General features: G+C 33.6%; 1 protein-coding gene across 3 annotated transcripts; it reads right to left on the reverse strand.

The window, feature by feature from the left end:
• Window positions 1-1818: 1818 nt before the first annotated feature.
• Window positions 1819-116218, reverse strand: LOC119079302 (zinc finger MIZ domain-containing protein 1). 3 transcript variants are annotated; one of them, XM_037187092.1, is made up of 17 exons: window positions 115722-116218; window positions 67586-67960; window positions 12704-13226; window positions 11125-11304; window positions 8796-8953; window positions 8423-8734; window positions 8225-8358; window positions 7812-7944; window positions 7484-7694; window positions 7222-7410; window positions 7008-7150; window positions 6751-6898; window positions 6573-6674; window positions 6358-6506; window positions 6137-6299; window positions 5728-6072; window positions 1819-4374 (listed from the first exon to the last, which is right to left on the reverse strand). In XM_037187092.1, the coding sequence occupies exons 3-17, from the start codon at window positions 13211-13213 to the stop codon at window positions 4240-4242; spliced, it is 3012 nt and encodes a 1003-aa protein (XP_037042987.1). In that variant the 5' UTR covers window positions 13214-13226; window positions 67586-67960; window positions 115722-116218; the 3' UTR covers window positions 1819-4239. The 3 variants fall into 3 exon arrangements, with proteins under 3 accessions (XP_037042987.1, XP_037042985.1, XP_037042984.1); XM_037187089.1 differs by having other exon boundaries at window positions 3907-4374; window positions 7812-7947; XM_037187090.1 differs by lacking the exon at window positions 115722-116218 and having other exon boundaries at window positions 7812-7947; window positions 67586-67746.
• Between the last annotated feature and the right edge of the window lie 27961 nt (window positions 116219-144179).

The following is a 144179-nucleotide window of genomic DNA, read 5'->3' on the forward strand; positions in this document are numbered from 1 at the left end:
TGATATCGACTTGAATTTTCGACGCTAAACCTGCCAACAAAATCTTCTACGATGTGTGAGATGTGATCCCTTCATTAGGATAAAGGTTAGGCATAAAATTTCAAATTCGATTTATTATGTCCATATAGGACCACGCAGCATAAATTTTAATTTGTTCAACAAATTGAAATATGAGAGCTTTTGAAAAGCTCAATTTCACAAATAATTGCGTGATCATATAATTAGCAACAGTTTTTATTTTATCCAAATTTATCCTTTGGTCCTTTGGCTGCTTCCATAGAATTCACAAATTTAAGCAACCATTTTTTCCACTTAAAATTTAGATTTTTCATGCTACACAAAAAATTTTGGTTGTGAACAAATTTCCGATATATATTTAGTGGTCGTGGTCGGAAAAAATCGGGGAAGTTTTGAATGTTCCATACATTTTCCGATTTTCAAGTAACTTTACAGACCAGCTTTCATCATTGCAGTGTCAGGGTGGGCACAATAATTCTCAGTACATTCTTACCAGTTGCCTGAAATGCCTGATACGTGTATGTGTACTTACCGAATCTACTTTCTTTGGCGCTCGTTTTCAAACTGTACAGTTGACGGGATCCTGCAGAGCTGACATGGTTTATGAATCCTGTAGAGCAGTTTATGAATGCTGTAGAACAAATGTGATTTGTGAATGTCCTATTAGACCCTACCGAACCGGTAGTACATACCAATGACAAAATTGTCAAGTCTGTTTTCCGAAAAAGTGACCCGAAAAACTGTTGGTTTTACTGGTCTAAAGGACTACGGAAGTGAAATTCAATTTAGAAAAACTGCGTCTATATTCAAAGAGAGACTTAAACAGAATGCTTTTCACAACCAACTAAGTTTACAAACCGATTGCATACTAAATCTCACATCAAGGCACATTTGCATTGCAAATCCAACAAAAACTTTGAAATAATTATTTAACCGTTTCCATTGAGAGCTATCCGGAAAGCTCATCTCAGTATCTATCGAATACCAGGTGGCGGGCTTTAAGCTGTTGCCTGGATAATAAGATATAGGCCAGGACAGTACATTTCGATTACGTTTGTAGAATAATCTGCTGTAAATATTTTAGAATGGAATGCTAGTCACAAAAATAGCTCGGGATGTTGTAGATGCCCCGTTATAGCAAAATTCGTTTTTCCCATTTATTTCCCATCTGTTCTCGGCAGATATAAGAGACTCGTACTAATACTCACGCAAGCTCTCGTACACGTAACGTCTCTTATACAGCCTGATAGCAGTAATGTACTAATATGCACCTCTTGTTGAAATTGTTATCTCGACGTGTGAGCATTACGGATCTCGCTTTCGACTTGACCCGCAGTGCCCACACGTCTACCTAATGTTCCATTCTCTTCCTAGCTGTAGAACCAGAGGATTCTACACGTTTTTATCGGATTTTTTCGTTCTTTACTGGATTTTTTCATCGTTCAGGTAATTATAGGAGAGTAGCACCCCTTCCTCTAATGTTCCATTCTCTTCCTAGCTCTAGAACCAGAGAATTCCACACGTTTTTATCGGATTTTTTCGTTCTTTACTGGATTTTTGTCATTGTTGAGGTAATTAGAGGTCAGTTCCTGAAACTTCATCATTCCTTATTGGTACATTGACATCCGAGTGTGTGAGTGTGTCACGAGTAAAAGAGTTTCATGTAAATTATTTACTTTACTTCTTCTTCTTTTTTGATAAATATTAGTATATTTATTTAAATATTTTACAGATTTATTTATTTAATAATAATATATATAATAATATGTTATATAATATGTAATTTTTTGTTTTTTTTTGTTGTATATATAATTTGTTTTACTTAAATACATAAACTATGGCTGTTTTCTAAAAATTTGAAACCAACTACTTACTTAGTCAATGTGTGTGTTTCTCCCTTTCATTTCTTCTTCTTTTTTTCATTCCATTTTTCATCTAAAAATTGTTTTCAGTTTCAAATTTAATTTTTGTTTTTAAATTTAATTTCTGGTTTTTTGTTTCTTTAAATTGTTTTTTTTTTTAATTTTTAATTTAAACTTAAAGATTTTTTTTTTAATTTTTTTCGTTTAAGTATTCCATTTGTTTTAACTTTTAGAATTATACTTAATGTTTGTGTGTGTTTTAGAATGGTTTTCGTCCCAATTAAGGAATTCAATTGGGGTTTTTTACAATTTTTTCCTTGATTTTTCATTTTTTTTTTCCTTTTTTCATATTTATTTACAAAATTTCAATTTGCTTGTGTATGTTACAAAGTATTTACAAAGTTTTGTGTTTTTTGTTTTGTTTTCTATTTATTTTATTCTTTTGTTTAAATAATTAGACAGGAACTGCTTTTTCTGTTAAAATTCCGAATTCTGAAATCAAATATTGGTTCAAACACGCGCAAGTGGCAATTCCCTTGAAACGAGAATTTCTCTTTTTCATTGATCGTATGTATTTGCTCAGCTGGAAGTACAGATGGATTAACGAACTCGTGTTCCCCACTTTTCAAACAAACTTTTAAGGCCTGGTACTTCAAATCTGTACACATTAATAGGTCAGAATTTTCTTTTCAAATTTTTCCCCTGTTTCTTCCTCAAAAATGTGCGTTTAAGCAGCAACAAGGGGAACTATCAGTAGAGTGATTGTTATTATAAGATCTCAGACTGATTGATGGGTGTTCTATCGAAACGTGCTAAGTCCATAAACTATATTAACTCTTCTATGATATGTTGCTCTTCAATTATCATCAGATGCATTCCAGATTAACATTTAAGTCCGTTGCTCGCGTCAGTAACACTAAAGCTATTTGTAATTGTAATTGGTTACGTCGGCGATATTTCATTTCATTCATTCGACTTCCATGTTACATCTCTTCCATAGATCTGGGGAGGGGATTTATCTTGTGGACAGTTGTAAACTGACACAGATGTTAGCAACGACAGATACGGACGGTTGTAACAGATTTTGGTGGTAAACCTGACGCATTCTCGACGATTTTGGTGAGGTCATATCAATGCTCCAATATTTCTGTAGAGGAACAGGCTCGAACTGGCTTGAAAACAACGCTCGGTGGCTTCGTAATAATCATTTGTACAATCCGCAAAAATTTTAAAAATTCATAGAAAAGTCCAGAAGCTCTTCGGGAATCGCCCGAACTAAGAGTTTGGTCAGTCTGAGTCAGGAGAGGAATATCTCAATTTGACGTCGTGACGTCGTTGATTGGACATAAATATATATTTTTCAGAGTTGTTAATACATCGACACCATCACATTCTCCATGCAATTCGAAGATAGTGAGGGGACATAATTACATAGCCACCAAAACCGCAATGAGTTTTTCTTCAGAATACAACAGAGACTGCCAATTTTTGTGGTGAATAGGTTCTATTCAGAAGACAACGAAAAACCCTTTGCAAACACTTCCGAAGACCTCGTTGAAGCTAACTACTTACAACGGACGTACCATAAGAAGAACTACAAATGGGAACATCTCCATCACGAGTTTAGCTTTCGCAAATCAGTCAGTAAATTAGCTGAGCGAATCTTTCATCTTCGATGAAAGCTCAGCGGAGGGGCGTACAGATCAATCACTAACGGATAAATATTACGTGTAAAATGAACCATCCGTAGACGGATGACGAGGGTTGTAAGTAAAAATGGCGAAAATTAAAACAAAACGCCCGGCAAAACATAGTGATTTGTGGAGCGATGATGCCCGTTGTGTTAACTTTGTTGTTGTTGTAAATTTTAATGTTTAAAAAACAGTTCGTTTCTGCTATAAAATTATGGTCCAAGTTGCGCATAACAATTAAAGATTTTGTTCCTTCAAAAATTGTTTCCATTTTTCTTACTTTTCAATTAAAATTTTCAATTTTTCAATAAATTTTTCCTTTTTTTCTTTAAAAATTTAACTTTTTATTTTCGTTTTTTTTCCAAATCAAAGAGACACATCCAGAAAACACAATTTTCTTTTTCCATTAGTTCTGTTCTTCGTTACACTCATCATCACATTAGATTTTTTTTTCTTTTTCGAAAGTTTTCTTTTCCGTTTCACTTGTTCTACTAAGAGAAAATGTTTGCTTTTAAAGTTATTAACACAGACACACAATATTAACTGTTTCATTGTAGAATGGATGAGGATATTATTTAAGTAATACTTTTGCTTTCTTTCAATTTATTCTTCTTCCTTTCTTCTTCAATTTAGTTTTGTTTTGTTTTTCATTGTGTTGCATCTTATTTTTATTCGAACAATGCTGCTAGAATATCGTCATTGTTTGGATGATTGCTGGAACCGCTAGATGGAGGTGTATTCAGATCCGGTGGATCTAAATAGGAGAGCAATTCCATTGGATCAACGACAGTGTCAGGTAGAAGCTGTAAATATAAGAAAGTCAAACAATTATTTAATTGCATTGTCCAAAATCAGCAGGCATTGAGGCTGGAAATTCATCTGTTATCGGTAACGACGACAAAAATAATGACAAGCTCTGCGTAATAGGGTCCTTTATGTAGTAAAATGCATGTTTAAAAAAAATTGAAGTACCAGATTTGAAATCAACCGATTAAAAATACTTTGATCGATGGAAGTAATAGACCCGATAATAATACTGATCATTCGATTGGCTGGTTAACGGGTTAACGCTTAGAACAGCTACACTTTCATAAACCAATGCCAATGGAAAGAGACTCGAATTGCTAGGAAAGCAAAGAACTGCATCACGGTCTGCTCAAAGTTCTCAAAATCGTTTCTTTCTCTTGGTCGAACACATATTCACTAAAGTACCACCTGAATTTGATAGAGACTTAAGAGACTCACTTAACTGCGAAAAATGCTGAAATTTGGAAACCTTTGACAAATTCAAGTGGTAATTTTGTGAGGATGTGTCTTTCAAGTGACCCTCCGTTCATAATGAACAGTGCAAAATTTCTTGGTAATGTCAGTACTCATCACAGCTTTATAGCGTACATCCACCCGAAACACCTTCTCGGGTGCATGAACAGTACTGAGTAGATACGCAATTTGTTTGGGTTGCACAACAGGCTCATTAGAGGCCAAGGTGCTTCTAATCCTAACTCATGCATTCGTAGTTCTCTAGTCATAAATATCGAGGATTCATACTTTACCAACATTCGTAAGTCTTGAAGGTTTCTACATCTAGAACACTAATGACTCGTAGCTCTCGCGTATGAATATAGCCTCGAAAGAATTGTATGACTCTCGAAAGCTTACTAAAGTCTCCAAAAGTAACTGTGTGGCTCTGTAACTGTACAGACAGAGACGTAAACCTCCTACGTATCTAAGGCTCAGTTGTTTCCTAGGTCGACTACGTAGAGATGAGTAGTTGACTAAAGATGTTTGAAAAATTCATCCGCCCCACTGGGGCATTTACTGTTGCACAGATGGCAAGCATTCCACCAATGAAATTATCGAATCTTCTACTTCTTTTGATGTAATTGGTTTAAGATTAAGAGAAAATCTTTTACTTCGTTTGTTCTATCGTACATTTCGCAACAAAAGATCACATTAGCCAGAGCTCGTCGTTTATTATTTGTCATCACCGAAGATAACAGATGAAAAGTTCAGTTAAAATTCCCTCAGAAGGGTAAAAAGGTGACTGGTTTTGTACAAATAAAGATCTGTTGCCATTACTTGATCTACGAACTGGCTAACTATATCTGAATCCCTACTTATGTCGACATACGATTGAATGAGTTAAGGTTACTTACGTTTAAGTCATTTGTTGTATCTCCATCAATAACGGCAGCCGGATCAAAATTCAAATCGGCCGTCAAATCCGCATCCGTTAAATTGACCAATCCACTGTTCTGCGAATTGATCAACGAATTCATCAGATTGCTGTTGCAGTTGTTCGTCGAATTTTGATTGTTGCTCATATTGTTGTGCTGCGGCGAATTGTGACTATTGCTGGGCGAACTATTTATGTTATTTGATGCTGTTTGACTGGAACCACTTTCATTGTGATTTGATGGCACGCTAGGCGGTCCACCTGGTGTCATTGGATGACTGCCAGAGCCACCTGGCGTGTGAGGTGTGTGTGGAGTATGAGGCATCTGAATGGAACAAGAAATGAGTTATGAGTGACCGTACTTCGGATCGTTGATTTGAAAATTGTACCTGTTCGTTCAGTGATTTCTCCATTGCGTTCAATGGATCTAAGGAATTCACAGAATCACTTAAATGCGTTAACGGATTACTGTTGGGGCCATATTCGTTATTCGGATTGCATTGATTTGGTTCTGATTTGATGAAATCGTAATTTCTCGAATTGTTGTTGAAACTGTAAACGAAACGGATTGGTTAACATCCAGCTGAACTTGCAAATCGAATTGACTTACTTCTGTCCCATCATACTGCCGCTGGCTATCGAACTCATGTCGGGACACATATACGGACTCATGGCTTGTGAATTGTCCCAGTTGGGAAGTGACGTCGAGCCAGGTGACATAACACTTGACAGTCGTTTTGTATCCGAATCTTCTTCCTTCTGTAAAAATGGAGAAAAGTCAGAAATTTGTGTCGGATTATCGTTCGAGAATGGCGTGTTGCTCACCTTAATTCCATTGACTAATTGCGTATTCTCCCATGTTGGCAATGCGGTTGATCCCGGCGACATTACTTTGTAAAGTCGTTTCGAGTCCAAGTCATCTTCCGTCTACAATTAAGAGTGAAAAGAGAAACGGAATTTAGTAACCTGTACCAGCTTGACGGGGGCACATTTCAATTCTTACTTTGATTCCAGAGGTGTTTATTGGTCGAACTGCTTTCCAGTTAGCCCCTGAATCAATTGTAACATCTTCTGTGTCGGACGAATTTAATGTATTTAGGATTGCCCACATGTACTGATCGATTTCCAGATGATCAGTTATTGCCGGTTTACTGTTGAAAGAAAGCGGTCATTATGGTGGTTTGGAACAAAATAAAATTCGATCGAAAACTGGTTCCGATCTTAGCATTTTTGCAGACCCATTCCTCAAAAGACACTTACTTGCACACAGGACACCGCCAACTGCCTCGTTCACAATTTATCTGCAGGTATGATTCCAGATCGAAGCACTGAATGTGCTTGCATTCGTGCCCCCGAGCCGGAAGTGTGATTCGTTTGAATGTGATTGGACATTTTAGTGAGACCTGTAAGGACAAAAGCGACACATTTACGTCAGAACGACCCCGATTCACCCAATTCACTGCAATATTCTTACTTTGAGTGATGTTTGTTCAATGGTATCCTTTTCACCAGTCATGCCACTCTGTCCCATTTGGCTGGCATTGAAATTTCGTTTTATTTTGGCCACACAATGATCCACCGGCACTAGATGTCGCCTTAATAAACTTTGTAAAACATGCCGAATGGTTGGTCGATGCACCAGTTGAAGTACGAATAGATGAGACTGTGTGTGGAAGCATAAAGGTATTTAATAGGACGTGCTATGAAGGCGGGAAAAATCAAGAAAATTGTCTTACACAACAGCATGCTGCCACCGTGATCTGTATGGTATTTCTTCCCGGCTGACAAACCGTTTTCAGGTATAACGGTCGATGGGAACTCTTATTTTCACCTCGATCGATTACCAGTGGCGTCGCATTCGCCGACACTTGAACACTCGTCGGCCAGTTCGTGTTCATTTGCCGGTCCTCATGATGGAAACATTTTAATTGAATTTCTAGGTCGGATCTATAAATGCGGCGAAAATGGAAAACAATTTCGTTTAGTGATATTGATGTCCCGTGCACCGTATGCACCGTAAGTATTGAAAGACAAGCTTTGCGCTAAATCAACTCATTAATTTACCTGCACAGAAGCGTATTATATACTGTTGGTTTCAGCTGAAACACATGATTGCTTACAGCAAGGTTGTGCTCCAATCGAAATGGTGATAGAATAATGCCGTCTCGTACTGGAAAGGTCAGCCGCATTTCATCATCTTCTGCGAAAAATGCGTTTTCGATCGGTTTTAATAACGTGAACGTTTATTTATTAAGATGAGCGGTGACATTTTGCTCGGAACGGATTTATGTGAATGGTTGTGAGAGGACAGTTAAGTTGGTATAGGTTAATTGGATGGAAAATTATGGTTGCTGATGCGATTGAGATGCGATAGTATGCATCAACATTAGATTGTTTTAATGGACATGGCTTTATGGGTCATCAATTAGCTGGAATATATTGGTTGTTGTTGTTGTTGTTCGTGTATTAATACTTACTGTGCATTGGTTGTGGCTTTATATCAGGATTTGGACTAACATAAGGTGTCATTGATGAGGCAGGTGTAAGTGGAGGTGTAGGATTTCCCGGCACAGGACTGTGCTGATAATTCAGTCGTACATCTTGCTGGAATCTATTAACATAAAACGGGTTTAAGAAACTGGTTCTGTCGCGCACTTGCCATTTGTGTTGCATACCCTTGCACGTTCTGATATCCTCCACCCGGATAAAACGATGGATTGTGTGCGGAATTGTTGTACGGTGGAGTATTTTGTCGTTGTTGTTGCATCATACCGGCACCGCCTCTGCCGTACGCATTCATCGGACCCGATCGACCGTAGCCTTGTTGTATAGGAACAGGAACACCGTTTGTTTGGTTATGAGGATATTGCATTGCACCTCCAGGAACATTTTGTGGATTTTGTGCATGGCCAATGGGGTACATGGCTCGCTTTTGGGCCGCATGCATTTGTGGCGTTGGATATGGTGACATTCGTCTAGGAGGGTATCTAATCGAAAATAAAGGAAATCGTCAAATCACCGAATGGTCAAATGTTTCGAGTAAATTACCCATTAGCCATTCCTTGCATTTTTGCCATAGGATTCATTTGGGCCATTCCGTTCATTTGGTTCATGCCGTTCATTGGACCCATCGTGTTCATACCGTTCATTGGACCCATTTGATTCATGCCCATGCTCATGTTTGACATTTGATTCATTGGATTCATCTGAGAATGGTTAATAAAAGGAACTTATGAAATGGATTCCATCCCAAACGCGTTTCATTCGATTCTTTTAAGTTACGTTGAACTTTACTGTTACGAATTATTGGAATGTGTGACATAGTGTGACTAGCACTGAGATCTTTTTATTGTACCCATTGGGACTGAGGACACTCAATATTTTTAACGTTACTGCTTTGCCCACATAAAAAATCCCACTTTCGTATCTAATTGTTTTGGATTATATTTGCCGTGTCTTCGTAACTTCGTATCTAAGGTGTTACTATATTCCTATACGTTTCCTTGATTTCTCTCATTTCGTATTCTATTTCAAATGGCAAATGGGAGAAATCAGAGAAGGCAAGGCGAATAACTTATTTACGAAAGTGGTATTTTTTACGTGTGCAAAACGTACTTGAACGGACCATTATTAGAGTGCATAAGAGAGTAATACTTAGTTTCCTCTTACCAAAAAAGTACTGCATTTTTCTTTGTTTATTTGACAGTTTGCTCTCTCACGGCTCTCTCACGGAGTACTTTTTGTTGAGTGGAATGGACACTTAAATGTTGAAATGTACTGTGAGACTTACAGCAAAGAAAATACTGTAAATACAACAAAAGCTCGCGAAAGCTGCATTAGGCGCTGCGCGTAGATTTTCAAGATGAAAAAATCGACCCACCCTATCAAAGAGTCCCTATCTCAATCGCTGTATTTTGACCAAGGTAAATATAGTGAGGAGGTAATGTCATCCAGACGCGCGGTGTAGCACATAAGTTCGATGCAACTGACATCTTTTTTTTAAATTGTTGACTATGATTTACTTGTGTTTTCACAAAATATTTTTGCTATCTCACAACAGATGGCTCGAGTTTCTATTCCTTTTTTTGTTTTTAACGAAGGGAATAGATGGCGTGTGTTTTTTCGTGCCACCGCACATCTGATTCTGTTATATGTGGCATTACCTCCCCACTATATTTACCTTGATTTTGACATACTGCCTATTACTGCTCGTTAATTTCAAATTTTAAAGTTTTATTTTTCTTTGGGGCAATCGTGATCTAAGATAGAGAGTTAATAGGAAAACCAGGCGATCGATCCTTGACAATCGATGAGGTCGTCACCGGAAAAACATATTTTTTTTTAACTCGGAGGGTCTTTTTGCTTTGACTGGAAGTAGGTCGTACAGGTTTGTTCCAAGGCCATATGAAATGTCAAATTTCATCCACAGAACCATAACCTCAATAATATTTCTGTGTAAGTCGCGTAGGAGACGTTGCTCGATCTGTATGAAATATCACGTTAGCGACGTTGCTGTGGATGAAATTGTCGTTGTTCGAGTTGTCAAAGTTCGTGTTTACAGTTACTTGGAACAAACCTATTTCCTTGATGTTACTCGTTCTGTCAGTCAGTACTGTCAGTCGGACAATTTACATTTTTGTGTGAATTTTGCGTTGCAGTCGTCAAACATTTGGTACAATTGTTGACCGTTAAATGTCTGACGCTCTTCTTTGCAGCGTAAGCTTAATTTTAGCATTCCGCATGTAACGGAAATCGTTTCTCTCAATAATGTATACGGAAATGTTCCACTATCTAATTTTGCATCGACCTGCGATATTATTATGTGTGTCGCCGTCAATCAGTATAACACAATTCTGTATACTGTATTATACAAACAATCGTCAACACAGTGGATGATATTGAAATTAATTTGATAAAAATATGAATTTCGATTGATAAAAATGTTTGTTTGTTTTGTCTCTCTTTTTTCAGTGAAATTCTCCTGAGTGAACACTGCATTGTTCCGTGTAAATATGAACGCATTATATACAAGTTGCGTATATACACGGTCGACAATACGGAAATTGAACTGACATCAGAGTTCATTTAGTTTTAGTTATACATTTTGCGTATTGCTTGTGTTGCTTGAATTTTTTTTTTTACATTTCGTTCGATGTTTTTATATTCAGTATCACATATGTCACACATTACATGGTATATATTATAGGTAGACGTACGTATGAGTACGTGTACCCACCATAGGTATATTTGGATTTATAAAAAGAATTAAAATTTTAAAAAAATGTTCAACTCGCTTATATGCATGTTACCTACGTACGTTTTATAAATAATGAAAAAAGAATCAACTCGGCGAATAAAAAAGATCATATTAACTTACATGGTGATGCCTTGATGCTCCATAACTCATTCCGTTCATTGGTCCCATTGCATTCATTTGCATTGCGCTCATACTATTCATATTGTTCATGCCATTCATACCAGCCATATTGTTCATGTTGCTCATACCATTCATATACTGTTGGTGGGATGTTTGGTTATGCATCCCCATATTGCTCATCTGAAGGCAAAAAAAACGAAAAAAATAAAAATAAAATTTTCGAATGTTAGAGAGAGGAGATATTTTGTTGTTTTTCGGTTTTTGAATATTTTATGGATATTCTGCATTTTAAGAGTCCTGACGTTGAGTTGCAATTGCCATACATAATACCATTTAAGTGGGACAAGTTTGTTAAAAATTCATTTGACAACAAGGACACATTTTTATAAGGAGTATAAGTAGGTGATGTAGTAAGGAACGATGTTGTTAGCAGGGTACATTGTCTTTTTAAGAAATCAACTGTGCTCTTTCAATGAATAACTTATGCGCCGAACACTGATAGTGAAATATATATGACTATATATGACACTTCATGGAACTGTCAACCTCTGAGACACTAAGTTTTTTGTGCAAGAAAATCCAACATGACAAAAAAAAATTAAAAAACGAAAATTTTGTGTTTTTGTCAAGTTGGATTTTTCTCAGGAAAATACCAAGTGTCACAGAAGTTGACAGTTGACAGATGTGAAATATATTTTAGCACTGACGGTCATAAGTCAAATTCAATTTCTTAGATTGCAACACATGCCAAAACTTAATACTAACCAACGAAGTTCCAACAACATGTTCACGCCAAACGTCACGGATGCAACATAACAAATTATAAATTCACCCGAAACTTGGATTTGTGATTCGCTGAGCGTTTGCGTGACCCTCAGTTTACATACTTTGATGAACTTCTGGAACGCTTGGTATTTTTATAAGAAAAATCCAACTTGACAAAAACACAAAATTTTTGTCAAGTTGGATTTTCTTTGAATGAACGAAGTGTCACAGAAACTGTCAGGTCGCGACGTGATCTATAAAATTGGAAGCGATTGGAAGCAACTATGCCGATCGAATGCTTTCGTCTGAACAGACTAAGAATGAAATATTTAAAAAAAAGAGATCATTCGATGAAGTTTCCAAAACAATATTTTAGCTCCAAACCACCCAAACCATCACTGATCTATTTGGTACAAAGCTATAAAGGTTTAAAGTACCACAGAACAAGTCTTAAATGGCTCAAAAAACGATTTTTTTAAACTCGGGCGACATTTTTTTTTGCCGCCAGGGGAGCTTGATCAAAGCATCTATATGAAAAAGGCGTCACTTGTAAAATGTGACGCAATGGGGTTAAAAAAAATGTCGCTACTTTTTGTCATCGGTAACAGATTTGTCGTCGGTTTTCATGTCTAACAAATGTGCCGAACGTTTTAACTGCTGTATGACTAAGACGATTTAACAACAACAAAAATACGAAAAGTTGGTCAAATAAAAATTTTCTTCGATAGAGCAACATTGAAAGGAAACTGAGGCAGAAATACAAGTTTGCCTTTCCTTAGGTCGGTTCTGCATTAAAATCTACAAATTTCCTCACCTGTGAATTAAATCCCATTTCCATTCCTTGTTGATTTCCTGTAGCAGCGACCATGTTTATCGTATTAGGACTACCATGCGTAAAATTCACGTTATAATTGTTGTGTACACTTCCACTGTTCGCTGAGTGTTGTTGCGACTGTGATTGTTGCTGTTGTTGTTGTTGTAACTGACCACTGTTGTTATTATTACTACCACTTGAACTATTAATACTACTACTATTTGGGTTGTATTGAGCGTTGTGTTGATGAGAATTCGTTAGTCCGTTATTTGGATTAGGCCCAATTTGAGTATTTTGATAATTTAAATTCGAATGGTTCTGATGTTGGCCTTGATGTTGTTGCTGGTGATAGTAATTCGAATTGTTAATACTTTGTTGGTGGAATAGTTGATTATCACTGGTCGGATGCAGTGAATTTTGATGATTGTGTGACTCCTGGTAGGCCCCTATTGATGGAGATGGTTGACCCCCTAAGGCTGGAGCCCTCGAGGAGCCCCCCTGGGCACTCATTCCGTCATCATTACTGGAAAGAGAAAGAAAAAACCGATTAAAAAAATGGACATCATTTTGACGAGCTTTCTATCTCTTGTTTTATTTATTTATTTGCTTGTTCAATTCAACCGAATTGGGTGGTTACATTATTTTATTCGTCTCTCCCATCAATGATTCATTTCACAAAAAAAAGAATTATCAAAATTTTAATGAAGGCAACAACCCTTTTACCATTTTCCATTTTCCATTCGTACACATAACCATTGATCGAAATTGTAATTGAAAATTTAATGTAATTCCCAGCTCAGAGCGCAATATTATTTTGTGAAATTAATTTCCATTTTATAATATAAATTACATAACAATTTGCAAATGTATTTAATTCACCCATCAATATTGTCAAAACGAGTGACACCACAAAACAATTAAATATGTTGCTTAACTTATGCACATTTTGTAACGAAAATATTTACCCGAGAATATATTGCATCGAAAAATAGGTGATACGCAATGGGCTCATTTTGGCTCAATCAATTTAAAACGACCACGCACGACTGAAGTACCTATTCTGACTTGATCAATTTCTCTACTGGTTAAGTAGCTTAGCAGTTCGGTTCAAAGAAATGCAAATCGGTTAATAGCTCAGGTGCAAAAACCGGTTTTTTCGGTTATTCCTGACTCTTTCTTTCCTCTTTTCTTTCGTCCTATCAGATATCATTAACTAAATGGTTGACGATGTACTGATAGATAATTGCTAAAATCAGTACTTTCCCCGCCGACCCTTACGGAAACAAATCATTACTTAATGACATTTGCGTATTGATGTTTCTGCTTTGAAATTTGTTTGGTTGACTAGTGGGTCAGTAATTTGAAGTGGGTACGAAAACTCAGGTAGTTAAAATAAATTTCCGAACAAGTGCGTTATCCTGTTATTTCAAAAGACACAAATGCATACAAGACGTACGCACCTAATCGTAATAGATGAGAATGTGTTGATGCGCATGCGTATACCTCTTCGTCGTTTTATTACCTCTCAACCGTTTCATTACTTCTTTACTTTCATTGTATTCTATTTCGGAATTGAGAAGCATACATTTGGGCGTTTTTTAAGAGGCATTTTAGTTAAACTTGTAGCATACATTTATGTGTATCGTATTTCTCTTTTGCCGACATCTTTTCATCAGAATTCTTTTTGAAAAAAGTACGACCGCAATAACGACCACGAATGTTTTGGCTTTGAATAAAAATTACATTTGCTTGTAGCTGTTTCATCAGCTCTGAGAACGAGAACACTGAGTAGTTTAAGAAATTTCTGTAAACTGCTGACTTTTTTAAAACCTGCTACAACCAAATCTAATTTTTATTGAACGCTGAAACGTTCTCGGTCGTTATTGCGGTCGGACATTTTTCAAAAAGGATTCTGATGAAAAGACAAAAACAAAATACGAAACACACAAATGTAGGCTACAAATTTAGCATCGATGAAAAGTCTCATTTTCCTGTGTTTATTGACCTCGGCTACGCCTCGGATCAACAAAATTCACTCGAAAACTCTACTTTTCATCTTTTTATGCCTAGTCATGTAAAAGTAAAATTTCACCTGTGGCACTATTGGCGGTGTCTTACATTTCTACCAAACTAAGCATTCAAAGACTATAAAATTGTGCTGTCCAAGTCAATACATCAACCCTTCGTTCATCGACCATGACATCGGGGTCTCAATACGATACAACAGAAAATGCGACGAACAATTGATTAATATGCCCGAATACTTCAATAAATTTCCATTTCCATCTCCGGGCATAACATGACTAAAGCTCAAATGAAAAGGCAATACAAAAATAATAATAATTCCAAATCCATTTACATGCGTAGCGCGCGTATCACACACAACGGGCGAAATTTTAACACACTGCCATCAATACATGTGTATATATCACAAAATATATTCAAATTTTAATACCCATAATTCGTGCACATATAACTTGTTGTACCATCCATATTTTCGAATGCACCCTTGAATATGTACACATTTATTACCGAATATTGCCCGGGGTGGTCCAATAAAGTCTTTAATTGTATTGAGATTAGATTTTCCCTTTAATGCCAAATAGATATTTATTTTGCAAATTTAGGGTATATTAGCGCAGCAACTTGTGTTTGTTTGCATTTTATACACATACAGCAGTCGAATTGATTTTCCATACTGTATTAACCGGAGGGATAAAGATATTTTCGTTGACACTGTGCGAAAGCGAGTACATCTTTTTTTATTGTTGTTAGAGTGGAGTTTTGGAAGCGTCGGAACATGTTTTGGAAATACCGCGATGCACATATTATAGTGTATGTGGATATGTGGATGGGGGACTTGAAGAACTGTAGATTAGAATATTGTTATCCACTTCTGATGTAGCTAAATTACACAAATTTTCACTACTTCTTTTCTACGGCTCAGTGGAGACTTTTACATAAATGGGGCATCTTAGTGAGGTTACCAAGTTACTATAAAACACAAGTGCTGGATAATAAACAAACACCTGCCGAATAATGCACTTTTCAACGAGATTCATACAACGTTTTCTGCAACAGAAACAGAGGCAAAGTTTGAAGATTTTGCGCAATTTGATGCTGAGTTGCATAAAGTGAATGTACATTTCCTTACCGAAACTTTCGCACTAGTGGGTAGAAGATACGCTTCTAAAAGTGAGGTTCCTAATCTTGTACATGAAATCTTATTCCTAAGTTGTTCCTAAACTCGAACTTTGCGCTTGGGATGTGTTGTCAACCCGAGGCAAAGCCGATATTTCACATTACGTGCAAAAGACTGACGATGTGTATTATGACACACTTTGCACTCGATGTCATAAATAACCATTGAATCACTAATGCCATAAAGTTAGTTTTACTTCTGCATTCAGTGAAGAGTAACTCTTATGGGGTTCGTATACCACATTGCCCGCAATTGACAGTGTTAAATACCTCGACTTCTTTCCCTAAGTCCAATCTTTTGAGCTTTTAGAGGTTTCCATATGGAATGGCCTTCACGCTTCTGTTGCTTCTGTGTTTTGTGTCGAACTATATCTTACGAACGTGATGTGAGCACACATTGCTTCAACACCTAATAACCGATAATCGTACACGTTGTTCACCATCGTACCTTGTTCCGCAAAAAAAAACAATTTTAAATACCCAAGAACTTTCTAATGCATTCTATGAGTCATTTATATGCTAACGATGCAACTATCTGTTTAAGTAACATTTTCCAGTAAGCAATTTTCCTCAACTTAATCCACACCGTTTTAGCATGTTGGCATATCCATCCACATTCACAGCAAAGCATTGTACATTTTTATTGTAAATAATCCAACAACACAATATACTAATAAAATCTATATGGGTAAAGGATGATGACGTTATACCCCAACACTCATCAAGTATGTTCATAAATGCTGCCTTTTCAACTGCTTTTTACTATATACACATGTATTATATCACATAATATACACCATATTTTGTGCCATAACGTGCTAGAGGAGTTTGAGTTTTCAGGAGGTTAAATGACGTTCATCGATTGCACAATCCACTTTAAGGGGTGAATATTATTTGTAATAAATATATGTACACGTACGTACATGATGGTTGTAATACATATGTCCCTATCCGTCTTTTCCGATAGAGAATTACATTTGTGTTTCGAAAATAAATATTCTTGTGTCGATGTGTGTTGAGAGTCGTTTGTAGGTTTATTACACATATAATATGGTCGGAATAAAAGTGGATATTATGGAAGTCGCACACTCGTTGATACATATATTTATACGAATTACAAACAAAACAGTAATCTTAGATTTTAATCATAGAAAATTGATTTAACTGACTGCAACAATATATCATTGTGTGTATTTATAGAGAGAATAGAGACTGCTATACCTACCATTTGAAAGGAATAATTTGTAATGTGGCATGAATATAGTTTGGTTGAATTAAATAATAATTTAATTTGAATATAGAGGAAACGGTAGGTATAAGACATGCATACATAGTCACAGTAATAGCGTCAGATTTTTTTCTAACGTGTTTTTATCGCTGTACATATTAAACACTTATTGATTGGCATACGTGGTGAAGATATTACTATGTTAACACTGAAATGCGTATGCCATCATACCACCTGTTGCTAATTTTAGTAGATTCCAGCTGGGATGTTTGCTGGGTTACGTAGTAATGCAATCAGTATGAAATTTATGGCATTAAATATTGATTTATAGCATCAGGTAGTGGATTGCCAGACTGACTATATGGACAGGGCCGGACTAGCATTTGAAATAAGCCCAAAAATTAAAAATTTTCATACAAAAGTCCAACAGGCCCCTTAGGAATCGTCCTAAGTCACAGTATGTTCAGTCCGGGCTTGTATTTGGAATAATCGGGCAATGAGTCAATCAACCTTACCGAAATAAGATCTTCTTTAGATTATACGAGCTTACCTACCCAAAGGCTTAACAGCTTGTCCTCTCTCTAAGAGGCATAGATTGAGATACGATCAATCAGCGCGTCAGATGACTACCTTTTTATGCCAGTGTTTCATGCACCGCATACCAAAGGTGCGGCCAGAATCCATCTTAATTCTCACTACAATTCACCCGGAAGTAGTACCCCAAAGTACCACAGAGGTGCAACCCACAACAACCACGTTTCATCCAAGAAGATCGGGCCAATCGGGTCCTGCCTTTTTTTAGTTAAAATTCTTATATTGACGCGTCTTCCAAGTAGAATTTCCGCAGTTTTTAACATCCGACGCGCCTTTTGGTAGTCAGTTCGGGCCGGAGGGATAGGATATGATAAGATGGGCAGGAAAGCCGATGCTTTTACATAAATTTGTCTCAACATTTTTCAAAACCAAAACAAAGTTGCAAAGAGAAAACTCCATGGAAACAAGAGGTGAGAAAATAAAAATTATCTCACCTGAACTGTCATCAGAGAGTCAACAAAACGCAATCTTCTCACCGCATTGGAGTGGAGGAAATAAGGTTATTCCCGCCGCACGGATAAAAACTTCTTTTCATGGTCGTGCATAAGGTTTAGTTATAATAGTTGGGCTTACTAAAAGCTTAATGGGATTTAATGTCCTTCGATTTAAATGCGTTTCAAGGGCATGCACGGTTCATCATGACCAAAACAATTACCGGAAGCATTTTGTAGGTCGTTAGAACATTGTTTCGCTATTCACTAGCATCATGAACAGCAATAAATTAATTATGAGCCCTAAATACACTACAATTTGAGCAACAAATACTATAGGTAGATGTCTGATAAAGTGATGACTTACAACGGACGGTAGTCGAGCAATAAAAATCAATTTTATTTCGATTTTTCTATCGGTTTAATGTAATTCCAGTTAATAAACCCCATTCGAAATGATAATATAAACTCGATAAATTATCTTATCTCTGTCGAATGTAAACCATAAATCGTTGACTGTAATAACAATGTAATGGAATTCAATTTAAACATCTTGACCGCTCTAGCACAACCAATGTTAAATCAATGGACACAATATCCAAAACAGTGGCGAATGAAAATCAATGCAACTACTACAACTTTAAGTTAAATTAAATATTCTCTCGAAGAAAATAATAAGAAAAGGAGCAGAAAGAAAAGAAACGCCGCTAAAAATATCCTTTATTTAGCCATTGCAATCTCCCTCCTTCAGCCAAGCAAAACATTGACTACTCAAAACTTCAACAATTTTCTACTGTCGTCTATACATATCGCTTTCTGTATAACGTTTCATAACAAACGTATGTATACATTTTGTCGACTGAAGTTGATGGTGTGGCTACGCTTTTGAATGGAGTAAGTGTGGGGTGGTTTTTTGTGTAGGTTATACTTATGTACAGTTTCATGTTAAAAACCGTATGTATAGAATGTATAACGTTGGCGGTAGTGGTATATTAGAGAGAATGAGTTGGTTTGGCGCTAGAAGGATATGGGTTTGAAAATGGATAAGGAGACAAGGGTGTGATTTTCAATTGCAAATATAGAAAAGGGAAAGAACCAACACACAAGAAAGGAAATCGGGAAGGTCAGAGCAGAGGATAAATATAGTATTTTGTGTATTATATGGGATGCTATACGAAGAAATATTTGAACAGATATAACACCATGCATATATATACGGACGTACGTACGTACACCGTATCTCTAGATAGACAGATATATATATATATGCACACAAAACAGTCGAAAACTGAACAAAGTTATACGTATTATGGACTTGGGAGATTTGTGGGTGGTTAATGCGGTGGCAAGTGGTATACGAATTATGTGTATAGACGAGGCAGATATAGTTATTTATATTGAATATATATCTGTTCATGGGTTTTTGAGAAAGAGCATTGGGAATGAGATGAAATGGTGATGACAAAAAGATGTTGAATTGTAACTCTACCGTCACGATGATTCAGGATTTATACAATAAAACGAAAAATAGAATATTCCATGCTTCTGATATGCTTTTGTGTATACATCGTGTATATACGTACAGCATTCTGGTAAGGAATATATATATATATATATATATTCAAAAATAAAATACAAGAAAATCTATATTAATAGATACGTTTACGTATACATAAGATATGTATAGCTATACAACGCAGAGCATCATACCCACATTATATAGATGTGTTATACTATACACTTTCTCAACAGATTTTCCAATGAACATTTTCGCATTCACGTTGAAAATGGTTTTGTGTTTTTATTTAAAGCGATGTCCTTTGTTCGAAATTAGTATACTCGAGCTTTTAAAGAGATTTTTCTTATGTATTTACTTTGGGTTTTCTATCGAAAAAAAAAAGAAAAAAGCAAAAAAAATTGGAAAAAATAAAGAAAGACGAGAAAAAGGTCACGAAGTTATTTAAGTTGCGGGTGGCGTTTTTTTTCTTCCTTTGCTTCTCTACTGTAACATAAATGGAATATTAGTATGTGCTTATACGTATACCGTATACACAGAGAGATACATATCAGGTTCGAGTATATTTTCGGTGGCAATGTTTAGGGAGCTAAATGCCAAAAATATATATGTCAAAAGGTGAATTATCAAATTTTACACGATTTTCTCGTTGAGTCCCTATCCTACGCTATGTTATATCGCGCGAACAGAACTATATATAACTGACTCCAACCGGTCGTTTAATATTTTCTTATGGTGAAAAATATGTCGACGACTATACGTTTCACATTTAAAAAAAATAAAATAAAAATAAAAATTGTTCGCGATTCATTGTTATCTCATTGAAACAAATGGCTAGGCGACTTTATGCTCCCCATATTTTTTCCGGGTTCGCACTCCCCTTTATACGAAATCATTTTTTTTTTATGTTTTTTCAAAACTTCAAAAAGTGGTTGGAAGGCAAAATCGTATGAAAAAAAGGAAGAAAAAAATTTACATTTTTCTGATATGAGATATCAACAGTGTTTTATCTGGAAATGGTGAAGAGGCGTCATAATGTACATACAATGTACGATTTTACGTTATATTTTACTTCCCAAGTTCCTGGATACTCTACGCTACACACGAACATTACGCACAGTGATGTATGTTACACGTTTTACATACATTACACGAGCATACTCGTATAATATATAGGCGAAAGACGAAGAAAAAAAACCGTTCAACGGAAGAAATAAAAAAAGATATCATTTGAATAAGTAATTTTTTGAATACTCTCTCCGTTCGCCTTTATGCTTTACAAATAAGATTCTCGCAGTAATATGTATAGCAAAAAAAAAACTCCAGTGGTGTGTATAGAGGCAATATAAATAAATATAAAATTCTAGCACAATCTACAAATTTCCACAAATATGGAACGAACCCAAATAAATCAAGAAAACCCCATTTGTCAATCTTTCTTCCTTTCCATTTCATGCAATAATCTCATACTCCGATACAACAGCATCTAACAGTTCGGTTCTTTGTAATGCTTTCCCTCCATATCAGTTAGAAGATTCCACCCGTTGCTGATATATTTCGATGAGCCGGTTTCTTTTTCTTCCTTTCTACTACTTCTTCTACTTCTCTTCTGTCGAATGTAGAAATCAAACAAAGTTATTTAGAGGTTTTTTTTCAAGGCTATGATTGTATACAGAGAGCCAATCGATAGGGTTTTTTTGCCAGGCATTTTATTTTCATTTTTCGGGATAAACAACTCAATTTATCCAAATTCTATAAATTCCAATGAAGTTCACGAGTTAGTCGAAAAAAAAGGATTTGCAACAAAGATATTCGGATTCGGTGCTTGTTGTTGTTGGTGCTATATTCGGTGTAGTTTTTCTGTCACTTAGATATTTCAATAAATGTTTTTTCTCCTATATGCCATACCAATCGTTACTCAATGATCATGGTATCCCAGTGCACATTTCACAGATTACAATTTTCGAATCCACTGACAAGCCCACATTTATCAAAGAGTTGATGAGGTGTGATACAAGTAACTTCACCGACAAAATGAAACAGTTCAATAAGGTAAGAACGGAAGATTTAGGGTGTCAAATGGTGTTATCCTTTCATTTTCGAGAAGGAATGATTTTGTTGAGCCAAAAAAGAGTAGAAATATTGAAAATTCCGTTGGTAAAGTGGATCAATCCTTTAGACTTGGCAAGCGTATATCGAGATAAGCTACAAATCTACTACTTCCTTTGCTTACAGTATCGACAAGTGATTAACTGAAAATCTTTCTTCTTTGTGCTAATGTATCTACTTGGTTATGTTTACAGACCTGAGTAACAGCCTTTTACTTTCAATAACAAGTTCAGTCTGGACGGGTTTAACGCGGCTTCGGAATCACGCCTCGAAGTATACTGTCGGAGGAAAGTAGAAAAATTTCATGCGAAATTTTCTGACACGGAATCGAACCCGGACCATTTTGGTTGGTACGTATGCACTGGTGGTTACACTGAGTCATCTTCTGCTTCATTTGTTTTAACATTCTATTATGGTAATGACTAACTGAACGTTTATTCTTGTCGGTAAAAGATAATTAGCCTCAATCTCAATGTTATACTGCTGAGTTCAGGTGCGTTATTCAACACATAAACAGTCAGCCAGTTTTCCCAACATTTATTTAAATTTAAAAGTAACAAAAAGAACGAACGAACACAGAATAACATATTTCACCTCTCCCATTACTGAAATCTGATCTTCATAGCAGATCCTGTGCAAAGTTTTTCCACAATTTTCTTCATCGACGTAATAAAAGTAAATCCTTCGTTTTGTCCACCACCTCTCTCGCGCATCATAAAATATATTTTTGCTGAAAAATAAATGAAACAACATGAGCATCTCATGCCACCATCCCTTTCAATTCAAATAAAAATATTTTTTTTTTGCTCTCATATTATACACAGTATAAAGTCATCCCTCCTGATACCTAAAGTGAACCGAAGAATTTTTACATTTTTTTTTTGCTGCTGCCTCTCATGGTTTATACCGTTATAAGCGTTTGTATTTGGTATTTTGTATTCAATTCAGAGTACAACCATTATTATTCCGTATAATATTGTACACAGCATACGCAATATATATACACTTTGGGTTATACCATAGCACAGCGGAATATATTTTAGGGTAAATATTGTCCGTTTATAGGATAGCTAAGTTTCCAGCTTCTGTGTTCTCTTTATATGCGGTTCTCCTTTTTATAACTTTTTTGTGTGATTTTTTTTCCCGTCGTTGTTTCCTTTTTTTATTCAGTATATTCGTGTATATACCCATACTTTGTGTAGACGAGACTCCTATAAATAATACCTTACTGTTGTATGAGAAACCTCTCCAGCAAATTTAAAAAAGAAAAAATGGTATGGTGTGGAACACAAATGGTTTTATATTTATGCGAAATCATCCCCTAAATATTGTTATTTCAGTGGAGAGAAAAAAAATCTTTGAAAAGAAAACTTGCAAATATGCTACGATGTATAATACGAAATCGTACAGATGACATTTTTGTGGGCTTATTAACAATATGATTGATTTGATGATTTATATGACACTGTGTTTGGGCTATTTAATTTTGAGATTAAATCGGCTGGCTATGGCCAGCAGACATACCGAAAATAATATGAAATAATTCATATCTCTAGCTTCTTCAACATCATTCCTAGACAAAATGAGAACAATTTTGAATCGATGCGAATCTTTTATTTAAAAGATCAACCCAACAAGCTTTTGGAGACGTGTCTGTGATGGGAGAAGAAGGTTAGCATGGAAGAGAAGACCTGCGCGTTTGTGAAATTATACGCTCCATTCTGAGTGTTTCATCCACTCTTCGTCACATACCTGCTACGGAGTCGAAACCGTTCGTGGTTACAATAATGTAGGTTAAATGTAGAATGTAGTACATTATCACTGATGTATAACACCCACATATGACGAGATGAGACTAATTATGCCATTAAATTGAATAAAGAGTTTTTAAGAGCATGGTAGGTCGGCATGACTATTCAGTGTACGAATACGATACTACTGTTTTAACATCCTCAGTTTAAAATGAAAACGACAAGGAAATATTCGTTCAATGCCAATTAGATTCTACGTTTTATCGTCAAAGTCAAACCGAAAATGTATCATGTTTCTTATACCAACTGTAAGATGATCCTCAAATCCAGTATACCTAATACAAGCGGGGGTTGCCAAGAAAAGTTTACGTCAGTCATCAGATGTTGGATAGAAATGGACAAGAAGTTTGCTAGCTGTTGCTGCTTTAGGTGAAGTAAGGATCTTCCTTCCCACGTTAACCTGTTACAGACGGCAAGCTTATGACCAGTATTATTATTGGATCTATTACTTCCATAGATCAAAGTATTTTAAATCGGTTGATTTCAAATCTTGTACTTCAAATTTTTTAACATTGCATTTTACTATATGAAAGACCATATATTAACCTGAGCTTGTCATCGTCGTTACGGATACAAGATGAATAGCCCTATACGACAGGTGAATTATGAAATTTTTTCTAAATTGTTGCTTTGACTGTAGTCAGATTGGGATCCTTGGGCATCGTTCATAAAGTATGCCACCCGTAACAACTATTAGTATCTCTTTCTATCACATGTTCGACGACATCTTACATCTCTTTCGCGTGACACACTTTATGATCGATCTCTTGCCTTCTATCCGAAAACATTCTAAGCCCAAAAACACGCAAAATTCTGCCCAATCTGTTGCTACGACACGCGATCAAACTGAACTCCCAAACACTGCTGGTTCGCAAAACCTCAACATAATTCAATTGTGAACCGCTAACTGGTCCTCACTCACAATGACAGATCGATAAATTCGTTTCAACCGACAAAATAAATATTATATTTTCACTGACTTATCCCGACTACCCTCAACTTAATTGATTCACCCAGTCGCAGTCAGTCGGTAAATATATACATATCTAATTCAAATACCTACATCACATTTCCACTCAACCATGAATAAAGTTGAATTCTGTCATTGTTGCGTCATCGGTTAGTATATTTTTTTTTCTTCCCTTCCATCCTACCCATCCATTTCGTCTCTCCCACGATATTAATGGTATGATGATGGGTGAGGAAGAGTCAATATGGGTTGATGGAAAAACGCAAAGAAAAGATTTTCTCGTGTTGTATATACAATTTTTACATGGAATTTTCCCTCGCCTAAGTACGGTTGTGTTATACATGTGGAACATTCATGCATTATAAATGTGTACATAGCCACAGCATAAAATGTATAACACTGTTTATAAGCATTGAGCGCTATATTATGGTAGCTTTTCCTTCTCTCTTACGATTTTTTTTTTCTGTGTGTCCACAAACTTTGGTATGATGGCTATGCTGCTTGATATGTTGATGCTATACAACAATGTGAAATATTGTGAAATGGCATAGATGGTAGATGATTTAGTTAAAGAGGGTAACCGTCACGTTGATCAATTCTTTTACCAAATAGTGCGCACATATTTATATTGTTATGATTAACTATTGCTTATGGGTTTTTTTGCCGTTCTCTGTTGTGTTATGTATACGAAATCCGGAGTTCAATTATTCAACTAAAAAGGATGTGAGAGTCTAGGGGGTGGCCGATTTATTTATTATGTATACGTGGATGTATAGCATTACATTCGATGGTATAGTACATGTGTTAAGAGTGATATGTTTGCTCGGCATTGTTTCAGGTTTTATGCGTTTTTATTTTGGTGTGTGTCGGTGTGTGTATGAAATGGGTCTCAGTGTATTGGCTTCATTCAATGTTTGGCTTAAATTATTTTGGTTGGAAAGATTCGTTGAGGTGATATGGAGAATGAACGGAAAATATTTTTGATTATCGTTAATTGTTCGGGTGTTGGCGGCGGGGTGGTTGATTAAATGATAATGCTGGTGCATCGAAAAGATTAATTGATGTGGGAGTACGGTTGGCCATGGATTCACATGAGGGCGTTAAAAGATTATTCAAAGTTTAATTTGTTCAATTTTGATAAGTTGCTCGTATATTGATTGAAGAGCCCACTCTCCATATTTAACGTTTTTATTAAAAAAAAAACTTTTGCGATGAAAAATTAATAATCTCAAGGAACGTTGTCTGGCTTGATTTATTAATTTGATTATTTGAACGTCTCTTTTTTTAAGAGATTTTGAGGCCTTATTGATTGAGAAACCTTTGAATCGGCGGTGGATTTTATGATCCAACTGGATTTCATTTAATTAAAAAAGTAAGAGAAATTGAGCGATTGCTTTTATTGACCTATTTAATGAAGTTCCATATGGAGTTTATCGTTCTACTGTAACTTGTACCGAGAACATTTTCCGACTCTTAAACTATAAAAGTAACATGAAAATGAATGCAATTACCGAACCTGTGTGCATATCAAATGATACCAAACTCCAGCCTTTACAACGTTATTCCAAAACCAAATTTGCTTCTCTGCCGATTTGGTGTCGTAAAATATTTAGACTGAAATAAAACCGAGAGAAATGCCAATGTGAACGAAAATGTTCTCTTCATTTCGGTTCGTTACACACATAAAACATCCATAAGGTATTCCCCGTTGAACTATGCGTCTTCTGGAATTTATTCTAGATTTAATATGAGCTCAGTTGTCGTACAATGTTCACTAAATCTGCTTAGGTAACGCTTCAACTCGGTTATCGTAAAAGTCAATTTTGAAGATGGGATGTAATTTGGAATAGGAAAATTTTAAGAATGACGACTTTCGACTGAAGTGAAATAATTATTTAATTAGATTACTCTTATGGTTGGCTAAGTTTTCTTGACTTTCCTTCACTCTATCCCTCTAACACTGACTTGTTCTTGATGCATTAGTCTGTTATTTTAGATGTGTATGGGGACACTTCGTTTGGACAGAAACTCCTGATGGATTGTTCCCATCATTTAACTTTATTTTGTCCAATAACTTCAAAGAGCTTTTCAAATTTAAGCTGGAAACGCTTTACCTCCTTTTAAAAAAAACGTTCTCCGTTTATATTCCGTTTTGTTTCGCTTTCGTGACAGCTGTCAAATTAAACAAAGAAAAAATTGAACAATTTTGCTTCCGTTTAATGGACAATTCTCTATCAAAAATTCATTATGATTCATGGGCTATTGTTTAACTGTCATGTAAACGAATGGAGTGAGTGCGATTATAGCCTTAGCTTCAATTCACTCAAGTTCACTAACTTCATTTTGAGAATATTTTATTGGTTTACATAACAGTCAAATAAAAGACGATAAAAAAATGGATTTTTGAAAGAGAACTGTCAACTAATCGCGTTCAATTTTTCCATTGTGAACTTGATAGCGCTTAGCGGTGACGAAAACGGAATAAAAACGACGTGTCATTTTTAGAGAGAGAGAGAGAGAGATGGTGGAAATTTTAAATTTGAAATCTTAAAGATTTTTAATTTCAAAAAACTCTGGTGACTCTCCCGCCTTTCCGTGGGTGCAATTTCTCTGTGGTCAATTTATGAGACCCGAACTTCGTCACGATTCAACACCGACAATCGAGCAATTAATCTGAACTCAAATGAAAATTCAAATCCCGTTTTATATTTTAAGAAATAATGAAAATGTAACATACAATGCACGTGTGAACACAACATTTAAACCGAACAACATCTGTCAACCCAGTGTGGAATTTCTTAATTAAATTCATAAAATAGCTAACATCAATTTATAGTTCACTTGGCCTTAAACCTTCTCGTATTTATGATGTTGAAACAATGATTAAAAGTTGTAAATTATGCTACAACGTCTGCAATGTCGAACAACAAACAACATTTTCACCTGAAGACAAATACAAAAGAAAAATATTAATTTATCATTAAATGAATGGAATGAAATTAACTTTTTACCCATTTTTTTTTCGCTTCTCGAATTTTATTTATTTTTTCACATGAATTCTTTTTCTGTTTTTTATGTTAAAAAAAGCAGAAAAACAGATTCAAAAGTCATTTGACCAAATATAATTTATGCAGAGACCCACAGACAATTAAATATTCAAACAGAGGCATTATTTTTATCATGAGAAAAATGATTCCCACCATACGAGGAATGAACAAAAAATTATTTTTACTTTCGGATAGGAATATGAAATTGTTATACTCTAAACTAAAGAAGAAGAAGAACACAAAAAAATAATAATAAAAACAAATAACAAAGCATGTAAAATTAAATAATTTCCTTAAATGTATCTCATTCAAACCAACCCAGCCCATTGATATAGATTAATAATTCAAGACGTCTTTTGCTGGTTTCGACAAAAGCCTTTAAACACACATACCAACAGAAGAAGTCACATTTTGCGCAAAAGCACCAAAGCACCGTGAGTATATACATATATCCCAAACGGCAACAAAAAGACGAAGTAAAAGAAGAAGTAGAAGAAGTGAAAAAAGTAAAAGAATTTATTTTCTTCAACTTTGCCAATATGCTCTCTCAACTTCGAATACATTTTCTGCTGTGTATCTATATGCATAAGTAGTACATTAGAGGCGACGACACGGTCAAAAAGGAAAATGCTCCACACACACACCGCACATGGATTTTCGCTATATAGCGGGTCTCACTCACTTTTGCCAATCGTATCACTATACTATAAACACAGCTCAATTGCTTTACTTCCACTTCATATTCCTTCGTTTACTGTTTCTGTCTGATATATTGTTGATACGTTTAGTTAGGCAAGTCGTTTTGATATATCGGAATGCTACACCGAGTTTGTACAAGTACGAAAATTGGGTAAGCTCGACGTATATTTGACAAGCACAATGATGGGGATGTCAATTTTAAATGGGATTACAATTTACTTTGCGTTTCCATATCTTTCGCATCTCATGAACTGTTTGTATTGCTTCGTTTGAAGTAATTCGGTGAAATTCGGGGTTTTATTCTGGAATGTCTTGCTACACGTGTCATTTGAGCTGCGAGAAAAATAGTCTGAAGTTAAATGTTGCTACTTGCACACGTATGAGCTTCTGGCATATTTCTTTTGTGAAGCAACAGTTTGCAGCCTGAAGGCAAGAGTTGTAATCCCACCGGGAAAACCAATATGAAAAGCTACCTACGTACTTTGGACAATAGACACCAACGAAAAGTGCATTCCATCCTCTCTTTCCTGCCCCTTCCGCCAGTACTACCATAATTTAATTTTAACTATCGATGTTAAAACTAATGGTACGCTAGCATCACCAGTCGCGAACTTAAATCACTTGATGACGAAAATTTGGAATCGAATTCAGCGGCGAGCATTCCCAATTCTAATTTTGCATTGTTTTGTGAAATGTTTTTCTATATGTTTGTTTATACTGCTTGAATGGTTACTTGTTACCTCTGCGCTTTGCCAACAATTTCTCACACAATCTGTATCTCTTCGTAGACACACGGTTTTCATTGTGTACGGTGTGGATATATACACAAAATATAAGATCTCTACATACGTACAGAGAAAACAAAAACAATTTTAACCAAACGGCAAAAGGGAAAAAGACAAAACGAGCAAAATAAAGAAAATGAGCTGTTCGTTCTATACCCATATTGAATGTGTTGCTGCATGCATAGCATATAGTTGGTTATATCTATGTTGTATCGCAAAATTTTAAGATTATCATTTTCTCTCCCACAGTTTTCACATATATTTTCGGTGTATACGGCTGGAGTGTTGTTACTTGGGATGGATGGATGTATATATATTGTATAGGATCTGTTATATATATACACGAACATATTAGATACAAAAGATGTTAAGCAGGAAAATTTGTAAGGCAGCAAGGTGTTTCATTGTTTTTTTATACTTGTGTATAATACATGAAACGTGTTTTTGTTTCGCATGTTGTACACAGCGAAGGATATTGATTTTGAATTTTAAAACAATTAGGAATTCAATTTTGAATCTTAAGTCCTGGGTTAATTTAAAGTAAACAACAATATGAGAACGAGAAATCTCTCGGATTTTTTTCCTTCTTCGTTCTTCAGCCTTTCTACTCAGGCAAAGAATATTCAAATTTGTATAAAATTTTAGCCTATGCCGTATACAGCACCGACTGAGGTATAAAACAGTTAATGGAGAAGATAAATTTTTAGTTATCTGATTATAATCAAGGGATTCCATATTTGCTTCTTGCTCATTTGTGATGGTGTGCTGTTAATAGCTCTCATCAAATTTAATATTCTCGAATGAATAATTTTTGTATTTTATATATTCAAAATCCATCAAGTAAACAGCCATAATTTCATAACATTCAGTAGCGTGATAGTTGTCACTTCTTTCAATGAGATAGGCGCATCATTAGTTTTATTGTAAAATTATGCATTTCATTGCTTAAGTTTTGTTCGACAATTATTGCCCAGGATTTCATTGGAACTTTTTTTATTGGCAATTTCACTCTTTTTATGGACTGGGGTAATCAATCTGCAATGACTATGAGAAATTAATAAAATGCAAGCAACAGAAAATGAATTTTTATTTTTAAGACTTTGATGTAGCGACGTAAAAATCGATAACACTCATGGTGTGTGAGTATTTACAGGGATTTATTTTTGAGAAAACATTTTCCCACATGTTTTTGAACTGTCCCAACTTTTCCCTGATGTCTCCATCTTTTCTTAATTTTCAACAAAAAAAATGGAAAATTGTAGGAAATGAAGAAAAAATTTGGAAAATTGTGGGAAATGTTTTATTCCAAAAAAGTTCCCTGTTATTTAACCACCAAAAAGAGATGGAAAAAGAATGGAAAAATTTTTTATGGTTGGGCCCTGTGATAATTCCGATTAATAGGCAACAACAAGAAATATCTCGTAGTTATAAAGTTAATCATCTGTTATATACAACGAAGACGAAAATAAGCATTGATCTCTTGCTATTCTTCGCTTTTATAGTAAAATGTAATGTTAAGACCAATGAATAGGTAGATTTGGTATGAAAAATTAGACACTAGTCTTAACAAATGAAGTACCAGATTAAATTATTGAATGTGGTCGTACACATGCTCTGTGAACGATTAAAAAACGCAAAGGACGTTCCAATAGTCCATAGGTATTGAAAAAAGCTCAGAGGTCAGGTTTTTCTGAACTTGAATTGACACGACAATTATAGAAATCGGGTCAAATCGAACAGGCTACCCGAAAAATTTGTTTCACGTTACCTGTAACCTGATCTAACAGTTTGTGAGTGATGCCCAGGATTAGATTAGATCATGATTCTTTCACCAGATTTTCGTGACCTGACCTGACACTTTTGAGTGAAGTGAGCGTCAAGTCAGGTTTTCCATGGTCTTGAAGTCCGTACTTAAATTACTTACTGTTATGTGATATAAACGAAAGAATGTCATCCGACTTACCTGTAAAGAGAAAAAAGAAAAACTTTTATTAATTTGTCTGTGTGTGCAATGAGTTGAGATATGTGAGCACATTCGTTTTGTGTATTTATGTAAAAGTTTTTTTTTTTACTTATTGTAACGTTAGAAAAAATCCATTCAGCTTAAATTCAGTACGACGAAAAGAATGATCAACAACGAAAATATTTCACAAAACTACCGTGAACGTACCAAAAATATATATTTTTGTGCGCTTGGAAATGATACACTATTATACAATCAATATGTACATTTGGCTGGCATTTTGCATACAATTAAAATTACATGGATTCAATGTAACACACCGAAAAAAAGGTATCTATCTCTCTGGTTTATAAATTTGAAAGTATAATTTCGGTTCGGATATACACATAAAGCCCAATGTTTGAAACGAAAATTTCTGCAACATAATACATTATAATTGAAAAAGAAAGGTGCGCGCGCGCGTATCTATCTATCAAATAACAAATAGTCCATACGCCATGTCATGTCTGGTTAAATGTTACCTTTCAATAAGTAGTCGATAGAATGGGTCAAAAAAATTGGTGTTTTTTTCTCTTCTTCTCACAATGAAGCATAATTAGATACGTGCTCGTCTCGATCCTGTTGTTTGTGAAAGCAAACGTTTACCAGATCGAATTAATAAATCCGTCTGCATACAACAGAAAATCAAAATAAAATTTATCGATTTGTTACCAGCCAACAAACCATTTTCGACGACCCATCCGATGCCTATTTTTTTTTATCACAAAAAGCATAATTATTTTACAATGTATTCCTATATGTTTCAGACATTACGTTATGTATCACAATATTTTACCTACCAGATCGGCATTAGATCGTTGGAGTGAGAGACTATATTAGTACAAAAAAAACAGTTGTACACCTTAGCGCACAATGTATAAATAATTTTGCTGTTATATTAGGTAAGCTATATGGTTTTCTGTTCGTCCATATATATATAACGTGAACGTATAGTATACACAATACACGTTTACACGTTATATCGATTTCACAAAAATATTTATAAAAGTTCCAAGATATTTACCAAACACAAAAATTTTACAGAAAAAAAAAATTTGTACAATTGGTACGTTCACTTCGGAGAAACAGTCTTCAGTATGAGTTTCTATTACAAAAGTCTCTTTTCTACAATATTATTACACTAATGCCGTGGTATATTGCGCGTACACACAGTGTATTAAATTCATTTAATAAAATTATCTTTATTACTTTTGCGGTTGCTGTCATATCACTATCAGATTACATTTTTGTCTCGGAAACGAATTTTTTTCTTTTACAATTTATTTCTGTGCTTTTAGAGCACATACCTTCAACAACGGAATTTGTAGGAATTGTGTGGACAAAACATTGATTAGAAAATTGGGGAAATATATTTGACAATTTGTTACAGATTGTGGAAAGATGTGCGTACAAAGTTAGTGATCTTCTTCCAATTAAATTGATTTATTGCACAAATGTAATGTACCTAGACCTTCAGGAACTAGATTTGTCGGAGATGCAAAGTCCAGTCGAAGAAATGAGAAATGATGCAAGTTTAGATGAAAATATGTCTGCTCTAGAGGCAGGGTCATATGTTCCTAACTTCACTTGGAGGACGTGGACCTGTGACAGGAAAAAAAACGCATGCCACAGTATCGTCATATTAAACAAATTTTTATGTGGCAGATATTGTAGAGGGTTAGTCATTAAAAGACGTTCAAACTCAGGCAGTTAAGGGAGGTCGACGAAACGGAAACCTGACAAACAATGTTAATAGTATTGGAAAAACCTGTACGCATGGGTGTGGGTGAAGAGGAAACCCCTGGCAAATAATTTTCCCACCAATTCCACTATTCAATCCCCCAAATTCCAATTCTTCCGTGGTATCCAAAGTGATAATATCAAAACAAAAATGCAATATAAAGGTCGTCGACGGGACTTAAAATTCTGTAAATTCTTAAATTTGAAAATTTCAGGAATTTAAAGAATTTTCCAGAATTCATTCTCACAAATTCTTTAAGTTCCTGAAAATTTCTAAAAATTACCAAAAATTCCAAATAATTTCCGAAAATTTAAAATTCTTGAATTCTTGAATATTTCCAAAAATTCTTAAAAATTCCTGAAACATTTCGAACTTCCAATATTTCCATTTACTTCCAAAAATCAACTGAATTCCACAAATTCCACTTAATTCCTACAGAATTTCCACTAAATTCCAAAAGTTCTTCTTATTTCCAAAAATTCCATTGGCCTGTCCGAAAACACTTGTTGATGTCAAGAGGTGTGGTTAGCAATTTACCACAAAAATACGGACGTCTTTCATGGAAAATACCCTTGGGACAAATCTAGGAGTGTCAATTTGGAGTCTACATATGTAAACGAAACACGAATCCGTAAAGTGACTGCTAAAGAATGAGCCCTGCAAAGCTTTTGGTTCATTGCACCAATGTCAATCACAAAACAATTCTGAAAACTGTTTCTGTTAATTAGAAATATTCATATGGCGACATAAACGCATTCTTAGATTTCCTTCATGCATTTTATTGTTCTTCTGAATTCTCCGTATAGATTTCTGTTGTGACAGATAACATTCATTTCCCGCTAAATCGCACAATTTCTATAACATATCGTCTGAGATGTTTTGTACAATTTCATCCGCCCACGATGTCCTTTCGGATTGAAATATTCATCAGAGACAAAGTGTATATATTCGAAATCAAGCAGAATTAAACAGTCATAAGCTCCGAAAGAATGTTGAACGACAGTCGAGAGTCATATATATAAATACGATTTCGAAATTCATAATAATTTCTTCGGCTTGTTTTTAACTGAACATTTATGTATCCCATCCGAACAATAAATAGTCGTACAATATTATCTCATATCAACCATAATGTAAGATAATTTATTTTTCTATCAAACCACTTTTATGCGTTTATATGGTGCTGGTATGCTGCGAGTGTGTATTTTAATAACTATTTAGTTTAGAATTTTAAAACACAAGACATATTATCGAATAGCTCATGCTTTACTACACATATCTATCTATACCATATATTGTCTTTATACATCTTCTTCTCGCATTCGGAACAACATTTTTTTTAAATTGAAAAAAAAAAAAACGAGGAACAAATCCTACACTCATTTTATACTTGAGTGTAGTTATGGTACAGCACCACATTATATCTATAGTAAAATAGAAGGTGGTATGCATAACATAGCAATAACACATATTAGAGAATCTCAAAAACTCATAAACTCTGTAGATATAAGCTTGGATATTCCATCCACTCGGTATAACGATGAATAAAATAAAAGAAATAAAATTTAAAAAAAAAAACACAACAAAAATCAATGACCTGACGTTACAATAATATAAATTGTGTACAGTATGTGTCTATGTATGTACGTCACAGAGCTTTAATACCTTATTCCATAACGTAACGTAACGAATAAAAATGTCGAAGAAATAAAGAGAAATAAATAATAAAGCGGAAAAAAAATGAAAAACTTTGTTTTTTCTTTCTGTTTCATCTTTCGTTTATATATTTTGATGTACAAGAAATTTATTGTTTTTCATTCAACTAAAATGCCAATGCAGACGATGCAGTGATTAAAGAAAAAATTATTAAATTTACCAGATGGAATTCTGATAAAAAAATTGTTCCGCTGTTTGTTCATTCTCTTTCGTAACGCAATAGCGTATACACACACGGAATGCATTAAAATCCGCGTTTTGTTCTTCTTTCTCAAAAGAAATAATTTCTAGTCCAAAAATTTCAAAAATTAAAACCAGGAGATTACCGCACATTAGCTCTGTAGCATCAAAGCGAGGGTGAACTACCACCATCTCATAATATTTTCTGTATGATCGCTGCATTATAGTTAGTTTCTTGCAGATAAAAAGCTCTTAACATATGAACTCTTTGACTGTGCTTTTCGGTTGAAAGCTAAGGTATACTATTTTGTCAGAGAATGTGACAGAAGTTTTGAACCCATTTACTGGGTTCATTCAAAGACTCACAAGAATACACATCTTTTTTTCTTGGGTACCGAGGGAAGAGTGGCTATTCGAATATCATTCATTCGTTCAATGGGAATTAGTAAAAGGGTTACGAAAATTTAAATCAATGAGGAGTGATGGATTGCACATTGTACTGGTCTCGTGGATGCTGAATTGGAACCACGACCCAATTTTTTGAATTTTCAATTTCTACCAACAAAATCGATGGAATAAAAAATTTCGTGTTTTAGCCGTTTTTTTGAGCACTTGACGAGCACTTGCCTGAATGCCCATCAACAAAGAAAAAAAAATATTGACAATCGATAAATACAAACTGTCAAGTTTTTCTTAATTTTACGACGCTACGAAAACTTGCAATCTTTCTCTTTGGTTCCTCAAAAAATAGCCACTGTGCTGGTCGCCCCGCGATTTTTATTTAGAATTTTTGATATGATTTTTTGAATGATAAAAATATTGAAGTAGTAGATTTAACGATTTTCTTGTGATATGCTTGCCGTTTCTGAGAGGTCAACCAGGGACTATTTTTGAAAAAATATTTTCCCACTAGTTTTCCCTCAAATTTTGAGCTGATTTCATTTTTGACTCTAAACAAATTCGCATTTTCAGCTAAAAAAATTTAGTCCAACAATTTTCATGACCAAACAATAATAATCTCAAAATGTTTTAATGATCAGTGGTCTGCAATACAAATTCAGCAGTTCACTTATTTGTGTAACCAGCAAGTGTTGCAAATTCATCGACACAAAAATAACAAAAAAAATTAGAATTGTTGTCGATTGCTAAAAGTCAAACAATATTAAACTAAGCAAATCCGTCATTGTGCAATCGAGAAAAAATAGAGAGAAATATTTCCAAGCCAAATTGAAATATAGAACATGCCATTTGTAACACAAAACGATTTTTATAATATCATTGGGTGTTATTGGTATGACTTCAACTATTTGCGAATTTGACTTAATGAGTTCAATTTAAATAATAATCATTTCCCAATGCACATCACAACACAGCGCGAGAGAGAGAGAATACAAAAAAAACCCGATCGCCGTCCATAAATCCTAGGTAACCCCACTGTATATATATGAACACGATGCAGGTAATAATGAAGTGTATAACAAATCATAGTCAAGTCAAATTAGAAAGTAATTAATTTATTGATCAAATTTATGCAATTAATTATGCCAATTAAACACCAAGACAAATATAAAAAAGTGTAGCGTGAGCTTGAACAGTAAAAAAAAAACAAAAAGATTTTTCCAGTATGTGATGTGATCATTGACTCATTTATCTGTTCGACTATAAAATTGGTCACGCGGATAATCGTCCATAAGATGGATATATGCAGCAGATACAAATATATGAAGAAGCAGACGAAGACGAAAGAAGATTTCTACCAATATTAACATTTCGAAAGACGAGAACACACAGTCCGGAATGGTAGAAAAAAAAACGACCAAGGGAAAAATATGAAATAATATTCCGTCGATCGATACACTCCATTATGGTTAATAAAATATAATTTACAAATACATATAATTTCAATAAAAGTGTTGCTGTTGTGTCCAAAGTAGACGAGAGATGAAGAGTCCTTTTTTCCGAGAAATTTATCGGTGCAGGCCGGAGCAGACGAATTGCATTTTATTTCTCAATATGAACATATTTCGTTATACACACAGAGATTTTTGTAGGATTTTTTCGTCGATTCGTTGTTTTTTTCGTGTGTAAGAAAAATATGTATAAAATCGTCTCAGAAAGATGTTTGTTGCTGGGCTGCTGTTAATAATGTGCGTTTTGTCGTTTATTTTTTATATATATGTTGTGTTCATATTAAAACCGAAAAAAATAAAAGAAGAAAAAAACACTGATATGTATATGGTTGCAGCAGTGATCTCGACCAATTGCAGTCCCAAACAAGATGAAGAATCAAACAGCAACAAGACGTAAAAAATATATATTTTTAAACTGTTGGCGGCGTTAAACCAAAAAGAAATAAATACAAAAAACAACAACGACGACGACGACGATGAAGAAGAAGAACTACACACATTATTATCGTATGGAATAAAGCGAAGAATATACATAAAATGTATTAAAGGCAAAATGAGCATTAAAAGGTAGAATATTCTTGTAATATTAGCTGCGCAAAAATACCTCTTTTCTCATATTATATACGTATATAGATGTGAGTATATTTTACCGAATGCACATAATGAACTGAAGTTGGTAGTTCGACGGACTGGTCAACATCTCAGATTTATTATATTTGTTCGCGGAATTTTATCTTTTCGCCGTCTCATTTTTTTTTTCTTCGTTCTTATTAAAAACAAAAACGAAAACTCCACGAGATGAAAAATCAGTCATACGATTTCAATCATATCTAAATTCCACTTTTTTGAGAGTGTAACGAGAAATATTTTGCGATTGGCAATTATTAGAGTCAATCAGTTATTCTGGTAAATCGAGGGGGTTAACGACTATACTAAAAGTTTGTTCCAACAATTTGCGAAATTTCATTAAATTTACAGCTAGCTTGTGCAAACAATTCTATCATAAGTCGTTAACCACTCGTGAAGCATTCAAGGGGTATTAAAGTAGGACGACGAAAAAAACCGAAAAAATGAAGAACGTAGCATCCGGACTTCATCTCACAGTACTGATGATAAACTCTCCACCTGCTCACATTCTCGATGCTATTGCAATTCATCAATTATACCCAGCTCATTTGACAAAAAATATGTCATCAGAAACGGCTGATCATTTGTTATAGACAACAGCGACATGAATGAACAACAACCAACGAATCATGTTCGATTATATATCAAAATAAATAGTTGAACAAATGAAGTAAAAGATTTCGCGTTAAACGCGATGTGATACTTTAAACATATGAAGTAGCAGATTAATCAATTTCACCTAGAGATGATATGCTTGTCGCTCCTAAAAAGGAAAGGGCGAACAAATCAATTAGTTAGAAATGGTTTTGTCCTGCGACATCAGACAATCAGATTTCAAAATGGAATTATTTCCAAAAATTTATTCAAAATTTGTATCCATTCCTAGCTACAAAATTAATCTCTATTTGAAAAATCATGAGGAACCTGCGTTTACAAATAACATCCAATTTGTATGACCTCTACCACATCGGAAGATTGATTCCGTTCGACTTTAAAATATCAACTTGATCTGTCAAACATGACAAATTTCGTGTCGGTATTGTTCACACAGGAACATTGTTCCAACAAATTTGTCTAAACTGTTGAAAAATGACTTCGAACCACGAAAATATCAAAGTCAGTTTGACACAGAGCGACCGACAGCAGGAAAAAAAAGATGCTGCCTAATTTACGAGGTCTTATTGTAAATTAATAATTAAAATTCTATTAATCAATACGGTCTGTGTGGGTTTGCGGAAGGTTTCACTAATAGTATAACAATGGTTGATATCGTTGGTGTGTTGGCTTTCAGTGATGATATGCGCCGTGAGTGAAATTAATATTTTATTTTGACTTGATTGAATCGAACAAACAAACAAACAATTATTGATGAGATGCATAAATGGTTAAATATTGCACATTATAATCAATGAGCTTTGATGCAATATATATAAATGAAATGGCGTAGCCAACAATAATGTCAACGTAACCCAATTCATAAATGCTGTACAAATGTAAATAATAAATTGGTTAATTAAAGCTACCTTGTCCAACTTATACTTTATGCTAAAACGAGATGATTGGCTCTACATTAAATAAATAAATGAATTGCCAAAGTAATGTCTGTCCGTATGGCTACAACATACTCTTCGTGGTAGCTAGGTTCGTGTATACATACATTGAAAATTAATGTTATGTATCTCTACCGATTGATTAATCACATAGTTTCTGATTAATAATAACGTTTATGTATGAGGTTTACACAAATAGTACGCTTAGTTATGACCTCACTTTTGTCTTATCGCATTCTCACTGGCAAAACATCCATTTATATACACTCTCGACTCACACACAATCCGAACGAACGTGTACAGAGCGTACACACTGTATAATACATAATATGAATTCATATCTGCATGTTATAAACTCTGATATATTGATAGTATGTTCAGAAGCTTCTAACATAATTATTATGTTAGGTGTCTCGCTGTATAACCGTTGAGTTCAAAGCGTCGCATGTTTTATTTGATGTAATGTGACACAAAACACGGTTCGAAACCACTGACATCGTCAATCTAAAACCATAATAGTACATTTCATTTGAATTATTATTTCACCTACATGCACACACACTATACGCTAGCCTTGTCCTAGATACACAAATTATTCAATAATCATCTATTATGAAAATTACTATATATACAAAACAACATCTAATCCCATATAGACAGGCAGCGCATAGTTATACTCTCATATTTCTCCGCCGAAGCATTTTTTTTTACTTCTTCTTCTATTCTTCGACTGTTTAATTATTATTAATTTTTTTGTGATTTTATTTAAGTTTATTTTAACATTTACAATTCGATAGTTGGTGGAACTAAAAAATTGTATTTCTGTTTGAGGTCACATCGATTCGAAAATCTCATCAATTGATTTGTGGTATCAGAATGTCTGAAAAGTGTTGCAGGTGTTGTAAACAATTTCAGGTGATATATTCGTACGGTTTCGGATCAAAAAGACATAGAGGTTGGTCTGAGACCTTCAATACCACCAGCTTCCCGAAAAGTTCCTAACTTTTTCCTAATAAATTAAAGCATAGCAACTCTTCCTTCTATAGGAACACTGAAAATAATTTTCAGAACTAGCAACAACAGGTTTTGCTTCAGCTGGTTAACATTGCAACGTGTTAATCCAGCTGTCAATACGAGAGGAAACTACTCTAGGGTATCATATCACACCAATCTGACAAATAACTATGGGAAATCACGGAGAATTTTAAATCATTTTCCATAACGTCATACAAAGTGACGGAATCATGCAACACGGTATTCCGTGATTCCCTTAGCCTTTCCCCAATATGCGTGTTGATGTGACAAGTGTCAACTGATGAAAGCAGTAACTTGTAATGCAATAGAGGCCAGCTAGAGGCTACTTATGCATCTTAAAATTCCTTCGCATCAAGGAAGATTTCCCGAGTCTTCCTATTTAGTTAGGAGTTTTACACAAAGAATATCTTCTTGATTAAGCACTACGCTCCTAATTAAGAAATATTCTTTATATAAAACTATGGGGATGATGTGATGTAGAAGGACCAGAAACCGTGGACGTCCGCTGTGGACTTGGTACTCAATACAACTATTTCAACAATTATCGAATGGCAAAAAGCTATACGGCAGACAATTTGAATCCTATCTCTAACCATATCCTAAAACCTCTATTGAAACATTGAAACAAATGAAGTAGAAGATCTCGTAGCAACAAAGAGGAAGTAATAGAGCGCGATTACTGGAAATGCCACCATCGAAGTAACTTTATCGAATATCCAATATCAGTAATCTACTAAACGAAGTCTATTTGAGAAACTTTCCAAATATTCCACATTTTACGAGCTATTTAGCATTACACCAGCTATGACACATTAAAATACCAACCATCTCTTTGGTTAAGAAAAAACCACCGATATTATAATACAGTCGAACACCCACTTTGTTTCAACTTTTATCAAACCAAACATTTGTCGGTATTTTCTATCACCCAGCTAACAACGTTCTCCGAATCACTTAGTGCATGGAAAATTGTGTTAAGTTATTTGATTTCGTCTATAAAATAAAGAAAGAAAAAGAAATAGAAAAAATTCTCCAGCTACACGATTCAACGAATTAAAGTAGAATTTCTGTGGAAATTTTCTACGACTGGGCATTCAATCAGTTCTCGTACCGTTTTACAGTTCTCTTGTGAATGTAGTGGAATGATTGTTATGATACATGCAATATAACGACGACGTTTTTTTTTTTGTTATAGTTATGTGGAGTAAGTATTTTCTCTGTCATTATTACAATATATATTTGTGTTGATCGCATACCTCCTTTGTAATATTTTCAGTATGCACTTCAGACAGCCACTACCGATTTTTCTTTTGAAATTATTTTTTTGACACACAAATTTCTTTTTATATAAGCTCCATATAGACGGTTCAAAACGTAACCATACACAACAACCTCAACGACAACAACAAATCCGATCGGTTGAAGACAAAACAATTCTTTTTCAATAAAAATTCCAAGAGCTATTACCAAGATCCTTTTAAAAAAATTGAAAAACTGAAAGAGAGAAGAAGACAGGAAAAAATACAAACCGAACCGAAATATCAAGATCATTTTTAACTATTATTCGTATTTATGTTTATGAATAAAATAGGGATTAGCTCTGCATTTCAACAATTTTCATAATATACAATCGTTCTCGTCGTTGATGTGTATGAGAATGTTACTGAAAAAAATGCGTCTTGCCTACTTATTATGAATGCATTACCAAATATGGATGTGTTGTGTATAGAGGAAACATTCTGTCATCTCTAGAAGAAGTAAATGTTTCTTCGTCACCTATTTATTTATGAGCATAATCGTAAGTGAGCACTACCATTCCGTTTCTTAATTAATCTTTTGCCGACGACTTAAAAGTGCTAATGCGTCTCATTGATGAAAACTGATAATTTGAGTCACACTTAAGGTGCAGAGTGACTGTAGATTCTGGACTGAATATAATTTAATATAATCTTAGTTGTTAGTGCTTAGGATGCAGCTTACGTAGCGGTATATTATTTTAATTGAATAGATTGACGCAAAACATTTGAATTCGTTACTGGCATGTACTTACTGAGATTCTAGTGCTGCTGAAGTAAGTTGCATAATGTAAAATGTGCAATCATCAACCATGACAGTAATGTTTAATCATGCAATAGCCGATCAACGTATGTTATGCTTCCTCCTGATCTCACTCACCAGGTCTATTTTTGAGAAACTCATTTCTTGGATTTACTGGCATTTCCCAATTTCTTATACTTTACCATGATAAGTCCTGACCTCACTTATCCGTCACAAATAGTCTATCAAAAATTGATACCGAAAGCTGTATAGATTTGTCAGAAAGGGGTTATCTGTCAGAGACAACAACAAAATAAATGTTGAGCTTCACGCACCGTTGCTTTATGTAGCAAAATGTGTGCTACAACAAATGAACTAAAAGATTTTGTATCTAGCTCTAAGAACGTAAGAACTAGTGAGAACAGCAGAGACAGTAGATTCAATGTGATACCATGATATGTTTGATTTTAGCCAAGGTCTGTTGTTGAGAATTTTAGTTACTGAAAGTTTCTGAAATTTACCTAAAATTACTGAAATGTACCTAAGATTGCTGAAATTTACCTAAAGTTGCTAAAATTTACACACAATTACTTGAAACTTACCTAAAATTGTCGAAATTTACCTAAAATTACTGAAATTTACCGAAAAACTTTTCCGGTAAATTTTGGTAAATTCAGTTGATATTTAGTAATTTTCCCAATAATAGGTTCTGAAATTGGTGTCATGTAGATTTGCTAATAAAAATGTCGTCGTATCTTACTCACTTAGCTCAAGTATAAGTTATTTTCGGTCGAATATCTAACCATTTAACAAACTTAGTGGCATGAGACGTAATTTAAATTTCACATCACAATGTTACAATTTAAGAAAGATTTTTTTTTCTGTAACTCAAACTTCTATATTCGAATTTCCCCAGTGGAAAAATATAAATTCTGAAATTAACATAAAAGTTAAATTTGAATAACAAAGAAATCAAACCAAAAAAAATATCAAAAACAATTTTTGTGTGTTTTTATTTTCCATCGTTCATCTGTCTCTCTCCCCCCACCTTCTCCTCTGTATACAACTAAATATAGAACATAATTCATTCACAGCGACGAAGAAACAATTTTTCCAAGTTGAATATTTTGTGGCAAGAAGAAGTGAAAATTTAATAATGATTTAAGATCTATTTGTTTCTTAAATGTAACCATAAGTCAAAAATAGAATAAATGGAATTCATCTCTAATAAATAATTTTCAAGACGAAGTTGTGAAATGTTCGTATTTATAGTTCTTAAACGTTATGGTTAGGAAAATGGAGATGCATGCGTTGATGTTGATGACAACGGATATGCATCTCTACTCTGCACATTAACAGGGAATGGAGAATGCAAGAGATTGAATCGTAACGATTAGGACATTTTGTGAAATTTCATTATCAACGAAATGATATCATCAGTTCCATTATCAGTTTGAGATGTCTAGGTCGATTACAGATTAAAATCATTATCTGCTAACCATCCGGACTGATCTGCAAATACTGCTGATAATTAATTTTTTTTCTGTTTGTAAAAGGCCAGCGCTCGATCAATTGAAAGAATGTAACGTGAACATCACATCGGCGCAATGATCTCGACAATAAAATGCATTTTAAATGATGTGATGTTGTGTGTAATGCGCTTCTCGTTCGCAGACATTGAGCATTTTCTTCAATAAAAGCTAATTTTAATATGGTCTTGATTTATTTGTTTTAATTGAGGGGGAAATGAAGCAAATCTAACGATAATATTATGCATGTTATACACAATTTAAATTAAAATCTCGTATATGTCTAATTGATGCACTTTAAGAGAAGCATGTGTGTGCATTGGTAATGGTAGAAATTTGAATAATGAAAATGAAATAAAATAAAAAAAAAATCGTTTTCTATAAGGCCTTGACGTGTTTCACGTATATTTCATTTTTTTTTTTGGTTTATTTCTTTTCCAGTGATTTGGTCGTTGAATACGTAAATTAAGTGTATATCGAATACTGGTTCTGTTGCTGAACCCTAAAAAGGTAACACACCAAGCGTTTTTATTCATCATCGATTTTGTTTTTAATATTTGTTTTCAATGATTTGTCGTTATACAAACAGGTTCATATATTGTCTGTCAGTATTTCTATATCTTGTTCATTTACATAAATGTTTCAAAGGAGATGAAAAAAAGAGATTTGTTACGTTTATACGAAACACATTCCAAATTTTTGTAAAGTCAATATTGATTCTGGTTCACTTCTTGGACGATGTTTTCGTTATTATTTGTTGCGTTAACCGTACAGATTTCATGGTTACTTAATTAACGGTTCAAATATTCTCAGTTGTTTCAGGATCTACTCGATTCACAGCCCAGAGAAGGCAAAATTGAAGTTGAAGTAGTTAAAGCAACTACAGCGAAACATAATTTCGGTATTCGAGCCATAAATAAATAAAATCGAAATGTCTCGTCGATTTAATGACTGAAAGTCGGCACACAGTCAAAATTAGACATTACCAATGCCTTTTAGGTCCTTTTTTCAAGGTCATTCGTTCAACATACACGCAACGCATAGAGAATTAGTAGAACATGGCTTTGAATAATAGTTTGGCCATCGTTTGGATTGACATTCAATTATGTTTCGTAGAATCAATACTAGGTAAGACATCAATTGGAATGGTCCAACATCATCTGTTATCGACAGAAACGATAGAAAAATAATGTCAGCCAACGGTTAATGTGGTCTTTTATAGTAAAATTCGTGGCAAAACAAATGAAGTAAAAGATTTTACATCAAACACATTGATCAACAGATGTACCAGATTCTCTGATTTTATATGGCGATACCATTCCTGTCTGTCTTAAAAGTAAATGGAAATATTCTTCTATGTGTTGCTGTACCTAGGGGACATTTAATCTCTTGTATTAAATTTTTAAAAGTGGATTCTGGTTGATAGATTTCCCCCTACAAAAACAACATTAAATTCCCATTTTCCAATGAAGTTGAGCTGAATACCACAAATTGCTCTATTGGTCTACCACTCGATCTGCTACATTCAAAAGCGTATAAGCGATGGAATGCTAAAGAGCTATCAGCTAGAATTCCGGGAAAAATAAACTTTGCCAAATCAATCAATATTAACACGGAAAACTGTCCCATGAAATTATTTAGCTTCGCAGACAATTTTCGACTTTTGAATCAATTTCGATTCCGAGTTATTTTAGAGAGGAAATCGTTGTGTCACATTTCCAACAACTTGCTACTATTTTCGATGTTAAATACCAACGAAACCAATAAGGTATGTGGGTGGTTGGGCTAATCTACATATCGATACGAATGTTGAGAGTCAGGAAAAACAATGTGGATTTTCTACACGAAACTCGAACGATCGTTTTGGTGTAAGAATTTTTTTTCGTTTTTGTTTTAAATATTATTTATAAATTTCATAAATTAATTATTGAATATGTTGATGGTTGGCTGCATTTTGTTCTGAATGAATTATTGTGCTAATTATAATAATAATCCTGTGTGTATTCACTGTTGTATATTTACGCTTATTCCCTTGACTGAAAGTCAGGGTCTTACACCAGAAAATACCGAAATATGTGGGTGACAAAAAAGTTCACTATGATTGAAAATGTATGAAATGGTATGAAAAACGTTAAATGTGGGTGACAAAAAATCGTTGAAGGCACGATAACTTGAGTAATTCTCAAGCAATTTGGATGAATCTTTTTTTTAAATATGTGGAATTAAAATCTCGAGGCTAAGTTCGAAGATGGGCAATGTGGGACGAAGGATCTGGAAGCTATCCAGGAAAAACAGGATTTTACACTGTTGATTATAGCCTCAATCGAAAAAGATTACTTTGATGAAATTTGATTTTGTTGCGTAGTGTGTGTAAATCGTATAAGTATGTTTTCGATAATGTGCATGAAACAAGTAGGAAGAAAAATTTCGTCACTACATGCCCAGCCTCTAACCGGTAAACATCTCTTGTTAGTGTACTGCTAACAACTTGATAGTTGACTATCAAATTTGATAGTTGACTAACAACTTGATAGTTGACTATAAAATTTGATAGTTGACTATCAAATTTGATTGTTGACTAACAACTTGATAGTTGACTATCAAATTTGATAGTTGCCTATCAAATTTGATAGTTGACTAACAACTTGATAGTTGACTATCAAATTTGATAGTTGACTAACAACTTGATAGTTGACTATCAAATTTGATAGTTGACTATCAAATTTGATAGTTGACTATCAAATTTGATAGTTGACTATCAAATTTGATAGTTGACTATCAAATTTGATAGTTGACTAACACCTTGATAGTTGACTATCAAATTTGATAGTTGCCTATCAAATTTGATAGTTGACTAACAACTTGATAGTTGACTATCAAATTTGATAGTTGACTAACAACTTGATAGTTGACTATCAAATTTGATAGTTGACTATCAAATTTGATAGTTGACTATCAAATTTGATAGTTGACTATAAAATTTGATAGTTGACTATCAAATTTGATTGTTGACTAACAACTTGATAGTTGACTATCAAATTTGATAGTTGCCTATCAAATTTGATAGTTGACTAACAACTTGATAGTTGACTATCAAATTTGATAGTTGACTATCAAATTTGATAGTTGACTATCAAATTTGATAGTTGACTATCAAATTTGATAGTTGACTATCAAATTTGATAGTTGACTAACACCTTGATAGTTGACTATCAAATTTGATAGTTGACTAACAACTTGATAGCTGATTATCAAATTTGATAGTTGACTAACAACTTGATAGTTGACTATCGAATTTGATAGTTGACTAACAACTTGATAGTTGACTATCAAATTTGATAGTTGACTAACAAATTTAATGCGTCTACTCCCAAAGAAAGATGTTTTTTTTACTCAAGGTTTTACGGCAGAAATATTTCATGAGCACACTATGATTGAAAAGTGTAGGAAATTTTATGAAAAACATTAAATGTAACCATCATTCTTTGCAGGCAATATAAGATATAAGTCATTCTCAACAAATTTCTGAATATTTTTTTTAAATTCATTATTCCAACAATCAAACAAAATATGTTACAACTCCCATACGAGTGTGAAATTTGCGGCCAGAGCGAAGCGAGGGCCGTAATTCTCACGAGTCGTAATAATTTTATGATATATTATAGAAAAATTCAATTTTACCGATAAAAAATAATAAAATACCGATAGAAATGTGGTACATGTCGCTGGCCCCTCATCAGTAAATCAGTAAAAAGTAAAAAAAAATTGTCTTTCCTTCAGCCTTTGTCGATTTTGGAAATATAAAGCAAAGGCGGGTCGTTCCTAGCGAATTCATCCTTTTACAAAATGTAATGAGAAGGCGTTCTGTTCGTTCCTAGGGAATTCATCCTTTTACAAAATGTAACTTAAAGACATTTTGTTCGTTCCTAGGGAAATTCATCCCTCTACGAAATGTAACTTAAAGACGTTTTGTCAATTCCTCACTCTTGTCGTTTTCTGAATCGACAAAAGTGAAGAAACGAAAAAAAAAATTATTTATCGGTCGTTTATTACCATCCACATTTTATTCACGAGTGACGGTTTTGCGTACAAAACTGTAAGAGAAGAACATCTATCGGTTTTTTTTAAATTTTTTACCAAAGTGAAAGAGTTCTCTCATCGTTCCATATTTGTAAAACTTCGCATCTACTCCGATTAAATTTGACAAAATGACAATTAAACAGAATAATAGATAGCTCATACGAGTGGGAAGTTTGCGGCCAGAGCGAAGCGAGGGCCGTAATTCACACGAGTCGCATTTTATTTACGATTTGTGGTTGATTGAAAATCTTGCTGCAAATTTATAAGAAAAATGAGAACTCAAAAAATTGTCAGTCAAGGGACCTGACCCGCCCAAAAGGTGGGACCTAGTGTACATACAACAATAATAATGATATGGTTAATAACACGTTTTAAACATTTAGGTGGATAATATTGAAATGTTTCTGTGTTACAATAATTTTTCAGTTGTTTATTGTAATAGAGATGGACATGCGACATATGGTGCGGTTAGTTCTGTAATTTATTGTCGGTTGGTTTTTTTTATGCTTCGCATACAAAATGTCAAAGGGGTTATGGTGTTGAAAGTTTTACTCGAATTGTAAATTCTTATTAAAAAGGTAACTGTAAACAGCATAAACATTTGATAAATTTCAACTCGAATGTTTACTGAACCAATTATAAAATGAGCTAAAAAAATGATTCAGGCAAAATGTGTTAAAAACGACAAGAACGGAGCGACATCGGGAAGAGACTCTGTTCCATTACTTTGGTGTACGATAACAGATGATCGATAACAACGACACAATAAACAGCAAGCATTGAATAATGATCTCTTAAATAGCAAAAAGCATGTTCACAAAAATGAAGTAAAAGATTTCGCTTTAATCTCATGAAAATTCTCAGATCAAAAGAAGTAGTAGATCAGATAATAATTTACAGCTGACATGCTTACCGTCACGTTTACAAAAATGAAGTAAAAGATTTCGCTTAAATCTATTGGAAATGCTATGATCAAACGAAGTAATAGATCATCAGATAATAAATTCACAGCTGATATGCTTGCCATTCATAAATTATTAAAAGAAAATAAACCGAACCACGGAAGTCGTTCCGAGTTCATCATTTCCATTTTATCAACGAAAATTTCGAATCACTCTGAATTAACAGTGATTTGGCTAAATCCATCAACAACGTCAAATAAAAGACATGCAAATTTTCGGATCAATTGAAGACCTACAAAACAAAATCGTAAGGTTGCATGCTAAGCTAAATATACCATGCAATACCATCCAGTCGAAATGAACAAAAATATTCAGAGTCAAGAAGAGAGTGAATGAAAATGTTCTACTATCGCATGGGAAGTTAGGTATATTATGCACTTTTCTCTCAGCATTATACCTATCTGTACATTACATTCACTATGCACCATGTTTCGTGGTATTGGTGTGTGCTTGATGTGTATAATATGTATGAGAAAAGTGCATAAACTCTGTTTATTTCACCATTCAACTGTGTGTGATGTGTGATGATCGAGTATGGTTATAAGAAGTGAATATAGGGATTCTGTTGATATTTGTGTGAGGTTAAACCATTTTTCATTTGGAGAATGAAATTATGTGAAATGTGTTGTTGGAAAGGCTCGTGCCGCATTGTTAAATACTAATGCATTATTATACTTATCGGTTAACAGATGTAAAATAAATGAAAAGGCTATGGGGGCTAAATCATTTTTTTTTTTTCAATAAAATAAAGGCAAAATAAAAGATCGGAAAAAGAAGAGGACACATACAACAACATACACACACTGACTCACCGAAGTGTTCATACATTTTATGTTTTCATTTATGTTGTTGATGCATTTTTATACTTATTGGTGTGTTTAGCTCTTGTTGGTTTTTTTTTTCTTTTGTGAATTAATATAAAGTATGTGGAAAGATATAAATCGGGTGCTTAACATTTTGTAGCGAGATATACAATTTATTTATGTGAACTCTAGGGTTAGTTTAACATTTTTCACTGTGGTGGTGCGTAAAAATAAAACTATTAATTCACATGAAATGTATCGTTTCGGTTAGGTAAACGGTGATTACTGCTGCTTTTCGGATGTATATTAAAACATTGGAGGATAAGGTTTTTTTGAATTTTTTTTTTAGGGATTTTGAGCAACTGGAAATAATGAAATTTATTCATATGCACGTTACCGAATTACTCATTAATTTAATGGGTCTCTTCACCTAATTTTTTTTGTATACATTTTGTAATTGATTATCATCACAGTCATGTAGTCAGCTCCAATCACTGCCATGTAAGAAATTTTATACCAATAAAATTTAAAGATAAGATACGACAAGTATAAAACGAAATCAAACACAAAAAAAATGTTTCTCATCGAATATTTTTTGGTAACATTTTCTCTTCGCCCTTCTTCTTCTTCTTTTCGATATCCTATCCTTTAACTCAAAACCAGATGTCCGTCCATGTATACAAAATGTTAAATATTGTGTGGTGTACATATTAATATAGTATTGCATTTATGTTTTCATTTTTTTTTATTATTCTGTTTTTAAGTAATCGTGGGAACTTTAACGTTGTGTCTCCCATGGAAAAGAAAAGAATTCACAAAATTCTCAGTACGATGTTTGAGAGCAGAAGTAAGACATTTTTTTTCACATATCAGTCGGAGTAGACGGAATAAACTTATACCAAGTCGTACACATATAGGCTGTGTAACTTGGGACAATTGATGTTTAGAAATACATTATAATGTCGAAAATCGAAATTTGAATTTTATTTTTATATGTTAAGAGTTGCGAAGACGGGAAGTTCACTGTATGTATGTTATGCTTGTGTATGTCGTCGAAAAACTATAGTTTTGTATGGAAGGAGAGTATCAATGCGGAAGTGAGTAGCAATTTTTCTTGTTTTTTAAATATATTCACTTCGTCAATCAGTCACGAAGTTCGTTTAAATTTTTAATTCCAGTGGTCGTTTCAAAAATTGGTGAACCTAATAGAAAACAACGTCAGATACGCCTAGTCAGTAGCCTATAAATTATGTAGCTGTTGGGAGTAGCGCAATTTCTCAATGAAGTGACTATTTGCAACTGGGTGAGAATAGTCTAAATGACACTATTTGCACTTAGGATGGGTGGGAATCTACTAAAATCTCGACTAAAATGCACTCGGGATGGGTGCATATTAGGGTGTAGCGGTTTTACAAAATGTGTTAGTTCTGTTAAGGCTCAGCCGGAAATCCACTCAGCTGGTCCATCTGATCATTTTATGGAAGAATTTTTTTTTCAAACTTTGATTTTGTGCTGCCGCCAGATCGATTTTTGAAAATTTCGTCTTTTTCGGTCCACGTCACATATATCGATTTTTTACGGTGGGCTCGGTGTACATAAAAAGTTGAGTCAACATGGTAATCTAATCTCCAGGCTTCACAGATTATTTTATAAAAAAGATCAAGTCTAAAAAATATTTTTTGAGTTCATGACTGATCGTCAAAGTTCCCCGATGGTGATTTTGAGACTTTAATCTCGCCTCGAAATTTGATGAAAATGTGCAAAAATGTAAATTAAACTTTAAATATGCTAAATGGACCGCGGTGAGTCAAATACAACATCTGATTTGAATTGGGACACCTAAATTTAATATTTATCTGACAAAAAGTTGTGTTTTTGGTACATGGAATATTGGTGGCGAAAGTCGAATTACCTCAAATCAATAATTTTTTAGCTTAAAATGTATTCCCAGGTTCTGACAATGCGAAACCTTCAATTTTAAGCGTTTTCTAAGTTAATTTACGTACTGTTGACAAGTTCTAGAGCCAGTGGCTACGTCTCTTTACATTTTCAAATTTTGATGTATTTAATGTTGTAAATTAGCTTAGAAAACGCTTAAAATTGAAGGTTTCGCATTGTCAGAACCTGGGAATACATTAAAAGCTAAAAAATTATTGATTTGAGGTTATTCGACTTTCGCCATCAATATTCCATGTACCAAAAACACAACTTTTTGTCAGATAAATATCAAATTTAGGTGTCCCAAATCAAATCAGATGTTGTATTTGACTCACCGCGGTCCATTTAGCATATTTAAAGTTTAATTTACATTTTTGCACATTTTCATCAAATTTCGAGGCGAGATCAAACTCTCAAAATCACCATCGGGGAACTTTGACAATCAGTCATGAACTCAAAAAATATTTTTTAGACTTGATCTTTTTTATAAAATAATCTGTGAAGCCTGGAGATTAGATTACCATGTTGACTCAACTTTTTATGTACACTGAGCCCACCGTAAAAAATCGATATATGTGATGTGGACCGAAAACGACGAAATTTTCAAAAATCGATCTGGCGGCAGCACAAAATCAAAGTTTGAAATTTTTTTTCTTCCATAAAATGATCAGATGGACCAGCTGAGTGGATTTCCGGCTGAGCCTTAAAAGAACTAACACATTTTGTAAAAACCGCTACACCCTAGTGCATATGATCTATGAAATATTATTTTAACTCATACAGCCTTGCAATAGTTCATTTGTACAGACTTAGGCCTGTTCGGGCAAAAAAACCTAAAACTTTTGTAGAAGAAAGTATATAGAAATACACACCCACCGAACCACACAAGGCAGTTTCATTTCCTTATAATTCGCTAAAGGCGATAAAAATTGATGATTTTTAGCGAATTATACTGGAGCGACTGGCCTAATTATTGACAGTTTCGTTAGAAGCAACTTGAATTTTCCTTGTGCAAACTGGTCTATCAATTTGAAGTTTCGTTAGAAAAAACTTGAATCTTCCTTGTACACACTGGCCAATTGTGTGTAAATAGTGTATTTTACACTATTTGAACTCCACTTCAGTGGAAATAGTGTATATGAGGCTATTTGCACCCGGATACAAAAATTAAATAGTTTTTAAAACGTTCAATTCATTCGACATATTTGACGGTTGGGATAGTGTCTGACGTTTTCAAGGTCATGAACATGATGTATACTATGGGCTACCATTAAAGAATCTTTATGTCATCTTTGTCTAACTGTGAAAAAATTGAATTGGAATTTTAATGGCGGATCTGAGACTGTAAATGTGATCATGTAGGATTTAAGCAACGTTCAGCCACTGAAATATTTCCGTAGTGACGAGAAAAGCTGCGTTATATAGGTAGTGGCTGTCATTACGTGCCTCAAATTAGGCTTTTCATGTGAACTGTATTTTTCTATCCGTTCAAAATCTATCCATATCTATCAAGCGAATAAATGTAAACCGTGAACACCCTGTAGACTATCACTGACTATCACAAACCTATTATGTTCCAAATTCGTAAGTTATTTCGCGAAATAATTTCAATTTCTAATGTGTGTACACACACACGAGTCGCTCAAAGTCATACGAAAGTCAGCAATCAGAACTGTAGGTCTAGGTACAAGGTGGATGTCACATATGATTCTAATTTTAAAACTACAAACACTCTAACCGATTATATGCAAAAAAAATAAAATAAAATAAAAATAAATAATTTTACAAACAAAAACAAATATATATTTCTACTCGACTCGTATAAGCTCGTATATGGTGTTCTCTATTGTAAACAATCTAATGACATATTCTAATAAACATTGAAAAGAGAGACAAAAAAAACCTTACATAACACGCGAATACACAACATATTATACAGAAACGTTTGCATAGACAATTATTATATAATATTGTATATAACGCGTAGAAAAATCTATAAAAAAAGAGATATCCTTGACTAACATATATATCTCTGATTATTTAATGGAGTTAAGCATAACGTCGAACGTAATGAATACCTACGGTTCATCAAACAATTTGCAATTTATTTATTGTTTTAGATAAAATTAACTGACAGCTCAGGTAAGTCTGATGATGGAATTTAACGACATTAACAGCGAGAAAGACAAACTTGCCCATAGTTTTTTTCTGCGTTGATAATTGAACGACAAATAAATGGGAACAGTAGCGCAGAGATTGGTGTAGCTTGCTGGTTTCTTTTTTTTTAAATAATCCAACAAGCTATCACGTAAGTTCGAAGGTGTGGACGAGGCCCACCAAACAGGAAATCGTTTACACTTCCCAATTGTGTTGAGAATATGTCGATTTGGAACATTATCATGAGGTGTGTCTGTTTGAGACTATATTGACGGATCTGTGTAAACCGATGAATTGATTTTTTTTTAAATTTGATAGAATTCTTAAATAAACAATTTCTTCTTTCTAACATGTGCTTGTGATAGTTTCTTCATGCATGGATAATGGTCTGATGCAAAACATTTTTATTTTCCATGTAAGAAAGAATCGATTTTATTCAGACTTTATTCGTTTCGAAACAAATTTCTAAAGATAAAGTTCTTCAAGTTCCACCCCGAGACAAGAAAGAAAAGTACTGTCGTCAATTCTACAAAGATATTGTAACCGGGTGAAATTTCAACCCAGAGTAAAGAGTTACAATCCATAAATATTCGTACAAACAAATGAGAAATCCGCATTTGGAATGTCAGCATGTCCCTCGACTCTATATCTTCAGTAAATTGATCTTGGAATATTCTCGCTTGCATGGTGTTCAAAGAGGTAAGGCTAAGTTCAGGTCGAGCGATGTAAACGTTAGGTTGATAACGTCTTTGATAGGAAAAAAATATGTTCAGCCACTGATGAAGTATAAGATGAAGTAATTAGATCAAAAGAAGTAATAGATTCAATAACTATTTTTTGATACGTTTTTTGCCGTCTATAAAATATTATGAGGAAATTGTATCTACATCGACTTCGTGGTATACTATGTCCTAGATACATGCCACTGTTCGGGTCTCACTTGTCGGCCGCAGACCATCTTGGTCTTATTTATGGAAGTAGCACTCTCTATTTACTTTAGAAACGTTTCCCCTTGCGCATTGAAAATATAAAGCTAAATTTACAGCACCGAATGACCTTATAAACACATACACCACACAACCTAATCGTCTTTTTTTTTCTTGACATTTTATGTTTGTTTGTTTTCAATAATTTCAAAAAAGAAATACTAGGACGCTTATATATACCTCTACCTATGCTGAATAATATAATAAAATCATTTATTTCAACTTAATTTGGTCCAAGCAGACTCATAGCAGCAGAAAAGAAACTAGCTAGCTATTGATAATTTTCATTGTGACCTTGGAAATATGTTAATTGAGCAACTTTTTATTAAACATGATGGGATGACGACAATTTCTCATCATTTTATATATAAACTTTAAAGCATATACCATATACCGTACACTGTTTGTATACATTATCAACGTATGGCAATCTCGTATTAAGCGAAAAAAAAGTACAAATTCAGTGTATACATTAGATACGATTCTATATTGTTGAGCGTGGCGACACATTCGCGAAACGTTGTGGAGATGTGAATATGCGAATTGTGTTTTTTTTTTATCAGACCCACAACAACAGAAAATCGTGAGGTTTTGGATCATTCGTTACGATTTCGTAGGATTGATTCATAGTAGTCGTCATTACAGTGAAAATCCATTAAATATTTCACAGACGGCAAGCACCCCACCGAAACAATTTTCGAGTCTATTACTTCCTTTGATCTAAGTAATTTCAACAGATTGAAAGAAAAATCTTTTACTTCATTAGTGTTATCTTACATTTTGCTATAGAAGCCAGAGATCATCGTTTATTTTTGCAATCGTTGTCGCTAACAGATGACATAGCTGTCGTTGAGAGGTAGGTCTGAGGGGGTTCTCCTGATTTTTTTATATTTTCAACAGAGCCAAAATTACCTTTGAAAGTTTTTTTTTCGAATTCGATTCTTTTCTTGTTTATCTACCATCACTTAGTATTTATTTTGACCTCGAAACGCTAGATTTAAGTCAATGTAATGAGCAATGTACGTCTTCTTCTAAAGAACAAATCTAGTACTTCAAAGTTGAAAGTATAAGAAATATGCGTGTCGAGTTTGCATAAACAGAAAATTGCCTACCATGACTTTTTCAGCAGTACCACCAACTTTCCCCTACTTATGTTCAATCCATCATCCCTTCACTAACAAGTCGTTGTAAATCTATCACTTAAAATTTGGACATTTAAAATAAAAATCTCCGAAATTCTTGCGAGCCAATTAATTGATGCTGGCGATTTGTATTTTTTTTGATTTTCGCGTTATTTTTAAGCCGATTGATGTTCATATATAGCAACAATGACTGTAGTTGTACGCGACTGTTTCTTTCGAAATAATAACAAGACAAAAAAAATTAAATTAAATTTATTCATCGCATACAACTGTAAGACACGGAGAAGATTAAGAACCTCAATAATTCGAAGTCAATAATGAAATAAGTGTTGGGGCGGGTCGTTTTTGCGGCTGATTTGTATTTAAATGAGAGCTGAGTAGGTATGAAATTACATTTTATTGTTTGCTGTAAGTTCTTCTTTTTTTGTTCGGATATCTTCTGTACAAACACTAGATGTGTGTTTACAAACGAATCGGAAGGAATAAATACGCATTTTGGGGGCCAGACATAATAAATTATCATCGAGATTGTCTTTTCTTCCATAATATTGTCACAGCTCGGAGCCGAAACTTTGAAAAAGATCTTTAATTAGTTGACAATAGTCTTCGCGAATAATAATTAATGAAATGACGAAAAGTGAAGTGCAATTGTTGGTATGTTAAAAATGTTAATTTAGGAGACAGATAATTTGTTCATCTACCGTGGTAGACACAGACGAGGGAACAAAGTATAATTATGGAAGATCTACCTCAAAGAATAACTTGTCAAAATCGCTTCTGCAAACTTTTAAGCTTTTAAATAATGTTTGACAACACTAAGCTCAAATAAATTTGCTTTGACGGAATTTAAACTTTTGTTGCATAAAGCCAACATAGACAGTTTTCCCATGTATCGATCACTGTCAATGTTGTACAAGAAGCTGTTAGAAGGTTTGAACTAAAACAAAGACTCTGTAACTCAAAGAGAAACCCCGGAACCAAATTCCAAGAGATGATATTGTTGTTCGTTTGAGCAAAACATAACTTTTTGTCAAAATTTTTGAGTTCTAACGAAAGAAAATTGATTTTACTTGACACGGCAGCATAGTTCAGCGTTTTATTTTAGTTTGATGTCGAATCATTTGAGCATTAAATCAACAGCGACCTTCGTTACCGAAAAGATAACACTGGACATTGAAAATATGAATTGTCATTGTTATTGTTTTGTCAACGTAACCGACCGTAGTCTGTGGAGCACGCACAGAAAATGAACATTTCCTTATTATTTTCGGTTATCATTCAACGATTGTACGCAATATCTTGGCATTTCGTTATTGTTTTAACACTGGGGTCTAGTGCCCTTCGACTTCAATGTAATTTTATGATGGAAAAATCTTTCCAGAAGAAGTCGTTCAAAACGAAGAATCATCTCGTAAAGACAAGGTTTCATCGTTGTGAATATTTTTGCGTAATATCAATTGGAAATGTTTTTTTTTTCTTAATTTGTAAACCATAAAACAATTGAATAAAGGTACGAACGCCAATAAAATCCGAACTTTTTTTTTCTTCTTTTAATTATAAGAAGACGTTAAGAAATTATAATTGTGAAATAAAACAATTTTTTTTTCGTATTTACTTTTACACCAACTCTGAACAATAGAATTAACAGTTATCGTTTCTTTCTGCCATTTTTCCTAAGCTAAACGATCATCATACATGGAAGATGAAGCTTGAACGTACATACATTTCTATATACAATTCTCGTTCATGGTGTAACTTTCGATAAAAACGAAGATTCACCTGTACGGACTATTTTATACCCGCATATCAATTTTATAATTGACAAGTATACAATAGTGCTGTTGGATCGGTTTGTTATGGACGGTTTTTCGTTAACCGACTGTATAAAATCATAATTTCTTTTAACATCTCAATGGATCGGTTCCGATTGGTTAGCAAGTCTAACACGTCTAATTTTATGATCGAAATTTTTTTTCTTTTTAAATATTATTTTATTGGAGCAATATCCATCGAATACTTTGTGTCTAATTCGAACAGCGCGCGGGTATAAGTATGTTAAATAATTTCGTTGTTTCGTCTTCTTCTTTTTTCCATTCTTTTCTCAAGGAATATTCAACCGAAGCAAATAAATAATGAGACAAAGAAAGAAAATAACATATCAACTCTGTGAATAAAGAAGATCTTAAATGATGAGGTCAATTCATTTGAAGGAATTTAAACTAATTTTTTATATTTTTTTTTCTTCTTCTCTATAATGTCAGTTTATTCACATTACTTTGTTGTTTTTTTTTATTTATATATTTTCTTAGACTTGGATACATACACTCGTACATCATCCAATGTGTTATTCGGTGACGGTGGAACAGTTTGTTTTTTCCAATTCGCCTAACTTTATTACACATTTTCTAGCTAACATTGTTATATATCTCATTGTATTTACAACGTTTTTTAACATTTGGTTGAGTTTGATCTGAATTTATATTCACAGCAAAATAGTAAGAAGAAAAAAAAACTACGAAAAGACGAGTGCTCAGACACATCCAGAGTGTATGTATAAGGTGAATATTTGTATAAATAAGATTAATGTTATAATAAGAGAATATGTAATAAAAATTTAATTTTTTTAACGATAGCATCAGAGAACGTTTTTTTTTCGAATTTATAGAAAACAATTGTTTCCATAATGTAAGACATAGGAAAGGTGACCGACTTTGAAATTGTTATTTAGTTTGCATGAAATTTGATTTCTACATTTTAATGGCTGATGTTTAACGAAATAACAGGATATGATGGTATCGCTAATAAATCCTGTTTCCCCAGTAGAGAAGGCGATGGAACTTTGTAGAATTTCTTTGAGTATTTATCAGAAAAATGGTTGTAAAACGAACTTAACAAGATAAGACTTGGACCCAATGGTATTGATCGAATGGGACAAGACCTTAATGGAGGAACAAGCATATCATTAATTAGTTAAATGGTCCAGGAACAACCTCTTTTCTTTATTTTTCGTGATACGGCTCGCCATTTTCGAAAGATGTTGCTGCTACAAATAAAATGACATCGCACATGACCTCAGAACTCTGGAACAATAATTAGTTTTTAAATCGGCCCTATATCGGCTTGGTGATAAGAGTCTTAAAAACGGATATGATGAAACGATAGTAAACGTTTTTCCAAAGTCCAAGAGAATATAAGGCCGATTGAAAAACCGATTACTAAGATTACTGTACCGGAGTCCTAAGATGTGATGTGTCCCTCTCGATGGCACAGTGACCATTTACTAGTTGTAAAAAATTATTCTCAAGAACCATTCAAACAATACGCTGGTAAAAGAGCTTTAGAGTTTCTTCTACATTCATTCCTAGATTCGTATGGATTTTTTTACTTTTAACGTGTGAAGCTTAACCTATTGATGGTTTTTGATGAATTTTATAGTTTTTAAAAGGAATACACAAGGTAAAGTTGTTACCCTGTAGAGATAGACAGTCATCTGTTATCGACAGCAACGAAAGAAATAAGCAATGATAATCATTGCTTATTTCTTTCGTTGATGAGGTTGATGTGGTACTATATAGTAAAATCAATGATTAAACAAATGAAGTAAAAGATTTTGTATCACAACCCGAACGATAATGTGAACAACAGAAGTAACAGATTGAATGACCATTTCGGTGATAAGCTTATCGTTTCTGAAATATTACCAATTGAGATAATCGAACAATAAAATAATGAAGCGATAAAATAGACCAGTTTTATGAGCGGTGCCGAATTAGCAAAATAATTATGAAATCAAATAAGAGTGGCGTGTGGGTGATATGAGAGATGTCTGCACAAATTGTTATATAGATCTAATGTCGAATGAAATCCACTGAAAAAACACGAAAATCTGTAGGTCTGTTCCATAAGTCAATGTCGTAAGTTAACTGGCTACTTAATCCAATTAAATTTTCAAAGAAGCGAAACTAGTGCAAAATGTAATCAATTCCAGTGAAAATACTTCCGGAAACTAAAAATGAAAGGTGTGCAAATTTTTGTCAGCGCTTTGCTTGAAATGATTAACCGCGTACACACTTCGTTGAATGCATTTCCATACACTGCTAAAAAACTAACGCAACACTCGTGTGTGCGACATAAGTAATGTGTACTGTAAGTCTGTGTTGTTTTGGTTTTTGTGTGTGCAATTTTAACTGTTCAGATGTGCACGCAAGTGTAAACAAAATTAACATAAATGAATGAATAGAGTTATTAAAATCTGTCGATTTCCAATTGATTCAAAGTTTTTATCTTGTGAACAGATAGTTCTCTGATAAATATATAATAAACTTTGCGCGCTAAACATTTACAGATAATTATGCATTTGAGTCAGTAAAAGCGCAACCATGATAATGTTAAGTGCACAAATAATATCCCATTATACATATGGAACGTACAAGTATTTATAGACGTATATACACACATCGATCACATATTTACTATAATGTGAATGCTGGCGAAATGAAAATGTTATTAAATTTTAATATTATTGCGACAAATAATAATATGTATACGAAGTATGAGTATTTAAAAATAATAATATTTTCGTTTAATAGGCTAATGAAAAATCGACACTTCACTTATTATTGTACAGTACTTATATACATGCCACCTTTATAAGTGCAGAGTTGGCAAAAAATTGATTAGATATGTTGTTTTTTTGCAGCAAAAATTTTTACGATTTAATTTATCTTTTAAATTATATTCAAAGAAATTGTGTTTATTAAACGATTTTATTATCTAGTGTATTTCCGACAGTTGGATAAATAAATTGGATGAATTAATTGCAATGTTGTTAAATAGGGCAACAGTGTTGTATGAAAATGGAATCAGTGCTTAGTGATCGTTTTGATTGACAGCATCTATGTGACTACGTTGAAGACTGAAAAAACTGTGAGGCGTTTTGCTACTTTAAAATCTGATCTTTTTTTTGGATCTACGCAAGCAGCTGAGAACAGTAGATTCTGCACCGTATTGCAAAAACAAACTACTTCCAAAATAGTAAAAAATAATTAAATATAAAATTGAGACGCCATTAACGCAAATGTCATTCATTTTGATACAAGTGCGGAAAAGCACGTCAAATCATTTGGTTACCCTAAATTTTGACAGTAAAGAAAACTGTTCGAAAATATCTTGCTTATAGCAATTGCTACCAATATTACAATCTGTCATATATTAGTTGTCGATCGTAAAGGAACTCTGTTGTACTTGCAAATTTCATTCATTTCGATACATGTGCGGAAAAGTATGTCACCATTTCGATACAAGTGCGGAAAAGTATGTCAAATCATTGATGTTGCCCTACATTTTACCACTAGCGAAAACTGTTCGAAAATATGTCACTGATCAACATCGCTACCAAGATCTCAATCTGTCATATTGTAGTTGTCATTCGCAAAAAGAACTCTATTGTACTGGTAACGTATGTCTCGAATCTATTCATAGTAAATTGTAATATTCAACATATTGCAGGGTTATGACCTGATTTACTACTGATAGTTTCATTGAGTTACAGTTTCAAAATAACACAATGCATTGGGTAATGAAATTTGCATGGAAAATATTCGTAAAAGTTTTAGCTTGGTGAGACAGTAATAATAGCGCAAAGGGCTTTACTATGCGTCGATATTAGTAGAGTATTACTTTCATCTGTTATCGACGACGACAACAAAAAGAATCAATATGAGCTCAGACCAGTATTCTATTATATAGCAAAGTATACTGCAAAACTAACGTAGTAATAGCTTTTGATATCAAACACTAAGTAGTAGCAAAAGAAGTAACAGATCGGTTGAGAAAAGTGTTATTCGACATGTTTTCTGTGTTGGAAGGGGTTGTGGTTTGTAATTGATTCTACAAGAATTTCGTTGAACAAATGAAAATCTAGATTTTATTTTCTGAATGTTTTTGAATGTTGGTTAGGACACACTCGCAACAAGAACGAACCATGTCGAATTACACTTGCATCTCCTTGAATTCTAAATTTTTCTAGGGAATAAAGAAACATATTAATCAATTGTTTTCTCTAACCAGACAGTGCTACTTTCATTTGAACAAAGGGAAAATGAGATATAAAGCTGAAGTTTTTGGAATAGCGCACTACTGGAAACGTATGGACATCTTTACTGCCTTATTTTCAAGCATTTTTTCACGAATGTTACTCTAACGTTAAGGTTTTCATTGAATGTGAATTTCTGCTTCGACAAAAAATATGTTTGATACATTGATGGAAAGCCTCATGCTGAGAAATATTTCGCAAAATTTCACCAAATTGCTCTAAATTTGGTGAATATTTTATCGAAATTTGGTGAAATTTAGTGAAATATTTCTCAATGCTTTGCATGTGACGAAAAGATGTCACCCTAATTAAGCAAAAATGTTATCGAATTACAGTTAAAATGCTAATCGACGCAAAAATGCTTTCTAGATCCCATTCAACCAAAATTGCTAAATTAATAGTCGAATAAAAGTTAACAATCCATTTCCACATATCGCAATGCCATATCCCGTAATAGATATATTTCTCTGGGTCTAACCGACGCCGAATGGACGTATTTTGATCGCAATATAATTCCCAATATATACAGACGCATGTTGTCTGATGGTATTATTAAAGCGAGTAACAAGTTTCAATATGACACGATTATTTATAACCAATAATATTTTACTATTTAACCCCAAAAATACTCTTGAATTTTCATAGGTTTATAAATCAATTTTTGCGTTGGGTGCGTTTTTATTCTTCCTAGCAAAGCAGAGAGAAGAAGTGAAAAAAAAACTCGCATAAAAGGGAAAATCGATAAATTATTGTGTTTTATATACACCATCATCACGGTGGTGTTTTTATTTATGCTTTTCCACATGTACGTATTATTATATATACGACGACGACACAATAAAAACGCGTAGCTTTTACGAAAAACGCCACAGTTAATCATCATAAATACACTGCGAAAAGAGATTTTTTTTGCGGCACACTTTTCTGCGTATAATATGCGGGGAAAAATGGATTGAACTACATAAAAAAAAATGGTATAAATGGTAAATAGCATTGCATGTATAGGTCAAACTTGATTATATTAAAATACGGGAACAAGGTTCGGCTGGGATAGATATTAATTAAAATGTTTATTCGACGTACAAAATATGTCTCCCATTTTATGGGATAATTAACCCGATAATTTGATAATGGCAATGTTTTAGCAGAAGAGTTATGGATTTGAACGCGTCAATTAATAATAATAACGTTCGAATGGTGAGTACGTTGGATTTATTCGGTCGCCTTATGTAAGTGGCTCAATGAAAGTCTTCATTTATCTTAAACATTTATAAATAACACATAAATAAACCACAATATATCCCCATCTCTAATTTCTCTTTATGCAATCATCATCATCATATACACCTAACAACAACAACAAAAAAAGCAACCAACATCAAATATCAAAGAACAATCACTTAACATTGCTCAAACAAATCCGTAAAAATCAACCTTAATCATTATAAAACTCTCTACTTTACATAAAGTCATTCAAACCATTCGAAAAAGAAACACGACACGGTCGGGTCCCCCTTCTTTCTGAACAAGACAACAACAACAAAAAAATCGACTCCGGCCGTGTAGCCTCACACAGCACACACAAAAATTACAATAATAAAATAACTAACGATTTTGCTTCAATTTTCTACCATTTTGTGAACTGTATATGTGCATTTATTTATTTACTTATTTTAATTCGGTTTAAATTGATACGCTTTATTACACGGTGCCAGAGAGAGAGAGAGAGAGAGAGATACAGGGAAATCAGGAGAGGGAGATAGATTGAATGGAGACATGATACGATGAAGTGTGTTTAATTTTATTAATACCTTTTTGGTGTGAATAAAATTGTGAATTTTATAATTCGGATAATCGTTTCAATTCGATGACGAGTTATTCCGAGTGTTTTAATTTTCGTTCAAAAATTATCCGGAAAACTGAAAAACGTTACACGTTACGACCATAGGTATAGATAGACTGGATTTACGTAGAAAAATGTGTGAAGCCAAAATACACCGAATTATACGTACGTATTACGTATTACGTACGTCAAGTGTAGTGTGCACAATTTCAACATGCACATTTAAGCAGGCCTTATTATTCGCAATTTCAATTCTTAAATTCTTGAAATTTTTAAAAAAATGCTGAAATATTCTTGCAAAAGTTCTTCTTAAAATTCTTAAAAATTTACAAGTTATTTTAATTCTGAATAATAAGCCCTGCATTCACACGTCAATGTATGACGTATGGCAGGGCCTATTTTTGGTATTTTTTTTTGGAAAACTTTACCAAAATTTACCAATTTTTTGGAAAAGTTTACCAAAGCTTTTCTAGATTTACCAAATTTGCCAAAATTTACCAAATAAATTTTTGGTAAATTTTGGAAAATTTGGTAAATTTTACCAAAAAAAATTACCAAAAATAGGCCCTGACGTATGGTACCGTAAGGGACTGACTCACACTATCAAACAGCGACTTTTTTTAAAATCTAATTCCTAAAAATTCTAATACTAAATTCCTCAGATTTAATCATTTAAAAATGTACGAAATTGAAGGAACTTTTAGGAATTTTATGAAATTTAATTCCAAAAATAGGCCCAACTATTAAATATTTCGTATTTCACAATGGCATTACTTTGTTTATGAAATAATATTAGACACTGTCCAGGACCTATTCAAAGTTTATCAAAATTTACTAAAATTTACCGAAATCTACTGAAATTTACCGAATTCTTACTAAATTTATCAAAACATGGATTCGGTAAATTTCATCAATTTCGGTAAATAAATTTACCAATAATAGGCCCTGGTACTGCGAGTCTATGTCTATGTTTACAAGCCACCCTAAAATAACTGAAAGTTTCCACAACTGTCTTCGTCACCAGGGATCTCAGTTCTGTACACTTTCTGCACAAATGGAACATATCAAGGAGAAGATACAACGAAGAAGAAAATCCATAAAATATGTCTGGATGAATCACTGCATCACCAAACTGGTCGACCAATTAATTATTAAAATAAAAAATGAAATGTCTGGAATGGGTCCAAATAGAGACAGTTTGCATTATATATATATGCAACCATGACTGACGAGATGCTATTTTCCATATAAAATCGAGAACCAGTAGTCTAAACTCATCCTGTTGAGAGGGGGAAAAAAATCTACATCGTTTTTCTATCCATCTGAATAATGACAAAACCTTGAATTTATCGGTTAGTCAATGTTTATATTATAATCTACAATGTGGCAAAGCGATGCTCATCTACACAATCCAACCGAGTTAACAAGTCTTTTCTTTTCCTGTATTACTTTGTCTATATTATTAAGTGTATGATCGTTTGATGTTGAGATATATAGTCTGAATTCGAGTCAATTAATATTTATTTAATTCTTTTAACCCACAATGAATTACAGATTTTAATCACTCATCCATTTAAATATTTCAGCGGTGTTTGGTCGAGTCGCTTCACTGTATATATAGTATATATATCGTTCCGTGTATATATAAATATAAGAAAACAAAAACATTTTCAATGAAAAATCCCATATTAAGTAGAGTAGCGCATATAATCGAGCGGTTGTTGTTTTATAAACCCGACATTCGTTTGTTGGAAAACGAGAAAGAAGCGTAGAGCAGCAAATTGATGGCGTGCTATTATTACCACCCTAATTTATTTTTATTAAAATGTATAAATATAGAACCATGACTTACAACTACTTGAACACATTATCACTTCTTTCAACTTACATATTTTTATTCTCTTTTTTTGTTGTTGTTGTTGTTTTGTTTTCATTTTCTGAATAATATAAATTTTCTACGAATGATTTTCCGTGTGTGAACCGCTGCGTATATAATGTACGAGTATGAGTGTCAGCAAAATTTATATTATTGTGTTTGTACAGCTAGTTAAATTTGACACCCCATTTTTATAAAAATTGTTACCTAAAAAAAGAATCGTCGTCGTCGCCGTCGTCATTTGTTCATAATCTATTTGGATTTTTAGGTTGTTGCTTGAATCAGGGAGAGACGTTTTGGGTTAGGTTTTTATATTATATTTGACATATTATATGTCAACTCGCACCCCCCTGTCGTTGGCCACATATACACTTTCGCTTGTGAATTTACTTTTGAATGTATTGTGCCTATTTTTAAGGGTATATCATGGGTTTATAACCATACATATAGTTTTGTATGGTCGGTTGTGTATTAATTTATGATGATGTATTTAACGATATCATTGTCTCCAGTGTATTTGTGTTGATTTTTCGATGATTTATGTGTGAATTTTCTGTTTAGCAGAAGAATAAAGGTTCTTTGACATCGTATTAGAGGATCGGAACGAACTAAATTTTTGTTTACCAGCAACCAATACAAATGTATGGCTTTGCTTTTGTACGAACAATGAGCAAAAAGGGAAACATTTTTCTGCATATTTTGTATTCATACGGTAGGGTTCACACTGACCATAATGGTCATAAAATATTGATTTGTATGGCGACAAACACGATCCATTCCCCTAGTATGTCCCCTTGGTTCGTTCGAACTACTGTGCATACAACTCACACAAACAGAAAAGAGAAATTGGGAGCGAAGTTGGTAAGATTTTGTATCGGTTGTCCGCAGCAGTTAAATGGGTTTCACAAGGGTAATAATAAGGGCTTGGCTTCTCGAAATTTAACGATTCGAGGCGAAGTCGAGGGCAATGTCAGCGGGCAATGTAAGCCTTTTTCTCAGAGCTTTGCATTACTCTTCTAACGACAACTTTAGAAATTAAGAATTTCATTTTATCGTTTTAGAAAACACCTATTTCATCACTGTACAAATGTTACAAGGGCTGCAGCTTAATTCACCAGCTGGTCCACAAACACACAGACATTGTGTAGTACACTAGCTCAATAGTGTATTTGTTGTAGTAGTATACGTGATGTGTAAGTGATGTCGATGTAGCAAGGACGATGTATGTACATTGACTTTGTATTGCTTACTATGCGAATGTGTACGTTTGTTGATCAGCTGGTGAATTCATTTAAAGAAACTGCACAATGTGCACATCTCATAAACGAAAAGGTTGTCAAAAAACGACTGATATCGCCCGCGGTAATCAAATGTCCTTGGGTGAAAACTGTACATTTTCCACTTTGTTTTCCGGACAAAAATAATTCACGAAAAACGAGATAATAAAAAGAAAAAACGATTCTCTGTGCTGAACATGATCAACCTATTTTTCATTATCTCAAAAAGTGCGAAAAAGAAAATCATTTTCACGAAATATTCTTGCTGAAAGCACCGAAGAAACAATGAGAAAAGTATTATGTGCAAAGGTACAAAAAAAAGAGAAAAGTTGGAAGTGTATTTCATATACCCGTATACATCATCTTTCCAACAAACATAAGCAGAAACTACTACTCAAGAAGAGAAAATTAAATGTATCTTCGCTGGAGATGTGCAATCCAAATGAAAAATTCGCAAAATAATTTAAAGTTTTGCTAAGAAAAAAGAATGAACAGCGAAACGAAATAACGTGTTAATACGGTGTGGAGTTCGTACTAATAAATTGTTTTTTTATATTTATTCAGCGAACTTTTTATTTTAGTGTTGTGTCGTTACGGAACACATTTTCGTGGCCCATTCTTCCACCGAAAAACCGTTTAAACCGAAATTATTAAAATTGCTAGATTGTGATAGACATTAATCAATGTAATAAAAAATTTAAAAAAAAGAGTAAACAACAGTCGTGAATGTAAAGTCTATCGAACTCAAAGGTCATCGTTCCACAAAAAAAAATTGTATTCCGACGAAAAAAAAACTCCACGTTAAAGAAATTCATTTAAAATTTTGATATAATTTCACAACAATGAACGCGATTATAACAAGTTCTTTTCGAAACATAAGTTTTTTTTCCATTCGTTCGTTCGTTGTTTGTATTTGAGACTATGTTTCACTATTTGACTCTCAAGTCTTTTTTTTATTTTGTTTAATTGTTTGCACAAAAAAAAGATATTTTTTGGTTGTACTTACTCATGCTATAGCCAGCCTTTATTCTCCGTGAACATCGTCATTTTGGAATAATCTGCCACAAGATACTATTAATTTATCGATCTATCGATGCACAAAAAATCGATGCACAAATTTCGTAAACACACCACTCTCTCTTAACACTAACTGGGGCTTTCTTTATACTACACTGTTAGCCTGAATGTCACAATCAATTAGTAAGCACTACAATGTACGGCTTTGTTTTCGAAAACTTAATTTCCGTATTTTTATTATTTCTTTTCAGTCGATAAAAGGTTCCTCGTTTTTATTTTATTAATTTGGTTTTCTGTTCAAAGTCCGGTCACGAGTCACATTCTCAAGGTGTGTTGTGTATCCATTTCTTCATCAAAATAACACCTGCAAAACAACAAAATGGTAAAAATTAGAGACAATTGTATTAAGAATTTTCGTTTTCTTATCGAATTACACAAAACTGAAGAAAGTCAATAAAATTATGGTTTCTTTATAGGGGGTTGGAACATTTCTTTTTATTAACGAAATGAAAACTATAAAGCCGTGTCGGTTTAAAATTTACAGGCAGAGAAAAATACGAGGTTACAATTACAATCCCATTCTCTTTATTCATTCCACATGCACGGCCAATGTTACTGCATTTACATATGCATATTAACGTCTATATCCACATGTGGAATGAATAGCAACAATTGGATTGTATTCATCAAAAATGTGACTTCTTCATTCCCCCCCACTGTATTCAAACATAAGGTTTATTCCCAAGGTTTCAGGCTTTGAAAAGTAAATTCCGGATTTTCAAAGCTCGTCATGTTCCTTTGCATTTCCATATGTTTCTGCTACCGTAGGGACTATCACTGAGGCTAAAACTGGTAGACCTAAAGTAGAAATAAACATCGATATCCACATGTGTAATGAATAGAGACAATTGGATTGTAATCGTTAAATGTGTAACATCTTTATATTCTGCCGCTGTATTCAAACAAAATAGTTCGTAATAGTTAAGGTTTCAGGCTTTAGAAAGTAAATTCAATCGGCGTTTCAAGGCTCGTCATGTTGGATGCAGATGACAGGTTGGTTTGACGGTATCAGGGGCTATTCTTTGCATTTCCATATGTTTCTGTTACCACCAGACTATCCCCGAGACTACAAATATTAACTTAAGGTAGAAATATCAAATTGAACTTGAGATTCACGTGTTGTGAGTTAAGTCTCACGTAATTGACGTTACGGTAACAGAGGTTAGAATTGAATTTATGTTCTAAAACCTAATAATTGACTCGTTCCGAGGCTCATTTACAGTGTAATAGACAATAATGTTACACTGCAAATATTATGGTCACCTCAATTTAAACTAGTTTAAGGTAAACATGGCCGATACGCGAATACTTATACTTTGTTGGCAATCATTTTGTTTATATGAAAAAAAAAGTGAATTATAATTCTTTAAACATTCATAAAAACGTCTAGACGAACGCATTTTAAAATTATTTTTTTTTGCGATGTCGTGCACGTAATACACAAATACTGACGTATACACCGAATGAACGAAAATAATATTTTAAAAAAAATCGCCATATAAATTAGCGGCACAACGCTAATTGTAATTTAAATTTGACGATATTTGAGTGTAATTGATAAGTTTGCATATGTTCATCTCGAGATATAATATATAGTAAACAAGCAGCTAAATACGGTAGTTGGTTACAGGGAATCGAATTTCGATTCGAATTTAATTTATCTTCTTGACGAGAGTAGAAACAAAACGGTTAAGAATCTCTGCCAAATTTATTTTCGAATATTAATAACTCCCTTGATTTATAATAGAATATCGGTGTGTTCTGTGTATCCTATACAGCAGTCCAATTAGAAAAGAAATCATCGAAAACTATTTCGGTATGACTATTTCCAATATTAGTTACTATTTTTGATCAAACATCATTATATTTTACGTGTGTGCCCGTCTATGTAATCGCTAGATTGTATTTTGTACTCTTTTAAATATAAACTGAGTTATGTGTACAATAACCAAATTAAATTTATATTTTCTCTAAAAGATTTTTTTTCGTATTTTTCGACATAGCAGGAGTAGAAATTTATATTTTTCGTCTATTTTTGTAACATGTGCACGAATCTGCTTCAATACAAATTATATATTTACAATTTTCAATATTTTTTTTTTTTACTTAACTTTGAGTGAGCATGAACTTTTTGTTCATATAAAAATTTCGTTTTTTTTGTTCTTTTGTATCTTTGGTGGAAATTTGGAAATTCAGAAAAAAGATTTTTTTTTGTTGTTTGCGTCTTTGCGTTGTTTATATTTTGAGCGGTTGCTGAAGTGAAATATGTGTGTGTGTGGGTACTTGAAGAGTAAATTTGTGAGTCATTAAGAAGTAAAAAAAACCGTTCTGGAAATGTGTGAACAATAAATTGTTCCACCAACAGATTTTATTGATTTAAAAATGAGCTCACCACAATAACTTTTCGCGGTAATTACACAGTTATGACGTTATACTGTCACCAGGTCACCATCAATTAACCTTTTTAGTGAGGGGTGAATATTTGTAAATGTCCTTACCACTTAAATGTCAGTTTTTGGACTCTCTATTCTTAAAATCAATTTTTAACCGTGAAGTCATGATGGCACATTTTTGGCCAAATGGATGGCCAAATTGATGCTGTCTTCTACATTTTCTCCATTTGGCCAAAAATGGGACATTATGGCTTCACGGTTAAAAATTGATTTTAAGAATATAGACGCCAAAAACTGACATTTCAGTGGTAACGTTCTTTCGATGACAAAGGATTTTAAAAAAATCCTCTGAGAAACTTCTATTGTTTTCAGAAGATTTTCTTTATTTTTTGAGGATTTTCTGACTAAGACCACGTTAACGCGGTTTACTACCGCAACGTTTACATGCGATGTAAGGTGCTTTAACCTGGCCTTAAATGATTTTCTATTTTTCAAAAATTCTGTGAGGACTTTCTTTTGAATGACAAAAGATTTTCGATGAATACGTGCCTCTCGCTTTTTAGCGCCTCGAAAGGAAGAGGTACTAGAACCTATCACATCTTCATTGTTCATTCTATAATATCCTGTATGTCGACTGATCAATCTGATCGTCACTTCGAATTCTAAGAAAATTGAGAAACTATTTCTCTATGTGGAAATCTGCCCACCATAACCTTTGCAACAGTCAAACAGCTCTGTGGTATCATGTAAAAGTATCAGATTGACAATGACAATGTCTGTGCTTCTTTTCAAGTGTGCCTCTGTACAAGCCTCTCTATTTAATGATTTACATGTAAACGTAAAGGATTCATTCAAGAAAATGTGTTACGCTTATCGGATTGGTATCAGTGCCTAATGTGATTGGCGAAGGGACTGTTCACTATCGACGTGACACTGTTAAGAAAACATGACGGTTCTAACAAATTTGGATCAATTTTGACCCACTTTTTGGGGGGAACGAGGTTTCGAAAATTCGGTCAAATAGCTCGACGTCATTTGTGAACCCCCATATAGTGAACAGCTTATCAGCTAAAGAAAGTTGAAACATTCCTAACTATTTTTAAAGGAAAAACGATTGTACATCGAAAGAACCAGTATGCTAGCTAAAAAACATCCTGCTCAACTCAACGTTACATTAACGTGCAACCAACAAATCGTAAAAAAAAAGTCTTCGTTCAATCAATTTTTTTCCATCCACATTTTACTTCCTCTCTCTCTCGTTCTAAATTAGGTTCTCTGCCCGTAACCTTATGCAGCAAGATTTAATTTTTCATTGACACAACTGCCTTAATATTTATTTTTATTCATTCAATAAATGTTCTAACAAAAATGCGGTGTAGTATGCGATATCATGTGTGTGCGGTTTAACTTGTATATTATATCCGAACGAAAAAACCGGAGATTTAATACCTTTTACAGACAGATTATCTGTTTTCATTTTTTTTTGTTTAAGAAGGAAAAAAAATTCCGGAAGTTAATTGTACAAGATGAATGTCGAGAGAGATGTGGAGAGCAAAAAAAAAAACTAGTTTATTTAATGATGTGTCTTTGGAGTTTGTGGTGTTTATTGGTTCGAGTGTAAGCAGAAAACATATATTTATGTAGAATGCATGTCAGTAGGTATAAACCGAGCACTGTGAAATTTATGTTTATTTCGAGGTATATCTTATCTGCTGGTATGAAGGGGATGTTGTACCTAAATATATCCATAAGAATATAGGGTACGGAAGCTGAATTTCTTATTTTTTGTTTCGATCTTTTTTCGGAATATAGTTAATTTTAGAGCACGCAATGTTTCACTTTATTTTCAAAAACCAAAATGATTTAATAACCCATAGCAGAACACCTACTGAAAAATTGTTGTTAGAAAATCAAGAGAATCGTATTCAAATGAAATGCAACGGTTAGCTATTATTAAGCGAATCATAACAAAATATATGTATTCACACAGAGCACTGCTTTTAAAACCAACAAAACATTTTTGTAATAATACACACTGAGAGACGGAATATTAGTAATAAGACGAACCGCATAACTTAACGAAAGCCAAGAAAGTGAATTTATTAACGCCATCAATTAAATAATTGCCTAATCTCCCTGACTCACAATATACTTATATCTATAAAATAGTGTATGAAAGCCCAGAACATGATTATATTAATTATATTTTGACGTACAATGTAATTATAAAATGTAAGCCGCGTAAATATACAACGCACGATTATATATATATATATATCGTAAAAGACCACTACTGTGAGTACGTACCTACCGTATGTGTGTGGTGTGTGCGTGAGTGCATTTTATGAAAAGGTGCATTTATAAATACATGGAACTAAACACATGACGATTTTGTTCGGAGTTAATGTGAAAATAGACCAACACCTTACGATTTATGACTTTAATAAAATAAAAGAGAAAGAAAAATCGTTTAGTACGTGATTAAAGTTTTCTCATATTTACGGTTCGTCAAGGGTGCTATTTAACGTGTATAATGGCGAAGGAAGTGGAACATTTTGTCAAGCTCTGGAAAATGAGCGGAAAATTGCTTCGTAGATTGTGCGGGACGATCAGAAAATTCCGAAATTACATTCAAATATGGATTCACCATTGCTTGAAAATAGATGACTTTATCTCAACCATTTGATGTCCTAGACAACTAACAGTTCGATTGAACCATCGAAAAGAAACTTTGGAAAATTTTTAGTCCATTTAGAAAGCCCATTGAACCCTAAAAAAACTTTATTTACACCACTCAGCATCATAATATGCAAAATTTGCAAACTTTAGATCCCTCTGTCGCAGAAAACGTTGTGTGCAGCTCGATGCAAAGTACTTTATTAGGCTCACGATGTGTTCCTAAATGTTGTGTTCCATAAATTACTATTTCACCTACAGTCAACGCCAGTGAAATTTAGACATCAGTTTGCTTCACAGCTGGTCCACTCGTACAAACAAAATAATATACGTCTTTATACGGGTGAAATGGTTACACACGATAGTAGTGATAAATCCGTATTTTGAGCATTATTGTTTGTATGAGACGATCAGCTGAAAAACAGCTGTGAAGCAAATTCAATTTAATTGGTGTCAAAATTTCACTGGCGTTTTCTGTATGATTGAGAATTTAGTTAGATAAATGAACTTGGATGTAGAAATCGACCAGGAAAGTTTCAAAAGTTAAGAAATCTAACGTGAACAGATTAAGTCTCTCAGTAGATCTAGTACTTCTGGAATATATCGACACACTAGTCAACGGCTTACATAACCCCGTAACGGCGTAACGTTTCTACAATAAATTAAACAATTTCTATGCTCATAACATCCACTTACTTCTCTCCATCAAGGATTCAAATAAATCATTAAGTTGTCGAAGAGTTATTGCGCATTGGATTTCATTTTATCGTTCAATAATTGATAAGAGTGTATACAAAATTCCGTACAATTTTACTAATCGTGTTCGATCGCATTTATGGAACGGACATCGTTGTTAACAACATTCATATACGGTCGAAAAACGGTGGGTTTTTTTGTGTGTCTCTCCTGTCGGTATGATTCGAGTTTAAATCGATTTTGATGCCAGTGTATTCTATTGACACACTAAACGACATAATATCATAACATGCACGAATTTCCACATTTCCACCCCCCTAATAATTAAATTAAATCACATTGCCATCACATGTATATCACCGATTTTATTTATGTATTCCATGATATTTGAGCGTCCAATAAAAAAAAACTTTTTTTTAGTTCTGCTACACAGCTCATTTTACGTAATAAAACTCAATAACCATTGGGAAGGGTGCTTGTTAAGTTTAAGTTCATTAAAATTTTATAAGTTTTTGTGCCCGTGACAACGAATTGGTTACAGATACAGAGGTTTTAAATTCGACATTTGTCACTCTAAAAATTTTAAATTGGGATGATACACGATTGAGTCATTAACCTTTAAATGGGTTCAATCCAAAATTCAATCGTTGAGCCAATAACTCGGCCTAATACATTTTGAATTATAGAGTTCCTTTACAGTCCCTTAACAAGACATTATAACGGATGCTAATCAAAATTCGCAATGAGACTTTTAGTAGGGCACAAAGAGGCTTAAATTAAGAGAAAATGTTCCGTCACAAGCCTACAAAAAGTACCTTCATTCAGATCCGGACTAACCCCATAAGTGAATCAGGTAAATCGCGACGAATCATTCGTCTTTTCGCACTCTTTTAGTGCCGCCTTTAGGTATCCAGTTCGGGCCTGTCTTCATTATAATAAGCAATGGGAAAGTGCATAAGAATTCCACGTTTAATATAATTATGCCATCGTTTCGCTTCTAAATTCCAACATACTAAATGAAGTGTTTCTGTATCGAAAATGGTTCGAACACCCATCCAACATAATGAGAACGTTATAAAAGTTGCATAGGTAAATATTATGAAAGAGAAACTAGCACTTAACGTAATCGAAGTGTCTGTATCATGCAATTCCTGCTGATAAAATGGCATTAATGTCATAATAGCTTCCAAGACCTCCTGTAATGATGTCATTTAATTGGGTCGGAAGACAGACTAATATAGTATATTCAGACGATTTCTTCCTCTCGATCGTCTAGTAAGTTCAACTTGAGAACAGAAAACATTAGTACCATTATCACTGTGGATGAATCGTTTATCTGACGACCTCTGGAGCGATCAGATTCCAAATCTTAAAGACAATATAACCGGTCAACGCCTTTTCGGATAAGTTTTAAAAGGTTTGAGCTGTTGACCAGAATATTAAGAAACATATTTATCGACAGGGAGGCGGTTTGATAATTGGCTGTTCAGCACCACAATACATACAATCTCGATATGGTTTTTTGTGTTCATAGCGTGCATGATGCCGTCCATATAAATTGAACTCATGTGTTCATTTTTATTTCACTAATCGATATAAATGTTGCCCAGTCACAATATACACATATGATAACGTTCATCGTATAAAAATTCGTATGACAAGTGACTAACTTCATTCCTATAGAATGTACGTAAATACGTACACATGTGTATACGAACATAACTGGTTCCGTTTCTGTATCACTGGGTGTTGTACATAATATGCGGTATAAGTGGCAGTAAATAGTTCGCTATGAGCATTATATTCTCATCGTATAAATTCTGTTGAACAGGGAAAACATTTGACATTATCCACACTGGAAATATTTTTATTGATTTTTCCTATAACTAAATTAATTATTTATCGTCAGTTATCGACGACCTGTTTTCTTTGTGAACCGATTCTCTCATATTTTTTTTATTATTATTATTTTTCGGTACGATGCGCAGTTTTGTTACATTTCGAAATGTTAGGGCCATAGTAAATAGTACGAGAGACAGCGTTAGTTCCATATCAGTTCCAGATGTTGTAAGCAAAATTTGCATAATTTATTACATACAATACCAGGAACGATTGACCTTATATGTGGCCTAGGATTCATGCTTCAAGTTTGTTAATTTGAGGGCACATTCGTATCTATCGTTTTGCATGATAGGTTGTCGAGCCTATAGATTTGAATGGTAAATCCGGTGAATACAAATGATGCCTCTCATGCCGCTGATGCAGCTACATCCACGTTAGATTTTTTTCTTAAAACCAGCCAAGGGACACTATGAATAGCAGCATTTAAAAAATGAAGAATAGCGTGAATAGTGTCAGGCCTGTGCAACCAGCAGAACCAGCGATTATTGTTTGAAATTTCAATTCTTAAATTCTGAAAAATTCTTAAAAATTTGGAAACTTTCTTTTTTAGGAATTTTAGGAATTTTCAAGAATTAATTCTCAAATATTCTTAAATGTCTAAAAATTCTAACAAAAATTCCTAAGAATTCTCGAAAAACTTCCGAATAATAAACCCTGCACCTAGGCAAATCTAGTACTTCGATACAACTCAACATTTGTGGGCTAAAGAAACAGAAACGAGAAGCGAATCAACAAAAACATTTAAAATCAGATAACAATACATAAAACTACACACTGGCCTTAATAGTTGACGATTTGCAATATTGAAGACGTTTCTCTTCACCAATCATCGATGGCAAAGAATCAATAAGTAAGATAATGAAGCCATTAAATTGTTAATTGAGTTGTTACAACACATTTATCTGACATGTATCGTGCCATTTTAATAATTTCAATAAAAATGGAATAAAATTCATCGATTAATACTTTAGTGAAGCATAATCGGCCAACCGGCAAAAAAAAAAAAACAGATTCTGACGATAAATCAATACCCAATATTAATATCATATGCATGGAAGCATATCATGAATATTAATGCACGTTAAATAGACATCCAGTTAATGCGATAATCTACCGATATTTTATGATAAAAAGTCCATCTTTCACTTTTGATTTCTTGAATGCACAAGACAGAGCACCTCCCCATTATAATATTGTTTGTACACAAAACACTTTAATCTTTAGCCTATAAATAATCAAATTAGGCATCCGAACGAAACACAGTGTCGTGTATTATAAAACATGTTTTCATCTGAAGAAAATGTGTAACACCAGTTGTGTGTTTGTTGTTCTGCATACACGTACCATTTATACATGTATTAGAATGTGGAACATGATAATAAATAAATTTTTACCACTTTTCATTCTGAAAAATAAATTAAATTTTTAATTTTAATATTTCGTTCCATTCCTCTCTATGAATGCTCGTCGGAGTGTCTTTCAACTAATTTTTTTTTATTGAATTGGGCGATGATAATTTTCAATTAGCATAAAATTTATTGGTTTTGAAGTTTTTTTTTTCAAATTTATTTATTTGTTTGTTGATGCGGAAATAGATGAGTGTTATAGTTATGCTGCTGGTGCGTTCTGTGAAGTCTAGTGAATTGGAAACAAAAATTAATTTTCTTTTTGAACCAAAATTGTATTGATATTTGACTAACAATATTTTGACAGGCCCCGAATCAGCCCATACAATCTCTCTCTCAGCCATGAGACCATGGTATGTGTATCAGTGTTAAAATTATGTGTGTTTAGCATACGAACCAGAGAAAAAAACGCTACACAAAAATTATGTTTATGTTACAATGCCGTGAGTGTGCGAGTGTGGTTCACGTATACTTTAAACCATTCCTCACTGAGCATAAATTATCTTTTTTAGTGGAGTGATGTTTTGTCGCGTGCCAGCCTATTATTCAATCTGGCGCTAGTTTAGCTGTGCTGTTTGTTGATTTTTAAACAGGCAATAACTCGTTTGCGGGTAATAAAATTTCATATATGAATGGAAAAAGACATCAGTTTTGGAAAACTCGTAAAACATTTTGAATAAAGAGCGACGCTATTGTGGATGGATGCATATGTAATGATATATTGGGCACAATATTCTTTGCTGGATACACACAAAGTCATTTTTATCGGACCGAATGTTAAACAAAATTTCAATAAATCTTCTGCTTAAATTGAGACGACGACATAAGTATAGTGTATTATAATGACAATGGCTGTAATTCGATATCTACGAGGATATCTAGCCACTGCCCGCGGTACCTTTAATCATCGTGATACGAGGTAAACAAACTATAGTCGATTTATCATGTGGTTTGTTTTTGGTAATTTGGTAGTGTCGTATTCAGATTAGAGTTTTTTCATGGAGATCTTTTTCCCTACTCCCCAGCCTCACTTCTCGTTTTTTTTTAAATGAAAATTAGTTAAAACATTAGAGCCTTAGCCTGGCCTTAAGTCGCCTGCCATCTAAAGATGTAGATCCTCATCTTGGAGGTCATAATACCTAAAGGTACAAAAGCTGGTGTAAAGCATGTAAACCAGTCTCATGTGCCATACCACAAGAACATCAAATGTGTAGATGATGGTTGACTTTGCAGTGGTTCGGGATACTTTATAAAACTTGAGCTGTAATGAATTCCAAGATGCACTTGTGTTGTAATAGTGATGAATGATGGACACTGCACTCTTCTCATAACAAAATTAGGACAATCCAATTCCCATCTAGTGCAAAAAAGACAACCTCCTTTTTGTCACAAAATCAAAAATTAGCCTCGCTGTTATCACACGAGACTAACTAACATCAATAAAAGTTGCTTAATATGTAGATTGTACAACAAGCGGGCAGTATACCTTGGAGGTAGCTAACTAAAAAATAATTTGTAGAAAATTCTAATCAAATTCAGTTTAGTTTTTAGCCGAACAAATGAATCGCTTTTCCGCAAGGGAACAATCAATTTAGGCCAATAAAACTTTAGGACCGAAAAACCCACCAAGCAATTTTCTATGTCGACTGTTCTTCTTCCTATTTAGTGGCACGCAATAGATTACACAACGGCACCACTCCTAGGGACAAATAAATTGAATTCAGGTTACCGACACACACAAACACACAGTTCATTTTCCAAATGTCCATTAATTTTCCCCGAGTGGTGAAAAAAGAAACGAAACGAAAAACCTCAATTCATTTACTATACTTTTTGTGTTTATTATTTTCTCGCTGGAAATAGGCTCTGAATACACAAAAGAATTTCACAGATGGAATACGAAAACGGTGTAAGAATGCATCCACAACAATAGAGAATCGGATAAGTAAACTATACACACGATCAAGTGTAAATAGAGTAGCTTGCAGGGATTTACTTTCAAGTTTCGTTTTTCTTTTTGAACATCTAAAAAAATAAATATTACGCGCTCCAACACACTAAATAGGCCTAGTGAGAGACAGGTATTAATACACCCATTCCAATTTCTTTTTTTTATGAAAAATGTGATATTTATAAATCATTATTGTATGGAGTAACGTACACATTTGGCTTATCGTGTTTTTTTTTATATATAGAACATATTCCATGAATTTGAAATATATATCGCTGTTCAACAGTTTGTATCATAACACCAATAAAAAAAACATTTTTTTTTGTTCGTCTTGAACATACAAAAGCAGAGCTAGGAATATTGTTATATCGATAATGAAGAAAAAATATTGTAGTAAACCAATCTAGCTTCCATACCTTGATCCTATAAATAAAAGTTGACCGAAATATAACACACCGAAAAAGTAACAATTGCCACAACATTAATGACGCACTTATAATATCGCTCGGTGGTTTTTGTTGTGTATATTATATTCCGATAGATTAAGTATATATTTGATGGTAGGAATATTGGAATACAATGGGAAGAGGAAGTGTGTACAGTGTACATGTTGTTCTTGAATGCCTAATTTTTGGTCTAGAAACCCCAATAACAATTTTTTTTTTTCATTTCTTTTAGTTCACAATTAAACACACACAAAATTTGGAAATGAGGTTTTTCATATTTGTTATGAAACGACATAAGTTAGAAGGTCGTAAGGACTAAGGACACAGTAGAAATGTATTCAAAATATGGTTAGCCGATATTGCATTAATTAACACAAACATCGTTTCCCATACCGATAACCCAAACGAACCGATAAAAATCAGTATTTTGCGCTTGATTCGATTAAAAATTACTAATTTTCAGCCAATATACTGCCACATATAAATGGGTTATGGGATGGAGATATATATAGATTTCAACATCAATATGGTGTACCGAGACACATTTCCCCATTTCACATTATTATGCATCATATTTTACATTATAAAATGCACAACTGGCACAACATCATTAAACGTTTTGTATTATTTGTGTGTTCATATTTATTGTACATATATCTATCCAGCGAGTGGTATAGACAAAAGTTGCAAATAATTTAATAAAATTTAAATAACGACACACAGTGATAATACATTAGTGGTGGTATGGAACGTTTTATTACATGGTAGTGGAATAAAATATTGTTATCGACATTGCAACCATATTATCCGTCTATCTCTATACACACAATTATGTATATTCTATATATGCACCATATAGAACAGAACGGGGTACAAAAGCACGGGGTACAGGTGCACGTAAATGCTACAATACTGATGAATTAAACCGACTTTTCATGTCATAAAATACTCAAAACCTATTTTGTATAGTTGGTGGTTTGGATAATTATATTAAAAATTCGATTGGCCTCTTCAATATACACACAGTCCGCATTCAATGTTTTGTGAGATAAAAGCACGCGGACGGGTTCAGGTGAAACGGTGACATTGATAGAAGCGAATTTTGATTTATTAATTAGTGGTGGAGAGTGCTTAGACACAGTGATCCCACAGATTTTTTTTCAGGTCGGATACAAATTTTGAGGTTTTTTTTCCGTTACAAATTTTAGACATCTTAACATCAGTTGGTCTTTATTACAGAGATAATATTGATAATTACTTCGCCAAATTTCACTAAGCAATTCAACAAATTTGGTGAATTGCTAAGTGAAATTTGGTGAAATATTTCTCAACATTAGGTCCTGATATTTTATATAATTTGGAAGAAACGAAGTGAAGTGAAGTTAGACATTTGGCACATCCGATAAACTGTAGATGGCGGTAATTTTCTATGAAAAAGCAAATATCACGAATTATTATCTAATTTTTTCAGACATTCTTGAACGTATGTTCTTTGCTAAACACTATTAGCATACACCAAAAGTGCTAATACATTGAGAACTTCAAACCAGAGAAATGATAAGTTGGTACGTCTGTGACGAGATAGAAGGAACATGTAAATGACAATCGCTACAGGCGTACCAACTTATCATTTCCCTGCTTCAAACATTTCAGGCATGTGGGACCACTGAAAAATACAGTCAAAGTCAATCACATTTGTGTCTAGAATCACTCATACAATCTCACAATGAGCATATGTTTGTACGATTTTCCACTACCATTGAACGCGTGTGTGTAACTATTAAGTCTGTATAAAGACGTATAAATAGTGTGTTTGTATGATGAACCAGCTGAAGCAAATATCGACACAAATTTGGTTGACTTTAACTGTATTCTAGTTGTTAGAAACAGTGAACTTTTAGAATTATTTCATTCGAGTAAATAGTCGACTTTATCACAATGTTTGCGTTTAAAAATCATGAGTGTAACTGACACAAAATATAAAGGCAGATTTGCCGTACATACGTTTCGTTATATTAATTTATTTATCAAATAAATATTTTACAGTTCGCACCACAAAGCCATATAGCCCATACAATGCTGTGATATTGATTGTAATGTTGACTCGAAAATAAATCGCGCATTTAATTTTATTTTAAAACTAAACAAGCCATATTGTTTCATAATCAAAAGCATTTCGTCGTTATACGAAAATGTTGTGTTGTTTATCTGCACACCACTAATTTTTTTCTGCAGTTTATTCATATTTAGGTGGTTCATACACAAAATGTACAATATTAACGTGTACTGTACGTTCGTATATTATATTATTAGATATAAATGAATTATAAAACGAGCTACTATTCTACATTTCAATATATACATGAAATGTTACTCGAGACTTCGCTAAATAGTTTTGATTTGAAATTATATATTATAACAAAATTGATTGTTTGTTTTACCGTATACCTTTACCATCCACAATGAATGTATTTTATATTTCAATTTGTAGTTTGATATTTTGAATTTTGTACATTGTGCAACTGTTAGATAATTAGAAAATATGTGCAGTGAAAAGCTCAAATGTTATTGGATTCCATATTTTGGATTTTTTTTATTTTGCAATTTAAATGAATTCTCAATTGCTGGTATGAACTCTTCTATTTTAACTCATTCCATCCACTCCCTTTATTTTAATCAATTTATAAGTTCTACCCAGTTATGTTCCGTAGACTCTGAAGTACTAGATTTTGCGTCAACATGACGTTAGGCATGTTGGCTGAAAAATACCATCAATCGATGATAAAAATTCCATACATCGATTCTAAATAATCGAGACAATATTAATCGAATGTTTTATCGATAATCGATAAATATCAACTGAACGCCGAATTATCAGTTAATATTTATGGAAAATCTAGTCGATATATATCGATTATCAGTCGATATCTATCGATTATCAGTCGATATCTATCGATTTTCAGTCGATATCTATCGATTATCAGTCGATATCTATCGATTATCAGTCGATATCTATCGATTATCAGTCGATATCTATCAATTATCAGTCGATATCTATCGATTATCAGTCGATATCTATCGATTATCAGTCGATATCTATCGATTATCAGTCGATATCTATCGATTATCAGTCGATATCTATCGATTATCAGTCGATATCTATCGATTATCAGTCGATATCTATCGATTATCAGTCGATATCTATCGATTATCAGTCGATATCTATCGATTATCAGTCGATATCTATCGATTATCAGTCGATATCTATCGATTATCAGTCGATATCTATCGATTATCAGTCGATATCTATCGATTATCAGTCGATATCTCGATATCTATCGATTATCAGTCGATATCTATCGATTATCAGTCGATATCTATCGATTATCAGTCGATATCTATCGATTATCAGTCGATATCTATCGATTATCAGTCGATATCTATCGATTATCAGACAACATCTTTCGATTATCAGTCGATATCTATCGATTATCAGTCGATATTCATCGATTGTCGATAAAACATTCGATTTATATCGATTTTTTGATAATATCGACAATCGATTCTAAGAAAATAATCGATATTTTATCAATCGAATGAATTATGGTTCGAAGACTCTGAAGTAACAGATTGGATAAAGAACAACATGCACTAGACGCAATACATTCATCCAAGTCTATTTCTTCAAAGCCCAATACATATTACGACCGCAAATCATATGTTATCGATAGAATCGACAAAAATTAACAATGACCATCGGCTCATGTGCTCCTGTATAGCAAAATGTATGTATTAAACGAATGAAGTAATAGATTTTGTATCTACATTTTGAACAAAAGTGGTAAAACATGAACTACGCTAACAGTTTTAAAATATTCTTAAGTTGAAGTCGAACAATTTAAAATTTTAGCAAGCGAAGTTCTTACAATTGATTGCATTAGTCTGCTTAATCACCCAATTTCACATGAAAGACGACACTGGCCATTAGTATTACAACTATAATATACTGGCGGCACCTACTTCTATTGGACAGACTTTCAACCATTAAATTTATAACTTTTGCAAAATTATGAAAATCCTTCCGTTTCGTAGAATCAATTGGCTTCGTTTATTTTGTTCAATGTAAGTGTGGCATTGAAAGATGTAAGTTCCTCGTGGAAACGTTTTGTTTACACAATATCTTCAGCCATGAATTTAAGCGTTAAAAATTCATCGATCGTATTCGTGTGTAAATTATGAAAACGACACATCACACAGAACGGAAAAGCAAATCGATTGAATGAATTGTTTTTATTGAATTATTGCCACCAAAAAATTAAATTTAATTGTCCCGAGTACAATTGTGAGCGCACCTTATTTTCATCGATTTTTTTAAATATATTGTTCCGATGAGAGATCTTACTACTTTTTTGTTTGTTTTGTAATGATTATTGTCCGATGTGTGATACTTCCCTCCGGTATTAAGCAATCCAACTAAATATTTAATGAAAACCTGTCCATAAAATATCGTCCGCTGGGATTTAAAGTATAGCTGATAAATGGTGCGTAACTCTCGAGTATAATACGAGTTTGTGCATGTTTTACCATTTAATTCTGAACGTCTTTCCAATATGTTCGCTTCACTGTGTAGTAGCTGAACAATCAGCATTAAATTAATGTGAAAAAAATAAATAATTTTAATTCACATGGTTCGTTTCAATCATGTTATTATGACACTTTGTTGACTAATTTGAAAAATAAGGCACGTGTCTAGTAATTAAACTGACTATTTATTACCTTCAACACTATTTGCATTTTTAATTTGTTAATAAAGATTCGTGATTGACATTAAGTCTAACTTCAGTTTTTTTTTTGTTTTTTTTTTACTTCTTCGTTCGTTTCGTTGTTACTTTTGTAGCTGTTGATGGGTTAAAGTTTTTAATGACAATGTTTCGTAATGCAGAGAAATAATAATTGCTCGGGTATTAAAGTGTGTTCCGTGTAGAAGAAAAATAAGTTATTAAAACGTTGTATTACCGTTATAGAATAATGTGATAGGGACTAGCGTTCGAAGAGAGGAAATAATAGCAAATTATAAATTATTATCGACGATTTAAATTGACTGTAAAGAAACGACATTGCTGTACAGATTCTTCCTTGTCTATCACAAATCGTGCTGGAGGAAATGAAATAATTATTTCGATATTGAAATATTGGTGTTAACAAGCACAGGCTTTAATTCAGTAAGAAAAAACGTTTAATCATAACAAGCATCAAAACGTACGATGAATTTAAGATGGTTTTTCAACAGGTATACGATCAACCTCATAGGTCTTAGGTTATAGAATACAGCTCTTTGCTTAACGGTCTGGTTGTTTGTTTTTAAGTGGGCGCACAAGGCAATCAGACTATAAGTTCACAAAAATTCCCTGGAGTTCATAAAGTTACAAAAAAAACTCCCTCAAGTGCCAAAAACTCCCTAAAGTGCCAAAAATTCCCAAAAGTTTACAAAAATTCCCCAAGGTTCCCAGAAATTTCCCAAAGTTCAAAAAATTCCCTGAAGTTAACAAAGCTACCAAAAACTCCTACAAGTTTACAAAAGTTCCCCAAAGTTTACAGAAGTTCACAAAAATCTCCCTACAATTTCTGGAGCATTTCCATAAAAAAAAATTTCAAATTTGTGAATGAGCAACAAAATCCATTCGCTGAGTGATTACCCAAATTATTTCACGACTTAAAGATGATCGTCTTGTATACATACAAAGGATTCGTTTTGTTTATTTTATCCAATTCCAAAATAATTTACATTCAAATTTGATGAGCTCACCAATAAGCAACAGCAATTTGCAAAATAAAACCTTAATCACGATGTGTCTCCATTTTTTGACCTGTGTCTCCGAATCCGAACGAAAAGGAGAAGACATATTGTGTGCGCAAAGTGCAAAATTGACAAACAAAAATATTGTATTATGATTGCTCCGGCACGAAAAGCTATAATAAAATGAACGCAGAAAAAAGAGCAGAACAGATGAAGAACCGAAATATGAAAAAAAGGCGAAACAATAAAAACATTTCGATAAAAACGCATCAGACGTGTATATGCGGTCATTTTTATCGGGAATAAAATAAAATGGATTTCGTTTATTAAAACGACGACAGAATAATGCCAAGCAAAAGTTGTTTTGTGAAATCGTTGATTTGAAAATTGACCACAGAGGACATGGTTTTTAAGCGCTTCAGCTAATTTAATTCCGACATTTTACATCCAATAAAATTCTGATTTTATTTGCTTATCTGTTAGCGGGAGGTAAAGAGTTAGTGAGCGAAAGCTGTTTTCTTGTGTGTTTCGTTGATCCGAGGCGAAGCCGAGGTTAATAAACACATGAAAACGAGACCTATCTTTTCTCCAAGTAATGTAATGGATTCAATGTTTTTAAGCTTACGCTTTCATCCCCTGGGTTGTAATAAGCCACTTTCGACAATAGAGAAACCAAAAGTATCTAATAGTATTTTACATAACTAGGGATAAAAAGATTAAAAGTAGAGTTTTCGTGTGAATTTTGTTGATCCGAGGCGAAGCCGAGGTCAATAAACACACGAAAACGAGACTTTTCATTTTTATCCCGAGTTATGTAATGGATTTGACATGCTGAGGGCGTCGAAAGAAGTGCTTAAAACATGAAAAGTACGGTTTTCGACGCATGTAGCATGTAAAAACTATATTACAGTCCTAGGGTTGTAAAATGTGTATGAAACAATGAACTTTGAACTAATAGTAGACTGTCATTTGGACTACTACAATCGCTAAACCGAACTGGTGTGCATACGTTATTTTGCACCAGCTGGTCCCATTTGGAATTGTATGTGACCAGCTGGTGCGAAATAACGTATGCACACCAGTTCGGTTTAGCGATTGTAACTTCTCACATCAACACAATCCTTCATTTACCAGGTACGCAATATACCTCTAGTTCATGTAAACTTTATGTTTCGTGGGGAAGTTTTGTACGGCAAAATTAAGCTTTTCGCTCAAATAAATAAAGGTTAAGCTGACGCTTCCACATAAACTACCGAATCACACACATAATTCTTTAGCATGTTTTGTTTACTGCAGCGCTTCCTAAGCAAGGCGAACCGAATGCATATTCCTAAATGCATACACGATTTTATTGAAATAAATTATAATGAGCTTCTACCGCTTCTACTATCGCCCATAACCACCACACAACAACATCGATAAAATATCCTAAATGTGCATTAGCATATTATGAGTCCACTTATTATATATATACAAGCATGTGAGTAGCTGACCACCTGACCTGTTGGCATAAGCGTCGTCAGATATAATGCATGCATGCATAAGATATCATAGCTTCATAAACTGAACATTTCTCTTAGCAGCGATATAGTTGCATTAAACGCAATCCGAAACATAACCATTTTCTTATACGTATAAATATCGTCAGTCAAGCGCAATATATATACCAAAAAAAATACAGAAAAAAATAAACGAAAATCCAACAATGTGGCTTGTTAAGTGCATGTAAAAGAAATAAAATCGTTGACCTTGTCAAAGGACGCCAGACACAATTTTTGTTATACGACTTTTATACGTAGCGGTTGAGCATTTTGTGTTCGGATAAAATGAAATGTTATGATATTCATATCAGCAACCTAATTCATTCAATTTTTTTTCCATTTTTTTTTTCGTTAAAATTTGTTGTTTTGTATTTTTCTGTTTAATTTGATGTTTAACTTTACTTCTCGAATTATTTTTATTTACTTTTTCGTAATTGCCTTTGCTGGTTGCAACACACACACACACTTATACACAACATCCCATCATATACAGAAATGATCTATTCGAGAGAAAAAATATGGTACGCAATGATGACGACGACGACGGTGTAATTGTTTATGGCTTAAATTTAAATCATTTATCCGTTTAAATAAAAAAAAATCATTTATGACTTTGCCCGAAAATAAAACAACCTATGGCTTTTGGCTAAACGCTCGCTCTCTCTATACCCAAGCATGTGTATTAAACGAAAACGTATCATTTATTTTTGTTTATTTTTCTAAATCATTTCACTCATCGTTGTGAAATATCGGATTTATTGAATATACCCTACATTTTCGACGCGATTTATAACATTTTATATAAACGAAAATGATGCTATTTTCATCAAACGAAAACACTTATTTGATTCTCTTTACACTTTAGGTATAAATAGATGTTATAAGAGTCAAAACTAGTGCGATCAGTTTTTCTTCTTCATTTTCTTTCTTTCGATTTTTTTTTAAATACAGAAAATGTCGATCGAGTATATACATATATATGTGCAACATGCGTAGCGTACAAACACACTATAAATACAGAAGCATACAATAATTTTCACTTGATTTTCATTTCATCATTAGATGTTTAGATGTTTAGAAAATGTGGCATCAAGTTTTGAACTCGAAAATGTTTTGAGCATTGTGCGGTTTAATGTTGATATATTTTGGGGGATTATATAGTTGGAAATGATTTAGTCAAATTTACTGCAAATTAAATAAGTCAAATGAGTTTGAATTATGTTATATAGTGCGTGTAACGGTGCTCGATCGGAAGATTTCAGATTAGAGCGGCTACAGTCGAGCTGTAATTGACTTAATTTGCGTAGAGTGATGTGGTTTCGTTTACAGATTACTAGCAATCATGATGTTATTCATATCGACTTTTAGTTGTCTTTTATGGCGTAGGATTGGGCTAGGATTGATATCTATTCGTTACACATTTTTGTAGCAATTTCGTAATTGACTCTTAATTGAACCTGAAGCACGAATGACCTTTAAATGTCAGATACCACTGAACCTCGTTAGTTCTGTGACAGAAGTTCAAAAGTTAACGCTTACGTCTGACCTCAGATGTTCTCAGTCTTAAGTGAAATAACTTGAAAATTCAAACTGTATGGGATTTAGGTAAGCAGCCTAAGAAGAAAGCATAGTTCGTGTTTCATGAGTAAAGGCGCCGAGTTCTTTATTAGCTTTTAAAACTGGGGACGAATAGTTGTAAAAACGAGGGGTCCCGCACTCTTCAAGATTTATCAGATTTATTGACATTTATTGGGATTTATTGAGATTTATAGGGATTTATTTTGGGATTTACTCGGATATGGAAGATTTTTTGGTTCCCTAGGGAACATTGTCCGCCATTTTAGGCTTCAACTAAACCATAAATCCCAAAAAATTGCAAAAATTTACTACTTCGAAAACTAGTCGGTGACCCCTCGTGTAAAAACCAGTTTATGTGCTAATGTTGTTAATCCGAGGCGAAGCCGAGGTCAATAGTCACACGTAAACATGAATTTCCATTTTTATCCCGAGGAATGTATACAACTTTAAGGAAGAATGACACTGACAATAAACAGTTGAAAGTCTTACCTGTTGCAGATAGGCTTGTATCTAGTACAAAAGCTTCCACAGCTGTACATACAGATAACATAGATTACCTGGACCTGTCAGTGTGCAAAACAAGAAATCCATTACACCACTGTTGGAGATGCGTATGAACCTACTTCTACTGTAGAAACCTTTTGGAGGCTTTGTCTGTCTCACTAATATAGTGACACTATGTATGCTTAAAAGTGTCAAATATTTGAAAACCGTCCGACCAGGGTTCTAGCATATCGACAGAAATACCCATTTATAGCAGGGTCTATTTTAAATTACATTTTGCAAAATTCCTTGATTTTTTTTAGACTTTTTGACTTCGATAACATATTGAAAAACCTGTGGATTTTTTAGAGGTTTTTGAATTTTTGGTAAGGAATTATCAGGAACTTATTTCGCTTGAAGTAGGCCCTGATTTATAGACACAGAAATAGTCTCAAAAAAATGCGTTCGATCTCATTTTCTTCTAAAAAAAAACTCGCTCTCAAAATTAATAAAACAACTGAATGAATAATGTCATCTAACTAATTCAGCCGTGTGTGTGCTAAACGATTTTTAATTCAAAATTGTGAAAAAGAAAAATTCACCACATGCAAGATTTTCATCGATCAAAAGGACGAAAAGCACTTTGCCATGTAAAACACCATTAGCCGCTTAACGCTACATAGAAACTGGTTGATTTATAGCAAAAATTCTACGAGTTTTGTTGAATTACCGTTTTTTTTTTCTTCAGAGGAACTCACTCATTCGCTTGAGCTCACTTTACATGAGTATGTGCGCAACCCAGGTGAATAAATCAAAGTGGTTTAAGCGCGTAATATTGTATAACATTAAGAGGCAACATTTAAGATGTTTATTTGTACGCTGAATACTAATAATAACGCAAGTGAAAACAGGCAGCACAGGAAAGTTAATTTAAAATATAAATATTGTGTGTAATTTATGTGCGTGAAGGCAAGTGTTGACTTTTAATCTAATTGACAATATTTTAATAAAATATGCGCGCTGAGGATCAAAATTGATTAAATAATTATGCATGTTACGATTTCCAGCAGTGTGACATGGTGTCACCATTCATGCAGATTGGAGAGTTGAGAACATGTTCAATTGAATTATTGTTGATTTGTTGTTCTTCTTCTATGGAGATGATGCTTATTTGTTACAGAGATGAGAAACAGTTTGTCGCACGATCACAATTATGTGTTTATTTGGTGGTAGCGTGGAACCATTTTCGAGTACCTACCTACCTACCTACCATCGCTTTCTGTTTACTTAATAATTTCTGAAATGTTTCGGCAACTATATTCGATCGAAATGTTAGACCACACAAATCTATTTATTATGTTGACTACCTTCGGAACTGTTGCAACCACATTTTACAATTTCGTTTCGTTTTGATTGAGAGATCGTACATGAAGTCGTTTAAGTTCTCTAAACGATTTTTAACACCTTCAATTAATCTTTTAATGGCATACAATGTAACACAATATTGTAATAACTCGTAAACGATCGGTATCTGATCTAATTATGGCACCCACGTGGCAGAAAAATACATTGTATCTATCAATTATGTTAGACACGAAGCTGAAACATTCAATTAAAGCCGCAGCAGTAAATTACATTTTAATTTCATAATTATCAAACTTGTACCGGTGCCACCGTGAGATGTGTCAGGTGACACTCATAAAACATAATCAGGTTTTTTGGTTTGTCTTTTGACTATTATGATCATGACGGCTCTTGAAAATTTATTGACTGGTCTAGAGGCGCGGTAACGTTATCTAAGTACCGACATTAACATTAATTCAGCAAAAAGCCGAAAGTGTAACTTCAATGTAGGCAATGTATGATAAAACTGTTGAAGTAATAGATTTTGTATCTTTGTGAGATATGTTTATCAAATGACGGAATAGATTTTATGACTTTTTAAAAAGGCTTGCCGTTCTTAAAAAATTGAGGTTGATTAGAGTTAGGTGCAGAGACCATATTTCGACATAACGTTTTACTATTGGCTAAAATAAGCATATGAAAAAGCTCCACCGAGTTGATAGCTTCACTACCTGTTGATTTTCGTCTTATTTGTTAATTATCTGCTATCGAAAACGATAACAATAATGAATGTTCTTCTCTGCCTTTGTTTCTCTTATATTTCTCGATGTATCATGAAAGTATTGAAGTAATAGATTTTCATGACTTTGTTGCGATATGTTTGACGTTTCTAAGAGGCTAATTACTTTCTTTGTGTAGCACCGATACAATACAAATCAATCACTCTGCTCAAGCTACTGATGTTTCATTGTTTGTTAAATAACACAAATAAGACCAAAACTGAGAACAAGGTCACACTAACTGAAACAGTATTGTGAAGGTTTTCATTGAAAACCGACACGAAATTTCTTACCTAATTGACCTAACTGATGAATCAAGGTAAACGTAGTAATGACCACCCCTATAAGAAGGCATACACGACATAGTTCATTACGAAAGGTAAAACGTTAGTAATTATGAAGCTAGTTTTCAGGCGCCAATTCAGTATTTAAATCTTAGCCAAGAGCTTTTCCGTCACGACCATACAACGAAATTCATCGAACTCTAACTACAGCACACGAAAGGTCCGAAGAAAAATAAATATAATTTTCTCAACACACCTTGATGTGTACGCATCAATAAATTAAACTGTAAATTTGACAAATAATTTTTCGTCGAAATGCACTCGTTTATTCAGTCGATTAATAAGCGAATACATTCACGTTTAAAACGCCCGACAACCATCAATCACAACATCATCTAATCCGTTTAAAATGGGAAAATTTTTACATATGCATTTCAATTATTGCTAATTGACCAATGCTGAAAGAAACTAATTATTTTGTGTTCGTACAAATTTAAACAGTCACCGAAAACACGACAAATGTCTAGTTAATCAGTACCCCGGTTATACAGTGTGTGACGACAGGAGGACAAAAGTGTTTTCATTTTGATATTTTTGTTGTTGTTATTTCGTTTTCGTTTGTTTGAACGCACAGCATTATACACAAAACAATAAAACTACAAAGTAGAGGAGAACAAAAAATTTGTGATGTTGCGTATTAATTATGTATATAATACACCGTGTGCATTATGGGTAGATAGATAGACAGATAGAGTACATATGCGGACAAAACACTGTTGTATATGTCAAATGTAAATGTAGCAAAAATGTGTATTATTACACTCTCCTGTTTTTCCGTGGTGTTATTTTCGAGTTTTCAACCAAACATTACAAATAAATTTGTAACTTATTCTTGGCTGCAGTCAGAAAGAGAGTGAGTGAGTGTTGTCTATCTTATAAAATGTGTTTTATGAGATTCTGTATTTTCGTATATATTCTTATTATTCCTCGGCATTTTAAGAAATCTATATGTGATAATTATACGCACATAAAATAAATTGTTTTTTTTTGTATATAAGTATATATGAAGATGAGGAGTGCTTTCATGGCATATGCGCAACGTATTCTCGTTATATTTTCATTTAAAATCAGAGAAAAGATATTCAAAATCGTATATATATATATATATATGAGTATAGATAGATAGACATATATATTCTTCATCGTTGGGTACATCTCTCAGTACCGTCGTCATACATATGTGTAGCATATTATATATAGAAGGTGTTTAAAAATACATCAGACAAAATGCCATATTACATACTCTATGGTTGGTACAACGAGAGAGGCAGCAGCAGAAAAAAAAAGAATCTTCTTCTTTTTATTCTGTATTTATTTTATAAAAGAAATATTGAATATATTTTGAGAATATCTTTTTATTTTAACATCACATCATCATATTTTCGAGGTTAAAGACATAAAAATTCAAGATTCGCAATTTCATAAAGAGAGTGTTATTTTTATCAAAAAAATAAATATTTCGGAAAAGAATCAATTAAATGTTTTGTATTTGAAACAGAACAAGAAAGAAAAAACTAACGAAACAAAATGGATTTCGAATTGGTATTAGAGTCAGGGTCTATTTTGGGAATTTTGTTTCCTGAAATTAATAAAAATTGTCGAAATTTATAAAAAATTTACCGGAAACTTACCAGAATTTACCGACATTTACCAGACACACTGTGAGATTTACCATAATTTATCAGAATTTATCGAGATTTACCATAATTTACCGAAACTAACCAAAAACTTATCGAGATTTACCATAATTTACCGTAATTTGTCAATAAATTACCGACATTTACCAAAGTTTACCGAAAAGTTTTTCTGTACATTTCAGCGGTTTTTCGGTAAATTTCGACCATTTTCAGTAACAGTACATAAAATTCCAAATAATAGGCCCTGATCAGAATCATTTCAAGATTTTAACATGTCGAATCAAATTGTTTTTAGCATTTTTTTGTTTAGCCAAACTACAGCGCAATTACAATCGGAAAACATAACTTACGAAGCTTGAAAATCATCTGGAAATGTTAAAAAAAATCATTATTCCAGCTACAATAAAATCACGTTGTAAACAAGTTTCTTCTACATTTAATAATCTCAGAATTCATAAGGCAAAATAAAACTTAGAGAATTTTTAAAAATTCTATCAGTCCTTCCAAGGGATACTCTTAGGTATTAGTAGTGTACATTCAAATGAAAATAGAGAAAAGTATGAGATCAGAAAGAGATATTAGTACAGACGACATCACTTGCTGTGGTCTGCAAAATTATTGTAGTTCATAGCGAAAGAAATTGGCTAATGAAGGTACTCCTTCCCCTCATACTTGTAATTTTATCCTAAAAATCTGCTGATTCCACCAGTGATTCCACATTGCAATATTTCTAAATTTTGGAAAATTTCGTGGTAAGCATGACAGCTACACAACGTTTTTCTTGTAAACAACATTTAAGAACATGAAAAGGCAATTGGTACGAAAGGTACTGATTTACACTTCCGAGAAGCTATTATATGTAATACGGATATTTTCCTTCATATGCTGGACCACATTCTAATTATATGAACGTTAATAAGGGTTTACGTTTCAACTTTATTACCCAAATTGGTCATAATTTGACGATTTCTTTACGCTCGGTGAATAATTGTCGAATTTCAAAATCAACAGAAACTACTAAAAGTCAAGAGCAGTTAATGGTTTGTAAGACTCATAGAGACGATGAGGAAAGACAGTTCAAAAATGCTGAACTGCTTTCCTAAAATATTATGAAAAAAATTTCTCGTTGCACTTGTTATCTCAGACAAAACATTTTTTATTACCATTTGTTCCAACAATACATACTCTAGTACCGATACTATCCGCATCCCATACCATTGTAGAACTAATCATCTATGAAATATTAACTAGAAGAAAAAACCCTCCACAAACAGAAAACAATCACAGCATTTACCAACACGCGAAAAAGACATGTGAATCATTGAAGTGTTTGAAGTATTTATTATGAGCATCCATTCAACGGATGAAGATGAAATTTCAAGGGTTGGTACATCACACAATAATGGCATGTGACAACATGTTAGTAGTATACTGTCACAGTCTTTCACGATTAAATTAACCGAAAAGTTGATCCGATATACATTCTTTCATTAATGGCATGAACATGAAGTTGATTGTAAAATTGAACGAGCATAGTATCGTTGATGTGTATGATTATAAATAATGGCGACCTTGGAGTGTTTTCTTTCCGCTCAATGATTTGGTAATTTTGTGCATTACACCAATGCAGAAAGAACAAAATGTGAAGCTTTTTGTTGGACTTTCGAAGATAATAAATGGCACTAAAGTGTCAAGCGATGACCGGATTGTTGTACTGGCTATGATATTGTCCTCAAAGCAGATCTTTCGTTCGAAAAACTCAGTCAGTTACGCGTACCAGCGTTTCTGATTACATAATTCGCAGTTGTCTAAATTTGTTAATTTGCAACTGAGATTCGATGAAATGGGAACCGTTTTGCGTATCATCATTACGTACATTTGCTACATCACACTTACTTGACAATACATTATCACATTCACTTCACAGGGTTTATGTCATCGGTTAACCAATCCATGAGAAAGAATTGGTTTACAAGTTGATAGATGTCATCAAAACTGATTGTCATTCAAATGGCGTCGTCCGTATTTAAAAATTTAAGGAAACAAGTGGAAGACCTAAAGTAGCAAAAAGCATGTTCAAAACAAATGAAGTAAAAGATTCCTGAAATCAATCTAAGAAGAAAATCTTCGATCAAATGAAGTAATAGATCAGATAGTAAAACTGCTAATATGCTTGCCGTCTGTGACAGGTTAAGAAAGTTTTCCATCCGAATTCTAATGAGTTCGAACATTTTGAAGCAGGTGGTCTACAACAACAAAAGGAACTCAGTCCGCGAATCAAATCCAAGCTGGAACAGTTCAATTTTGAGTTTTTGGAAGGCCACAGGGTTCGTTGCCGTATCTGTTTGGAGGAAAGAGCCTACCACTCAAAAAGAGTAAAGGAACACACCTGTAAAATGTAATTTGATAAACCGGCCGGATCCACTGATAATTGAATTGAATAAAGCAATTGAAACTCGTCACCTGTTTGGGTTTATTTACGCGAAACCAGAAATGCCATTGATCGGATAGACCACGGATACATTTTTCCAACGAACAAAATCGCGCAGCTAGTGAATTCAGTGATTCGGTACATTTTCCCTACAGCAATGTGCAATGGTGGTTCGAACCACCAAGACCAAGACAAAGCCAAGATGACTGTTCCACGTATGCAAAAAGACTTACGCTCATCTGATACTTGAACTCGTCTCCGGCTGGAGCTGGAAATTTGGCATGCGTTCCGCTTCGTTGTATTGTCCAACCAGCGCTTGTTCGCTATGAACAAACTCTAGTGTCAGACGTGAGAACAGTGGACAATTTTTGTGGGGCGACTAAAGTGTTGGCCTAAGCCGGTCTAAAGACGCTCGGCTGGTACTTAATAATTGTCTTATACATTTTAGGGAAAAGGCCATGACCTCAATAACCCTTAGTGTCGACTCACAAACAGACTTCTGTTACTTCATTTGCTCAGTGTATGATGCGTCATTGTTTGACAAAATACAAAGTTCTAAACGGCTTAGTAAGTAAAATCTTTTACTTCATTTGTTGTATCAAGACAAACTTCATTCGGTACCGCTGGCCTTTATTTATTTTTGTCATTGCGGTCGGTCTGCTCTGTAAGGTTAAGATCAACTCAAAGTCTAACTAAATATAACGACGACATTTGTAAAGTGTTTTCATTAACCGATGAATGGGAAAATAGAATTATTGAGCCGATACTCCCCAAATAATACAATACTGAACAAACAATTGCTAACTTTAGAACAAAGGACTCACTAATTCACACGAAGCTTTTGCAGTTACAGCCACTTTATATACAAAGTTACCGAGTTCAACATTTAAATCCATAAATACATACCGTACACAAATCCCACCCTGCATATATATATGTATCCAGAAACCCATCACCTACTACTGCTACCACTCTCTCTTTGCATTATATATATGTTATGCAAACAATGTGACAGAGAATGAAATCAATAAAATATAAAATTTATATTTTATGATGATGAAACTGGGAGAGCTTTTAATGTGTAATGTCAATTGTTTTGTTGGTTTAAACTTTAACACCATATTGTATTCGAATAAATATTAAATGTAGGCACCACACATATATCTGTATAATAATAAAACATTGAGTATGGAGAGTATGCTGAGTGCGCTATAGATTCGACGAGTTTAATTAATTGAAGGCAATGTATAATATATTGGTGAATGTGTGTTATATTGTATTGTGCTACAATGGCATCGTGTTTATTTAGGTGTTTATATCGTATAAACTCCCTCACCCATTCTCTCTCACTGTGTGTACCTGCTTTGGTAAATTGCACGTATTCTGTGGATGTGTACACATACAAATATATATATCGAGATCTGTAATCGGTTTTCGCTATCTACTTACGATACAAATCATAAATGCATTGCATAAAGTAGATTTTATGTGGCCCATTATACGGTTTAAAACAATACACCGAGTGGTGTCAGAGCGAATTGTTATAATGCAGATGGCAAAATGTTCAACAGCAAAGGAAAAAAAAACCAACAACAGCGACATCCACTCGACATATTAATGTGTCACTGGGAATCGGGATGATTAGCAAATTAAACGAGTGCTTAAAAATGAAAAAAAAAAAAAATGTCATGCGCTTAATTAGGTGTATTAATTTCATATAATATTGTGTAAACGTTGTGTGTGTCGTGTAACAATTAGGCGCAGTTTAGCACTCAACGACATAATTGCGTATGAAATATGGAAAAGCTTACATGCAAATTGAATTAAAATTCAGATCTAATTTTGGTTGGTTTTGTCAATGTTTTTTCCCGCCACATCAACAATGTACTTAAGTCAAACGGTATTGAAAAGTCCACAGCTCAATTTCGTAGCCCTAATAGAATTACAACGTTGATTGAAACCGAACGGCAATATTGTCTAACTTCAGTCGTACAACATGCATTATATCCCTTTTTCAACAATATAGATACGCATATTACATACAATGCATCATATCTCATACCGTACATTTAACCATTGTATAACTATATGTAAACTGTTACCACTCTCCATGGCATTACAAACGTATATATATGTATCGAATGCAACATATCCATATAGCAACTCCGCTTCGACAACATTAGCATCAACAGCAAAACATTAGCAATATTGCACATGGGTAACTGCATTCTAGTATTTAAAGCAATCAATACATTTACCATATTATAGCCGTTTTATCTATGAATATTACTCCGTTTATAGATTTTGTGTATGGTATAAATATGGGTAGGATGGCAAATTTCATATATATCCATCAGAAAGGGACAGAGACGAAATTATTTCAGCAATTGTCTGTAGCATCAGATTAATCTATATGTACTCGATGGTTATGGATATGGATGAATGATATGTATGCACAATATATACACACACCGAGTATTGTGTGTATAATAACAGGCATTTAAAAATGAAATTTACATATTTCAGCATTTATGTGCGGATGGTTTCGGTTGTGTTATGTACTTAAGCAGATACGCGTTTACCACATCGCAATATGTTGATGGGAGAGTGATGTGTGTATAGATGTTTATGGTATACACATTATTGATAAAATGAGTGGTGGATTCGGATGTACATATAATATACCGATGAAGCAATACATAGATTGGTTCTTAAGACGTTAGTCAATATCATAAGGCTCCCCCTTATCGGTTGACTGCAGAATATTATGTTTTTTGAGATTGTGGAACTCTCGCTATAGGAAGACAGTGTGTTATGGAATTCGATGGGAAGAACTTCGGGTTGTTTCTGAAAATACATCCTCATTTCAGCGGCAGGGGAAGTTATCAGTTTGATACATTTTCGATATATTTTTTCGATAGATTTTGAAGAGATGTGCACTGGCTGGTGCTAACAGAAATGTGTGTTAATTGTGACGTCATTTTGAGCCGCCGACCATTGAAATGGTTATTTTCTGAGATGAGAAAATAGGTAACTCCAGCAAGAGCAAAAGTTTGCTGCCAGAGCGAAGCGAGGTCCGCAATTCGCTCGAGTTGCAATTTCCTACTTTCCCCGAGGTAAACACATAGTTGTTCATCCTTGCGTGGCGTGAATAATCGTTTGTATCCACGAAACAAGCACATCAATTGGTTTCATCATTTTCAAAACCAAAACATAGTGACAGTTGCAAAGAGAAAAAAAACTCTTGTTCACCCCATGGAAGAAACAAGAGGTGAGAAAATAAAACTTTTCTCGCCTGAACTGTCATCGGAGAGAACGTCAACAAAACGCCATCTTTTCACCTCATTTAAGTGGAGAAAATAAGGTTGAAAATTGCTAAATTTGGAAAAACTTGACCGGCACACATCTCTACCCATTAGGGATGGTTCGATGAAATTTTTCATTTTTCGCGTGCGTCATTTATGAATGCCCCCTACGTTTTGATTTTCTCTGTCGGCTCACCTATGCTACCATTCTTGTTAATTAAACGGTAAATCATTATAATGGAACCTTAAAAGTAGCAATTACATTCGATGAGTAACAGTAAATTGTGTCGCATTTTAACGACATAACAATTTCTGTTATTAAATCTCTCTCTCGACTCCCTATTCATCGCGCAAATATATCAAATACGGTCCCGTAATTTGGTATAAAATACAAATTTTAAACAACATCATTTGTCATTCCAATTTATTTAACTAACGCATTATAATGTGGCAAAATTCCAACAATTACACCGCATACACATCTGTATTTGACTTTAAAGTTCATTCATACAGCAAATTAAATCATAAAGAAAAAAAAATTATCCGAGTTCTTTAACTTCTGTAATCTACAAATCTAACAAAAGACTCATCAACTTAATACTTTGGCTAATGCAAAGTCGAACGAAAATAAAAAAAAATTAGTTACGAGAGTGAGAGAAGAATCTCAAACCATCCATATACAATGACCGGTGTACCGTGTGTATAACACACAAATTCCTACTCATTCATTAACCCAAAACACAATCAAAAATTATTAAATTTATAAAATGTTGTCAAGAATGAAAAAAAAAATCTAAAAAAAAAATTCTCGAAAAAAAACGAGTTCTCAGTTATAATAATTGTATTCTATCATCCACAAAAAATTCTGTTATTCACATCGTTGTTGTATATTCTAATACACAAAATTAGTACATTTTTTCTGATTTTAAGTGTTCTCTATACAGTAGATATATTCATACGCACTGGGTACAGCATATCGAAAAACTATCCACGGCTGTGTGCGCCGTTTATTTTAATCGACAAAATAAACAAACCACACATAGATTTCTTAATAAAACGTAAAGCTACACATTACTGACGATGTCCGCCACACTGTACCATCGATATCAATATACTTAGCACAAACAGAACAACAAAAATTATAAAAAAAAAGGAAAAAGAAGATGAATATACGAAGACGAGAAAACAACAACACCAAGAATTATAATTTCATGATATATCAGTTTAAAACTGAACAATTTTATACTCTCTTGACTTTGTGTAAACCATAATACCTCACCGATCACCGATCCACAGTGCTTTCGATGGAGATATGTATAATATAAAAACGTGCGGTTATATTTTGTGCTTTATACGAAAATGTTATGCCGTATGTATTGTATATGATAACTACTCTGCACGGTATCCACAACTTAAGTATAAATATTATTTTTCATTGAGAAAACAACATACCTTAGTGTATATATATCACATGAACCACAGTCTCATATATGTGTACATAAATAGTGTAACATATTTTCTCTCATCATCATCGCATTTTATACTTGTATAGTGAATTTCCAAACAGTGAGTATCATCTCGCCCCGCTAAACAACAACAGCGCTATTTATCATCAACAACAAAACACCATCATCACGCAGTGGATATAACCCATCATCGTGGTTGTCGTCGTCGTCGTCGTCTTCGTCGGATAATATTTTTATGAATGTTTTCTTTTTTGTTTAAAACAGATTTTCGGTGTTACACACCGTATTATATGCAACTCGTATCAGAGAAATGGGATGATGCGCATAGATTACGTGTGTAGAGAGTATTTTTAGTATATTTTATCGACCGACCGATTGATTAAACAAAAAAAAAAAATAATTGCAGAATAATGGCTACATTGAGGGGTACTTGAAAATGTAATGATATCGACAATCATTGTTTTTCTGAAACACTTCACGCTTTTGCTAATTATATATGGCGTTCAGATTAAAATTTTGGTTTGCTAAAATATATGGGTCATACGGTAGATAAAAGCTTGGCGAAGCTTAAAGGTTTATTGATCTCTTACCTTACTTCGCGTTAGTATTTGTGAAAAGGAACACCGCAGATCCCATTTACAATTTAAGAATGATCCTTCCACGGTGGATCGTCAGTTCATCCACTGTGGAAGGATCTTAAGTTAAGGTTCAAGTAAAGAATCATCAAAAAGTGGCAAACTGTCGTCGAATCGGGACAATGCGACTTGGTATAATCATGCTTGATTAAGGTTATTCTAAAGAATATTCAGTGCACCTGGAACCTAGTGTCAACCTCAAGTTGAAAGTTAATGTTTGAAGTATTAGATTCTTTTTAGCGAAATCAGATTTTCTACACCGAGCTAGCTGTTTAAAGTTTTCAAAATTTTATAACACAAGACATCAGCTGAGCTGGGAAGAGCTGCCAATCAAAATTTTATCAATTAAAAAAAAGATTTCTTTGACCTTTCACCCATTATACCCCTAGTTCCGACTTTATTTCCTTTTTTCTTTCTGGTTATGAAGTGTACGGACATATACCAGTAGTCGGACACCTATTGTTCTTTCATTGATAAACATTTTTATGAATGAAAGAACAATAGGTGTCCGACTACTGGTACACTACTGAGACTGGTGACGCCACATGATTCTTTACGTTTTCAAATTAGAGTTCTCAGAAAGCGTTTTTGTTGATCATTTTATGCAAAACGAAGAGGTTGAAAGCTTCATGAGCTTTTAACAATGTAGCAACAGTCAAATTGGCCGACCTTCTATAACTGTGACTGCAACAATTCGACAATGACAATTCTATACCACAAACAAAACATTTCTAAACGAAACTTTTAAAGTCGTTAATTGTTTCCCATAAAAAGCGTAATTAACTGTTAAATAAGGAACACGCAGTTTTAGCACATTTTCAACACAAAATAAAACTTAAAGAAAATCTGCAATAAATTTTATGTTTATTGTGTTTTATGTTTTATTTATTAATTTTATTAAGTTGATTTTCCTTTTGTTCGGGTTTCATTTGAGGTGTGGAATTTTTTTTTATAATTTTATACTCGTGCGACACGCGCCGGAACTTGTTGATTTTTGTTTCTGTTTCTGTGTTATTCGTTTCGTCGTTTTTTTTCGGTGCTTTAAGCGATACTATCATTTGTGCTTAATGAAACGAAGCGTTCTAATAACTGATTTATCCTCTGTGCAAATTATTTTATTTTCCTATAATTTGCTGCTAAATGAAAGTGTACATTCCGTGTGCGGATTTTTTTTCTCTCGATTCTTTGTTGTTGTTTGTAAAATAAATGAGTAAAGAGCTAAAGGTGTTAAGCCTGTTATACGGAACAAATGGGATTTATTAAAAGGGATCGAGGCGATTAATTGCGGGTTAAGTAATAACAGAATGTGTAATTTACTGATGCTACAAGAAATTGTTTACAAATTATAGATTCATATGAAGAAATTAACGTTTTTTTTTTCTAGTTCGAATTGTTTGCGTTTTGCTACAACTACCATTTTGTGGATGGTATGCACCAACACACATTGAAATGATAAATTATTTATTAGCCAGCGACTTTGATGTCTCTTGTTCATAATATTCCATTCCGAACATAATTTTTTTCCATTTTATTTTGTGTAATATTACAAAAGAAGACGAAGAATTAAATTGGAATAGCGCTTAAGAAATGAAGACAACCTCAGTAACGGTAATGTTAACATTGAATATTATAATATGACGATCGTTGATGGTTTTGTAGCATAAATACCGTAATGTATCGCTTTTAGCCTGATTAAAGTCGTCATAAGTTTCGTAATTTATTAAATGAATTTTACGTTCAGCAATTGTTTTTAGAAAAATTCATAATTATCGAAAGGTAAAACGCTACATTTTATGTCGGACAAGACAAAAAAAAATTATTATCGAATGCCATCAATTTCAACGAACATGTATGCCAACGTGTACAGGAATCGATTAATGATTCTCTCAAAGCAGCACAGATAGTGCTAATAAACAATGTCAATTAAGATTAGAAATGTCACTTAGTACTGGCGAAGTTTTTGTAAAGGACAGAGCGCCGCCTAGTGCTGCTCACCCGAAAATAAAAGACAATTGTGGCTATATATGATGTCTTAACGGATACATCATCTGTTATCGACAGCATTGCCAAAAATAAACCGTGTGCTCTGTCTAATGTTACCTTTTATAACAACCAAGTATGTTAAAACAAATGAAGTAAAAGATTTTTCGGAAATACTTTGATCATAAGAAGTAATAGATTTGATAACAATGCTGCGATAATATGCTTGTTATTCGTGAAATAACACTCCCATTTAAAGCTCAATTCAGATTAGAACTAACCTTATGCACACAATGATCCTGGTCAATGTATTCAATGTAAATTAATGACACAAACAATTGAAAATACTTAGCAACTGCATTTGAATGCACAGCTGGGGTCGTTGTGCACTGTGTGAATGTCTTGTATGCACAACATACATACATTTCACAGGGTAATTGTCGTCTGGGATACATGTTCAAACAGTTTAATTTCGACAATTTCAAGACGGCATGCTCAATTTAAAACTTCCCAGTATCCATAAATTCGCATCGGGCCATGGAATAGGAACGGAAACACAACCTCATAATGGATGAAGGGCATTAATGAAATGCCAATGTGAACACTGTTTGCTATAAATTTGATTAGCAATGATGCGTTCATTGGTTTATAATAGCTTGAAGTTACTCTATTAAATGACTCAAAAGACAATTATTTTGCAGATATTCGAACAGATATAGATTCAATTGTTACAGTGCATTGGCTTTTGCAGGAGTTGGGTTTGATAAATGGGAATATTTTGTTTGAGGTGCAACATGCAAGTAACATGTACATGTACAGTTTGCACTGAGGTTTAGACGGAGTGAAGAGTGTAGTAAGTGTTTGACCCAAGTGTGATATATGCACTACAGTTATTTGGTTGAAAGATACCTTAATACATCTCTCTACGTTTCTCGACTGTTGTATTCAAGCATTGGTAGTCTGAAGTAGCCATTTTTCTCTTTAATAGCGATCAATTGAAACAGTAGCACAATCTAAGATCTTCAGTGTCACACAGAGAGACAAATTGCGTAAGTCTTGATTCGGCAACAGCAAATAACATTTTCACAACTGAAGAAACAACTAGTAACGACAAGGGTTTGAGGATTTGGAATATTCCACTTGACTTCAAAAGAAGTCTAAAACTTTCGAAAAACTCTGCAACGCGACTACAAATTGACCTACATTGTTTTGTCTGAACAGAGCACTATATCTAAGGTAAGGTATTATCAGTGTTGCAACGAAACTACACAAGACGTAACGACCTGTGTACATACAAAATCCAAAGTCATTTTGGGTTCATGATATTGTAGGTTGTCTGGAACAAGGAAAAACATTTTCAAGAGTACACGAAAGTATTTCAATATGTTTTAATGATGGATGTAAATTATGCAGTACAAGGTTCGACCGTTTAGTATCAGTGCGAAAAATGACGACGACTACTACGGGTCTGTACAAGATTATCATATAAATCATGATGTACAAGCAAAAATTAAATTACAAATAAAATAATTTAAATGCGCACATTGTGCTCGGTGCGCTTTTTGCAAATTTATATAGTCACAGTTTAAAGGTAGAAGTATATTATATGCGAATTGTAAGTGCTATAAACAATAAAATTGTAGGAAAAAATAATAATTTTTTTTTCATTGTTGAGTTCTACAACTTGTAACCTTAACAAAAAAAAAAATATTAACTTTTCAATAACGAACGAACAACAACTAAAAATATGAGCGCGAATACAAAAACTGAAAAGCGATCGTTAATTTGCATTCAGCTGAATACAAAATTAAATCTAATTAAATACCGTTGAAATTATAGGTATAGTTCAAAAATGCAATTACTTATGCTTCTGATATTATTTTCTGAACATAAACAGTCAGTAAATTGTTTGTGCACTCTCTCTCCAATGTAACATAAAATGCGATTGGAAAATGTACACAGCACAAATTTTGTGATGTGGATTATTATTGTAAGTATTGTATGTATTGTGTAACATTAACCTATTTTAAATAAACCATTTCGATATTCATATTTGGTGAATATGTGGAAATATTATTTGCTTTTTTTTTACGCTTGATTATTGGCAAAAACTATATACAAAGTGTAATGCTGTAGGGAATTATGTTCGTCGAAGTTTATAGAACCATCTCAATCTCTTCGGTTCAAATCCATGGTTTAAGGCGCATATTATTTCGTGGCATGTCTATAACATATTATAGACGAAATTTTCAGAAAACAAAGCCGAAGAGTATATTCCCGACTGCGGGTGTCAATTCCAATTTTTTTTTAGAATAAAGCAGTGAAAACATGTCGACTATTGAGCCAGACAATTTTTAGTATGAACTTGGCTTGATAAAAAAAACTGTGTCATGAATAGGAGTAGATCATGAGTCCATAAACAGAAGGGGTTTAAAGTCGAAGCATTATAATTTGATCGATTCTATTCATTTTTAAATAATTGTAGTTTTTCAAGAAATCATTTCGAAAACATTACAGTATAAAGGCTTACACATGCGCATTAGAGCTGTTTACTCGCGGGTAATCCGTTCAAATGCACGTGTCTAAGCTTTTATACTGTATTTTTTTCGAAACGATTTCTTCGAAAACTACAATTATTTAAAAATGAATTAAATGAGTAGAATCGATCAAATTATAATGCTCCGACTTTAGCTTAAATCCACAAGTCGGAAAAGATCAATTTCTGTGTTTTTTTTTATTTGTTTAAATAGAACAAATACAATCTAAAACATATCATTGTGGGCAAAGGAAACCCTTCTACTTTACGTTGAACTTGACTCATTTTAAAGTATCGCACATGAAAATTAAATAGGAAAAATTAAAGAGCAGAAATCTTCTTAATACTAAAGGAAAGCAAAAATGTAAGGAAACTCAGAAGGAGAAAACTGTCACACTCAAGTAAGAAAAACTCTTCTTTTCACAACTGCTCATACAAGCAATGTTCGGGAGACACTGAATCCGAAACTTGCATAGGCCAAACGATTTCCGTTTTTTACGATTTTTACGATTATTGGTTCGTGTTGTACAGTTGACGGGCCACTCCACGTTGACTCTTGTTGAATACAAGAAAGCTATCGTTGTCAGATAGTGTACCATTTGAACGCCATTTCGACCAGAAGGATGTTGGTAAATATTTGGGATCGTTGCCATGGCGAAAAGTGCTAATGTTGCTGATGCTTGGTTCCGTACTCTCAGTGCAGCGGTCCATAAAATTCAACGCTTGATTCGCTATGTGTCGATCCACTCGTACTGTCTTTGCTTTTCTATATAGCGTCGAGTTGTTAGCGTACATGAAGCTGCCTCGTTCGCGTTTAGTGTTAGTGGTAGACCGTAGTATTTTCCTTTCGGCTAACCGGATGCGTTCCATTTGTGATGACGAAGTAGTCGATGGGTTCTGTGTCTGTAGATGGTTATGCTTTTGATCGAGAGGTAACGAGAAATGGAAAATTACCACAGTCAGTCCTGAGATGATGGCTGAGAATCCGGCAATGATTGGTGCAAAATCAATGGTTATATTTAGGAAGTAATTTTCCGAAGATTTCCAATTCTTCCTAATTTTTCTTAAATTCTTTTTTTCCTAAATTTTTCGAATTTTTCCTAAATTTTCCAGAATTTTCCAACTTTTTCTAAATTTTCCGATTTTTCATAAAATTTACAATTTTTTTCCAATAAATTTTCATTTCTTTTTTCTGAATTCATATTTTCTGAAATTTTCCCGAAAATACTAGTTGGAAAATTAGGAAAAACTTATGAAAAATTGGAAAATTTAGGAAAAGTTAGAAAATTTAAATCGAAGCGCTTCGATATTCGACCAATCTATCGACGCAAAGTTCAATTTAAAACAAAAGATTCTCATCGGCGGCTTGGGCGGCGGCTTTCACGTCTAATATATTTAATATCATTGAGTAAATAACTACAAATTCAAAACCGACACAGTATAAAATTTGCACGATATGTCTAGGCGTTATAGACTTCACGTTTTGTTTTTAATTCTTTTTTTTTTTAATTTCGTATTTGAAAAAAGAAACTACACACAACGTACGTTAAATGCAAAAGATTTCTTATCAATCTATTGTATTTATGGAATTTTGATAACAAACCACATAGTGAAGTAAGTGTGTGGAAAGAAATAAAATCCATACAGCACACACATAACCGTACACAAATGTTTTAAGAATATATTACACTTATTCAATGCTATTCAATTATTTGTTCTACCCAACCGAACGGTGCGGCGGCGGCGGTTGTAATAATTAATCTTTTAATATAGTTCATGGATGATTCTGGTTGTTTTGACATAGATTTTATGATTACTACACATACACCATTCGTATTAGTTTCGCTTAGTTTCGATATGATTATGGATTGGGTTGATATATAGTTTTTGTGTGATTTTGTGTTCGATATATATTTTACGGTAAGAGAACAGGCTGCTGGTTGATATATCTATTCGAATTGGTAGATTTGTTGAATCGTTACAACTGCTCGAAAATATCACGTGAAGTGGTCATAAAATTATAGGTTGTATAAACGCGGCTACCTGGTGATTGTTATATCGAAATTCCGATGATATATACTGATCGCTAATCGAGGTGAATTACCGATTACAGTTTGCTACAATGTTTTTAATCTGATCGGCGATGAATGAATCGTTTGATAATTTTACTTAAGTTACGACAACGCACACCTTTCATAAAAAATAATTTGTAATGGAGCAACGAAATTTCTAGTAATCGGAGTTAAAGAAGCCTTTTCTCAGAGTATCATAATAGCGAGTTTTCGGCACTAGTGCGATAATGAATATTTAAAGCTGATAAATGAAAATATCTTTCTCTCATAAATACATGGGGTTTCGAGCTATTCGCACACAATGTGTCACCGAAATCAGCTCTGTTAACATAGCTATAAACATTATCGAGCATTTATAAGACAGTCACAATAGAAAATTTTGTAGTTAGACAGTTCTAGCGTCGATATGTCCCCCGACAAAGAAAATGTCAGCAAAGCCTTTCAGTCTCGTTCTACGAAAACCACAATAAAATCCTAAATGAAATTAGAAACTTTAAAATTTCATAAAGAATTTATTGTCGTTGTGGAAAATCGTTCGATTCAAGACACAATCAATAATTCAAATTATTTCAATTCCATATTATTCTTGCGATGAAAATAATTTTGTGACGACGCAAGAAATTCTGAAATAGAATATCTACCTCAACTCTGCTCTTTAATAAATTTATTTATTTTTCCTTCAGATTGTGTTATATGGCGTAGTAGAACAGCGACATGACATATAGATTTTCTCGGAAAGTCAACCACCTCTATTAAGGTTCTTTTTGTCGTTGTTAAGGGTAATATTGAAGATTTCACTACATGATGAAGTGAAATTATGGAGAAGAAAAAACGGTGCTGTTGCATTATATTGAATTTCGTGGGTTCCGGTTTCATTTCTGTCAACTTAAGTTCTTGAATGATCATTTAGAATAATGGTATAATCGAACAGGAAGAGAATATTGTTTTCTGAAATGTATTTAACCGACCTAAAGAGATCGATGAAAGGAAGAGAAAATGATTTTTCGACCCAGTCTTGGCTCTATACCGACTGCAACACGTTTCTGTTTATTTATTCACCGAATTCGGTTTCCGCCTCATGACATTTGAACCCATATCTCGTATTATCGAGAAACTCCAACCAATCTTCGTAAACAAACCCAATGTAACTCATTCACTTCCACTAATTAGGATATGGTTACAAAAGATACATTGGATCACGAAAAGTCGAGTGGAAAGTGCTTTAAATTCGTTAATCAATTTAAATTAAATAATTTACTAATTCGATGAATCAGCTCTCAGAGCCTACCCACACCATGATTTGAATTATGAAGAAGTGGTGTACCCAAAAATTTACTCTTTTTACTTGTTCCATCACACATCTTGCAACGGATTTTTTTTTCATTTCAAACTGAAATCCAGAGAACGAATTTTTGTGTCGAAACAAATTTGTGTTTATATGAATTTCTTAATCATGTAACATTAACGTTTTCGTATGAGTGACGATGTACAATAATTTTTCGTTTTCTGAATACTTGTAACGTACAATATTTTGTACATATGAACTTGGGTAATTGATGTTTTTGTTTTGTCATTTTATTTTGGAAAATAATATAAATTCGGTCGTTAACAACGCACCAGTGTCTACTGTATTTTAACCAGTATGACGAAAAATTCGTTAACCAGGTCAAAAAGTGTTAAATAAAGAAACCAAAAAAATAAAATATTTTTTTTAAAAAAAGTGAAATTTGTGTTGTGTTGCATAAATTGGAATGAGGAATATTTCTTTAAAGTTAAATAATTTCAATTAAACGTCATTGCGCGCGGACTCCATAATTGTTTTAAATATTCAATAAGCTTAGTGAAAAGACAGACGAAATTACCGAGCAAAAAAAAAGAAAAAAAGAAACGTTTTCTCGCATATTGCTGAAGTGGTTCGATAATGAACTCTTACTCCGTTATTTATTCACACAACATATCGTAAAACGTTTCTGGTAGGGAGACATCCATAAATCTCGTTGGCATTCCATGGAGGAGGAAGTCTGACAAAAATGGTAACGTGTGTCAAACGAAGATATGAGTGGTCGTACTTCAATGTCACCACAATGTTGGCAACCAAGTGGTGGCAACAGTCACTGGATATGTACCACAATAGTCAGATAAAAAAGTTTATCGATGAAAGAACAATAGGTGTCCGACTAGCAGTACACGTTTGGAGACTGATGTGCCCACCCTAGTTGACGATACAGACTTTAAGAATATTTTCCGGAACAAAACAGTCTTAGCTCAGACTATATTCGGGATTTTTCACATATTTTTTTGAAATTTCCCTAATTTTCCTTGATTTTCCAAAAAAAAACGAAGAAAAAATCGGAAAATTGTAGGAAAATTTGAGAAAATTTGGAAAAATTTATGGAAAAGCTGGAAAACTTTTTCTCAAAAATACTCACTGAGTTTTAGTAAGAAAATAGTGAACAATTCGATCGGTCGTAGATTAGTAAAGTCTTAATATGGAGGCTTGTACCTCATTACCTTCCAATTTTCTTCAAAAATCACGGTTACCCTCATTCAATATGAAAGATAATTAACTTCAGTAAATCGGAAGAAGACATAGCTTATGAGGCACACTGAGAGGTTTTCGGCGGCTGTATAATCTGTTGACAATAACGACGACAGAAATTTACGATGAGCACTGACTAACATTGTCAAATACAAATAAAGTGAATGTTAAAACAAATGAAGTAAAAGATTTTGCATCAATCAGTGGGTCATAATTAGAACAAATGAAGTAATAGATTCGCTTGCCATTCTAATTATATTACTATGACTGATTAGAAATTATCATATGCACTGAGGGTACAACATTAAACATATTGATTTAAGGAAATTGAAAACGCTCAGAAGGAAAAAATGGACAATAAAAATTGTGGTTTCCCACAATTTTCGTTGAGTTTCAGCTAAAAGATTTAATTTGTTATCAAAAAAAAATGTTCTGAGTTTTACCAATTATGGTTGTCAATGTTAAATCATTTGTTTTTTATCTTTCGTTTTTTTTAGTGAACCAAAATCGTATGGTTACATTTACAATTTTTGATGAAATAACATTGTGGTATTTTCATTATTATTATTTTGGTTAAACGAAATATAGAGAGATAACAAATAAACGCCATAAACGATTATGTGTAGAAAATATATGTGTTGTGTATACACTATGCATACAGCAAACGCCATATAGAAAACCTCATGTTAGATAATGTTGTTATCTTTCCACCGTATAATTACGATTGCACACAATAATGAGCTTGAACACAAAATATTTATTGCCTATTTTTAGATTTCAACAGTAATTTGTATTAAATTGGTAATTTGTCAAAATAAAAATTTCTTCTTTTTGAGGTTTGAGTGTGATTTCAGTTTTGTTTTTTTCTCCCTACATTTCACAATCGTTTAACCGAAGAGAAGCATTGATTTTGATAAGAACATTGTTCAGAATCTTATCAACATTATAAATACGCATGGTTATATTTATGTACAGTACAGTATCATTGTATACAATAAAGCAGTCATGTTTATCAATAATAGATTTTGTGTGTGGTTTGTAAGAAAATTGGTAAATAATGAGAGTAACAAAACGGATAGTAAGCGTATCAATGTTTGCATTGGTAAAGTGGAAACGGGGTATTTCATAGATGATTTGATTATTTTAGTTTGATTATTTATGAACTTTGAGCGAGCAACCAATGTTCGATAACAGAGTGTCTCCATCTCATCAACTATTTCTCTAAAGTACGACGGAGTGCAAGCTTAATAATCTCTGGAATTTTAGCAATTACAGTGGACGTCACTGAAATTTTAACAATGAATTTCCTACAGCTGTTTTTCAGCTGGTCCACATATAAAAACAAAACTGCTTACATGGTTTTAACAGTACTCGAGCATAATGAAGAACTTATATACTAAGCCCTCTTGTTTGTCCAGTAGCTTGGAGATTGGTGGATTGGTGGATGCAGACTAAAAAGGTCGAGAACAACTTTTAGCTGAACGTCTCCTGAGGTGAGCCTATCGAAAAACATTCAAGCGACGAGCGCAAAGCCCTAGAGATACCCATTTCAGATTCACTAGCAATTAATTTCACCACTTTCACAAAGAAGAAGTCGATCAAGTGAACTGTCAATCAAGTATTCCTGCAACTAGAATACGTTTATAAAGGTAAATCTATGTTTAAACAATTGAAGTAAAAGATTTTGTATCATCACTCTACAGATGAAGTAACAGATTCAATTTTGTTACACCACAAAACGTTTACCCGTTTATAAAGATTAAAGTTAAGATCGTACAGGGAGAAAAAGGAGAAATTCGAAATGTTTTCTACAGTTTGTTCATTTCATTTTTACACAGTTTCTAAAGATTTTCGATATGTCAGAGTTTTTAATGAAGAACTTAATTGACTGGGTACATTTAAAACTCTGACATATCTAAAACTGTGTAAAAATGAAATGAACAAACTGTAATTCGGGAGTTGTTGTGGTTTGTAATTATGATTCCACAAGAATTTCGTTGAACAATTGAAAATCTGGATTTTATTTTTTTGAATTTTGATTAGGCACGTGCTCGCAACAAGAATGAAATACTAAAATAACAAATCTAGATTTTCATTTGTTCAACGAAATTCTTGTGGAATCAATTACAAACTACACCAACTACCAAAACAGAAAACATTTCGAATTACTGATAGACTGACAATAAAAGTGTCATCGTTTGAATCCTAACGTCGTAGGAGAGTTCACTGTTTTTAATTATTTGTTTAGATTTATTCTGAAATGTACATAATGGAGACCTATATTGTGCATACACACAATCCATAACACACGTAATATGAAAAAAACGCGACGATTTATTTAAATTTGAAATAATAAAAAAAAAAAACTTGTGATAGAAGTACTATAAACATTGGTATACATTCAAACAGCTATGGCATTCGCGTATATAATACCAAAAAGTATTATAAAAAAAAGAGTTCTTATCGATTTATAAATGTAGACCACTTGATTATAAATATTTACTTATAAACGGTGTGTGTGTAAACTGGAAAAGAAATGGATTGGCGTGTAGATTATTGATTGCTAAACTAATTATGTTTGTTTTAATGCTGATTTGCAATAAACCGTTTAGTGATATGAATGACCAGGCCATGTGACTTGATTAGGGGGAATATTTCGAAAAAGGAAACGTCGATCGAAGTAAATTTTCAATGATTTTATGCTCGAATCCGAAATTGCTCAGCTATTATTTTTGTACTCTCTCTATGTCAATGTCATTGTTAAGATAGTATTATTCAATGGTGTATTCTGTATGCAACCGAAAAACCGACTTGTGAATGTCATAACGTTGACATTTAAAAGAATTTCCTCTAATCTTGAAGGTCGTACGGTTTTTTGTGTCCATAGTCTTGATGAAAAAACAATACGGAAGTTGCAAGACGAGGGACTCTAATCAACATCTATCTTATCTATTGATATGTCTTGTAGCAAATTAGAAGATTCTTACGATGTTGTTTGTAGTTTATCACCTAAATACTTCCAGACAATACATTCAGTCGAGATAGTACGAGATAAATCGTCAACGATTCGGAGCGAATATCGTTCACATCTCCATTTAGTCCAAGAAGTGTGTAACCCTTCGATTCGAATGACTTTTTTAAATGTTCATCTTATCACACTTGGAAACTTCCACCCACACGAATATTACCTGTATTGTGCAAAAAAAACCAAACCAATCCGTTATCAGAATTGCGAAACCAGAAGATTGTTTAATAGTAAGTTAGACAAATGGAGAAACTGACGACGACAGACCATTTTTGTTTGTCTAAAAGTTTTTAATGACCCTGAATCAACGTAAGGAGAGAAGGAAAAAAAAACGTGAACAGGGAATAATGTGCAGTGTAACGAGAAGAGATAAAATTTTGATTAACCAAAATCTTCCTGTCCTATGGGCGAAGTTTTGAATTTGAAAAGAATTTTATTTAACAAAAAAAAATGAAAAAAGTTTGCTAATTGGGGAAGTATACACACTTGTTATCGGCCTTTTTTTCTACTTTTAATTAAGCTCTCGTCTACCTTATTTTTGAATAATAAAATAAAATAAAAATTTAACAGAAACGATGTCGAACAAATGAACAAATACACGAAAATGAGATCAGAAATTGTCAATAATTTTAGTTAAAAAACATGTTAAAATATGCCAAATTGCCATATGCCAAGTTACCATATGCCGAATGGTATACCTGTACTATATTTGAAATAGTGTGAATTTGTCAACATTGACATTTTAAATTGTCGAATTTATCGAATATAAAAGACTCAACTTACTTTGATATACTAATTTAGCAAATTTAAATTTAAAAAAATAATAATTTTGGATGAAAATTGATTCGAATCGAGAAATAATTCGATTTTTTATGAGGAAGAAGAGCGTGAATCGTTGTTCGAGTTGTCGAATGGAATGGGAAAGAAATGATTTGATTATCTTTTTGGGAAGAAAGAGTATGTAACGACATCCCAGCAGCGGTTATGTTATGTTCAACATTGAGGAACTACATTTTCCTACAACCAAGAGAATTGTAATTTCCACTTCCTAAGTTAGACATGAAATGCTAAATAATGCGAATGAACATATGCCCGTTGAATGTATAGAAAAAAATATAAAGTGGTGACATATGAACAGCTGTTTTATTAGATGAACGACCTGATTCGTTTAAGTATATAGAAAAAGAACGTGATCCAAATAACTGTTAACAAAAAACTGTTTCTAATATTTGAATCCTTGGAAAATTGGTCCTGAAACCGCTTCTATATTTACTGTTGGGTGGAACTCTAAAGCACCAGCAGATTTTGTTTTTACACAAACACAAGCTTTGTCAATAGGAAACTGTCACTGAAGCACCCTGTCGGTGCTGCCACCTACAACTATTACATAAACATAAACTGAGCATAATAATCTACTATAAGCACACTATGAGTCGTGATGGGAATCTCTTTGATTTGAATAGGTGGGATGAAAAACGAATATTTCGTCCTAGACTAACAAAAAAATGGTTTTTATGAAAAAAAATATTACAAAATTACAGTGACTAACATTTTCAAACCAGCCAATCCAAAAAAAATGATTTTTCCGATAAAATTGACATTTACCAATTATCAAAACGTTTAACATTAATTGAATACGGCTCAAAACCAATAAACAAATCACTGACATTTGACATTTTAAACACTGTAAACGTCAAAAACATTGAAAAATTACAATTTCACATAGTGGCTGATTTTAGGATGTTAGTTACTGTAACAAAAATCTAAAAATCTCGACTTCATTGATTTCAAATTCTTGCAAAAAAAAATCGCTGAAATAGCCCCTGACATGGAAAATAAAAATCACTTCGAATTTGCAGCTGTAATTTTATGTACGAAGAGCAGCCAGTGTTATCGTATGGTTACAATGGCAATTAGGTCATAAAAGCTTAGTGATATCGAGATGAATTTCATTTTTGACAGACATATGCAATCAACGTAGAATAAATTCACACAAAAATGCCGACGAAATGGTGCAAATTTTGCAGGTTATATCAGCTGTCTTCCAGCAATTTTATTTGGATTTTCATTTATTTTAGCGTTAGGCACAACACTAGTATTTTTATTAAATTTTTTAAGTTGAACTCATGGAAGCAGAGCTAGTAAATTCGCGACACATTTTCAAAATTTATTTAAAAAATATTTGTACTCAAAAATCGAAACATCGTCAACCAACAGACACATTCATCAATACGTATATTATACGTATATATGCGGAATAAAATATTAATAAAAACTCAACATAATATCGAAATAATCACCCTTTGCAATATTCACCCAATACATTTTTGTCAAGTTTTTCCCCATATAATGCAGCTGCAATATTTTTTTTCGTTCTGTATTGTGTATCCCTTATGCGAGGAGTTTGATATTATTGTTTTGAACAATTTTAATATCGAAAAATTGTGTGTATTTGTGGTTGTATATTTTTCAATATTGTAGTTATACCGAACGCGTTTATTTGACTATAAAAAAATAATTTTTTTTATTTAAAAATTAAATTCAATATTAATTTGATGTCATTTGGTATAGCTTGAAGAGACGAACAAAATATTAAAAAAAAATCACATTCACACCGAACGGGACGCGTTAAATAATTGAAATTTGTTTTTTTTTTGTATTTATTTTCATATTGAAAGTGAGAGTTGAGTGAACGTTATGGACTTATGTAAATTTTGAATAATTTTTTTCATTTTCTTCTTTCATTATTAACCTTTCACAGACGGTGAATCATTAGTATTAAAGTTGTTGAATCTATTACTTCACTAATTTAATTATCGAATCATTTTAAGTTTTTCTAGTTTTATCGTCTTTGATTTAGACAATCAAAAAAATTATTTATTTGATCTGAGTATTTACGACCATATTGCAAAAAAAAATAATCTTTTACTTCAATTGTTTTAACATTGTTATCAAGAAGACGTTAGATAGTCCGTTATTTATTTTTGTCATTGTTATCGATGACAGATCGTTTAGTTCGTTAAATTTTAACACATTTTTCTTTGCACTTTAAAAACAAATTATCAAATTAAATAATAAAAATAAATTAAATTCAAAAACTCACCTTCATAACAATACCGCTGTGTTTAATCCGAAAGAAAAATCACTGTCGCTGAAATTCTCTTGTTTTGATTCTGTCAATGATTATTTTCACAACAAAAATAATCGTAAAATGTTGATGTTGATATTTCACAAATCCGACAAATGAAAACACTTTTTCTCAACATACAATTCAACGGCACAGTAAAAGTTTCACCCGAAAAATAAAAACAGAGTTTACAATCCAATCATATTTTTCATTCATAAATTATTATGATCCATCCAAGTGTCACTGTACCAATAGTTTTTCTTCCGTTTACTTCTTTTTTATTTTCTCTACTCCTCAAATGTATAATTTCAATTCAATAATTTCAAAAACTTTATATATTTTCCCACACACAATTAACGCATATGAAATTTATATTTCTTTTTCTTGTGTATATCATAAACAGCCACCACCGACGACTATATTATGCCGAGAGACGTTCAACGTTTCGATGTCAAAAGTGAACTGAGAAAAATAAATGATCCATTTGTTTGTTCGGTGAAAATCGGTGAGAAGTCGCACTAATGTCGTCCGATATAATATTGTGTATTAATACACCAAAAAAGTTTTTTTTTTCCGTATATATGTATATATAGATATCTTTGCGCCGGTGCAATCGAACAACCGTACAAACGTGAAACTTCTCAACAATGTTTTATATAGAATATTATACAGCCAACCTCATATCAGAGCAACGAGCACACAGAAAAAAATGAATAAAAAAAAAACGAAATATAAGTTTGTTGGTATAATATTATAATATAACATTTTGGTGTGAGAGAATGATGTAAAGTGAGTGCGAGTTGAGTGAGCGAAGCAACCTCAGCGCCAGAACTATACGGTAGGGTATGGGGAATGAGAATGAGTTTTTATTTCAGTGTTGTGTTGTGTGTTGTTTTTTTTTCATCATACTGAAAACGGAAGGTCGGGGTTACATGTATAGTGAAGTGGGAATGAAATGGACTATGTAAATACCATATTTCATTGCAGAGTATTATATGATTCTTTCAGTTTGTAATTGTAATTGTTTCATGTTTGGTTGGGAAAGTGTAATGTTTTGTTAGGTTAAAAATTATATAGATACATGGACTGGTGGGTATAATAATAATAAATGATGCGACGCGATCAAATTATGAGATTAATATATTTTTTTTGTTTTATTGAAAAAAAAAGAACTGAAGGAATGTTTGTACGTATGGTAAAACCGATTTTGGTGTGAGTGTGTGTGATCTATTCGGAATTGAAAACATTAATTCTGAACAGTCTAATATCCCCCATAGTTTAATGATCTTTAATCGTTTTGATCACGAGGTCGATCATGATCGGTTCGCATAAATTTATTGGCATGCTAAGCGATTGCAATTAAAAATATTTTTCTTTACGAAATCCGAATTACAATGTTCAAGTACTTTTGCTAATGAATACGTATTGGTCTCCTTCAACGAATCTACTGATAAGGCATTTTGTATTGTTGTGTATAAATCTACGCGCTGACAAGGTTCGTAACTTCACATTGTTCGTTCATTGATGTCTTTCGTTCAGCGCTTTAATGTTTCGCATTGTCATATAGTCACATTTCGACTGAAAGAAACAAATATACTGCGTAAAGTTTTTGTGATAATCATCGCTGTAAATGATGTTTCACAACGATAAAAGCCGATAATTTTGGGTTATGTTACAGAATACAATTTTCTGCGAGTTTATTCTGACTAATAATTTGTAAAATTTCTCAGACTTCTGAAAATTGTTAGAAGTGAAAGACCTGTCGAAAGTAATAAGATTCTGTAACTATAAATTCAGGATTATTCTCCTGTCCTCAAACGCGTTAGGTACTAGAGTGTAGCGGTTTTTTTAACCTGTTCCGGACAGCATTAAAAAAATGAAGTAGAAGATTTTAAAATCAATCTTTTGAAAATATCAAGATCAAGTGAAGTAATAGTTCCGATAAGATCATCATTTTGGAACTGATTTTCAAATATTTAGTTCATAATCTATATTTGACCCACAAAATCAATTTGAATAAATTTTGTCACGACTTGGTTGTGAGATTAAAATCAATTTGATTTGATAGTCGGGGTCGGGTCGCTTGTGTCAATCTACTCGCTTTACTTTTTTCGAGCTTTTCAGTTATCATGCATGATAGGGAATGCAAATTTGTGGAACAAATTCTATTTTTCGAAAATCGACTTTTTTAGTGCTTTCTTGGCGAGCCTGGGAGGACCTGGACTATGAAGATCAAATTCCGAATTTTGATGTTTTAGGTTCATTTGAATTCAAGAATTAGATAAAACCTCAAGTTCTGACTGAATGAAGACGTGCTTATGGCATTTTAAAGCTACACTCTCAAGCTTTTAACTCCTGGTAGTGGGAATGGTTTCAGATCATAATTGCCAGAGAAGTCACAATAATGGCGCAGCCAGTAAAAAATTGATCTTTTCATAAATCTTCCGTTTCCCTAATGTTCCCAAAATGCAAAATCCATTTTTGAAAGCCGGAGGTACTGGAAAAATCCTATTTGAAAACATTTCTCCTATTACAGATTCGTCTGATAATTGTGTGTACAACCTAGGGTAACGATTTTTAAAATAAAATAAGTAAAATACGACCCTCCCTATTACAAAGTTCCTCACTAAGGTTACTTAACATCACTGCGGAAAGCTTTGAATAATATCGATTTTACATGCTTTTGTTTTCCCTAGGATTGAAAGTGGCCTAGTGTGTAGGGGTGTGCGATGGGTAAGGGATTGAGGCTGGCGTAGTCCACAAAAAATTGTTTTCATTACTAGATGTCAAATATCGATTTTAAATTTTTTTTTTAATTGATTTACAACTTGCATAAAATCAAAAAAGCTAAATTTTCGAGTTTTCGGTTGCCCACATATTTCGACCTCTACCAAAAACTTGCTTTGAGATTTTTTTTAGCTGCATTAGGCTTATTCGACTAATTAGGGTCCAATTTAACTGGAAAAAATAAAAACCGAAAGAAGTTTGTCGAAAACGTATGTTTCGTGAGTCGTCAAAGTTCGCCGACTATGAAAAATTGAGTGAATCTTGAACTTGAAAATTCGTAAATTCATCAGGAAAATGATTCAATTTTTGCTCAAGTGGGCTTAAATTCCTGGGAATGTTGTAGGCTATCCAGAACAGAAACGTTTTTGAAAATCATCTGAGAAACGTTTGTGTCGTGAGTGTTTGGTTGGCCTAAAATTGGAGCAGAATGGCTCAATTGAACAAATCCAATTTTTGAAATATGCACGAAAAACATTACTTTTGATTCATTTAATTAAATTTAATATCTGTGGTCACTTTTCGATCAAACAATTTAAAATCGACGTTTTTTTACACTTTTTCAAAAATTCGGTTTTCTCAGCTGAGGCATTTTCCCCCAATTTTAGGCCAAACAAACACTCACGACACAAACGTTTCTCAGATGATTTTCAAAAACGTTTCTGTTCTGTTAGCAAAAATTGAATCATTTTCCTGATGAATGTACGAATTTTCAATCCACTCAATTTTTCAAAGTCGACAAACCAGTTAAATTGAACCCCAATTAGTCGAATAAGACTAATACAGCTAACAAAAATCTCAAAGTAAATTTTTGATAGAGGTCGAAATATGTGGGCAACCAAAAACTCGAAAATTTAGCTTCTTTGATTTTACGCAAGTTGTAAATCAATTTTTAAAAAAATTTTAAAATCAATATTTGACATCTAGGAATGAAAACAATTTTTTGTGGACTACGCCAGCCTCGGTCGCTTACCCATCGCACATCCCAATACACACATAGGGAAAACAAGAAATTTGGAAGATAACACATTCGTTACTTCGTTGTGTCGATGTTTGTTTTGTTGAGTAAAATAGCGTATGCACCTCTGCTTAAAATGTTTGTTTTGCCGATTCGGATTATGTACCACGCCTTCGGCTCTGTAAATAACTTCCAAATCGTCAAAACAAACATTTTGGGCAGAGGTGCATAATGTACTATTACATGACTGGGGATAAAAGATGAAAAGTAGAGTTTTTGTGTGAATTTTGTTGATCCGAGGCGAAGCCGTGGTCAACAAACACACGAAAACTAGACTTTTCATCTTTTTATCCCCAGTCATGTAATGGATTTTACATGCTTTGGGCGTCGTAACTAGTGTTTGAAACATGAAAAGTATAGTTTTCGACGCATGTAGCATGTAAAATCCCTTACATAGCCCGGGATAAAAGTTGAAAAGTCGCGTTTTCGTGTGTTTATTGAGCTCGGCTTCGCCTCGGATCAACAAAATTCACACAAATAACTATTACCACGTCAGTATAAAAAACTTTAGATTCGAACTTGAAGATTTGATTGCATTTTATACCATTTTAGAAACCTGCGGATTTTAGTTCACTAATCATTTATTATAATGGATTGCTCCTTCTCAATATAATTTGAAGCTTTTTGAATCAGTAATTTATTCACAGATGTTCGCGTTTATGGTTGAGCAGTTTAACATTTTTCTATGTCTTTGCGCTGATAAAAGAAATCTAATTAAAATGTCTTCAAGAAGTAATTGCGGTTTTTGTTAATTAAAACAAAGGCTACCTACCTACTCGTATCAATGATAAAAGTACACTTTTACGAGCATTTAAATGTCAAATCGTAAATTATATTGAATATTTTCGTCTTTTGCTGAGAATGAAACAATAGAGACTTTGAGCCTGTATGTACGCAAGTTGTTACGCCGCTCTAGCTATAGTCTTGTTTTATTACAACCACAGGGGACTTAACTCACAAAAACATATAAAATTGGCCAAAAAGTGAGTGATAACCTCAGGGTAGCACCGACAAAAAGTTGGAAATTGGGTTGAAATATGGAATAATTCGTCTAAGGCTGTGATCATATTCCAAATATATTTTTTTTAACTCAGTGATGAAATGGTTATTTATGACATGAGTTGCATAAAAAAGCGTATATTGCTTATTTGAGACATCAAGTGACAATCTACACATTTAGTGCCTAAATGATAAGTTATAGCTTGTGTCTCTACTCTCTACATTCTAATAACATTTTAGGTTCGTTCATTGAAATGTAGGAGATATCAATATTTTAGGCTACGGATCTAAAATGTGAAATGTTTAAGCACAGAACTTGAAATACAAACAAGGGCACATTCCTACCCACCTCTAACAGTTACTAATGGTGTTGTGGTAAAGTTCCTCAAAAGTGGTTGCTATCGTACTAATTTATTTCTACGGAAACGTACACGCGTTTAAATTAAAGTATTTCTGCCACAACGGATTTTTTAAGCTTACAGCCGACATTTTCTTACTGGGCACCTCTTTTGGAACTCACCAAACGACAATATTGCTGTTTGTTTACATGATTGGCCATTATTTCATAATGTGTGTGGCTTCGACGAGTATTTTAGGTCCACCGTTTAGTGCACTGTTAAAAATACACAAAAAGCACACTTCTGCACAAAATCTGAATTAAATCACATCGAAATCACCGAAATTTTTACATTTTTCACAACAGACACTAAATTTTGTTGTTGTTGATTTGACGTTTGAATAACAATACTCATGTTTCGACTAACGACTTTCTTCGTTAGGTCATGTTCAGATTGGATGTGATTTGGGTGTGAAATTGAATGAGAAGTTAATGGATTTCCTTTTAGTAATAGTTATTTGTGTATCTGTTTTGGACGATTCATTTTAGGCAATTTCGCGAGTTGTAGCCCGAACGAAGTGAGGGTTACATGCGAAAGTGCCTAAAATCAATCGTCCAAAACAGATACTCAAAAAAATTTTCATGTAAGGGGTCGAAAACCCGAGAAAAATCTCGAAACTCCCTCATTTTCGGCCCCGACACATGAAAAATCTTTTTTATGCCAAATACTGCGAAAGTTTGTATTTTCGGTCCTCAAATGGTGACCGAAAGTAAAAAAATTCAGGCCTTGGGCCGAAAGTAAATGTCACAGTCATCATTTTACTTTCGCCCCGTGGGCTTGCGTATTTGCGGGCCGAAAGTAAATGTCACTGTCATCATTTTACTTTCGGTCCTCATATGTCTCGAAAACACATGTTCACTTGATTGAAAGTACGCATTCAGTGTAGTGTTGTGTTGACGATAGCCAAATGTTTTGTGAGCAAGTGAATGTATGTTTACAGTAATTTCATTTGTTAAATTGTTTTTATTTTTATACCAGGGGGCTGCCGCCCCCTGGACCCCCGCGCTTTTCGGCATTTTGGTGTTTCTATAGCAAATTTTGTTGATAACTCAACAGTTTAATTAAAATTATGTTTTGTTTCGGACCGAAAATACAAATCTTCCGCAGTATTTGGCATAAAATGGTTATTTGTGTACCTGTTTTGGACGATTGATTTTAGGCAATTTCGCGGATTGTAGGCCGAACGAAGTGAGGCTTACAAGCGAAAGTGCCTTAAATCAACCGTCCCAAACAGGTGCACATGTAAGTTTTCATGCAGAGGGCCGGAAACCCGAGAAAATTCAAAAAATTGCCCTCATTTTCGGCCCCGAAGCATGAAAAATAGTATGCATCACTCGGGGCAAAAGTAAAAAAATTCAAATCGTGTGATTGCCGCCCTAGCCTGCGGCGCGGGCTGCAAACTTCACACGTTTGAATTTTTTTACTTTCGCCCCTTGTTATGCACAATACTATTAAATAAAACAAAATATTTGACAAAAAGTCGTGAAAAATTGATCAGTCCCTTGTGTTAAATGTTAAATGTTAAATTTTTGCTACGCAACCGTAACACAAAGAAGTTTCCAAATGGGGAACTGTGATTGTGGATTTGAGCACTATTTCACGGGACTCTCAATGATTGACGCTGTCGGCAAATCGGTCACTTCTGTCACTTCACCGAACTATATTTTCATGGACAATGTGACCGAAAATTCAATTTCTAACAAATGATTTTGATTTTTAAATTTCGTATCTCAAAAAACCGACTCGAAGGCAGTGCTGATTTTTGCGGTAGTGACGATTCCACAATCTATTTGACATTGAAAAAGTGTTAGCTCTTGGTTTACCACTACTATTTACAAGACATCCATCAGTTTTAATGATAAGTTTGACTTTCCATTCATTGGATAATATCAACGCACTGCTCCTAGCATGAACACTACTTTGACAAATGTCCAATTTGGAGGCTTTTGTGATGAGAGCTACCGCTAAACATTGATTGTACACAGAGAAAAAAGTCGGATTAAATGTTTAATCTACGGAAAGATTACGAATATTTTAAATATTTTGAAAGATTTCGTTTCAATCTTTTTTCAAAGATTACAAAAATTAAATCTTTCGATAGATTGCGTTTCGGGTTAAAATGGCTAAAATTGATAGTAGCAATAATATTTTCCATACGCTTATGATACTTTTCAATAGTTTTGCCAGGCTCAGCTTCCTTATCGTTGCTCATACAGATTTATGATAATAGTTAATTAAATAATTGGAAAAATGAAAAAAAAAATGTTGCCTTCGATTAGGATTTGAACTCGTTTACTATGATGGTTACCTCAGTTGGTACAAAGGTTTCGTTCAGAAGATTATTTTTTAATCTTTGAAAGAGTAAAAACTCCGCAACAACGGTTCGAAAATAATCTTGCTAAGATTAAGAACCCAATAGCTCAGTGGTAAAGTACAGGACTGGAGATACGGAGATACCGAGGTGAACGAGTTCAAATCCTGATCATTGTAAGTAAAAAAAAAACATTTAATTTCAATTAAACAAATAAAATTTCCAATTTCAGAATAAATAAAACAAATAAGTCTGACTCCAATATTCAAATAAATTTTAGAAAAAAATTTTAATTTCAAAATAAAAAAAAAATAAAATCTCTTGGAAGATTTCGATCTAATTAATCGAAAGATTAAATGGAAGTAATCTTTGGAAAAAAAATTGTATATGTTTATATTCAAATGAAAGATTTTACAATTTAAAGATAGAAAATTTCGCCGAGGTTTTTCGATTCAGGTATTGTACCTAATATCGAAACAACATTTCCTTTTTGTATAGCTACACTTATTCGTTGAATTAAGTAAGATGTTGAGCGCTTTTCGTTTGTTACATCGGCAATTTTACTCCCTATTTTCTTTATCAAATTGAGTGCAAGTTTTCCGAAAATTCCAGAAGTTTCAGAGGCGACCGGCACGAAAACAAATTGATTTGATAGTTCGGAATAGTGATTGATTTTGTCAACTTCTGCTTTCTTGGCTGCATGTCCTGCATGTTTTGAAAAAATTAGATTTCAATCCAAAAATAAATTTGGTCCTATATGTAATCCGAAAAAGATTTAAATCTAATCCAGGATTTTTGTCTGTGTATTGTGTGTTTTAACTCATACAAGGAAAACAAGTCATCTATTTTTACGAAAAAAACGCAGTGCCTACTGTGACTTCGTCAGCCTCCAAATATTTCTTATGTTCATGCTAGGAGCAGTGCGTTGGATATATACGTTAAGGTCCCTCTGCTACTAGCTCAAACACTCATTCTATCAACGTCAAAATAGCCTCCAAGTTTCAAAGATGTATGCGTGTACGATTGCGTGCGTTTTATTCACACTATCAAATAATCATGACTCCTGTTCTTTACAAGTTAAGAAGTGCAACGCCGTGCTGAGGGAAAGCGGAAAAAATCCAAATTGGGACTTTGAAGAGAAGGTATAGGAGCCAATTGAAGAATGGAATGGAAATTGTGTTTCTCAATTCCATGCTTCACATGGTTCCAATATCCAATATCTTCATTTTGACCCAATTTGGATTTTCTACAATGTGTGGTTGCCGAGATATACACTACGGGTACCATCGTTTAAACCCTTCTAGGGCTAGAACAATGTTTTTTGAATCGGGTAATGTAACAATCTGTCTTAGGTTTCAAACCGTTACTTTATGATGGTGCCATGGGGTCTATTATGAACAGAGTTTACTAGAGTAGAAGAACGGTTTACAGAACAAGATTCAAGATCATAATCGTAGAAATTGAATTACGTTTTGCATTGCTTTCCCAATCATTGAGTGTTCTAATGTAACCGATTTGGGTGCACACCAGCAAAATGTACTTCAATTTCCAGATCTAGAAATATTTCCACTCCAAAATTCTTGAAAACAATTGCTTCATATACTAAAAACACAAAGTTTAAATTCAATTCTAAACTTTATTGTGATTTTTACATCGGAATCGAAGCTATTGCTCTACATGTTGATTCAATTATATGTATGGCTCACCATACACATACGTGTGCCTGCTTAGACATAAACCTATTTCAATAAGTACAATTTATTTTATGTAACTTCTCTCAATTTATGATTTTATTCGTCTGGACGACTCGACGGCGTCTGAGAAGACGAGAAAAAAAAAGAAATGAAAATGATAGAAGAACGGAGAATACAAGAAAATGAAGATTTTTCATTGCTCTGCAATCATATACTAACGAATGAAATGGATATTTTTCTCCTAGTTATTTGTTGCACCCTTTCCACAGCATTAATCGCCAAACGTTTCACAGTGATTGCTATTGTATGTGTTAGAGTTTCAAGTGTGTTCAGAGACGCCGATCATCTATTATCGACAGCAACGAACTCCACTTAATGTGGTGAGGTAAATTTATGTGAAGCAAAATGTATTGTAGCAATACTTTCGACAAAAGGAGTAGCAGATTCAAAGATTACATAGCCATACGTCTGGTGTTTATAAAATACAAATCCTATCTGATCAGGCAGTTCCAGTAGGCTGTCTTCTAACTGGAATGAGTATGACTCTTCCTCTGATTAGGGATTTTCTATAAAAACGCCGAGCATCAGCAAGCATGCACTCTAGCTTGCAAGCACTAACAAAGAAAAAATTTAGAATCTAATGACATTTAATAGACAAGACACTGCGTTTCTATCATACAGACACAAGACATGTTTTCTTGGTGTGAGTTGAAACAATCAACTCGTACAATTTTGTATGTATAAAATTTGTAGTATTTTTGACACTTGATATTTGAGGGATAATGCTTGGAGCTAAAGCGCAATGCTATAAGTTTCTGTTACTTCTTTTGTTCAGAGCATCGCCTAGTGTTTGATGCAAAATCTCTTCCTTCATTAGTTTGCATTTCGCAAGATAACATACGGTGTCGATGAATACTTTAGAAAAATTCTTCTCTTAGGAAAACTGAGCTTTATCAGATTTATAAAAGCTTTCAGTAGAAATGTAAGGTATTAATGGTATATGCGGTGTTATCTTGAGTTTCGTAGTCATTAATTAACCTCTACCGCAGAAAACATGCTCGGCTTACGTATAAATTGTTAGTTTCCATTCAATATACCTTTGAGCACAGAACGTTCAAACACAAAACTACATTCAGTTGCTAAAGTTTAAGGTGTAGTCTACTAACTTGACCTATGTCATTCAGCTAACCTGTGGTTAAAAGCTAACATTAAGTAATCCGATAAAAAAATTTCTGTTTGTAAAAATTGTTTACTTTTTGTATTCAAAACGAAACCAAGGTAAAATGTATCGAAGTGAACCATTATGTATATATGTATATTCCGCGTGTGTTATAAGTTTTCATCGTGTAAAATATGTTCGTGTATTGGTCAGATATGACTTTATGAATGAGTTTGGATTTTTTTGTTTTTGTTTTCGGTTACGGTATAAAGAAACATGATCCAATCCAATCCAATAAAGTAATACAATGTTGCAGACAGCCGCCATGAATGAACCAACTATTCAAACCCATCCACATCTAGTGTGAGACCACAAATTGTTTTGACATTTTACATGTTAAATATTTGTTTCGTTAACCGTGGGCTTAAGCAATAATTGTAATAGAATAATTATTAGTAATAATATCAGTCGTGCGGTTTAATTAAATCTGTCGAATTAATGTCAGTAGAAAAAACAAAACTGAAACCAGGAGGAAGGGATAAAGTAATCTTTACTTTCAGAAGCATTTTCATTTGCATTTAAAAAGAAATATTTTTCAACAGCTCTTTAAACAAAATGTAAGTATAACGAGGTACGTGCAGGTGGGTGGGTCATTTGTCATCACAAATTAATTTTTATACAAGAAGTCCATTTAACTTGCTATCAATTTTATTTTCGCTACAGCCGTGTGAGACGAGAAATGTCTCATTACTCGATGATATTTCCGCTAACCACTGCGAGTGAAATATCTTACCGAATAGATCATTGTCAATGTCGTTTGGGATGTCAAATCAGTTGTCATTTTCGCAAAGCTAACCACAATGTTACACAAATTTATATTGAGCTGTCATTGTTTGAGGTTAGTTTTGTGAAATTGACAATTCATTTGACACTATTTTGAGAGAAGAAACCGTTATTTGACACTGATCTATAGTTTGAATGGCGCTATTTTGAGTAGGGGGATGGAATACCCTTCATTCGAACGAGAGATTTGAATTTTGAGAAAAATTTATTATATTTTGAGACAGTGAGCATACGTTTTTCAGGTTTCTTATAGATCATTTTCATTATACGGTACTTGTCAACGTAACCCCACTAAATTTTTCGTCAAGTAGTCCTTAACCTCAATCAATTTACGCTAACTGCGTTCAATTTACTGATTTTTATATGAAAATCGTTCGTTCAATTCATTCGATATTATTCGACATGTCTGACAGTTGGGATCGTGTCTGACGTTTACAAGGTCATGAAAATGATCTATTGTCACAAGGGTTCCCGCTCTCCAAAAGAAAAATGTCCAATCGAGGACGTAATTTTATAACGCACGGTAAACCCCACTTTGCGTCACAAAATAATTGTACAAGTGAGTGCCAAATAATGCACTATAACATCAAATTATCTGCTCCCAAGATCCTATCCGACTCACGTTGCAGAGACTCGGTGGGGCAGCACTTTTATACTAAAATGACTCAGTGACGTGCTCATTGTGAGCGTTAAGGTACCCGAATTTAGCAGATCAGACTTTAGGTTCTTCAAGTGAGCTTACTAGTTTTACTAGTCACAGGAAGAATCTACTTCAGTTCAACATGATTTGATTCCGCGTCATTCAATTTTTTTTTTAAACGAATAACCATCGTATAGACAAATAGAGGTGAGACAAATTAGCAATGAGCTCATGGTGTCTCCTTATTTAATGAATTTAAAATCAAACAAAATGTGTAAGATTTTGCATCAACCTGTTCAGTCATGTGGTTAACGAATGAAGTAAAAGATTTTGTATTCAACACTTGGTGATAATGTAGTCTTGATTTCCACTTACGTAAAAGCACTACGTTTTCTCCCTGTTTACACTTTAAACAATAGAAAAGAGTCGTGGTTTAGCAAAACGGAGGCAAAATGGGGTGGTTTTTTTGTAAGTGAAAATCAAGCCTAACACAGATGAAGTTACAGATTTAATGATAATATCACCACGCTTGCGATTGTATTGACCATTTTCGTTCATTGTTAATCTTTCGTAGAATAATGTAATTCCCACTCTGGTCCCCAAACATAACCCCAAAAATGGAAAATCTCTTCCAGGTAATGGAACATCACACCTAAAAATAAATGCTGCCGCAATGACTCTTGATACTTGATTACTACCAAAAATAATTAAGACATTTTCAGTAGTATTTTCGACTAAATACCCTAATTCCGAAAGGAGAATTAAATAATTTTCAATAATTCGCTGCAACATGTAAGCGATTCAGCAAACACAAAACAATATTTTCAATCAAAAGTTAGTAAAGATTATCCAGCAAAATTCATATCATTACAAATTGATAACGAACGTGTTCCCTCTTTTAAGATCCGGGAAGAGGTAAAAAAAACCAAAAATAAAATTTATTTCTCCCAAATGAACAATAAATTCGTTTCGGGGTACTGTGTAAGAATTACACGGAACAGACATGTATATGTAAGTGAGCTATGGCATGAAGTATCTTTTTAGCATTTTTAATAATTTATTTGGCATTAACAAAGAGGCTGGCTGTTCATTTTTTTCCCTTCATATTCTCGATTACATTTTTCCAAAAACCACAAGTCTTTTATAAAAATTACATTTGCCTGACACGTTTTCTAAGCCAATATTCTGTGCGCGACGCTTCCGATGTGTAACAGGTTCTAAGCATTTCGCAGACGGCAAGCGTATCAGTAGTTTTACTATCTGATCTATAATTGATTGCAAATCTGTTAACTTCATTTGCGTGAGTGTTATTATTCTGGACGAGTAAGTAGGTTCCACCTGTTGGGTGGGTCAGATCCATTGACTGTTTGTCTGAGCTTCTCAATAGTATTTTGATTGGCAATGATTAATAGATTTATTTCAATGAAATGTAATTTTGTATGTTGATGGCCACAAAAACCCATTTAGAAGAAGAACTACTAGAACGGTCTAATAAATTTCTCATTGATGATTTAATTCTGTTTAGTCTCACTGAAAATCTTCGAAACTTTGTATATAAAATGCCCCAGTAAAAAATGATATATGTTTTCAATAAAATTTAAACTTGTGAGAATAGCGGCCCTATTACAAGACAAAATCAAATGACAAGACTCCAGATCGTTTTAACATAGAAAGAAAAGGCTTCTTTTGAGAACTACTCCCACTATTTTACCTATCACATATGGCTATTCATCTGTTATCGATAACGACGACAAAAATAATGACAAGCTCTGGGTAATAAGGTCATTTATATAGTAAAATGCATGTTTAAAAAAATGAAGTACAAGATTTGAAATCAACAGATTAAATTCGATCGATGGAAGTAATAGACCCGATAATAATACTGGTCATATGCTTGTCGTATGTAACAGGTTAATCTGGTAGGCTATGAAAATTGAATTCGCTCATATAGGCTTTCCATTTAAGACATCCAGATTTAGAGAGAGTAAGAGGTCAAAAGCTACCACAACAGTTCGAACGTCTTTCGAAGACAGCACCAAAATTAAATTTTTTTTATTCTATAAAGTTGACTGCTTTTATCTCAATGCATTGATTTTCGACTTTGCTATGTCGTGCTTACATCAAAAGAAGTAACCGATAATCATATTGGCGATATCTTTGCGGTCTACGAAATGTTAGAAACAAACGAAACTCCCTAAGTACATAGTTGATGTGAAAAATCGTTCAATATGTTCCATCGTGATTTGAATAACAGTGAAAACAAGTTGCACCAAATAATTCTTCAAAGTGTGCTCATAACCGAACTTTTCATGACCCTTTTCTCGCAAAATTCCATAATCATGACACATAACGTAGGAGTGTCTTTCAACAAACATTTCTTTATCTTTTTCGGATGAGAGTTAACAATACCCTCCCTAGCAACCAAACTACAATTATTAAGGTGGTAGATACGTTTATGAATCACTGCTACTTTGTTCGCACGTGTTGTTGTTGTTGTGTTTAAGCCACATTAAAAATCAGCGTTTCTCAAACTTATTTTCCCCCCTAAGTCGATTTTTTGAGAGAGTTTGGATGCTAGAGAGAGTATTGGAGTTAATCATCTGTATGAATATTATGAATAATGAAGTAAATAAAATGCATGTCTCGGGACATATATACGTTCTGTGCAGTATCTGTGTTACGATGATATTTTGGAGCTTTCCAGATTAATCAAATTTAAGAAGTAGTCAGTAGAAGTGACACTGACAGTGTTTCACAGACTAATTAATTAAGGGGTCGTGCACATATGACATCACGCTTTTTCAGTGCTGTCATCAGATTAAAATCACTAATAACAAAGCAAAAAATTCTTCTACGGATTGAACGCCTCTAAAATGAACCGATTTTTTTATAAGTTAGTCCGGACCTCGAAACATACAGCAGGTCATAAAAAAATTACGAAATTGCGGACCTATCGCTTCAACTTTACATTGTTTTAAGACATGCTATTTTGGATGACAAAATGCGGTGCAGTCCAGTAGAACAATTTTTTGCTTAGAATAAAGTTTTTCGTCGAAAAGGTACGACAGCCGTACCTAATTTCATAGGTCCGACAAAATTCAGGTTTCATTTCAGTAAAAGTAAGTGTATTCTAGTCCATCTAACACCTGACAACCCTAACTAGCAGGGCCTATTTTCGATAATTGAAATTCTCCAAATTATCAAAAAATTCTTGAAAATATCGAAAAATTATCAAAATTCTCCAAAAATAAATTTAAGAATTTCGATAATTTTTGTAGAATTTAGAGAATTCTTCGATAATTTCGAGAATTTAAATTATCGAAAATAGGCCCTGCTAAGTTTCACGACTTCATCCTGCATTCCCGAGATCAATAGATAGTTGTAGAGTCGAATTTAAAGAATTGAAGTAAGACATATACAATCTGTTAAAAATATTTCGATTAAATGAAGTAATAGATTGCCAGCTGAGCTGATAATGTTCTTACATCTTGAAAGACACATGATTATAATGAGATTGTTAACACTAGCCAAGAAGTACACTGCCACCATCATTACAGTACTAGTGTCGAAATCAATTTAATTTCCGCACTTGTGTCAAAATACTATCTGTATCGGAAATTTATAGTGACATTCGGCGAACAGAGAGTTGAGACGCATTTCGCACATTGTTTAGAGGTGACGTGACTCTAGTCGCTATTCAAACGGATCGTTAAATAATTGAACCTTATAAACAAACATTATTCTTTCATTAACTTAAAATTTCTTCTCCCCAAACGAAACGGTTCAACTGTTAATAGCTAACCGAAAGTGTTGAATTTTCCATTTCGTCTTTAATCCATCCACTTAATCGACAATATGTGTTCGATAAGTCTATGTATTTATCGGAATCGACTGAATAGAGTCGAAAAATCAGTCAAACAGAAAATAAAATGTTTGAAAACAATCAATAAAATGAAATAAAATAACCGAAAACTAGAAACTTTTTTAATAAAGCTTTTTTTCCCATTGAAAGCACCGTCTCGTTTTATACTTGGAATGGTGATACTACCATAATGTGTATACGTGTATTAGCTACATTATAGATATGCGCATTACATACAGACAATCATATATTATCCACAACATTAGAAGTCAAGAGTGACTGAGCAAAGTATATAAATGCAGACGCTATATAGTTGGGTGTCTTGAAGTTACTAAGAAAACTTTTATTTTTGGTTGAGGAGAGGAGGAAAAAAGGGGTTGAACGTCTTACTCCTTATAAACGGCACACCATCATCAACTGCCTTCGAGAACGAAAGAAAAAAAATAATAAAACCAACCGTTTGGCAGAGAGTTTCTGCTAAACAAAATCATATCACAATGTCGTAGCATATTATACGTAAATGTGACACTATTATAGTGTTCCTATAATGTTGGATTGTATAATGTATATGGAGTTCATGTTGTTATAGCTTTTGCGAATCGTTGCGGAGCAAACGATCGAGTTTCTCTCGCAAACGCTTTCCGTAGGAAATATATATGTATAAAAATACACATATCGAGCATGCATAACCTCCGGAGTATACACGATGAGAACGAGAATGGAATAGTGTACAAGCAGAAACGACTTTCGTCTAACATAACTATACATCTCTTTGGGGTTGTGTGTTGTGTGATTTATCTAGAAGATAGACACCTACCACATACCTACCCATGCTTGATAAGACTATTTACTCCACATAAAGATTACCACCTTCGCTCATCCTTAATGTCCTCTATGTGGATGTTGTATATTTGTATGTAGTATCAGCAGCACAGCGGAGCACATAAGTAATATGGTTTTATTTGGAATTCTTTTTCCTCTTATTTTATTTAGCTCATTCTTGAACAACTCATGTATTCGGTAGAGATACTATACGTACGTTATTATGTGAGTGGTTATATGTGGATATGCTAGGGGTGTATGTAGAACATATTCCTGGCATATATGATACATTACATACATGTTCGGAAAGATAGAATCCGAAAGAACATTTTCGTTTTGTGAGATGAATTTTGAATGTTGGAAATTGTGAATGTTATGTACATTTTATGCAGGATAGTCCCAAAAATTTCGGTACTTGCCGTGATAAATGAAAATAATTGGTTAAAGTGATGTGATTGAGTTTTATGAGTATGGAGTGGAGGTTGGTGTGGTTGTATCAATTGATCCGTAAGACCGTTGAATTAAGTTAGCAGAAACGTTTCATTGGAACTTTCTATGTTTAAGTTTACAGTTTAAGCGTAAAAGGGTAATACCACATATGGCAGATTCTTCAAAATCTGTGGATTTATCTTGAATGTATTCGTTATTCATGTCAAAATAATATGAGAATGAGTACGTTTGATTCTGTTTTTTAAAATCGTTAGGTCCTCCGCAGTGACATTAGACCTGATAGTTTATATTCTTTGTAAAAACGTTTTCAAACAAAACGTTTCGAAAAGCTGGCTTTCTTCAGCGACATTATTGTTGAAATGAATTTTTCACCGGAGGATAAATGTCAAGAATTTTCACTCTGGAGCTGTACTATTTGTACGGCTCCAGCGCGAAAATAAATAATTTAACAAAACGTAAAACTTACCTCTTCAAATCGTCTACGCAGATGGTTCATCATAATTGACTGGTATGGTTCATTTTCCACATATTACGCCACATTTGTGTAATTTGTGTGTAATAAGTCATAGCACCTAGCATAGTAGTAGGATATTGCTTATGTCAAATAGAGTAAAGAGTAATATTTATGAGTCAATTCGCCAAAACTTCGAACAGCTTATATGGAATAGGGATTCAAGCCGACGGCGATACAAACGAGCTATGGCTCAAATGAATCGTCGTTCATGGGGTTGTGATTTTCGCCATTTTAAGAAGAAGAAGAATGACGTTTCAGGACTATGACGCTCAGTAAATACGGTGTCGGGGAATCTCGCACACGCGATCATAGTATGCGTCCTTTTACGACATGTAACGAAAAGTCATGACTGTGCGAGATTCACCACTTAGAGGTGAATGTCGCACACCATGAATTTGTGTGGTGTGCGAGATTACCCTACCCCGTAAATACACAATTTGTGAAACTATTTATGTTTCAGGCATGTAGTATACGTTGAATAAATTGGTTTATTGAGTCTATATCTCAATTTCAATAGATCATTGAAGTGAAAAATCATAAAGAAAATGTTGACATTGGCGCTGGCGATCAGTTTCGACGGTCAAACCAGGAACTTTCATCACAACCCATTCTGATAATATCGTGGAACAACTTTTTTCCCGAAAACATTTTGTTGGGCTCTCATGGCCCTTAGAAAAATTTTCTCCGAAGTGGTCGCGAAAATCATTTTTAGCCCCGTACGAAGTACTGGGGGCTTGTAGGTTTAATATGCCGTTTGTAACATGTCGAATTAGAAGCAGACTGTTAGTGCAAAGCATTTGCCTATGTTCATAGATGACAAATTCGCAATAAAAAAAACATTCATTGGACAGTATCAATGGAATTTTTTAACCTGATCATCAGTTGTTGTAAACAGAATCTGTCCAGTGAGATACTGATATTATAAATATACTTAAATAGAGTGACTCTAAATCTTTGTACGTCTGTCATGCGCAATCCAGCCAAGATCTTTCGCATACTCCTTTTCGATTAGCCCCGTTACCAGGCCATTGATGCCCACACTATACCGTTGGACGTGTTTCTACTGTTATAAAAGTATATTTTTATTATGTTATGATGGTTGCACAAAATATATCCATACACAAATGTTATAACGATTTTATGTGCAAAGATGTGTATACTGTGTACTGAGTGTGTCTTATACGTTTGGACGTCATACATGGATTTTGTTGTGTATTTCAAATATATTACTTTTGTTTTTCCAACACATTTGCTCTCGTTTCACCAATTCAACGATGTGAAATTGGTGTGGTCTTGTAACTGAACGTAATCTGAATATGACAGTGTTAAGATACTCTGTTTAGTAAATCAAATTGATATCTAACAAACCACTTCTCCTGTATATGTTGACTGAACTGTTCCGTTTCTATGTATATCCTACAAGTTTCAAATGCTATATAACTGTTCGTTGTAGAAGCTTTTAAAAGATTTTCTTTTTTTTGTCTGCGATTTGTTTGCCTTGGAAGCTAAAAAGCTTTTTTCCATTTATGGAAAAAAATGGTTCGATGAGAAAAGTCAATGTTTCTGCAGACATGTACGTTTGGAAGAATGACTAATTGGAAATTGAAGATTTATAGTTTTAAGGAGTTGGACGCCTAGGATGAAGTCAAGAAATAGAGCTCCTACTGCTCAACATCCAAGCACTGTATTATGTATGTTGACAGACAATACACACGTAAGGGACTCCAACTTGTGGTCTGAAATAGTGTGATTTCAGCCCTTAATCGTCGCGACCCGATCATGAGATAACTGACTTCCAAGATGTCAAAATAAAAACTTCAAATCCGGTAAGTCGGCCACTGTGAAAACCGGTCAAAACTCGTTACAAATGCAGCTTTTCATACTAAGTAATGACCGATTTTCGAGACGAGACAATAATATACTATTTTCTTGCTACAGTCAAAGCTGATCCGCACAAACAATCAAAACTGTTTATACGTCTTCATACAGTTTTACCACTACCACGCGCGTGCGTGTAGCAGCTTCAACCGTATAAACAAGTATAAACAGTTTTGATTGGATGCGTGGATCAGTTGAAAAACAGCTGAAGCAAATTTATGTTGAAATTTCACTGCCTCTGACTGTAATGCCAGAATTTTAACAGAAAAATAGGAATGGATGAGTCTTTGCTTAGTTCAAGGACCAATTTCGATTTGTGCACAAATTTGTGTTTCATGATATTGAAACGGACCATTCGAACCTGACAAGTCTAACTTTAGTGGAACGTCGAAGAAACTAGTTAAAAACAATCTCCTCACGATTCACAAACTGCCAGTGAAATAGAAAAGTCGACAGCGCCATGAAAGGAATGACATCTTGTTTCTAGGACAAATTGAAGCGGAGGATGATTTTTTAGATTTTTGAGAGAGTTCTGTCAGATATCGCCGTTTTTATCATTTCTATGAATGACCTGCATCTGTAAATATTTCCAACAGATTGTAACAAAATCTTTTACTTCGTCAGTTTGCAACTTTTGGTAGGTAAATTCATGCTGCAAGAATTTGAAGTACATTCCCTTAAAACTAACGAATAATTTTCCTCAACGATCGTTATACTGGAAAATTAAGGTTAAGATACAGAAAGAGACACGTTTCACACACATACATACAAAAGGGTCTCTTTCTCCCCATATTTTCCTTTCATTTTTCCGGTAGACTTTCGTAATTCCCGAATCTGTGCCGCTGTGTAAATTTTCCATGATTTCGTATACTCTCACATCACATCCATATACAATGTAATGTTCGTGAAGAGCGAATGTATTCGCCCAACGTAGAGTGTGTATACGGTGGGTGACAACAACGTAATAAATATAATGGAGTAACAAATCATTGTACGTAGTCGCATATAGATCGGTTCAATTCTGTTCGTATACAAAGAAAAGAAATACAAAACCTCCATAAACGAAACACAATGTGAAGTGAGAAAGCGCGCATGAGAATTTTCCATCATTTTCAATGTATTTGTTTGATGTATTTTTCAGTTTGTTTTGATACAAATGCTAGAAGGGTCCGTTCATGAATTACGCAACAATGAAAATCATCACTATCCAGAGCACCCTTTATCATTAAATGTTTCAGACTATTCAAGAAAACATAATACCTGCATGAAATGTCTCGAAAACGTGGTAGCACACTCTTGCCATATGTAATTTGTGAACAGTCTCGAAGGTGTATTTATTAAGCGACGCAGTGTATGAACTGAATGGAATTTTATGTACTTTTACAGTTTTCGGTTCACTTTTTTATTTATTGAGCACTGAGCGAAGTAGTTAGATGAGCATATAAGAGTGTGTGCAGTTCAGTGTATATTGCTGATTATTATTGTAATATACACGACAATCTAATGCAAATATTTATATGTCAGAGCTTAACCACACTTGAGCTTTTCGCTGCCATTGTATTTTATGCCAACAGATTTTACGGTTCATTATGCAAAGTGGCGGTATAAGAGAAATATTTTGAATGTATAATCTTTCCTTAACGATCTTCTGAAGAAAAAAAAAGTTTCAACAAGCTTTTCGTCGACGTTACTATGATTTTTAGTACAGCACAGAACAAAAGGGCAACTCAAATTTACAGGGAATGAAAATTAATTCATTGCAATCAACGTATGTGAAGACATGTAGGTTCGAAGTCATGAGTCATTGGAACAAAATAAATGTGGAAGCGGACTATACAAAATTTCAAGGTTTGTTTGTTTAGTTCAGCGATAAATATAAAAAGGGATTCTTTTGTAAAACAGCCTACCGAAATTGGACCGATTTGTTAGTGCAATCATTTTTATGTGCCCAGACAGAAATTGAACCCTGAAATCAAAAACCACTTTCAAACTTTTTTCCGGCCACTGTGTCGTCAGTGGGATTTGACCGAAATCTGAAAACTGCAATTTTCTTACCTGTTTTTCTCCCACAGGTGACGATTGGATAGATGAGGTCATGCAGTTACGGGCCAACATGGGTTATGTGGGTTGTGGATGTCATCTACAGTGAGCAACACCACTTTGAAAAATTGAAGATTTTTTGATAAAATAGTTGAAATTTATAGGGGTCTGTAGCTTTGCTAAAATAAACTTTCGATTTAAGAAAAACGTACTCTGTAAGCTCTCTAACGATCACATGCGTGAGTAGTACTAGTAATTCCCATTACTCGTCAGTTGAACTGGACAGAATTGTTACTACTCAAGCATGTGAGGTATCATTAGAAAGCTGAGACATAGTGCTGTATGAGCAGACTTCTTTTTAAATCGAAAGTCTTTTTAGCAAAGCTACATCACCCTCCAAAGTTCAACTATTTTATTGTAAAATCTTCATTTTTTTCAAAGTGATGTTGCTTACTGAAGATGGCATCGACAACCCACATAACCCATGTTGGCCCGTAACTGAATGACCGCAGCTATCCAATGATACCAAGGTCGGTCATGTGCCTGGTTGACTGTGGGAGAAAAACAGGTAAGAAAATTGCAATTTTCAGATTTCGGTCACCTCCAACAGTGGCCGGAAAAAAAATTGAAAGTGGTTTTGGTTTCTAGGGTTCAATTCCTGTCTAGGCACATAAAAATGATTGCACTAAAAAATCGGTCCGATTTCGGTAGGCTGTTTTACAAGAGAATCGCTCCAGTCCATCGATAAAGAATTGTTTAAGCGATTCTAGAGGTGGTCTGCAGATCATGTTTTTAACCAAAGTAAGACAAAAAAATGTAAAAATATGCTTCGCACCTACCGGTAATACGAATTTGCTAGATTTTGGAATATTTTGTGAATTAACGCATACATTTTGTGCTTAGGATTAAGAGCAATTTCTAATACGTCCCTGCAATTTAGATAGTTATTACACATCAACCTCTCATTTAAGCTACGGACGGTAGCATATCATTAGTACAGTTAAATCTATTACTTGATTTGATTTTAGCATTTTCGGCAAATGGCAACAAAATCTTTCACTTCCTTTGTTTAAACAATCAACATGCTATAAAGACGACATTAGATAAAGCTCATTATTAATTTTTGTTGTCATTGTCGATAACAGATGATGGTCAAAAGTTCGAAAACAAAATACTCGATTGGTGTAGTGTGGAATTCCCTGTATCCAAGGCTTAGTGGATATCGGAAAATTATTCTTCAAATTCCTGATTAGCCTTTTATTTCCGATCATGAAATCAGTTTATCACCGGGATGTTTAGTAACAACATACAACTTACAAAAGTCATTTAGAGGTAATAACATGGTCGCCGTAAAGGTTTTATTCAAAATCAATACAGTCCGAAGTATCCAAATTTTTCTATCTAAATTCTATCTGCTCGCCTAAAAAAATAATCTTTGCGAGGAAGATAGTATTCCACAAAGACTTTGCATGTTCATCGATTATGGATACCTGTTTAAGGAACAAACCTATACATACTGCGTATTACACACTTTATGACACAGTTTTTTGTTGATCGACTAATATTTTTTCCTTAAAACTCACTCACGATACCATCAAAGGAAAATAATATTTCATGCGGAATGTACAATCTTTAAAGTTTAAAACTCCCCTACATTGTAACTAGGAATCATTTTTTTGTTCACTTGCGATTAGTTACGAAATAGTTACGAAATGAATAAAATAATTACGAAATAACGAGTTAAAGTTTACTCCGCTTCGCTCATTGTTAGGAGAAGAATAAATGAACGGCTGTAATACTAGGACATCAACGCCAATGTAATTGTTAATTAGGAAGTAAAAACTATGGTTTTTAATTGGCGCTGCAAAACTAATAACCCCGTGGCACTGAAAATCCTAATCTTGTCGTCAACCTTGGTTTTCCCTCGGCCTTTCGATACTAAAACTTCAAATTTAAACACTTGATAGGAAAATAACTATTTGAAGACTCAAGAGTCACGAGTTTTGTAGTTACAGGATCAATACTCTTTCAGAGACGGACTATGCCAATCAATTTTAAGTAATGATGGCATTTTAAAGGTCGTCAATTCAATAGTGGTGACTTTATCGCTATTTTATTTTACCGGAAACATGCACACATTCAAATAAAAGCATTTCCGCCAAAAAATCGCTTTTTAAATTAACGGTCAAAATAATTTCAGTTTTGCGGTGTCACTTACAACTAACTTCACGACATGTCAAGAATTTGTGTTTATCTGAATGGCAACATATTTTTGTGTGTTTTCTTCACATTTTACCGACTGAATTAGCACAAAACATATTGCAGCGAATTTCTGGGCACATAAAATTAAGGAATTGAACACTGAATTGCACAATCGACACCAAATTACTTTTAAAACTGAAATTTTCACAACACCCACAATGTTTGATCAGATTAATTTGTCTTTAAAATTATTTCGGAAAATTTGTCCTAAATTCTGTTTAAGACACTAGAAAAAGCACATTCGGAACTATTTTCTGAACGAAATTTACACTAAACTACAAATACTACAAATTTTCAACACAGACTTGATTGAGATTAAAAATTTGACGATTTGACATTTCATCAAAACAAAATTCAGTGAATCAGTCAAAACCAATGAAAGTAAATAGGTAGGTATGGCCAAACGTTCAAATTCGTTCTAGCCGGAGCACATACGAATTTGCATGGCGCCACCTCAATTGAACTCATTTCTAGTGCAAATTGCCACTAGAAATGAGTTCGTTTGAGGTGGCGCCATGCAAATTGGTATGTGCTCTGACTTGTATGGACTGGCCATACCTACTTATCTACTGTCATTGGTCAAAACTGGGTGAACTGAGTGAACAATACTACTGTGGAGCAAATGGACCCAGGTAGTGAAAACAACACCGTTTTGTTCCGAGGTATGTGTACTATTTTTCATCCTGGAGTACCAAAGTCACATTCCGAACAAAACTGAACAACACATTGTAACAGTGCAAAAGCAAGTATAAATGCTGAAAGCAATCCGTATGAATGCCTAAAGAAGTCCGCTCCGTATGCATGTGTTGGAGGTCGATCAAAGTAACATGATCAAACGAATAAGAATAAGTAGATCCTAGTATCTTAGCGCACAATGTTACATCAGTAATAAAGATATCGTTTATTGAATCGGCCTTCGTCCAGACAACACCAAATTAGTTTCACACCTTCCAACAGCATGCATTCTCACAAATGTCGAAAAATAAGCAATCCGTATGAATTCCGAAAACAGTCCGTATGAATGCATTGTCACAAAACTCTAGGAAAATTATATTCGCGTGCATACATTGACTTTACACATCTGGGAAATAATAAACATAGGATCGAAAATGACATAAGCGGGAATGAAAATTGAGAGAAAAGAGTAGGGGAGAATGTTGCTCTTTTGGTACTAAATTTGGTGAGTGAATGTGACGTTTTTGGTACTCCAGGATAAAAAAAGTCATTTTGGCATAGTCTATTATCAAATCTGTTACTTTAATTGATGTAACGATACTCTAGTAAACAACTTTATTTCATTTTTGCACACCAAAATGCCGGTGTTAATAACAATTATAAATTATTTACTTTCGCACCACGAAATGGTGACAAAAGGCGTATATTATCTTGGAAATAAAAAAGGACATTACCGCTCATACTTCATATAATTTTTTTAAATCGCAAAATTTTCTATGACAGCGTCACATTAATTTTCTTAGTTTGTTTGCTAGATAGAGTACTTAACGTAAATATTTTCATTAGACTGAAACAAAATCTTGTACTTCATTTGTGTTAAACGAAAGTGAGCTATCATAATGAGACATTGCTAATGTTAACTGTTTTTTTTTGTCAAAGCTATAACAGATGACAATGCTGCCGGTGAAGAATTTCCCAGACACTTCAGTTTCTCAAAATAATTCTTATGAAAGCATCGATGAAAGCCGAAACGCTTCTTGACTGCTGAACACTGCTCAGCAATTTAAATGTCTTAGCCATAAATTTTTCAAGACAATTTAATAATTAAATTCAACCTAAAACTATAGATGTTTTGTTTCGTCGGGGTGACTTAATGTTTCAGATTTATTTTTATTTTTTTAAATCGTTTAACTTTGTTACATTCGTCTCATTCGCCTACATCGTAACATCTTCTTCCTCTTCTACAAAGAAACCAATTCCCAATGATCATGTAAAAAAATTCAAAATTATTATTCACTCAGATCATCGGATTAACACCACACATCCATACACACAAACACCGCATTTTATGGATTCGAGAAGACATTGAGCTCTCTCCACTCGTATTTTCTATATTAAACTTAACATGTTATAACATAGTCGTGGTCAACATTCATAATATATAAAACGTAATAAATCTTATTTTTATTTTATAAAATGCTAAGTCGAGTCTCTCGGTTCATTCTCGGTTTGTTGGAGCTATAAAATTTGTTTGGACAAATTTGTCAAAATATAAAACATTTTTGAAATGCTATAAAAATTCTTGGACTTTTTTTTATTAATTTTTTATTCAAATAATTTATTCAGTTAGTTTGATGAATGGGCTAAGCTTTTGTAGTTCAGTGTTAATAGATACGGAATAATTTTTAGATAAAATTTTTAAGTCCCTATTGATTTATGGATTCAGTTCAGCATATCGTTTTTTGTTTGTTTGAAATGTCTTACGTCTAGGAAAGAATACATTTCAGGTTAAACATTTATTTATTTGTTTGTTTAGTGATTTACTAAAAGGTGTCGTTGATTTATTGGAATGGCTATCTATTCTTTACTAATGCTGACAAAAAATCTCCAGCGCCACACGTCCTTTGAAGGGCATTAGCAAAGTTCAGATCTAATTTGAATAGACAATGTAAGAAAATCATTCATCGACGAATGAAGTAACTCAGAAGAACTTCGTCGAATGACACATAAAGAAATATCATCTGCAGCAGGTACAAACTAGAACAATGGCTCTTTACGAGACTTTCACACATATTGTTCTAGTGTGAGAAGTAATGTAATGAACATGATGCGGAAATTTAGCGAGATCCTTGAATCTGATTCAAGGAAGGGTAGTATTTGTGAAGCTGGACAGCGCTTCTTAATATTACCGCTGCACTCTATCTTTTGTTTGAATGTGTCTTTGTCACAAGTCAATGTACATGAAATTTTATTCATGATTATGAAAGGATGTCACCTCACGATTACTTTAAGCCCAAATTTAAAATATTTTGTCGGGAGAGTTTCCAGAAAAAGTTGTTTTCTTCTAGAGCTGTATCTGTACTTTGATGAGCTCCGACAGGCATCTTTCTTTTCGTTGCAGCCTACGTTCATTATTTCGTCATATGCAGATCTGTAACCATTCAAAATATACCAAATTTGTCATATGTTCCTAAAAAATACAACTGCGATGATACCCAATATGTGTCAATGTCGCTTTTCTCGAAGTAATTATATGAAGAAGTACAAAATCTAAAATTCGGAGTAATTTTCAAATTCTTTTAATTAAATATGCATTCCGTTCAGAAAGTACCACGAAAATCATAGAATTAGACATTTTTAAGATTTTCAATCAAACGTAAATCATAAATAAAATATGAATCGTGTAGATGACGGTCCTCGCTTCGCTCTGGCCGTAAAATTCCCACTCGTATAAGCTGCCTTTTTGTTACATCAGTAGCAGACGCGAAGTACGTTTTGTGAATGTGGAACGAGGACTTTTTCACAAAATAAAAATGTGCGATCGATGTTCTTCTATTACACTTTTGCACAAAAAAAGGAAAACCCCTGGTACTTAATACCTTCACATGGTGATATGGTAATAAATGAACTTTATTAGTTTTTGGTTGATAGTTAAAAATAATCTGTGCTCATTTGATAAAAGGCATTTTGCTGGCGTAAGATGTGGTTGTAAAAAACTACCTACTTGATAAATGACAAACAACTTTATAGTCAACTATCAAATTTGTTAGTCCGCTATCAAGTTGTTAGTCAACTATCAAGTTAATGGTCTCAACTATCAAATTTGTTAGTCAACTATCAAGTTGTTAGTAGTTCACTAGTAAGAGATGGTTACACATTAAAAGCTGGGCATCGAATGATGAAATTATTCTTCCTACTACTTTCATACACATCGAAAACAAACTTATATGATTAACCCACACTACCAATCAAAATCAAATTTCATCAAAGAAATCTTTTTTAATTGAGGCTATGATCAACAGTATCAAATCCCGTTTTTCTCTGATAGCTTTCAGATCCTTAGTCCTACATAGTCCATCTTCGAACTTAGGCTCGAGATTTTAATTCCACGTATTTAAAAAATGAATCATCCAAATTGGTTAAAAATTACTCAAGTTATCGTGCCCTCAACGATTTTTTGTTACCCACATTTAACGTTTTTTATAGCATTTCATACATTTTCAATCACAGTGAACCTTTTTGTTACCCACATTTTTCGGTATTTTCTGGTGTAAGACACTGACTTTCAGTCAAGGGAATAACTGCTATAAATCAAATCTTATGAAATCTGTCCATCTGCTATCAACAGTAATGACAAAAATAAGCGATGATGTCAGGTTAACGTGCTCTTGCTCTAATTATAGGTGAATACATGTTAACATAATTGAAGTACAAGATTTTGTGTCAACCATTAGGCGGTGTTATGACCAAAAGAAGTGATAGATGCAATAATGAAATGGAGGTACTCTTGCTGTTTGGGAAAGGCAAATAGTCATTAAGAATCTTAATATTTATTTAGTTGATCTTGTCTTGTCTTCATGCATTTTCCAGAGCTTTTCCAAAAATATTTTTTGTGAAACTGAATGAAAATATAGGAAAAACTAGGAAAAATCAAAATCAAAATCAAAATATGTAAATCAAGGGAAGTTCAAGAAAAATTGGAGAATGTTATCGCAAATACAGTGTAAACGTGTAAACAATCTTCATCAATGTTTTCTTTTCGTGGAGAAAAACGTTGTGTTCACCTCTTGGAGAAATCCTAACCA

The sequence above is a fragment of the Bradysia coprophila genome, unplaced genomic scaffold (assembly GCF_014529535.1).
Source record: "Bradysia coprophila strain Holo2 unplaced genomic scaffold, BU_Bcop_v1 contig_324, whole genome shotgun sequence".
NCBI classification, from domain to species: domain Eukaryota; kingdom Metazoa; phylum Arthropoda; class Insecta; order Diptera; family Sciaridae; genus Bradysia; species Bradysia coprophila.

Bases quoted from the DNA above. Each gene is read 5' to 3' on its own strand.
- LOC119079302 (XM_037187090.1), bottom strand. From the start codon at position 13,213: ATGAGTGCCCAGGGGGGCTCCTCGAGGGCTCCAGCCTTAGGGGGTCAA. The intron at 6,675-6,750 runs GTAAGAATTGAA...TCTTAATTGTAG, and splicing joins TAAACACCTCTGGAATCAAA to ACGGAAGATGACTTGGACTC. The intron at 6,073-6,136 runs GTACAATTTTCA...TGTTCCATTCAG, and splicing joins AGAAATCACTGAACGAACAG to ATGCCTCATACTCCACACAC.